This window comes from Helicoverpa zea, chromosome 25 (assembly GCF_022581195.2).
Source record: "Helicoverpa zea isolate HzStark_Cry1AcR chromosome 25, ilHelZeax1.1, whole genome shotgun sequence".
In the NCBI taxonomy this organism is placed as follows: Eukaryota; Metazoa; Arthropoda; class Insecta; order Lepidoptera; family Noctuidae; genus Helicoverpa; species Helicoverpa zea.
In genome coordinates, this window is record NC_061476.1 from 9,144,766 (window position 1) to 9,280,487 (window position 135,722).

Consider the following 135,722-nt stretch of genomic DNA (forward strand, 5'->3'; position numbering starts at 1 on the left):
CAATGTCAACACATTGAAGAGACAAGTAGGTAACCCTCCCAATAGAGTAGCAATTTGTTAAATGTAGGAAATGAAGAACTGACTTGAGCTTGTAGTTAATACCTACACAGAGAACAACACATAGCTTTTGTAGGAAATAGGTCAATAAAAGGGAGACAAATCTAAAGGCTTAAGTGAATAAAAAAAAACTCATATATTTAGTAGAAATACATTATACTTAGAAAACCACGACCTGAAGTTAACAGCACGATACTAAAGTTCTCAATGTTGTGAATATTAGCAATTTAACTGAAGTAAGTTAACTTTACAAACATTGTGTTCATTAATCAAAAGTTTGGCGCAGCGCCTCACATCCTCCAACTCCGCCTCCGCCCACCCCTGCTCTCGTATTTAACATATCTATAGAGAATATATTTCCTGGTTTCGGTCTCGCATAATACTCCTTACAATATAAATTAATTGGCAACCCAGACTCTGGAAAGGTCAATATTTGACAAATGGCCGCTATCTGTCAGTTTTGTGCGGAATAAACACCACGGACGTTTATTTATTTTTAAAATAATAATGGATGAAATTTGCCGATTATGTTGTTCTACAAAGTTTGTTAATAATGATATATTTGACGAAGAAAATGCGTTGTACCTAAAAATGTCTTTATATTTGCCAATAAAGGTAATTTTCACTAACATGTCTTGACGCTTTTCATGTGATATTTTAACCTATTTAATTAGATGTTTTTAATGTTTATTGATAGGTTTTTAAAAACGACCGGCTCCCCAGAAAAGTCTGCGACAAGTGCAGTTGCAAAGTGAACGACTTCTATCAGTTTTGTAATGAGACTATCGAGGTTCAAAATAGGTGAGTGTGGTTTCAAAATTCAAACGATAATATAATACTTGTTACTAGGAACCTGTGTAGCTATCTTAATTTATTTAATTTATTCAGCAGCACTTGAAACACTGGCAATTTTGCAATATAAAAGTAAATGGTAATTATGATTGGGGAAGAAGAGTTTTTAAAATTGATAAAATTACATTGCAACTCAGTGACTGTACATAGCTTAGTAAAAAAACAGTTGTTGTGATATTCTTGATCATCATTTAATATTGATTGTTTATTGAAGTTTTTAACATAATTTTACAAATGCTTTTCAGGTTGCGTAGTTTATTCCTCTCTTCGGAAGCCTGCATTAATGCATCAATTGATCTCACACTCGTCAAGCACAGCGCGTCGCCCCCTCCCAGCCAACCCGTGCAATGCGAGCGCAGCACGCAGACAGATGAGCCGGGGGCACCTCCTGCCTGTGAAGTCACCGTGCAAGTCAAACATGAACCAGATTCGGTTTCATTATCACCCGTCAAGAAAGAAGAAGATAATTATTACCACATAGATTCTGATCACTTTGATGATGGCTCCTCAGGTAGTGATGATATATCTTTAATTAGTCTAAAAAAGAAAAAGAGTAAAGGATCAACTTTGAATGGGGTCCATGCAACTGATAAAAAGGCAAGAAAGAAAGCAGCCAATATGAAAGAATGGGGAGAGCTGATGGAGTCTCTGCCTGATGCAACCCTCACAGTGGTGGAGAGCGGTGAGCCCGGGATGCCACTAGACAGCATCAAGGAGGAGATGCTGGCTGAGAAGCCACAGGACGTGTTCCACTGCTGCACGTGTTTCACACAGTGCTACAGCAGGGCTGAGATGGTGCAGCACTACAGGTATCATCATGTTACCTATTCAGCTTGACACTACAGTAGTTGCAGTGGGTAGAGAGTAGACGTGTGGTGTGTGTTGCAGGCAGCACGCGGCGGAGGCGTCGGCCGAGGCGCCGCCCGCCGCGCCGCCGCCGCCCGACACCGACCCGCTGCGCTGTCCGCGCTGTCGGAAGGTACGCACTACTTCCTTACTGTTGCTATGCTATGGATGCTAGAGTGCATCAGTTAGATTTCAGCTTAGGCAAGCATATTTCAGTTTTGACACTATTTTAGATTGTAAGTTCTTTTAAGCAGAAAACGTAACAGTAAAAGAAAACATGTATGAGTAAATCTTTTGTGATGCTCATTGTAAGTCTGGCAAGAGTTAGGCATCTGATGATATTGCTGTGTGGTACAGAAGGTGTCTCGCGGCGAGTGGGCGGCGCACTGGGCGCGGCACTGGGAGCGCGACCGCCGCCCCTACTCCTGCGCGCTCTGCGAGAAGACCTTCCGCGACCCGCACCAGATATTCAAGCACGGTCTCTATACCCTCCTGCTACTTAAAATATTACACATACTACTTCCCACTCCTTGTCGTTGTACAATATGACAACAACTATGGATATCATTTTATAAAATAGACTTATACTTAAGTTGTTGCAATTAAAGAGCAATATAATTTTCATATGTCTTGTAGTAAATCTGAATGTACAGGAGAATACAAAAAAATTATAATAAACCGACAACAGTTTTGATCATGACTCTGACGGTCCGCAATTTCAATCCTGGTTTCCTTTCCTGGCAAAACGTATTGAGATGGATGGAAATTAGGAGATATTGAAATTGCCTCTAACCGTATAGGCAATTTTCCACCGGGTCAGCAAAATAATTGCTTAATGCGAGTCGTGTGTGAACTCGGTAAACAGCCGCTGAACTCTCTAGTTGAGTATGTTGAAATCAGAAATTTTATTTGCTAGAAACGTGATATGGTATTACAAGATCTTACAATAGGTATGTGTTTCACATGTCTGTGTTGGAGTAATGTGAGCGACGCACATTGCAGGCACGACGCACAAGCTGGAGGCGGGCGGCGCGGCGGAGCCCGTCAACAAGCGCTTCGTGTGCGACCTGTGTCCCGAGGCCTTCGTCTACATGCGGTGAGCACACATCAGTTTCCTACTACTACCCAACACCTTCGAAGAGATAGAGTCCTACATAAAAACTTCAAAGATATGTCTAACAAAGTACGTCACACATTAAAAAATATAAATATGTATATGGGAAATAGTATTTTTTTTGTCCACTGAAGCTATAGTTTTCGCATTCAAGTAATTTATGGTATTTCGAAGGGCAACACGATGGACATACCGACTACCGTGATGGCTCATGTAATAGCATAGTTTAATTTTTTATTTTATTTGATAGTTTATGTACACAGAACACAGACAAGAAGTATAGAATAGAATATAATATTTTTATTTTGCAAATATGGGTTTACAAAAGTTCTTATAATTATAAAGTTCAGCCATATTTTACCATTCGGCATGCAAACATTATTACCTACTATTATAAACATTATTGCCTACTATTAATCTATTATTTATAATCACAATATTATATGAGATCAATTAACTTACTACTAATACATTTATACATATAAATTATATTGTTTCTGCTAAGAAATCTGATATGGTATAATAAATTTTATCATTTAAAAATTGGCGTAACTTTCTCTTAAACAGTGGTGTGCTTAAGTCTTTCCAGGCATTTGGTAACTTATTGTATATTATTGGGGCCATGCAATAGATACTGTTGCGCTTCAGACTCGTTTGACACGACACAATGCATAATTTGCTATTGTCTCGTCTATTCCTCGGACATAGATAGGTTGCATTCAGATAGGAACAGTAGGTTCAGTTAGTCAGAGAGGGATTAGTTCTTGTAGTTCCATTGTCATTAAGTCAGAATTTGATGATGGGACTCTAGGATCGATGTCAGATATCCGATAGCGACAGGCGACTGCACATCTGCTGCCGCTTCGAGTCAAAATCTTTATGTGAATGAATACATATAAACCAGTAGTGTAGTTGCGGCCAACTTCATGCAGGTGCGGCATATGCGGTCTGTAGTTGCAGTCGGCATAAGGTATTCAATGGTATATTTTACGATGTATCGTTTTTAATGGGACCCCTGTGATATATCACTAAATATGTTATCTATACTAATATTATAAAGCTGAAGAGTTTGTTTGTTTGAATACGCTAATCTCAGGAACTACTGGTCCGATTTGAAAATTTCTTTCAGTGTTAGATAGCCTATTTATCGAGGAAGGCTATATTCTACTTATATATACGGTTATATATACATATATATACGGTACGGGAAGTAGTTCCCACGGGATGCGGGTGAAACCGTCGCTGGCAGAAGCTAGTGTCTACAATAAAGCTAAGAGCCTTTAAGAACAAGAACTTCTAACTGCTGGAGCAGACAGGATGTTTCATGTTTAAAGCAAAGTAAGAACTATCTAGAATTATTCCTACTATTGAGTAAATTAGTAGGCTCAACTCTCCCTGTTCCCGGCAGCTACCTGCAGGCGCACCGCACGCGCGCGCACCCGGAGGCGGCGGGGCGGGCACTGGCGCTGCGCTGCGGGCTGTGCGCGCGCGGCTTCGCGCACATCAACTCGCTGCGGCGCCACCTGCGCGCGCACTCGGGCGAGCGCAACTTCCTGTGCAGCGTGTGCGGCAAGGCGCTGTCGTCGCGCGAGCACCTCAAGTTCCACGTGCGCATCCACACGGGCTACAAGCCCAACGTGTGCGCCGTGTGCGGCAAGGGCTTCGTCAAGAAGTGCAACCTCACGCTGCACGAGCGCGTGCACTCGGGCGAGAAGCCGCACGTGTGCGCGCACTGCGGCAAGGCCTTCAGCCAGCGCTCCACGCTCGTCATCCACGAGCGCTACCACAGCGGCGCGCGGCCCTACGTGTGCGGGCTCTGCGGCCGCGGCTTCGTCGCCAAGGGGCTGCTCTCCATGCATCTCAAGACCACCTGCATCTAGCGGAGCACAACGGTAACGACGCATTCTTGTTCTTTACTGAAGCCATATCAATCGTATTCACGTAATTATATTGTAAAGGCTACATGTTATTCAGCAACGAAAAGAATTTTAATTCAAGCCGTGCTTGACACTGCGATTAGTATAAGAAACAGCATGTAATGTACAGAATAACTTTTGAAAAAAATCTGATTTATTTCTTTTTTAATATTTGAAACTGCAGTTAAGTTTGAAAATTGTAATATGTACCGGTTTGTTCCAGGCAAACGCCACGCTCCCCGGGCTGAGCACATACAGACTGATGTACTAGATAATATATACTGCCGCGTGACGTCACGCGCACAGGTAAACCTACCACTACATACGGGAACACTACACTACTACACTTCTGTTATACATGTATTCAAAAGTTGGGACTTGCAGTTGCCATACCAATATTTACCGGTATTTGTAACAAGATCCTATAGGTTTTAATTTTTAATACTGTGGGCCCCTAACGGACCATCAAAGAAACTTTCAGTTAAATAATATTGCATAATTTAGTAATTGTGTACAATAACATGTACATTTGTACATAGTTCCCCAATATTCCGCAAGTACCGCGTGGCGCTGTCTCGTGGACACTAGTGATTCTTCACTCACTGTTACAGTAACGTACCTCGCATTTATCACTAATGTAGACCATTAAGTTCTGGCGTTATTCATTAACATTGCGATAAAAACATCACAAATAATAACATGAGTAGCGGTTTCCTCCGCAAATGTATTGAAAAAACACCCACATTATTATGTAAGTTTAGTTCCATTGTAATATACCTGATTGTATTTATTTCACTTGTAAAGTTAATAAATTGTTTTTAAAGCATAATTTAATCACAAAAAGTTACTAACCAACCAACTTCAAAAAACCGGCCAAGTGCGAGTCGGACTCGTGCACGAAGGGTTCCGTAAATTACAGTTAAATCAACCTATCTCAAAAACTATAAGAGATACTTTGATCAAACCAAAAATCGTTGAAAGAGTTAATTAGCATGCATCACCTCTATTTTTTTTAGAATTTTATACCCCGTAGTTATAAAAATAGAGGGGGGGGGGACATACTTTTTACGACTTTGAGAGCTGATATCTCAAAAACCGTTCACTTTAAGAAAAATGTTTTTTAGAAAACTTTATATCATTTTAAAAGACCTTTCCATTGATACCCCACACGGGTATGTACATCGAAAAAAAAAATTTCATCCCTCAGTTACATGTATGGGGGGCCCCACCCCCAATTCTTTTTTTTACTATTTAGTGTCATATTTTTGTAGCGGTTCATACAACACATATTCCCATCAAATTTCATCACTGTAGTACTTATAGTTTCCGAGTAAATCGGCTGTGACAGACGGACAGACGGACAGACGGACATGACGAAACTATAAGGGTTCCGTTTTTGCCATTTTGGCTACGGAACCCTAAAAAAGGAGGAGGTTCTCAAGTCTCTACTCTCTCTACACGCGAACACTGCTTACGTGCGGCACCACGTAGTCTCATCTCTCATGAAGCGCTTTTACACACTGAAATAAACTATTCACCAGTTTCTTGGATGGTCAATGATAACTCATAAATCATGATATCAACAATTGTTGCGCCCTTTTTATTTTTAATGGGAACTCATCAAATGACGGCTGCCGCTGTGGGTGCAGCGTGAGTGAGTGACTTTAACTCACTAAAGCCCACCATGTTCCTTCTTAAGCCCTTTATGTACCAGCGCCGCGGTAACTCTGTCAAACAATCCCGCAGCATTGCTTTATGTCCTCATTTTTAGGGTTCCGTAGCCAAAATGGCAAAAACGGAACCCTTATAGTTTCGTCATGTCCGTCTGTCCGTCTGTCCGTCTGTCCGTCTGTCACAGCCGATTTACTCGGAAACTATAAGTACTACAGTGATGAAATTTGATGGGAATATGTGTTGTATGAACCGCTACAAAAATATGACACTAAATCAGCGATTCCCAAATGGGGTTCCGCGGAACCCTGAGGTTCCGTGACAGGCCCTCAGGGGTTCCGTGGAAAATTCAAGATTTCCATATGGTAAATCGTTTCACTTTTGACAATATTAAATTATTATACATTCTCAATTAAATTGTTTTAAATATTGCATTCTAAAATTCCATTCAGGCACCATGTAGGTGGGTACCACTCGGGATAAGTCTCGTACTTTCGCGACAAGTGGCGGGGGAAGGCCACGGCAGCAGATAATTTAATTCCCTTTTTTACAAATTGTAGATTAACTTAATACCTCCAGGTCTTCGGCAATCTGCAAATAGGTAGCGAGTCGGACAAAAATCACCGCATTTTTTAGGCTTATTTCATCGCCAGGATTATACGTTTTGATACATTTGACAGGACGTGAAATGACACAGCATACGAGTATTTCCAGTGGCTATTTTTACCATTAATCAAAGTGTGACATTATTTCCAATTTTTGCACCTCCGCGAATCCGAAAATTTCGCGCTCGCTTCGCTTGCGACTCCATGTTACGTATGATGGTTTTATGTTCGTTTAATTGCTCAAGTATCCAACACCAAAAAAATTTCGCGCTCTACCGTCGAGATTTCTTTGACGTTTATTTTTTATTCCTCTGGTTCAGAAAAAGCAATAGCGCTTTCTTCGCTAGCTGCTTATTCATTTGCATTTGCTTTTTTGTGTGGATATTGTACTTTTTGAGACCTTATTAATTTACAGTGGTTTTATTTATTTTGTGTAGGTACTTAAACTAAAAAAAAAATCGCGCTCGCTTCGCTCGCAATACCGGCTACCATTGAATGTCTTTCAATGCTAGCGGGTGCTTGGAACTTCTTCTTTTAGTTAAAAAAAATCGCGCTCGCTCGCCTCGCACCTGTACAAACCCAATCTAATTCTTTTTGCGTTTACTTTGTCAGTCTTCAAACTGAAAACTATTCACATAATACACAAATTCAAGGGCGGTTAAATTGTTTTCTGGCCCGTGTGGCAGATAGCCATGCTACGCTTGAGTATAATGAATATGTCTCTAACCATATAACCATTTGGTGCACTACCACGCGCCACGAGCCGTACCTAAGTGTTTTTATGTCTTTAGTTTACTTCTTACTTAAGCTAAGGTTCCGCCGAAAAATGGTGAAACGAAAAGGGTTCCGAAGCTAAAAGAATTCGGGAACCGCTGCACTAAATAGTAAAAAAAAGAATTGGGGGTGGGGCCCCCCATACATGTAACTGAGGGATGAAATTTTTTTTTCGATGTACATACCCGTGTGGGGTATCAATGGAAAGGTCTTTTAAAATGATATAAAGTTTTCTAAAAAACATTTTTCTTAAAGTGAACGGTTTTTGAGATATCAGCTCTCAAAGTCGTAAAAAGTATGTCCCCCCCCCCCTCTATTTTTATAACTACGGGGTATAAAATTCTAAAAAAAATAGAGGTGATGCATGCTAATTAACTCTTTCAACGATTTTTGGTTTGATCAAAGTATCTCTTATAGTTTTTGAGATAGGTTGATTTAACTGTAATTTACGGAACCCTTCGTGCACGAGTCCGACTCGCACTTGGCCGGTTTTTTATACACTCCGCACGGTTACCTACTAATGTTGGAAAAATATATAATTTTATAGTTGGAGTAATGTAGTATTGTATTTATTTTATGTTCGACTTCTGAAGGATGTGCAACAATAACGAGGAAATGTTAGGTCTAGGTCAGACGATACCGGCAATAAAACTGTCGTTCTACAGGTTTATTCAGATCGAACTTGTGCAAATATTAGTTAGCGGTGTGTTCCAGACAACGTCTGGGCTAGTCTTTACATTACTCCTTAATTGTTATGAATCAAATATACGTAAAAATACCAATTATATGTCGACTATTAAACTAATATTGTAAACAAATTCGTGACTGTTGATAACAGATAACGCACAAAATTATAATAATTGCTAATGTTAAGGATTGTCCTCAGTAATGTTAAGTTGTATGATGATGATGATGAGGACCGGTACATCCGACATGCATACAGAAGTTTATTATATCAATAATTTATTTTTATAAAACTTTTATAGAACACTTCAAAAGCTGAACTGACATCACATAACTAACGGCTGTTCCCAATATTCAATCTATCTAGTATCTGTTAAAGAAAATTTATGTGGAATTTTATTTATTTACCTCAAAATCTGTACATTATGTTTTAAAATAATCTATATTTACATTTAAAAAAAGAAAACTTAACTCTAGTATATCTGTTGATTTCATAACTGGAGATAGAATTTTGCCAAGCCCATTTCACAAGTATTGTGAAATTCCTATCTGTAATAAGTAAAACAATACTTGGATAGAATATTGGGATGCTGTCAAGGTATCGTGTTGGATGTACCGGGTCGCAGTCACTCGATATACGTAGCTGGTAAAGAGAAACTGTCGGCTAGTTAGAATAATGAATGTAGTGTAAGTAAGAAGTGAATACAAAGCTAGTTCGTAGCGACAAGTGCCTCACCATGTGATAATATAATAATTTGTAACGCTAAGTGTACCGACTGCGCCGGGACGTGTCTCTTGTACCACAGAACTGTAGCGAGACCAGATAGTGTAGTTGTTGTATACCATAGCTATGTCAATTCGGAGGTTGAAAATGGATTCAAATTAAGAGCACGGTGAGAATTTTTCAAATCGGACCAGAAGTTCCTGAGATAGCGCGTAAACAATGAAACAAACAGTGTGTCCGAGAAAAAAAAGATTCAAAGTAGTTTTATCGAAATGTGGAGTATACCGCGGGAGATAGCTTGTATATGTCACCGTAAGATTACAAACATCGTTAGATTACAATCTATCTCGAGAGATTGTAAACTGTCGAATTATTGTAAACCGTAACACCTGATTGCAATTTAACGCATTATTTTTCGCTATATTATAATCTATCGATGAGAAATTGTCAAATTGTCAACTGTCCGAAAGCTCTCCCTGATTGGTCAGTCTTTTTGTAAGATCGAGAGCGATGTACAGCGGTCAAATTGTCAACTGGCGTAGAACGGAATGCATCTTGCGCGCTGATTGGTAGAACGTCAAAAAAGACAATGTTCTTTGCAACTCCCGGTGTCACAGCTCTTTGACGTGCAAAAATAAGTGACGGTTTAATTTTTTATAAAATCAAAAATTGTACTTAATTTTTAAGACTCAAATTACACACAATTAAAAATTGTATTAAAAATTGAAGTTAGTGACGAAAACGAATCGCTGCAAAACCGACTCCACGTAGTCTTGTCTGCCCTACCCCTAGAGTGCAATTCAAAACCGCGTAGGCGCGGAGGGGCGAGGCGGCCTGCGAGCTGAGGCGCAGGTAGTTTCAGCGCTCGCCGCCGCGGCTGAGGCTGGCCGGCTCGGCCGGCCAGCAAGCCGAAGTTGCGGTGGTGAGCGTGAAAACCATCTGCGACGATAAGCTCGCATGGGACCGCCGGAGCCCCGCAGCGCCGGAGCCGTGACAGAAGTTATGCTTGCTGCATGTTGCATGCTTACTTCCATGCTGGGTCAATTAATATGGGATGTGTTATATTTTAAACAAAAAACTCAGTAGGTACGAGTTAAAAAATTAGAAGGTAAATAAATATTTTTATGATGTCATTTAATAGTATTTAAGAAGTTTACTGTTAGAATGCATGCTACAAATTTAGATGCAAAAAAATAACCATCATGCTGAGTTGTATTTAGAGTGGAAGATAACTCGTGGCTAAGATAGTATTATTTAGATGCTCGACGCTTTATTAATTGTGGCTGACTTAGTAATTTAGAAGGCAACATACATTTTTGGGGGCGAATAATGATATTAAAAAGAAGCCTGTTTAATTAGCACCCCTTTTATTTTATTTTTAAATATTAGTTTGTATTTGAAGACAAAATACCTAACTGTATTTTTATAAGAGTTATTTTTATATAAATTTAATACTTGAAGAATTTTTGAAGAGCATTTATTTTATTTAACTGACACCTCTATTTCATTCCTAACTCTACGGGAACTCCATGGGAACAGAACGGCTGGTCGTGATTGGTCGATCTTACAAAAAGACTGACCAATCAGAGAGAGCTTTCGGACAGTTGACAATTTGACAATTTCTCATCGATAGATTATAATATAGCGAAAAATAATGCGTTAAATTGCAATCAGATGTTACGGTTCACAATAATTCGACAGTTTACAATCTCTCGAGATAGATTGTAATCTAACGATGTTTGTAATCTTACGGTAACATATACAACAATAAGTATGAGTTAACGTCATTGACGCAGTCTGTGGCGCAAGTAGATCTGTCCCGAAGGAGTCCATTGTAAGTTACTATAGTGAATTAATTAAGTTATATGCGAAGACGTGTCTCCACACAAAACTATTACTATTAATACAATAAACTTCATAATAACATGCGACCTTTTATTTTTATATGTTCCCTACATGTGTCATGTGCAGTTATTGCCTGCAGACGAACAAGGCGCGTTTAACCAATACAATACAATATCAGTAAGCAAATATAGTTCGTAGATGGCGCTACTAGTCTTATAAGATAACATTTAGTTTTCCTCGTGAAGCTATTATAATTAATACTAATTATAAATTAAGATACGACGTTAATGTTATCTCGCTATCTTTTAATATGTAATTAAGTTCGTCAATGAACGGAAACATTAGAGGCAGACAATACTGCAATAAATAACAATTCCACTGCGAGTGCGATAGCTGTGTTTGTGCAGCTGACAGCACGCGGCACGAGACCAGATCTCTATTGATTTCCAGGATTTCATCACGATAATAATGAGCTATATCTTTGTGTGCTCTGCACCCCACAGCAGAGTTGATAATGTGACAGACGCACCTGTCTACCATGTTACGCCTTCAGCTAATCTCAGCAGATTTCCTTTGACAATAACATAGTATTCAGAAAACGCAGGCGAGTGCAAGAAATTCGCACGTAACCACATAAGTGGCGAGTAGTGGTCCTAATCAGCTGATTAATTATCTGCCGGCCGCTGATACCGCCCGATACAAATACTACAGGATAAGACAGCAGCCGGCTTATCTATTGATTATCTTCAGCAAGTATTCTGCTCAAATATGTATCGATCCACGAATAAGTTGTCTACTTAGATATATTTTGTCTCGGGAAGAGTTCGTAGCAGGCGTGCGCTCGCGTAGCCGACGCGTAGCGCCGCGTAGTAGCTTGTAGACACATGTAGCAGTTAACAGAGAAAGTGCTATGCACAGTGAAAGTTCAATAAAAAGCTAATTGATGTATAAAACTTGCTAGAATGCATTCTATTATAAACGTGTTGCACCAAACGAGCGGACAACGTGCGCTAATGAGGCGGGAGCGCCTGAACCGTAGCATCGCCACATCATTATAATTTATTATAGCTGCGAGAGCAATTAATTGGAGCGATACCGAAGCTAATCGATCTCAATAACAACATTACTCTTATCGGCCGGTTCGGTTCCACTCTTTAACTTATTACGCCAACAATATAATGAAGCGGAAAAAAAATACAATCCTTCTATATGTATATTAGTATGTGTCAAGTAATCACAGGGGATGATAACACTGGCACATAACGAGATGTGCACTTTCGGCAGATACCTACTGCGTGACCGCGACTCCTGCGCAAGTGCGTGATGTTAGATACTTCCCAATCATGTATTGTAGAGCAGGTAAGATTTAAATGCAGTTTATTTTAAAATCTTTGAAATAATCAACTTGTAGAGTAAATAATAAGTTATGGTCAGTGCAACTGCTTATATGCTGGAGAAATGACGTTTCCACGATTTGGAAAAAGCAAATGGTCCACTTGAGTCCACAGACCGTGAATAAATTGCAGACAGCAAGGTAATTTCTATAGAACTAACAGAGATTGTCTGATGTGCAGTGGGTCTGTAAGTGAACTAATAGGCAGTGCAGACTCCGCACCATCCGGACGACACTCTCATTTGAATTGCAAGAGGTGTGTCGCAGGCTCTGTGCTATCGCTGCAGGTGAATACCCATAGGTAAGCACTGAGCAGATCTTTGTAAGACTGAAGTGAGTCAAGAAGTTGAGATGGTGTGGCACCCTGGCTGCAGCAGTGGCTCTCGGTGGTGTGGTGATGCTGCGGCGTGTGACGCGGCGGCAGTGTGGTGGCGGCCACGCGCCGCAGCTCCGTCAGTCGCTCCGTGTCCGCCGTCGCCGCCGCACGTCGCGACATTACATTTTTCCACAATAATATCAGTCGACCTTGGCGCTATTTCGACGCCGGTGTTCGCGCGGACACTCTCGGACCCACATGTGAGTATCTCTCGTTTACTACGATACTCCTACAGCGTTTACACTATTCATTTATCATGAAAATTCACTGAAAAACTATTAAAAATATTTTCAAAAAAAATGCGGTTAATCTGCCATGTTCGTGAGTTTTAGGCGAATCGTGCTTATCGATAAACATGATATTAAATTAAAATATGAACAGAAAATATAATATTTCTAATGTTAGTCATGAATATTGTATTCAGTATGTATTGTCAGTAGGCGCGCGGCACCTGTTGATACCTGTACTTTGTAAGTAAACAACATGGAATGTTGGACCACTGTTAAAAAATATTTTGTCAAATTCCTAGATTGGTTGTTATTGTCGAGTATTAGCATTATATTAATATTCATCAGCGAGCGAATCAGTGCGGAGTGTCGCCGCTATTAGTTGACTACTTAATTAATATTGATGAGAGCACTTCGCGCATTGCTGTGTATTTGCAAAAATTTTCACCCTTTTCTCAATATTCCTTATTTCTCATATTCTACTGAGAGTTGTTATCTAGTTATAACGTAACGTCTCAATCAGAGGCACAATGTGCGGGCCCCCTTTACCCTGCGACCCTCAGTGACCCTCCGTGACCCCCGGCGACCTCGCGGAGAAAGAAGCTCGTCTCGTAAACACGATAGCGTTATCTAAACCATAACACTGAAGTCCGCTGAAAACATCTCACGCACACATACGCACTAACACACACACGCGTATGCTGATTGCTTATGGTGGTGACGCGAGCATGTTTATTAACCCAATTATTGCCGAACAAGAGACATCGGGTTCGAATCCAGAGTAAACAATTTAGGATGCTTATTGTCCCATACTGTCGCGCTGAACAAGTGTTCCGACCATTTAGTAGATCTGCCTTCTTATTATGACAAAAAGCGTTTGCAGTAATCGAAGAATAAATGAGCCTCTGATGATGATTGAACCTTAAATTCAGTGTTAGTTTTTGCACAAACTTGATGTATAATGAGCAGTAAAGTGCGTTGTACAATAAAGTTTATCTGAAGGAATCCGCGCCGGTATCGCGCGGACTAGCTGATTGCGTAAATAGATACAAAATAATTTAATGTGAGCAACCCGAGCGCCGCTTTGTTTACCCAAATCATTCATACGCGCTGTCGGCGCCCGCGTCTGCGCCACTCTCACCGCTCGACGTGCTGCATCAAGCACAGAACATCACGTACTATATACTTCAGATACTTCTATTCTCTCCTATGATATATTCTCTGTGGAGATCTATTTTCGGCTATCGACATTTCTTTTATTCGTGGCTATTTTCGACGGACGCGTTCTGTTTACGTTTTGCCACAGAGTATATTCGTAAAACATTTTGGTTACCATGCTGAAATTCTGAGTTTTAGTTTCCCAATCATTTCTGACCCTGATTTATAAAAGTTCTGTATGTAGAATGTAACTATATGTAGCGATAAGACCGCCCATTATGTTACCTACCTTAACTAGATTAAGATCAAAAATGTAAAATTGGTGTACCTAATAAAGTATATCTATCTATCTAAAGTATATCTATCTCCGCGAGCGATCTCTCGATCCTGCTGCCTCCTGCAAGTGTCAGATACATTGCTCTACTTATGTTGATAGCTTAGTATCTACTTAAGTAATCTTCACATCCACACGTCGTGTATGTCTAAATATATATTTTGCGGCAAGTTTGTAATGGCGGTTACACGTTTAACACGACTATTATGACGTGAGGAGCAGCGCGATGCTAAATAAAATAGTTTTTTATTGCATCGTAGATAATTCGCGTCCGCGTGTGGCGACTCGCGCAGGGTCGTATAAATAACCGGAGACGCGTAACTGCAGCGTGAATACGATCGCTCCGGCGCGTCCTGCACTAAATCTTCATTGAGGACCAGACGAGCCGCCACGTGGCCAAGCCAGGGGGGGGGGAGAGCTTCCCTTCCAACGTCTAATGGCAGATGGAATTGACTACCATATTAATGGGTCTTCCAATCGTTTATGCCGCATCGTAGTAGTCAAATAGTAACTTTTCGAAATATGCCTCTGAAGAAACGCTATAAGTTTTTTTCAGTACTTATCATGCTTACGATGAGATTCAATCGTTTGTTTGGGATTCCCAGATAAATACTCTTTTAATGATTGAAGTTCAACACATCACAGTCAGGCTTGGCGTTCACGACTGCTCTGAGCGTCGACAACGGCATGCTATGTTTTTTTATAGCATTGTGAAATAAATACATGTTTTGTTTATTTTGATAAAATGAACATCCAGCATAGTCGTTCACGCCGTCTATAGTAAACAATAGCGAGTGCACAAGCGAAGAGTAGTGAGGGGTGACAACAATATCCGCCACCAGGCGGAACTAAACGCCTTCAGGTGACGACAATCAACTACTAAGTGATCACATGAGTACAAATATTACGAGTAGAACCATAAGCAAAGCCGTAGTCAAGTAGTAGTGGAGTAGCCTTCCAAATGTTACTCTAAAACCTACAATTCTACATGAATTCCTCCTCTTTCAAGCTTTCAGCAAGCTCTAAGGCCTTAGGGAAGTGGGAGTATGTCGATAAGGTTCCAGAAAGTTTCAGTAGGTACTCGAGGATCAATGACCTGTATCCTAGAAAGTACGCGTAAGTTGCCGACTTTTCTGGAAAATTCGAAACTGTGGCCTAAGTTTTGCTAGTCTCAAGAACATTTTACCAACTGGCAATTGTTTCAAGTAATTACTGCATCAAAGAATCTTATCGACCCACGTTTGTAAAGTAAACACCCTGGTCCTAAGTCTGGCTCTATCTACCAACTGTCAAGTGATGCCTGTCTATACTGATATCTATAAGAATCATAAGAATCCAAAGTATTCGTTTTATTTGTCAAATTGATCAAGTATTCATTGAGCACATAGTCATCATCCTCCGAGCCTTTTTCCCAATCATGTTGGGGTCGGCTTCCAGTCTAACCGGATTCAGCTGAGTACCAGTGCTTTACAAGAAGCGACTGCCTATCTGACCTCCTCAACCCAGTTACCCGGGCAACCCGATACCCCTTGGTTAGACTGGTGTCAGACTTACTGGCTTCTGACTACCCGTAACGACTGCCAAGGATGTTCAATGACAGCCGGGACCTACAGTTTAACGTGCCATCCGAAACACAGCCAATGGTGTCTAAGATATACTTAGAAAGTACATACAGACTTAGAAAAGTTGCATTGGTACTTGCCTGACCTGGGATCGAACCCGCGGCCTCATACTTGAGAGATTGGTCCTTTACCCACTAGGCCACCACGACTTTGACATTGAGCACATAGTCACTAGCTAAAAATAAAATCAAAGGTTAAGTAATGACTATTGACTATACATATGTATGTGACAGTGTACACACACACACACACATCGGCGCTATGTTAATGAAGGCAGTGCGCGACACAGTACACAGCGCGGTGGTCATCCACCGACACACGCGAGTTTGTGATACTTGCATTCAAATTACTTATTGGTTTATGTACTTATTTCCTCTTCTGTAAGCTTACATTATATTCATGAAAATAAATAAAAGAAAATCTACATATAATCGCTGCCAAGGGCAAAAATATGCCTAAATATTTGGTTTCTAACGTAACATTATCAAATTCCGCGTTATCATTGATAATTACTACCGCCGGAGATTAGTTAGTCTTATTAGTTTGCTATTCGTACCGCGTACGTCATAATAGAATGTAACCTGTGTCGAGTACAATATGTTATGGTGTTCCCACATTGCCGTTGGGAATGTGGGAATGTGAGAGCACTTTTAGAGTGGCGGCTTCAGGTACCGCGGGCGACGGCAGACACGCTCGGCTGCGGATCTTGATCGTTCATTAGAGTATTATTGATCTGGGCTGTTAATGAGCAAGTGTAGTGGCAGCGAGGCCGCGCCGTCAAGTTCAGTAGCGAGGTGCGCGCGCGCCTGCTACAGCTCGCAGCTTGTGTCGCATCACCGTGACGCACTAGATCGCTCGCTCTCCACTACTGCGCGATATGTTTCCATATAAAACATAAAATTATGTCACGATAGACCCTTTGCCATAACAAAAATCTATAACTCGTATGAAGCACTATGTTCTGTAGAGTTAATTTGCGTAGAATTTAAGAAGAGAAATTGACACCGTTTTTCCCATGAAGTATGTTTCTACCTTCTGTTCGTATGTATGTCCTCTGCCTCGTCAATGGTGATATATGGAAGTGGGGTCGCTGGTTGAGGAAAATGGATGTTTTTCCGCTTTAATAAAAATCTTCACAAACAATATTTGTGATTCTTACATCTTTCATGCCTTCAGGTTGCTTCATTTTCTTCTTTAAAAAAATAATGAAAAATGTAGACACATAAATAAAAAATCAAACTTAAACGGATCCTATTTCACATTTATGTATCAATATGTATTGTGAATCAGTGCACATATGATTGAGCGCTGAGCCGGGGGGGCCTGCAGGCTCCCAGCGCGTCCGCCTCGCAAATTAGCCATTTAAGCCAATAAATCTGTATGGCGCTGTTGGTACTCCTCATAGACGTTATTGAGGGCCAGCGACCGCCCGCGACTTACTGACGACTACTTCCCACTGTTTACATTCCATGTCAAGTTACAACTACCACCCATCCGCCACTCGTATGCTTAATATTTAGTATTCTATGTAAGATGATAATCTGGTTGTCATTAGTAAAATTCCGACAGGAATCGATAGCATCCGCTCGGCGGGCGCCGGCGCCGTCCCGCGCGACATCATTACTGATCATAAATAATTTGGACGCTATCGGGAGGTAATCGCGTACGAGTGGGCTGTGGGGGGAGGGAGGGAGGCGCAGGGATTGACGAGCTTCAGTCAAGTGCGTCTTGCTTATCATACAATATTCTATATTTCGTGTCTGTAATGAGTACGCGACCTACGGCAAGTGCGGGTCCCGTGTGTATGTCACAGTACATTCGTGATTACGTCTGCCATTCCTTAGACACGACATTCTTGTGCCCGTTAATCAGACTGAGTGGCCGCCGGCCGCCATTTGCCTCATGAGGAAAATCTGTTGTGAAAACATATACATGTATAGTAAAAGAGCTCTGTTTGTGTTTTGACCCAGCAACTGCAAATCATGTTCAGTCTTCACTGAGTGGTATGCCGTCACTGGTCGGTAACTGAACTGACCTCTGTGACGGAGTGAGAGCATATATTCATCGGATAGAAAGATTCAATTAATGTCGTCACACAGCAACCGTTCGGTCTCGTCTCGTGATGATCTATATTGGGAGCAATTTGTCTCTTTATGGCTGCTCTGCATCACAATCATTGAAATTTGGTTCAGTTAGCGTCCAACGTCCAGCGCCCAATTGTTGCGGAGACACGCGGCCCGCCTCGCCGTCTGCGTGATCCGCAGGTCTCGATATATCAGGAGTCTCTACAAGTTCATTATAACTACATATGCACAACAAATATATTACTATTTGATACAACATAATTCTTATGTAATCAATAGCTTTCGTGAATCAGTATGCACCGTGTTAGGTTTTGTCGGTAACAGGTTCACGCCACATCTAATTATTGATTAGAATTGATTAGAATACGGTACTCGCTCATCGTTCTTATGACTTGTAAACAGTTGACAGTTAGGTACTCTGCTTCCAGTGACCACAGTTTAAACACTAGCCGGGTAAATGTATTGTTGAAGAAGTTTCCGCAAGTGCATAGAATTGTTGGGAAGTGTTTTCAGTGTGACAGTGGTGTCACACCACTATGTTTGCTCCCGGCGCTGCCCACCGGCGCGCGACACACTAGCGCTGTTACTATATAATGTTACACACGTTATGTTAACTTGGATTCATTGATCAGCGGGCACGCAGCCGCGACCGCCGCGCATCACCGAGCTCCGACAGAATCATTGCGTGTCATAATACAAGAATTAATTAGTTTACACTTCATTAAAGACCGTAACAAATTGTAGTGAACGTTGTAAATATGCGTAAGCAGTAGAGTAGCCATAGTGCTGCCGGTATGTCGAGTCTATAAGTATTTAAAATGCGCTCTAATAAATATGTATGTACGGTATAGATGAATGAATGTTTTATTGAATCAACTGGTGGATGTCTGAGTGGCTGCACTCGGGCGCTGCGTCGCCTGCGCGCGCGCACGTCTCGGCGGAAGCCATTAAACACCGTGACAGCTGCATTGTGATGTTATCTCGCGAGATGTTCAACTAGCAGCCTCCTCGTCTCGCACGCGGAGCAGCTCGACGAGATTGATTGAACAATTCTCGGAACTGCCGAGATCTACTCGATGTTAATTAACGGCGACCGTCGCAGCCTCGACATAATGAGATATTCTTGATAGACGTTGCTGATCGTAAATTATGGCAAAAACAAATTGATTAACTCTGTTCGTCGATATCTATGTTTGTATAAGTCTTTTCCATTAGCTTAACATATCTTGAAGCTGAGAGAACTTAATTGACGATATATTTGTTTGTGTATACTATATAATAATTGAGATAGTGTGTAGGCTAAGCCTCAGGGCAGTAAAATATTTATGATTGATATCCCGAGCATGTCGGTGTTAGCGCGTCATGTCGGTAAACACGTCGCGTGGTGTCTGTTTACCTGACATTATTTATTTATTTATTTTTTACTAGAGCAGGCGCTACGCTAACGCTAGTAGCGTTACGCTACGTTTCTGTGCGAAGGGGTCCGGATGTCTGTCCCTCTGTCTGTGTGACACATCATAGCTGATTAGTGTCGACGATAATGTTCTGTGCGTTTTTGTTGTTCTCGCAGTTTCCAATCACATCTCGTTAATGTTCCGCGGTGATTAGTCTCGTGCAGTGCGCACGCGCAGACCCGCGTCACTCCTGCGAGTTAACTACATCCTCGTGACTCGCACTACTTTGTGCACTGGACAGCATGTTGGTTCGAAGAATTCCTGGGCTACCAGTTGCTCTTTATCTGTGACATTTCGTAAGACCCCTTCATGTCTCAGCAGCAAAAGAGTTGCAGAGATTAGACAAACAGAGCTAATGTTGTATTTTTAATAGATCTTATAAAATGTCAAAAGCTAAGTACACACACAGTGACAAGTAGTGGGTCATGGAGAAGAAGTGGCAAAAAACGCTCTTTTGAAAACGACCACAATGCTAAATGCTAAATCAATTAACACTGAGAAAATTAATACAATGCAAGTTAATCAAATAATAAGAAGATAATTGGAGATTAGAAACACTCCCATGTTCCTGGTTAGGTAATTAGCACGAGGATGTTTCAAGATCACAAACTTACTTTAACTGATAAATACTGCTAACGAGAGATCGCAGTCGCAGTGTCTTAGAAGATTCATGCATCGAGAAGGTCACAACCGACTTTTTGTTGTTTACAAAAAATGAGGAAATTACACCGGTGTGATGACTGCGCGAGCTCGCGACTACCACAGCCTGTCTGCACAGACATCGTCTCTAGTGGCGCCCCGCGGCGTCGCCCGCGACGCTTGTCATCCCAGTGCTTCGCGGTGTTATCGAGCGTTGCTCTGCCGATACAGCCGGACGCCGTTATCGCCACACGTGCGCCACACTGCTGCAATATTACCTGCTCAGCTAAATTAACTAATTCACTCGATTAATATCCACTACACACACACACACACACACATACACAGTCAACTGAGGCGCCTGTCGCGATAGCATGAAGCTGCCCAGAAGCGGTTATTATCTACGTATAAACGCAAATAGTTTATCATTCATGTTAAGTTAGATAACTTTTAAAGTTAAACACCTAACTGACTTACGTTTGGTTACATACATTTACAAGATCTACGCGCAGTAATCAAAGAACAACACAATAAGCGCGTAGTTTAGTCTATCTACTTGCGTGTTATCTTGTAAAAACACAAAATATAGTGATAACGCATCATTTGGCAGTCGTGTGCCTACAGTTGTCAGTAAATCTAATTCTCGTATGGATCGGGGCTAGCTGGTATAGCCTCGGCTGCAAAGTGCGCCACTATTAGTTTTCATTTTTTTTTTAATAGTTTTAATCCGCATTCACCATTGCAACAACCGCATCCACGTCTGGCGAATCTGCGCTCGCGCCGTTTCAGCGTCGCACGCACAAACCTTTATCGAATAGGTACTACTTAATATGAAATGGCATTCTTCGGAATGTTATTTGTATATGTTACCGTAAGATTACAAATATCGTTAGATTACAATCTATCTCGAGAGATTGCAAACTGTCGAATTATTGTGAACCGTAACATCTGATTGCAATTTAACGCATTATTTTTCGCTATATTATAATCTATCGATGAGAAATTGTCAAATTGTCAACTGTCCGAAAGCTCTCTCTGATTGGTCAGTCTTTTTGTAAGATCGACCAATCACGACCAGCCGTTCTGTTCCCATGGAGTTCCCGTAGAGTTAGGAATGAAATAGAGGTGTCAGTTAAATAAAATAAATGCTCTTCAAAAATTCTTCAAGTATTAAATTTATATAAAAATAACTCTTATAAAAATACAGTTAGGTATTTTGTCTTCAAATACAAAGTAATATTTAAAAATAAAATAAAAGGGGTGCTAATTAAACAGGCTTCTTTTTAATATCATTATTCGCCCCCAAAAATGTATGTTGCCTTCTAAATTACTAAGTCAGCCACAATTAATAAAGCGTCGAGCATCTAAATAATACTATCTTAGCCACGAGTTATCTTCCACTCTAAATACAACTCAGCATGATGGTTATTTTTTTGCATCTAAATTTGTAGCATGCATTCTAACAGTAAACTTCTTAAATACTATTAAATGACATCATAAAAATATTTATTTACCTTCTAATTTTTTAACTCGTACCTACTGAGTTTTTTGTTTAAAATATAACACATCCCATATTAATTGACCCAGCATGGAAGTAAGCATGCAACATGCAGCAAGCATAACTTCTGTCACGGCTCCGGCACTGCGGGGCTCCGGCGGTCCTATGCGAGCTTATCGTCGCAGATGGTTTTCACGCTCACCACCGCAGCTTCGGCTTGCTAGCCGGCGGAGCCGGCCAGCCTCAGCCGCGGCGGCGAGCGCTGAAACTACCTGCGCCTCAGCTCGCAGGCCGCCTCGCCCCTCCGCGCCTACGCGGTTTGAATTGCACTCTAGGGGTAGGGCAGACAAGACTACGTGGAGTCGGTTTTGCAGCGATTCGTTTTCGTCACTAACTTCAATTTTTAATACAATTTTTAATTGTGTGTAATTTGAGTCTTAAAAATTAAGTACAATTTTTGATTTTATAAAAAATTAAACCGTCACTTATTTTTGCACGTCAAAGAGCTGTGACACCGGGAGTTGCAAAGAACATTGTCTTTTTTTGACGTTTCCCAATCAGCGCGCAAGATGCATTCCGTTCTACGCCAGTTGACAATTTGACCGCTCTACATCGCTCTCGATCTTACAAAAAGACTGACCAATCAGGGAGAGCTTTCGGACAGTTGATAATTTGACAATTTCTCATCGATAGATTATAATATAGCGAAAAATAATGCGTTAAATTGCAATCAGGTGTTACGGTTTACAATAATTCGACAGTTTACAATCTCTCGAGATATATTGTAATCTAACGATGTTTGTAATCTTACGGTGACATATACATGTAGAGTATTGTTACGGGTTGACGGGTAACTTATTATGTGTTTTGAGTTTGTGTTGTTAATACGGAACAGCTTAAAGATCAATTCAGTACTTGTGCTAGTGACGAGGACCAACAAATCTTTACTGTTACAGTGTTGTAGTGAGACTTAACATTGTCGCATTTTCCTCCAGCTTGCGTCGTGACACAAGCCACTGAAAGCAAGCTAATAATATGTTCAAGCTATTTATCGCAAGCTCTCGTCAACTATCAGCTTCTCTTCCGCTCCACGAGATAGATAAAGTATTTTAAAAAAATCTACTCACGATTAGACAAATGTGTGGCTTTTAGAAGTATTGCTCTCGCTGTGTCGATGAGTGATCGATTGACAGTCGCGTCACGCAATGTTCGTAATGTTTGGTAAAGGTAGAATTCCGTCCATCGCGACATCGTAGGACGCGCGCGGCCTACGACAGTCGTCGGCAATAGTAATAGTCAACCTATGAAAATGTATGGCGCCGCTGCCGAAGTCCGCGACAGACGCGCGCGGCCTACGAATTTCGTAAGCCGCGCGCGGCATTGTCTTGAAATTAGTAGATTTTGTTCGTCCGTTCCCTCTAGTCGATGTGCTAATTGATATCCTTGAAGAAGAGGAGGATGACGTGCTGCTGTGGCTGTATTATGGAAATAGATTACCAATCGACCCTATCTTTAAAAGTAGAAATGAAGAAGGATATTACCAAATACTGATTCAAAAGCATTTGTATTGTAATGAAAACCGAAAGGAAGTTTTACCGACTAAATAAAAAACAATTTATTTCTGGTTTTACTAAGATTCTATAGCGCTAGACCATGTTGAGATGCGTACGGCCGCGAGCGGCTCACGAAAGTCGTCGGCCGCGCGCGACTGTCGCGGACCTCGGCAGCGGCGCCATACATTTTCATAGGTTGACTATTGTCGCGCGCGGCCGACGACTGTCGTAGGCCGCGCGCGCCTGCGTCAGCCGCGACCCACGGAATTCTACCTTAACTCTCCGCAAACAGCTGACATCGGCGGGAGCTGATTTTCATCAGCGCATGCGCAATTACATTATCATAAACTAGGTATTGCTTATTCACGTTACATAAACACCTCGCGAGGTGTGTGTAAACAGCGGCCGACCGTCTGGCGCTACCACCGCGGGACCACTCGCCCTTAAACATAATCATGTATATTATCACATACATGAATTACTGAAGCCATGCTGTATGTTGCTAGCTGATAATAAATAAATCTCGTCGTTTGCTATGACTCCAGACTCCAAGAGCAAGTGCGTTGGCCAAACATTCAGTTTGTATGTTTACCTTTAGTACGTGAGTAAACGATGTGGCGGCCAAGGTGGGGCGTGTGGCCAACATGTGCGTGTGTACAGTGACGAGGAGAGCGAGCGTGTTGGCGTGTGTGGCCAACGTTGGCGCCGCGTGGCGGTGGGCGCGCCGCCGCGTCACGGCCGCGCCGCCGAGCGCCTCTATACTATACTTTCTTTTATGATGCTCAAGCAAACTGCTTTACTCTCATTTACTCATGTTTAGAGTTACAGCATGCATAATACTGTCTTGTGAGATCATCTTTTGATAGTTCGTAAGGAATAAATGTCCAAAAACAGTTCTGCCACCGTTCTGGATCCGCCAGTATTAGCTTAGCTGTTAACATGTTCTAAGATCGTAATTTGGGCTACGGGTTATTCGAAAGAGATACCGCAGCCCTGGTACATAAAAGGCCTATAACGGAACACGACGGTTTTTAGTCAGTAAGAGTCTGAAACTCCCTCACCGCTGCTAACGGGAGGGGTCATTTGATGATTTTTGACGTCGAAGGCAAATAACTAGGTAATATAAGAGCATTCTGACGAACAGTAAATAAAAATGACTTGGAAACAGTCTGTGTCATGTAATCCTGTATGGATAGTATCGACAATCTGTACCGCACGGATATCGCACGCCCCGGCGTTGCATTCAGCCAGACTGATCGGCTATCTGCCTCATTGACTTACACTACCACCCACTAATACTGCCACTCCTTATGCACACTGCTTAAGATCTATTATCGTACAGATCAATTATTGTTCGAGGAAAAGTGCAAAAAGAATGTGTAATTGTGGCCGGTATCGCGATATTATGTGTAATCCCAACCGGTCGCTACCAGATACGAGCAGTGATAGCGCGACACAAATATATCATTAACACATTCAAATCATGGAATTTTAATGATATATTCTAATATATAAATCATGTGACAATAGTCATGTCCAGAAGAACGCATATAGGACTAAACTAAATAATGAGAAAGCTTATCCAATCGATATAGCCGGCTCAAGTAATGAAGAGTGCGTTAGTCTGTTCGGCTGTGATTGTCAATTAGCTGCATAATTAGTCGTGACGCGGCGGGCGTGAGTCACGCGCGAGGGTGTCTCCACCACACGACACACAGACCACACACATGGTCGCTGCTGTACTACATGTACCCACTACTGCTTCCACGGCCTAGACTTAGCTACAGACAGTATCCTTCTCTGCTGTTTATCAATAAAAAATAAAATGTAACGAAGTGGTGTGCTGAGTCAGTCAGTTCTCTCACGCTAGCTGCTTCACGCTAGAACCAATAAACCCCGCCCCGGTTTATTGGTTCGCAGTAGCTAGGAAATAACTAATTCTAGTAATTGTGCGGACAGACGTGCACTTGCAGGATGATTTTCAGCACTCGGTAAGTCGGTATAATGAAAAATAATCTTCGAATTAACTGTCGAGATAGTCAAATGATATACTTATCTAACAATAACTTTAGGTGTAAGAAATCAAAATAAAACAATTAATTAAGCAGCTGTAATCACAGATTGTTGGGTGGAAAACTTCGAGAATGTAGGGTCAGCACACCAATTCATTTTATTGTTTTTATCTAAAGTCAAGAGCGAGTGACAGGTTATCTGAGCTGCTAAATAAAAATACTTTAAAATTGTATCGTACCTAGCAATTTACTCGTATTGATAAACTATTATATCGTGAGGCACTTCAAGATCGCTGGGATATGTTGATATGATGCTAATTCAATGCAGAACTTTATCTAACACGCTTTAACATCAATTACTGAAAAAAATACGGTTAGCGGCATCTCCGTCTATATTTTAAATACTATATTTTCTTATTTACTGACTTTAACCTATTTAAATTAAATTAACGTTTGTTCTTCTAACCATTATAATTTAAACGTAACGATATTTGTACGCAGTTAAATATGTGCATAAAACACGAAAGTGTTTGTATGCACATATTTCTTTGAACACTATATTTCAACAGACAAGTATGTATTTTGTTCTGTACTGTTACAAATAAGTAACGTTTGTTTGAAGAGTATGGATAGAGAAAACATGCTGCGCCGACTCCAAATAAAATTGGGATAAGGGCAGAGGATGATGATGATGATGTTTAATCCTGTTGTATGGTTGTCGGCAGTAGTGCAGCATGTCAGCGGCGGTGGAGCGGCGCGCGCCGGCGGCCGCAGCGCCCGCGTGCGCCAACGGGCACCACGACGCGCGCCCCTGGGACCAGCAGTTCCTGCCCGCGCAGCTGCGCCTCGACGACCCGCTGCGCACGCAGAAGGTAACACCCGCTCCTCTACCGGGACCTCTCCTCTCTCCAGCCGTAACACTACCAAGTGGTGAAAGGGTCTTGTACGTGCTGTCCTTTGTAATTTTGAACGTGAAAAAGTGCTAAAACTAGACCAGTTTCAATAAACGTTTTTGACTTTGAATTCGAAATACATGGAGAACCAAATTACTAGCGAACATGGCATAACGTTAATCTCCTAAGAAGCGCTATCAAAATGCGAGTGTTCGAGGGACGTGGAACGTTACTCCACCCTCAAACGCCTACTTTGGAACCTGACTTTTTTTGTAATACCAAAAATCGAAGACATAGGTCGTGCAATTCACACTAATTGGAATGTAATAAATAAAACGTCGTATAGTTTATCTCCCATACATCATTGTCGGCTGCACAATACTGCACTCGGGTGCACAATTAAAGCAATCAGAGGCAATTTAGCGTTACTCGCGGTGACGTCACACGCTGCGCTGCGTCTTGCTACGCGCGCGCACCTCGCTCGTATCCACTGATTACTTACACGTTGACTTACGCATGTCATCTAGCAACATATATAACATTGTTGTGAGAGCATCAGTCAGTCATCAGATTAATTTAATAAAAACAATCAACGGGCAGGTATAAGACCAAGTTGTACAGTGACAAGATTGTTCAGCATATCATCCTCTAGTTACGCGCGAGACGCGATCGTGAGCGCACGCGCAGTTATCGAGTCCCGTATTTGTAACTACAGATTTTTTTTTTTTTTACATCTACCTACAATTATAATTTATTAAATGTTTTTGTGCGATGAATAACGAAGGGGAGAATTTGGAGTTTTGCAACTCCAGTGGGAGTGAGAGTATGGAAGAGGAGGTTGGGAGGAGCGAGCAACAAGTAAATGTAGAAATACATAAACGAATTGAAGATGATACAATTATAAGTGAAAAGACCCCTGAAAAAAGGGGAAGAGAGGATAGTGAAGAGATAGTAGAAGAGGATGAGGGCTTTATAACAGTCCGAAAAGGCAAAAAACGTTTGACAAAGAGTATTCTGGACAACAACGATAGAAGAAAGGAGAATGAACAGATTTTGAATAATGTGGAAAGGCAAAAAGAAATTGCTATGGTTATGGTCATATCCAAAGAAACATTACCCAAACAATTTGGAATGGCAAAGCTACTGAGAGCGGAAAATATGTCGAATATTTTAAGAATACAATATAAAAGCCCATACAAGGTACTTATCCAGTTTGAAGATAAAGAAAGTGCAAGAAAACTAGTAAGTTGTGAAAAAATGATAACTTTAGGATATAGGTGTCAACTGATTGATGAAATAAATTTAACATACGGCGTTTTGAGAGACATAGATTTAGAAATTGAAGAAAAGGAGATTGGTGACAATTTGAAGTGTGATTATGAAATAGTATCGATAAAAAGATTAAAAAGATTAGATGATTCAAATAAATGGACAGACAGCAATACTATACGGGTATGTTTTAAAGGTTCCACTTTACCCCCATACGTATATGGGTATGGGTGTCGGTTTAAAGTCGAACCATATACATTTCCTGTGACGCAATGCTCGGGATGCTGGAGGTTCGGTCATGTAATAAGATATTGCCCTACCAAAAAAATTATATGTCCAAAATGTAATGGCCACCACGAAAACTGTGAAACAACAGACTTTAAATGCGCTAACTGTAAAGGTGCTCATATGGCCCTCGATAAAACTTGCCCAATATTTGCCAAAGAAAAGGCAATCAGGAAAATTATGTCTGAGGAAAACTGTACCTATCGAAAAGCTCTATCAGTATGGTTGGAGAATAGAAAACAACAAGTGGAAGAACCCGAAAGGGCGGAGACAGCGAACTTTATGACAGCTACAACAACAAGAGAGGACAAAACGTCAGGCCACTTTAAATCATATAGGGACGCGGTTGCAAACAATTCATTTGAAGCATTAGCAGTAGACGATGAGGCACATGAAACTGATACTTCAGAAGACGAAGAAAAGCGCATAGACAATCAACAACCACAATCAAGAAGGAAAGGAAAAAAAAAGACAAAGTATCACAGCTACCAGTACAACATTAGAGAAAAAGAAAGTGCTTCTAAAGCAACACCTGATTTTGAAGCGAACACCAACAAACCGTTTACGAGAAGAAAGGAAGATACCAATTTTAGAAGTTTTGTGAGTAAAATAAAAGATATTTATTCGTTGAATATCGATTTCGAAGATAAAATAAAAATGTTTTGTAGTTACGTAGTTAAAGAGTGCATAACATATATTTTTGAACTAATACAAAAACAAGAGGTATTTACGAAATTAATTTCATTATTCACCAATGGCTAATAATGTACAAAAAATGTTTGGACTAAATATAATGCAGTGGAATGCGCAAAGCTTGAGACCAAAACTTACAGAGTTAAAACTTTTGTTATCTTGCAATAAAATTCACATAGCTTTAATAAGTGAAACTTGGTTGGAACCTGACTCCAGCTTACACGTAAGCGGTTACCATCTACATCGTAAAGACCGAGATGATGGGTATGGAGGTGTTGCTATCATGGTACATAGGTCGATTAAAGTTCAAGAATGTAGTTTAAATTATATTAACCGTGGCATAGAAGTAGTGTGTATTAAAGTATTGAACTGTAATCAAATTAAGCATATCATGCTACTATATTGTCCACCGTCAGTACACACAATACAATCTGATTGGGATAACCTTTTTTCAACTTTTAACCACAACTGTCTAATAGCAGGTGACTTCAATGCTCATCATACCAATTGGTCGAATAGAAATGACTCTAGAGGTGCACAGATATATGACGCAACTTTGGAACATTTTGTTTCCTTAAATAATGGCCATTCAACTAGAGTAAAATTGGTTAACAATACTATTCAAGAAACTTCTCCAGATATTTCATTTATGTCAAGCGACATAGCAATTTTTTGTGATTGGCAGGTTACGAATGATAATCTAGGAAGTGATCACCTGATCATTAAAATGAAATTTAATTTTAAAGATAACCTGCGAGTTAAAAAAAAACGAAATTTTAAATTAGCAGACTGGAGTAAGTATAATAAATATTTAGAGAATTATTATTTAACAATTAGTAACGAAGTCGGTAATGTTAAAATTGAATATACCAATTTTATTAATAGTCTTAATGGCGCGGCGGATCTTTATATTCCAATGACGAAAGAATTTAATAATCCTAGCAGAAAATTTAGGCCCCAGCCATATTGGAATCAGTCACTTTCTAAACTTATTGCTCAGCGTAGGTTAGCTCTTGGCCAATTTAGGAGTAATCCTACACCATCAAATCTAAATATATTGGAAAACATTAGTTCTAACACTAAATTAGCTATTAATCGAGCTAGGAGTGAAAATTGGCAGAAATACTGTGACGATATTCACATAGTAATTCAAGAAATGTGCAATTGTTTAAAAAAAAAGGATACCGCTACAGGTGACGATGGGATTACATACTCAATGATTTACCACTTACCGCATTGTGCCAAACTATATTTACTAAAGTTATATAACACAATCTTTGTAACTGGAGAAATCCCTGTCCAATGGCGTGACATTCGAGTTGTACCAATACCAAAGAGAGAAAACCCTTCCAACAATGATGTAAAGCTACGTCCAATTTCTTTGATGTCATGTGTTTGCAAAATTTTTCATAGTATGATAACGAAACGTTTGGAGTGGTACGTAGAAAAAAATAAACTATTAACACCTTTTACGACCGGATTCAGGAAGGGACAATCATGTTATGAAAATTTAGTCCGCCTTGTAACACAGATACAAATAGGGTTTTCAAATAATTCACCAACACTGGCATGTTTTTTAGATATTGAGAATGCTTATAATAATATATTAATTAATGAATTAATAGTAAATCTTAATGAAATAGGGGTGGGTAAAAGGATATGTTTATATATATGGAACTTTTTGACAGAGAGACATTTAAAAATTAAGGATGATCTGGATGAGAATAAATCTATTATGCGATACGCTAGCAGGGGCCTTGCACAAGGTGACCCTATGTCTCCTGTCCTTTTTAATATAGCTACAATAAAAGTCTGTAAAGATATAAACAATATATTTATATGCCAGTACGCTGACGATTTCGTTCTATATACTTGTAATAAAAACATATCAGAAAGTGTAAATAATATCCAAAATGCACTCAACGCTGTAGTTATCATACTGGATAAATTGGGATTAACATTGTCGACTAATAAAACCAAGATATGTCTATTTAGCAGGGGACGTAAAAATCTCGAGTTACCAGTCTCAATTAATAATAACCGTATAGAATTAGTCAACTCATATAAGTATTTAGGCCTTTGGCTAGATCGTTGTTTAAGATGGGGTAAACAAATTAATGAATGTTACCAAAAGACACAAAGACATCTTAATTTACTTAAAGTCCTGGCGGGGTCGACATGGGGGGTGCATCCTAAGCATCTACGTAAACTTTACATATCTCTAATTAGAAGCAGACTAGATTACAGTTCATTTTTATTTGACAATAGTTGTAAGACTAACACTTATAAGCTGGATAAAGTTCAGAATCAGGCATTACGGATTATAGGTGGCTTCATAAAAAGCACACCCATTCATGTAATGGAGTCGGAGCTTTGCGTTCCTCCTCTGCATTTTCGTAGGAAATATTTGGCATGCAAGTTCTGTTTGAAGGTTTTTTCTAAGTCTGATAATGTTACTATTGATTTACTATCCAAATTAAGTTCCCTTTGTAGTAATAGCTATTGGAGCAGGAAAAAAACACCTCAACTGATAGACGTCTATAATTTGTTGAAAAACGAAATTATGTCATCGTCATGTCCGTTAAGAATGTTCTCTCTTAAAACATGGGTAACCAATATCGATGTGCATAATGTAATCAAATTCCATTTAGATAACATTTGTCACGCCAAAAAATACCACGATTATAATATTTTAAAATATAATGTTTTATCTGAGCTAAGAGAGAAATATGACGGTTGGTACGTTATATTTACTGATGGCTCGAAAAGCGCAACTGGTCGTGGTGCTGCCTTTTATGATCCTCATATAGCTAATAAATTACCTTACATTAACTGTTTTAAATCAAACTACGAGTTTTCAGTTATGTCGATGGAACTCATAGCAATTTTAGAAGCACTTTTATACTCGCGATTAATTCAAAAGAATAAAGTCCTAATCTGTTCCGATAGTAGAAGCGCTCTTTATCATATAGCTCGATGCGCCTCTGGTGGCAGAGGTACATCGATAGCATATGATATACTCTCTGAAATTTACGAAAACGAATTACAGGGCCGTCAGCTGAAATTGCAATGGATTCCATCACATATTGGTATCAGAGGTAACGAGGAGGCTGACATGTTGGCGAGACAAGCTACAGTAGAAGGAAAGGAGATTCTAATATTGCCAGATTACACTGAATTGCTACCTAAATACAAAAAATATTGCCACACTATCTGGACTGAATATTTTAATGAGAGATCTCTGGAAAAAGGAATTTGGTATAAAACAATACAATGTGAGCCTCCTCGAATACCATGGCTCACTGATATGAATTTGAGTAGATCTTTGATTGTAACAGCATTTAGATTAAGATCAGGGCACGTCCCACTGAACAAATTTGCACACATGATGAAGAGATCAGAGTCTCCAAATTGTGATGTGTGCGGGGTAATTGAAGACGTGTATCACCTATTGGTGGAATGTGTCCGTTACGAAAGGGATCGAGAAGTATTTATTAGAGCATTCAATTTGTGCAAAACCAGTGTGGGTATGTTCCACGAGATATTATCCGCTCCTTTATCGGAAGCTGCTAAAGCGCTATTCATAGTATTTAGCCGTAAGCCATAAATAATAAACATATGTATTTTAGTTTAAGTTAGGCTATGATGGAATTGACATGTACTTTATGTATAAAAATTCCTTAAATAAACGAGAAAAAAAAAAAAAAAAAAAAAAATATCATCCTCTAAAGTTTTATGCACACAGAAGCCGGTAGAAATCTTGAAATGTATATTTGTTTACAAAAATGTTTCATTGCGACTCTTCATAGATCATAAACACAATAACAGCGCGTCGGTACTTATCTGACAATAAATGTAAAGCCGTCGTCAAACAGCGCGGTTTATAGACGCAATCTAACAATATTGTGGCTCCTGCAGTGGCCTCGGTAACTACTGCTACAAGATAAAGCGTTCCTGTAGTCATCGCGTAGTGCTACACTCGTAGTCCCTGAGAAGGTAATGCGTAGCCGACACCGCGCGTAGTCGCCGCGTAGCGCCTCCGTAGCTTTGTATCGTAGCGTGGCGTAGGGAATCCGTAGTCTTTGTGCTGCGTAGGCATTTCGTAGAAAGCTCGTAGCCATGGCGTAGGGCGTAGGGAATCCGTAGCCACCACGTAGCCCATGTGGCGTAGGAAATACGCAATCATTCGTAGCAGGTAATTTATTTACGGAACGAAACAATGCTATCGTAATGTTAACAATTAATTTGAATATCTAATGCGAATAATAAATCTTATGTCTATTATTTTATTCTAATGTCAATTTTGCATTAATTGCTCCAATTCAAACATGCTTAGATAATAAAATGATAAGACTAACTATTCATGAACTCATATTTCGATCATAGATTTATATTTTTCATACCTGTTTGGCTTGGAGCAGACATAAAGTAAATAAGAAAGTGAATTGCAATATTGTAACTGAATGCGATGACTAGGTACTACCTATACATAAACCTTATATTTAATTAGAAAATAAATAATTTCCCGTTGACAATAACAGGGATTAGACAATCGCGGCAGTTTATTAGAGGCTATTCACACGGTCGTAAAGCAATCGCGCGGTTGTAAATGTGCGGAGGCCCTTATCAGATAATACAGAATTGTCGCTCAATAAACAGTAGCTAGTGTTATCGAGGAATTACAGAATCTTCCACGGAGGCGGCTATCAACTGTCACGTCTACGAATGTGCCTCTTGCCGCACTCGGTCTATGGATGGGTGACCGTTTCAGTGTGCTATGACGATGCTCCTCTATATAGACACTAGACAGCCTTTTATTTTATTGTGACTATCGTTATATATGGATAACTTTATATTCAATAGGGTCTGAATAAAAGTTTTTTTTTATCGTTATGTCCAGAGTCCCGAGCTAGAAAGAAATCGCCAGTAACACCCTATTATGTGATTCGTTCTTGTTTGAAAATAATTCTTTAGACAATTCTGTGTAAAAGCAACGAAATCCGTATTGTAAACAGGACCGTCTTTAAACTATTTGAGGCCCTGGGCACATTAGGATCATGGGGCCCCTATGGCCTTGAGAAAACACTATTTAGTTATAATATATAAAGAAAATAGACAAACAAGGTTCTAAATTTATTTTTATTTAGTTACTAACTATAAAAAATAGGATATATAAAAAATAATCTACAAAAGTAACTCGCTTAGCATAAAATCCTTATATTAACTCTATGTTGATTGCAAAGGTACCCTTCTAGATTTAAGATGAGCAAAATTATTAATCACTTCTTCAAAATCTATGGTAGGTATTGAGAATATCACATTCTATGGACATCAGCGACAAACTAGTTAATCTCTCTTGAAGCATTGTACTTCTTAATTCATTTTTTATTCGTTTCAATTTGGAGAAGGAGCGTTCTCCGCCAGTGGCGGCGTAGCATCGGGTAGCACCCGGGGCGGGCTTGTTATTGAGCAACCCCCTTCCAAAAATAACGACAAAATATAACCACGTAGTAAAATCATACAGAATTAACACAAAAGTACCCAAACAAGTTTGAAAAAAGCACTGCAAAGCGAAGATATTTTTTTTTTAATTTTGATTTTTGGGACGCAATGGAGATATAAAAAATGCAGAGAAAACCATCGCTAAAGTGTAAAGCGCGAGCGCAGCGAGCGCGAAATTTTTGAGATTATTAACACAAAAGTACCCAAACAAGTTTGAAAAAAACTTTGTAAAGTGAAGAAGGCGCGAGCGCAGCGAGCGCGAAATTTTTGAGTTTTGGAACACAAAAGTACTCAAACAAGTTTAAAAAAAAGCGACCAGAAAGGGAAGCAGCTGCGAGCGTAGCGAGCTCAACATTTCTTGACATTTGGGACGCAAAAGTCCTCCACCTCCACTCACAAATAGCTTAGAAATATCCGCTGTAAAGTGAATTTTTTTTATTGTTATTTTGAGGACTCTCTAATTTACCTCAGAATTAAGCACAAATTAAAAAAACCGCGAAAATTTTAAGCGAGCGTCAATTGTTTTTGCTACTTCGGTGCTTTAACTTTTTGCTAGATTGGGGACTCAAAAAATAAGCGCAGAACAAATTAGAAATGAAGAAGAGACATTTTTTTTCTAACTTTGAGGAATTAATTTAAGTAATCAGATAAAAGCAAAAATACAAAGAGAAGGGTGACAGTCGGACTGAGAGGGGTGACCGCCTCGATGTCTCGCACATGCACTGTTGTAGTTTTGTTTAAAATTTGAATATCGCGCAGTGACTGGTAGTGAACCTAGGCTTCGCAGATTAGAATGGCACCCTTAGTGACTTGTCCCTTCTGCCCGCGCCATCCTGGTCGTGCAGATATGTGCCGACCAAGTTATCATCATGCTTAAAAATATTCTCAATGCAATTTCTACGTTAGGAAATGTGTGTTCTTTAATTTTGTTTTGCTTTAATAAATTATATACTTCCTGTACACAGTTAGGTGCTTCATTTTCATTCTGAACATTTTTAAGCATTCTTTTAATTGGTCATTATCATCAGATTTTTTAATTCCTAAATATCGGTTATCATTTGGTAATCTGGCAGGAACTAGGGAGCCCCATTCGATCGCGGGGCCCTGGGCACGTGCCCATAGTGCCCAGTGGAGAAGAGGGGCCTGATTGTAAAATACGGATTTCGTTGCTTCATAAATTAATATATGAAAAAGCATGAAATTGAAAATTGTAAACCGTCGTACACACTTTTTTTAGAGAAGTGTTCAACAGATGTTTCAGTTTTTTTTGTAAAAATGTTTAATTTGATGCTTTTTGCTTTCTGAAGCAAAGGAGCATATGTGTCAGTTTGTTGCAAGTTGTTGAACTGTTTGTGCGAGTGTCGCATTGATGGATGAGCGTGTTCGGCAGTATACTCGCAGTTACTTGAGACTTCTCTCCGCACAACTTGCGGACTGTGATGGATGATGTCGCACTCTGGCATTTACATTATTTCTTCTGAGAAAGCGCTTTTTTCAAGAACAGTATATTATCTATGGAGTTTCTGCGGTTACTCTTCGAGCATTTTATATTGGTGTATTAGTTAACAATGCAGTAATGACACATTGAAAGTGGTGAAGGGCGGGCGTTTTGGGGGCTGTCTTTTGTAAAGACCTTTAAAAAGAGCTGATTTTTAGCATATTTTGGATAAATGACTTCTTATCTTTTATCTTTATGTAATGTTGTGTTGTCCCAGGTGGAGGCTCGGCTGGCGCGGCTGGTGCTGGGCGGGGAGGTGCTGCGGCGCGCGGGGGAGGTGTTCGAGCGCGAGCTGGAGCGCGGCCTCAAGGAGCAGCCCTCCAGTCTGCAGATGGAGAACACCTACGTGCCCGAGCTGCCCGACGGCACCGGTATGTCAGCATCACTGCCACTCCTCACCGATCCCCTCGAAATACATGTAGAGAGTTGTTATCTAAATGCTACCAGCATTCCGACGGTCACTCTTGTTGCGCTAGCTTTAAGAAATCAGTAACATTAGAATGTCAATAAAATACAATGCAGAGCCTCAAAACGATGATTGCATTGCCTCGTTGGATGAGAAGGCTGATTTTTTCACCAAAGTAGAAGCTGACCTTCTGTTCCATGTTTTGTCTCCATGGAAGTAGGTAATGGCACAAGTGTTGTGCAGTTGTGTATTGTGTGTGTGTCGGCAGAGGAGGGCGTGTTCCTGGCGCTGGACCTGGGCGGCACCAACTTCCGCGTGCTGCTGCTCGAGCTGCGCGCCGGCGACCTGGTGGACCAGCGCGTCAAGCAGTACCACATCAGGTGACTCACACACACCATACGTTACCTGCTCAAAACAATATACTTGCTGATCCCTTTAGCTTGCATTCTGTAAGATGTGCTGATGTGTCTGTGTGCTCGAACAAACTATCGGCCAACTGTTCAGTCAATAAGTTCAGAATGCAAGGGCTCTAAGTCAACTACTTTTTTTTTATTGATTTATTTATTTAAATCAGGCATCGAAGGCTCATAGAAAATACAATACATAGGTGTATTATAACATTAAATCAAACACTAATAAATACCTATTTTATATAAATAACTTAAAACTAATACTATGTATGTAAGAGTTGCGTGTACTGACACCCTGTGACGTGTGTTGTAGTAACGCGCTGCGCCTGGGCACCGGCGAGGAGCTGTTCAACTTCCTCGCCGACTGCGTGCTGGACTTCCTCACAGAACTTGGCATGCAGGACCAGGAGTTCTCACTAGGTAACATACACATTCCTACATTGTGACGAGAAGAGTAGGTACTGCGGTGTGACGAGAGAGTAAGACGAGTGGTGTTCCTGTCCGCAGGCTTCACATTCTCGTTCCCGATGAAGCTGCACTCGATCTCGTCGGGCGAGCTGATCACGTGGACGAAGAGCTTCAAGTGCTCGGGGCTGGAGGGCGTGGACGTGGCGGCGCTGCTGCAGCGCTGCCTGCGCGCGCGCCGCCTGCGCGTCACCGTGCGCGTGCTGCTCAACGACACCACCGGCACGCTGGTCGCCGGCGCGCACATGCACAAGCACGTCGGGGTCAGTCATGCCTTATTGATTCTGTATTCACTTATGTGTTCACCGTAATGACTTTCTTTAAAGGTAATGTTTTTATGTTTGTAAGTAATTTTGAATTTGTATGGTTGCAGATTGGCGTGATCCTGGGCACGGGCTCGAACGGGTGCTACATGGAGCGCGCGTCGCGCGTGCAGCACTGGGAGGCGGCGCACGAGCGCGTGCGCGACGTGTGCGTGGACGTGGAGTGGGGCGCCTTCGGGGACAACGGCTGCCTCGACTTCCTCAAGACCGAGTTCGACCGCGAGGTGGACGCCGGCTCGCTGCTCGCCACCTCCTTCACGTACGTGCTCACCCCTCGTCTCCCGTGTGGCTGCGTGCTAGTCTACTCCTACTATACCGCCACATGCTGGTGCTTGCAGGTTCGAGAAGTACATCGGCGGCAAGTACCTGGGCTCGCTGCTGACGTCGGCGCTGAGTGCGCTGGCGCGCGCCGGCCTGTTCCCCGCCGCCCCCGCGCCCGACTCGCTGCAGACCGCACACCTCAGTCTCTTCGAAGAGTAAGCACATCTCTCCTGAGCACCTTAGAGCTCGTTGTTACTGTGTGTACAACATACCGCGTTATCCCCGCAGAGAGAACTGCTCGGGCGAGGTGTCGCGCACGGTGGCGGCGCTGCGCGAGGCGTGCGCGGCCGAGGTGAGCGCGCAGGACGCGCTCGTGGCGCAGCACGTCGCGCACGTCATCTCCAACCGCGCCGCGCAGCTCGTCTCCGTCTGTGAGTCACATAGCTTACTATTGCACTTTCTTCTTCCTAAACTACACATAGTTATCTTCTTTAAAAGAGTACAGAATGTTCTGTCTTTAAATTGGTACCAAAGCTTTTTCACAAAATAATAATTGCTTTCTTCTTACATCCCTATTTGATATAGGTATCGCGTGCCTGCTGCGACGCATGGACAGGCCGCACGTGGCGGTGGCGGTGGACGGCTCGGTGTTCAAGCACCACCCGCGCATCGCCGACCTCATGCACAAGTACATCACGCTGCTGGCGCCGCACCACCCGGTACGTGTCGCCACTCTACCCAGTGTCGCCAGTGTCGCCAGTGTCACGTGTGTCACGCTGTGTGTCGGTTGCAGTTCTCGATCCTGGGCGCGGAGGACGGCAGCGGCAAGGGCTCGGCACTGACGGCCGCCATCGCCGCCCGGCTGGCCGCGCGCGACGCGTAGTCCCGCGCACCACCTGCTGGGTCTCATCTACCGGCTTCCATTACATATGTCGGCGTCAGGTGTTACAAGTAATGTAAGAACCCACTCTATTCCACACTGACGGCAGAGTGTCACCGTACAAGTACTCAAGGCGTCGGGAGCGACGTCATGCCCAATGATATTGATAACCGTTGTGATGTTGTTACGCTCATCTTAGGAATTAGAGTTGTGTGTGTGCGTGCGTGTGTGTGTCGGCGATGTGTGCGTGTGGCGGGGGCTGTGCGCAGGCGCACACTCGCCCGGACTGAATGCTACATACGTGGTATACTTGTGGGGGCGCGAGGCTCCGATGTGAACTTGCCAGTAGTCTGCTCGATGTTTCCTCGATTCAAGTTGTCGCGAACACGTTGAATTTATATGATATAGTCTGATTGAGTTCCGTTTTACTTCAATATATGTGAGATGGTCTGCAAAGTGGTTGATTATATGAATAGATACAGAATGATAAACATAATGTTTGGATAGAATAGTGATGTGGAAGAACGTATCCACAATGTATGATATATCGTCACAGCCATCAGTACAGAAGAGTATATTATAGCGGCACTTGCGCGGGCGTGACATATCGTGCCATACTCATAGTGTCAGCAGAATTAACATATCCTACAGAGTACATCGTAACTTTACTATTTGATATAGATAGATAGGTAGGTACTGTTATTTATTAAGTAGCTCCTGTCAATCGATAGGATATTTTGATACATTTAGCGTGCATTCCGGTTCGTTTGTCCAGTGGTGGAGCGGCTGGCTCATGTAATGTCTACGTGTTGTATCGTACGTACGGTACGGTAGCTCATTCCTACCGTGTACACTGAATATTCTGTTTCGGAAACTTGTTTTGTTATATATTTATACCATAGTTATAGGCAGATAGTTACAACTATGTTATTGTTTGTAGATTTTTATTTTTAGAATAAAATGTGATTAATTTTGTAACCTTGTGTTTTCTTTGTATCAATCCCGATCATTGGTAGCGCCGTCTTGTTGGATATTGGCGGTACTACAAGCAGTAAGTACAGCGACATCTAGTGTTCATACATACAACTCACATTCGCGTACTAAATCGTCGTGTAGTCGTATAGCAGCTCTTTCACAGCAGATATTTAACACCAGCAACAGACATAAATCTGCACTAATGAACATAGCAGCACTTGTCATCGGCAGCTTGTTTCTGGCATCATTGCTGCCCACGTATCTGTAGTGTTTGAGAAGAACCTCTGTGGGTCTACATCAACAACAATATAGCAACTGACTACACTGGATGAGTGCTTATTTATAACTTTTGCTGGTGGAGTTTCGATTCCCTCTAGCTGCCGGAGCTCAGGATAGAACCCTGGGTGCTGCAGTTGATTGATGACAGGCCCGCCGTAAGCGGGCGTGCAGCGCGTGCACAGCACGCGGGCGGCACGTCCTAGGGGGCGGCAAATCTAGCGAGTTATCATGTAATATTAAAAAAATACAATATCTTTTTACTAATGATTTGATTTCAATATTTCCGAACACAGCAATAGCGCTAAGAATATTACTTACACTGCCGGTTTCAGTTAGGTACATCTGTTGAAAGGACATTTTCAAAATTAAAGATTCTTAAAAACGATTTAAAATCAACCAGTGGCAAAGCGTGGGGCAAATGCTATTTAGGGGGCGGCAAAATTTAACCAATAAAATTTCAGAAAAAGGCCGCCTTAGCTTTGGTCGTCTCCTATCAATTTTGACTGTTTCACCCTTTGCATCAACAAAAAAAATCGCGCTCGCTTCGCTCGCGGCTTTTGCACTTCACTTCTGTGCATATCTTCCTTTTTGACTTTGCTTTGTTAATTTACAGTGGTTTTTATTTGTTTTGGTTCCTTAGACTAAAAAATTTTCGTGCTCGCTCCGCTCGCGCTTCCTTACATATGAAATGTGCCTTATGCGTTTTTAACGGGAAACCCACCAAATAACATATTTAACTGACTTTAAACATTGTTATGTATTGCAATAGTTATTTACCAAAAGTAGGTGGGTTTTCTGCAATCAGAGCGGTGCATGTACATATTTTTTTCTGTTGGACAAGTAAGATGGATATGAATGGGCGGGGGGGTCCGGACCCCCGGGATCCGCGCCCCCCCCCCCCTTATATATTTTTTGTCAAAACGTATGTAGTCGTAGGGCGGCATAATCAGTTTTGCACGCAGGCAAACAAACAGCTAGCGGCGGGCCTGATTGATGATACCTTTACTCGCTGCACTTAATTGTTTGTTGTTTGTTGTTAGTATTCCGCAGTTCGCGGTTACATACATGAGCAGCATGAAAAGTTGGTACATACGGGTAACACATACAAATTAGAGTATATAAGGAAAGAATCCGGTACACCCAGTAGTAAGTAATTTCTCATTTTAAGATTTCTTTTGAATAATGTGTAAATACACCTTCACTGCAAAACAAAGCGCACCTTGTATAATATTAAGATCCTTATAGGTACTCGATAGGTACCTATGTTTCTGATATTTCTGATCCTGATTCTGACCCACCTGAAAATGAGTGTGACCAGTAAATTGTTGTTGTGAGCATGCCCACGGTGGCCACTGCGGTAGATTGGCCATGACCGTCAGGATGACATCTTTGGATTTGTACTACTGGTTTACCAGACGGCGTGAACCTGTCCTCTTTCCATCTTTTACCCTTTCAGGAGTAGTTTCTGGTCAATGTACGGCGAATAAAATAAACTTTTTGGAATTTGGTCGGTTTGATTTATATCGTGTGTGTGTAACATAGATTTAAAATAGGTTCGCGCCCTGTACCTAATCACATTAAATCCTATCCCATATACTCTATGATATTCTGTGGCGAATTGTAAAAAGTAACCTAATCCATTCAGTGGTTTAACCACAGGAGTCATTATTAGTTTTCATAATTTACATCATGTGTGTAGAGGTCAGGCAAGTACCAATGCAACTTTTCTAAGTCTGTATGTACTTTCTAAGTATATCTTAGACACCATTGGCTGTGTTTCGGATGGCACGTTAAACTGTAGGTCCCGGCTGTCATTGAACATCCTTGGCAGTCGTTACGGGTAGTCAGAAGCCAGTAAGTCTGACACCAGTCTAACCAAGGGGTATCGGGTTGCCCGGGTAACTGGGTTGAGGAGGTCAGATAGGCAGTCGCTTCTTGTAAAGCACTGGTACTCAGCTGAATCCGGTTAGACTGGAAGCCGACCCCAACATGATTGGGAAAAAGGCTCGGAGGATGACATCATGTGTGTAGAGCAGAGATAAATGAAATGAAATCGTTTATTTTGCAAGTTGGACATTACATCACTTTTACACGTCAGATCTAAAGTTCTATTCTATTCTATTTTTGTATATGGCAATCCGTGTCGATGTCAATTTCGACGATTCTGCCAATGATAAGTGGGATGAGAAGCAAGAAGTGCTTTTAATAGGAGTATCGAATGTTTTGACCAGTTGACAGTTTTCAAGGGAGAATTCCCATTGTTTGTAATGACTGCCTCTTATATGGTGTTCTAATTTTCGCGCATTTTTGTTCTATTTACTTCGTTTGTAAAAATATTTATTTTTTATTTTTACGTATTTTACTTTTTTCTTTGTGCTAATCGACATATGTATATTAACCAGTATATTAACGTGATTAGGCACGACACACTTTGTATACATATTGGTACGAGTTTCCGCTCGCTAGTGCTAACGTCACTGAGATTGAGCGCGGACGGACGGACGCACATTCGACGGGCTAACTATAATTATGTAGTTTTGTGTCTTTTTCCTCAAAATACAAAATATTCTGCGGTTTTATTTGACAAGTTGCATTAGTTGAATTTATTTATGGAAAGTAGAACAAATGCAGCATAAATAATTCGTGCTGGACTAAGTTATGCTTTCACGGTAAGTCTAGATATAAGTCCGAGTAATTTTTAATTGGGTAGTATTTAAACGCAAATCAAAAAATATCCTTTTTCTATGCAATAAGATTCCGAATTCCCATCAAAATTACTGATTGCACAGCAAAATATTCAACTCAAAATATCACTAAACACACTACAATTTATTTTCGCAGCGTACAGCGATTTTTCCTAAAGCAAAAGCTTTTTCATCAATGCACAGCTAATAATCTTAATGCACATTATACATGTTAACTCTTTTTCTTTTAAATATAGCTTCTATTTTTATATTATTTACAGCAGTTTTTCAGAATGAAACAGCATTTTATTTGTCTCAGTCATCTTATTATTTATTAATTACGGCATAATGAGACCAGCAAAAAAATATAAAATTAAATACAAAATTGTAATTTATTGAATTATTAAAGCGCGTCTTGCTTTCGCGGGGCGTACACGTTTCCTTTTTTGCCCTAATAATAATAGGCAACATTTTTAGCTTCTGCAGCTGGCGCCACGTACTTGAGTCGGATCGCAAGTCCGATGATATGCTTGCATATACATACTATAGTTCTTTAAAAAAATAGGGCTGGTGCATTGTCAGTCATTGTCAGTATTTCCTTTTGGCATACATTTCATATAAGTAGTCATTAAAAGGCTACTACTATAATATCATATTTCAGAATGTTTATAGTCAGAATCATCTTTTGGCATAGTTTTGGAATTTTTATTTTCCTGTAAGAAGCATGCAAACAAGCCTGAAGCATGAAAGCAGGCATGCAGCATGTAACCAGGCATGCAACATGGAAGTAAGCATGCAACATGCAGCAAGCATCACTTCTGTCACGGCTCCGGCGCTTCGTGGCTCCGGCGGTCAAATGCGAGCTTATCGTCGCAGATGATTTTCACGCTCACCACCGCAGCTTCGGCTTACTGGCCGGCCGAGCCGGCCAGCCTCAACCGCGTTGGCGAGCGTTAAAATTACCTGCTCCTCAGCTCGCAGGCCGCCTCGCCCCTCCGCGCCTACGCGGTTTTGAATTGCACTCTAGGGGTAGGGCAGACAAGACTACGTGGAGTCGGTTTTGCAGCGATTTGTTTTCGTTACTAGCTTCAATTTTTAATACAATATTTTTTAATTGAACTCTATCTTACTCACTCGCGCCACTCTGCACTCCAGTGACGAAAAAGCGCGCGAAGCCGCGAACCTTTTTCAGTTAATTTGTTCTGTTTTTAGAAATAATGCAATGTGACAGGATTTTTTTGTTATAATAATCATTTAATTTGTCGAGCATGGCTTCTTGAAAATTAAGACAAATATGATGAACAGGTTTTGTTGTACTTACTGGTTAATATGCGACTGGGATAGTTATTTTGCTATGAAATATGGAAAATTTGCTGTGCAGTCAGTATTAATGCTATGTATGTAGTATTTTTGTACAAGAATAAATTTAAGTGTATTGCATTATAATAAAAAAAGCAATGTCATATTGATGTATAATTTCGAATTATCTGCAGTTTGAGTGTTGTTAAACATTTAGTTTATTTGTAGTGAACTAAGTTATTTGATGTAAAAAAGAATATAAATGATGAGTATTAATTGATAGGCGATTATTTATTTGATATGCAATTTATAATATCCCTTTTTAATTGAATTTCATCAGTGACCGATTTTCGATGAAGGACGGGATGAAAACCGAGCATGGAATGACACAAAATCTACGATATGGTGACCAGCCCGTAATTCTCTCGATTGTGCGCACCTATTTAGATATCGTAGGTATGCATAGTACAAATAAACAAATAAAATAAACAGTGATTAACAAAAAAAATATTATTTAATTAAATAAATATTTTAATATAATTTAATTTAGAAATATTATAAAACTTATACATCTATAAATAATTTACCGTAGTTTCACTTAACTGTAATAGTATGAAAACATTCACCCCTTATAATAAATAGTCTATCGAAATGTACAACCTCGTGGTGGTTATATTGCACATTCCCTGCACTATGTCAGCAGGTGGAGACGTCGTCGCTGTCGGTGTGTGCGTGCGGCGCGTGCGCACACTGCAGCGCGCGAGTGTGCGTGCTCACGACACCTCCACCTTCTCGCGCGCCTTGCGCAGGATGCTCTGCAGCTCCGACGCCGACGTCGTCTTGTACTGCAACACACGTCATCGTTACCAACACCAGAGATTCTCACAGGATATTAACTAAAGTGTACTTATTTTACACCTTCACACCGCTGCCTGTAGTGTAAGTTATTGTAATCACGTGAAGCTTGAAGACAGAAGGCATTATTTACCACCTGTATGCTTGTGCCGTGTGCCCACAGCCACTGCAAGAGAGTGTGTTGTGTGGTATGAGAAATGGCAAAGAATGTATCTCACCCCCGAGACGTTCCGCTGCACGAGGATCTGGCTGTAGAGGCGCTTGCCCTCGTCGGCGCCGAGCGCCTGCTCCAGCTGCGGCCGCGTCAGCGCGAACAGCTGGTGGCCGGGCATGCGCAGCGCGCGCCGCGTGCTCGCGCTGAACCCCTTCGCCTCCAGCCACTCCGCCACCTCGTCCGGGTTCGACTTCTGCAAGCGCACACAACAGACAAAACTTATATACCCGACTTCTACACTAAAAAGCAAAAAAATAATATTTTTTAGGTACATCGCCCTAGAAATTACTGTCTCGTAGATGCAGCTATGTTTATTTCGCCCTCAACTTCTGGGCCGATGCACCTTAAAATCATTTTAGAGTTTTTAAAGGTCCACCTGGAAAGTATAGCCTATCAAACCAAAAATAATTTTAGGCGTCTTTGAGTAATCGGTGAACATAAATACATTTGAAAAAAGGATCCCGACGAATTAAGAACCTCCATTTTGGGAAGTAGGTTGAAAATTACTCTATATAGTCAAGAACCAAAAAAACACGCAACGCTAGCATTGTAAAGCCACGCGTTTCATATTCATTATTAGCTTTGATACCCTATATCTGCGACTCAGACATTAGTTTCCCTGCGATGGAGGGAGTGAGTGCGGGTGACTACCTGGTCGATGAAGATGTCGGGCGTCTTCTTGATGTCGAGCTTGTTCTTGCGCTGCTGGATGGCGGGCAGCACCATCTTCAGCTCCTCCTGCAGGTCTCCGCCGCCCGAGCTCACCATCGACCGAGTAGCTGCAAGTATTACACGTCATCTCACTTATATTGCAGCTCTAAGATGAGAGATCATAGTCAAGTATACGCCGTACGGGGGCAGGCTCGGGGATGGGAGACAACCTTTGTCAGAAGAGTCTCACCACATTTGATAAAGGAGATATTGAATGTACATAGGATATATTGTTGACGGTACGTAGCTACGCGTAGGAGTTAGCCACACAGAAGCCAGCTAGTCAAACAGACTTAGTGGGTTCTATTCTTATGACATGTGAGTGATTGTAAGGGTCAGATTGGGAGCTGGTCTGAATGAGCCGCTGACTGTTGGCTGACCCTGGTAAGACTTGAGTACGAGCTAGTCGCTGCAGTGTACTCACACTTGATGGTGTCGGTGGAGGTGCGCGGCGGGTCGGCGGGGGGCGCGGGGGGCGGCGGCGGCGGCGGCGGGGGCGGGGGCGCCGACCGCTCTGTAACATCACACCTTTGTACCACAACCTGTACTCTCTGCTGAATGCAGGCAATATAGGTAGGTACTATATAAATCCATCGTTACCACATCATTTTATTACAAATACATCTTATCTAAGTTAATTTGCATACACAAAGAATGTTCAAGAAAGAGAAACCGACTTTTTGTGGAATTTCTAGATCTGATAATGAGATTAAAGTAATTACTAATAATGACAAAACATATAAGCACACTTACCGTGACACGGTTACACACACACGAACATAACATTTATGTAAGCGAAGCACACACAGACGCACACAGGCGCGCGCGCATCGCATCGTGAGTGATCGATCAGCGACGCTGCACTCGACGATTGCTATCTCACAATCGATTGATGTACTGAATTCTTTGGAAGGATAGGGTTACTAACAAACCAACACCAATGTTGATAAAAATGAATTTTAATAGTAAAGTAGGTACAAATACGGAGCATTATCTAGGCGGCGAGGGAGACGCCCCGTTGCGTACGCGACGCGGCGTCCGCCTCGCTCACAATATATTAATTGTATGAAAATATACCCATATAATTTGTTACATTTACATCATATCTAACTACGTTTAGATATATTATAACATTTGTGTAAATATTTATCGATCACTCACAATCTAAATAATTTAAAAGATATACATAAAAGGGACGCGAGCGCGTCGCGGACTCGTCCACGAGAGGCGCGCCCTGTTGCACCTATACATTTACAAAGTAAATAATTTAAATCAGACTTGTATGAGCTGCGGCTGCTAGCGGACTGTCACACACACACGACAAGCGCACACACACACAGAGCGCGGGGCGCGGGTCAGCGCGGGGGTGCGCGGGGAGCGCTAGAAGTAGCGGAACTCGCCCTTCTTGCCGAGGCGCTCGCGCCGCACCCAGTCGGCGGCGCCCGCGCCCCCCGCGCCGCCCGCGCCCGCGCCGCCTGCCGCCCTACCCGCGGGGCCCGTGGGGCTGCTGCCGCCGGAGCCTCTTCCACCGGCGCCTTCCTGCAACACGACGGTCGAACATTACTCACAGTGCCACCGAGTCTCCTTGGTGTTCTGTCATCTCCATCATCAGGTAAGGTCAAAAACCTGAGTTTTCATTCAATTTGTGCTTTCAATTTTCGAGAGTTACCCTCGATTTCTCATACGGGTATACCAATTCATATAGAAAGTTTTCCTAAATCGGTACAGGCCTCTTCGAAAAATTGAGTAACAAAGACAATAAATAATCGTCATCATCATCATCTCAGCCATAGGACGTCCACTGCTGAACATAGGACATAGGCCTCCCCCTTAGATCTCCACAGATACCTGTTGGAGGCGACCTGCATCCAGCGTCTTTCGGCGACCTTTACATATAAGGTCGTCTGTCCATAAATAAATAATTTTTGTGGGAAATCGGTTTGTAAACTCCTGAAACTCTTCCGCTGACTCTGAGAGCCTAGATAACATGGTACTCGCGTGGTTTAGTGTATTGTGAGTGCAGCGCACAGGGCGGGCACAGGGCGGGTACCTGGTAGTGCGTGTAGATGGGGTTGGGGTAGAGGTGCGGCGAGGCGGGCGGCGACGCGGCGGGCGCCACGATGGTGTGCGGCACGTGCGCCGTCACGCCGCGCCGGTTGCGCGCCTTCCACCACTTGCGCGAGTCGTCCAGCACCTGCAACGAGCACCAACCATTGTGTAACTACGACATACGGAGACGACAGTTCATATGAAGTATATAGTGTGTGTTGTGGCCGCACCTCGAGGTACTCTCCGCGCACGACGGTGAGCTCCTTGTCGTTGTTGGCGGTGCGCGGGTAGGTGACGCGCACCACGCGCCCGCCGCGCGCCATCACACCGCGCGCCCACGCCTCGCCCAGGTCGTCTGCAACACGTCAGCGTCACGTCACGTCACGTCACGTCACCGGCGACTGACGTGACGTGACGCGCTACCTACCCTCGTCCCGGTCGGCGCGGTACGGCTCGCGGTCCGGCGACGACGCCGCGCTGCCCGAGTCCTCGCGACCCTGCGCGCGCATGTTCCTGCTAACACCACTCAATATTATTGTATGTCGTGTGGGGTACACGTTTGAGCTCAACTCACATGATCACCGAATGACTTGTTTTCAATGCTAAATAGAAGAACTGTTGGACGTACAGTTTTTGAGCAAAATCATGGCTAATTCAAAGTTTTAAATAGCCTCTTTGAAAAGAAAGAATGGAAGACAGATTTAAGTAGCAATAGTTTGTGCAGCAGACACATGTTTAGCCACGCTGGTGCGGCGTGGGGTACCTGGCGTAGGGCGCGTACTGGTCGGCGTAGAGGTCGGGCTCGTCGCGCTCGTAGCGCTCGTAGGCGTCCGCCCCCCGCGCGCCCGCCTCCCCGCCGCGCTCGCCCGAGCTGCGCCGCGGCGACGACCTGCGCACACACACACACCGCTTGCACCACACACGGACACACACAGACAAGCACAAGGTCCCTCTACACAGTGTACGAACACACACTGAACAGCTACGTCACACAAGCACGACAGCAGAGAGTCGACAGAGATAGTGACACACGCACCTGCGCAGCGGCTGGTCGTCCACCTGGTAGTCAGGGCTCCAGCCGTCCATGAACACGGGCTGGTAGGGCGGGATGGCCGTCTTCCACTGCTCCCTGCGACACACACGTTACAGGTTAACACTTTTGTACTTAGGTACTCTTCTCCTTCCAGGTGTAGCACCACCAGCGTCCACTCCGGGCTGCTTTGTGAAAGTTTCTACAACCCTCAAAGCGATTTGGGCTCGAACCGGGAATCGAACCCGAAACCTCATGCTCAGCAGTCTCTACCAGGCAGTCTGTTAGATATACGGCAAACACCAAATATACATGAAGGGGTCAGTCGATTTCATTGAAGCCCTTCGAGGATCATAATTAAACCAGTATTCGTTGTTGCCTGCCGCAGTCACTCGATGATGTAAGTGCTGCGAGTCTGTAAACATTCCGGAGCTCGGTCGATGAGGCCCAGCATTTGCATATTGTATAGATATCACGATAATTTTTAAGATAAGGTTATCTGCTGCCTAATAATAAATATCGGCGGTCCACCGCGGTACGCTACGCCGGGCGGATTATCTGGCAGGCTAATAATAAGCCACAACCAAGGATTATAGCGAGCACTTCTCGGAAAGCAGATAACGTTATCATCAGTAGAGCTCGGTACCTGGGGATGAGCCAGGCGTCGCCCAGCGAGTGCCACAGCTCGGTCTCCTTGCTGGTGACGCAGTTGGCGAGCAGGTTGAGCGCGTCGCGCGTCAGCAGCGGCTGCACCACGCGCGCCGGCAGCCGCCCGTCCGCCGCGTCCTGCGCCGCGTCCACGATCAGCGCCAGCGGCGTGAACAGGAAGTGCACCAGCTCCGGCGCGTTGGGGTCGTGGATGTGCGCGCGCAGCCGCGCCAGCAGGTTGAACGACAGCTTGAACTTCTGCAGCACGTCGACGAAGTCGCGCTCGGGCGGCGGGCGCGTGCGCAGCGCCAGCATGCCCTCGCCCGCGCCCGCGCCGCCCGCGCGCCGCCCGCGCGAGCGCCGCCGCCGCTCCAGCTCGCGCTGCGCCGCCGCCGCGTGCTGCAGCCGCGCGATGAACTTCTCGATGTCGTCGAAGCAGCGGTTGAGGATGGCGATGTCCTGCTCGTACAGCCGCTCCGAGCCCGTGGACGACGCGTCGTCGCGCTCGCCGCCCGACCCGCCGCGCTCGCTGCGCCCCAGCTGCGCCGACATTTGCTGCGAACACAGAGCGCGTGAGAGTGGGACCGGCACCAGCAGCGTCACAGTGACTCGCGACACTCACGGTGAGCACGGCCTGCCACTGCTGCTGCGTGTACGTGTGGTAGAGGCGCGCCATGCTGCTGCCGCGACTCGGCGCCGACTGTTCGCGCGCTGCTCACTATCGCGCAGATAACACGCACTTATCTGCACCTTGCTCCACTCATTCATGAAGCTTTGAGTATCGCACAGGGGTAGGTACTACTGTACGTCAGGGGTCACAGATAGCGCTCAATGTTCTCCGGCTCCTCGCCCGGGTGTGCCGACAGTGCGGAATTGCAAGCGCGTTGCTGTCTACGGATGATGCCGACTACAATGCGCATGCACTGTGCTGCACGTCGCGAGATGTTACGAGAGATTGATAGATGTTAGTATTGTCTATCAAATGTACTACTTTATTAACACAGGAGTAATAATCTAATTTGTTTTTAACATTGAAGCTGATAAAACACTTCGATAAGATATTTTTTAATATTTCCTGTGATTCAACTACAAAATATGTACCTAAGTAAATATTTTAATCTGAGTGACGATTAGACGTTCTGCTGTCTTCCGGGATGTTTAACCTCTTACTGCTGAACACACTGCGACACACTATGTTGTGTTAATACATCGGATGCATCATAGTGCGTTATATGCGTGAAAGGAAAGTATTGCAGACTTATGTAAGGTTCTAGAAAAATAATAAAGTAATTATATGTATAGCGGCACGTCTCGGTGCAGGTTACTCATAAGTTCTCCCTCATGACGCAAACGCATTGTGGTATGGTACCTAATCCTAACACTTAATACTAATATTTATCTTCGACAAAAAATGGGGTTAGGGAGAATCTCGTCCCTGGATCGCGGCCCAGATTACACGGCTCTATACCAGTTGGGAAATTGGGCCCAATGCGCGGGCCAGCCAGATTACCACGAGAAATAACTAACGTATAGGTAAATCGACACATTGGTATTTAATTTCATGAAATCGAATATTTGTGAAATTTTTCACATCTCAAAATCGTCAGGAAGCAAAAAAAACTTAGATATTTATTTATTTTTTTGGGAATTTAATGAAAAACTTACGACATTTTTCATAACTTTCATAGACAATATTCACGTCAACATAATATGTTGCCAATGTCAATTCAAGTTGTGCAAGCATATCATTGTGTTGTAAAAATCTGATTCACATTGTTATCTACGGCAAAGAGCAATAGGAAAACAGGCAAGAACGTAGGATAAAAAAAAACTGAAGTACTACAATATTGCATAAAACATTTAAAGTTATTTACAATAGATATTTTATCTTTTAGACATGGAACATTTGCCTGCCACTAGTAAGGACAAGGGTTTTTAAAATGATGCCTTCACAGAGAGGCGAATCGATACTAATAAAGAATGGATACAGATACTAGGTATAACACGTATTAACTTAAACGGTCATGAGGTTTGACGTTGTGCTAATAGGAAGACAAGATAACCTGATAATGATGGAATAATTATTAAGGAAAAAGACCATAAATGCCATCAAAATGAAAAAACCATTGTCTGTAAAGTCGTTTTACTGACGATTGTTGAACGTGACAACGTGAGTAGCTGCCGATTGTGCCTCTTTGTCGCTCGCTGCGTGCTCTCGCTTGCACTTCAAGCCTTAAACGGAACGCCTCAGAGCGAGGTAACGCCTCAGAGCGAGGTAACGCCGCATGAGTCATGTTTTTTCGTGCGTGCAGCCGGCTCCATCGATTTATAAGACGTTGTCACGTCAAAAGGATATTAAATTAAAATACGAATTCGTGAAGCAATGGAAAAAGCAATGAGAACCTCCTCCTTTTTGGGAAGTCGGTGAAAAAGTCAAATTCCACCTGAATCATTTACTACAGATTATGACATAAGCGCTATGATTGCTAACAAAACTGTATTTCCCAATGTTACTTTACTCGGATCATTCGGATATTTGTTTCATTTTGTAAGCGCTTCCAACTGTTATAACGCCGTGTTATCTGGTCCGCGAGTCGCGACCCGGGGGCGAGTTCCCCCCTAACCCAACAGATGTACATAAACTGAATAATAAATAAATGGTGGCCTTAATTATCGAAATCCGTATCCGTTTATTATGTTGTTTGATAGGTATTGTTTGTTATTCCCCGGAGCAGTGAATGCAGCGGTATCGTGTGAGCGGCCGCCGCTCGCGGTGACGCGCTATCAGCGATCGATGCGATAGCGCGGCTTATCGCGCGCTTGTTCTAGAAGTGACATTGTTCCGCGGTGACGCACCCGACTGCGCCGAGTTGCCTCACTCCACACTACTCACGCATGTGTAGCCACCAGTCATATGCTCCTACCTAATTATAATATTCTCACTTGTTGAATCTCGTAACAGATAGTTTTTTTGTTATGTATAATAATGTAGGTGGTAGGCACAACATTTTATTATTTTAGTGCATGTATATATGTTTAATGTCTTTGTTTTACATGTTTGTTTACAAACACGAAACTCGACACTTTTAGCCCAGCGCCGATATGTCTCTCACTGGAACCGTTACAAACGTATTAGCAGGGTCAATATGCGTTGCTGTGCACAAATAGCAAGTATAAAATATTGGTAACGTTCTTAAAAAGTCGTGGTGGCCTACTTAGTGGGTAAAGCACCATTAGAGCACCAAAATACAGCAATAATAATAAATATTGCGACACCTGCACTCGCGGTAGGCTAGCCTCGTAAGCTATTTATTAGCTTGTGTTACGGGTGCTGACACGACTGATAAACTAGGTACATTTAGGTATTTTACTTAAAAATTAAATAAATTACATATACACATTTACACAATTACATATGTACACCCAGACCACAGCCAACAAGTAAGCTCATCACACAAATGTTCCGGGAATCGAGAATAGATCAATTCAATAAACCGTTTTACTTGAAGGAAAGTGTATGTCCTATTATATATTTCTAGACGAATATATTATTCTGAATGTCCTGGTCTCAGACCAGTAGAGTACATGTAAGGCTCGTACCTGTCTGCGCGGGCGCTCGGCGTCATTCTCCCGCTCGCGCTCCCGCTCGCGCTCGATGACGAAGTCGCGCGCCCCCTCCCCCGCGCCGCCGCCGCTCACCCCCCTGCGCACACAACACCACGTCAACACATGTCGCACAATGTCACTACATCATGTTAATACAAACAAACAGATTTCGTAGATCATCACTACTGCTACAATAAGCGAGACATCAAGGCAATTATTGTCTTGTGTTTGTGTGGTCAGGATAATCAGATCGCCCCTGGCCGCTGCAGCCTCCCGGCCGTGTTGAACTTAGCACTGAACACCTAAGCTGCCCACTGAACTTTGCACCACTATCTCATCTGCACTATCTAAAGCCTCGGCGGTGAAGCCCGTGCACGGCGAGGGTCAGAGCTCGCGTGCAGCACTCTACACAGTCAACAAGGCTGCGGGAACAGCTGCCAGTACCAGGAGTAGGCGGCCACGGGCAGCGCGATCTTGTGTTTGATGTAGATCATCCGCGGAGCGAGCTCGACTGAGCGCCCACAGATCTCGCGCGAGATAATCTCCCGATAAGGTGTCGCGCTCTCGACGAGCCACTCGACAGATAAACGCGCGCTATCGCGTCAGGCGGAGGCTGCGCGCGAGCAGTTCACGGCCGCGGGACTCACTTGAGTGCGTTGAGCTCCTCCACCAGCGCCTGCGCGCTCACGTCGTGGCACTGGAAGATGTGCAGCTCCCGGCGAGGCGCCGCGCCCCCCGCCCCGCCGCCACCCGCACCCCCGGCGCCACCCTCCGCCGCCGCGCCCACCACGAACGCGAGCACGTTGTTGTACAGCTCAGCGGGCTCCGGCGACGTGAAGGCGGTCGGCGAGTGCACCCACGACGCCGGGAACCGCTCCATGATCGACTGCAACCAGATACACAAGTGAGCACCAAGCATGCCCCCCCGCAACCCTCCCACCGCGCAGACATACTTACCCCTGTCTCGTAGTCCATTACCAGCACCCACTGGCCCTCCAAGCATAGTTGCATCTTTTGGCTCCATATTCCTGTTAACAAACAGTTTGGGTCAGTTCGACTGGAAGGAACCGAGAAGACTTCAGTGAGAAGCAATACGAACCGTTGGTTTTCTCTAGCTGTAGCAGCCTGCGCATGCCGTCTGCGGGGTAGACGATGCCGGTCTCCCTGGTGACGGTGAAGGTGGCGAGGTGCTCCAGCACGTAGACCGTGCGCGCGTCGCCCGCCTCCCCGCCGCCGCCCCGCAGCCCCGCCAGCTCGTCGAACTCGTCGAGCGCGCGCTGCGCGTCCTGCCGCGAGCGCGCCGTGCCGCCGCCGCGCGACCCCATGCCTCACGCGCGTCGCATCGCACTCGCACTCGCACTCGCACGCGTCCTGTCGCTGCTCCTGCAACTGCACCACACTACTGTTAGCAGCGCTACTGGTGATAGTGTCCTAGTCGGCAGATGTCACCGGCACGGTGTACAAACATGTCTTAAGAGGGATATTACTGTTCTTTGCTATTTAAATTCTGTATGATCTGTAACCACTACACAGGGCCAGATCCAGCCTTCAAAAAGGACACATCTATCCAAAGTATACGGGAGTGTCTACGAGAGGAGACTTAAGAGAGATTATTGAGGTAGTACATAAATATAGGAAAAGTACATAGTAAGAAGTAGTAAAATGTACACAGGACAGTACATGGGGCGTATGTAAGGGAATAATACCTATAAAGAAAAAATAAGTGTGACGTCAGCAATAAATTGAGCATCCTACAGTGGCCACTGCGGTGTATCCGTCACAGGCTGTATGGTCATTCTATGTGGTTTGGTACAACGCTAGAGATTTGTTTGAACGCAATCAATATATTATTCCTGACGACCTGGTCTCAACAGGAACAGGTCTGGAAAAGACTTCCCAATGAGGTTACATAATACAACTGACGCGGTTTCCAAGATCCGGGTCCATTCCCAGACGGGTTCAACATTGCTTCGTGGGTTATTATGACAATTTCAAAGAAGCCCTGAGCCCTGGTAGCTGATGGTGAGCCTCGAGAGGTCTGCTACTGCTCGTGAGTGCTCCTCGTCTCGCTGGACTATGAGCGAAAGGGAACAGAGAGTGCTCCTGTGTGTCTGTGCTCCGTTATTTTTTTATACATTTACGGAAATGATAATTGGTGCACTTTCCGAAATATGGCAGCAACGTCATCATGTTTGAAGTTGGTGTGTTTTAGTTTAAGTAAACAGTGTGTAATAGCAAAGAGGATGTGTTTGTAGCTGCGCGCGCAGGGAGGGCGATTTCTCCGAGTGAGAGCTGCGCCCGCGCCGGCGGGGCCGCGCGCGCCGCGCATCCCTAACGAGCTCACACCGACACATGAGGATGTGTCTCACGAGGGTCCAGTCAACAGTACACCTCTCTCCTCCTCCTTATGTATCGCGAGGTGGATGATACACACGTAAATATGCGTAGCTTAAGTGTACCGCGTCATCAGATGCTAGGCGAGGGCGCGGCTACCCTCGCTGTTACGAACGAGGGCTCGATTCTGCTAATTTTACTTAAGCAACATACGATTCACATCCGACTGAGATCCAATTACGATTGAAGCGTTTGCATTCCGCATTTTTTTATTTATTTAGGAAAACCAACAAATCTTACACTAGTTACAATGAATGTTATTACGAAATCTTAAATCTTATGCTAAGTGTAGACTTAATTATAGGTTGCCACAGCATGCATAATATGTTTTACCTTTTTTACAATGCAAGAATGATAATGTTAACTAAAATTAAGATTAAGAGAAAAAAAATGCTGACAAAGAAATAAAACTAAGGACGAGGCTCAACAATCAATGATCAGTGAATAAGGACAAGATGTGGCGGCGAACAGTGGGGTATCTGTCTCAAAAGATATCAATATTGTTGTTTTTCTTGACTAAGGGCTGATTTTTCAATCATCAGTTAACTTCTATCTGAGGAATAAATATGGCGGTTTGACATTTTTTTCAATACAAAAGCTGTCAAAACGTTAAAAATACTCCTCAGATAGGAGTTATCTGGCGATTGAAAAATCAGCCCTAAAACATTATATTGATCACATGACATTATATTAATCCTAAGTTGCTTTTTGACGATGTTTGACAGAACGGAACATAAGTGCGAGATCTGGGTAATCTATCTGAGGCATTGATTTTCATTTTATGCAAAAGATCGGAAGAATCAATATAACTGTTTATCAATTTGTATAGGAACATATGATTCAGATATAATGTACGGTCTTGCAGGCTGTTCATGTCGATATGTTTCAAACGCGCAGAATATGATTTCAAACGTTTGGCCTCATTGCATTGGCATCTTACTTGTAAGATGCCACATAAACCTTTTTTGTACAGATTCTAAAAAAAGGTTTATGTGGCATCTTACTTAAATAAACGTTTTTATCCTTTTCTGTGATTCAATAATAAAAGTTATTGACTGCAAATGATTTACGATTGTAGAGCAAACTACCGTACTACCAATCGCAAACCAATGAAATGTCGTTGGAATACGATTGGTCTTATGTTCGTAGCAGAATGCCTGCTAAGGCTAAAACTGCTATTGCGATTCAATTTTTATTCAGACATTATTAGCATAGCAGAATCGGGCCCCGGAACTAGCGACTAAGTTATTTATCTTCTAATCTTCTAAGTTTTAATATTCATGTGTTCGAGCAAATATTTTGTAAGAATAAATTAATAATAGAACAATATCGCTGAAAACCAGCTTCAACCAGCATTTTGCTGAGCGAGCCGTATTGCGCGTTTTAAGACGCACATTTTTCCGTGAATTTTTTTCTTGTTATGTTTATATTGTCCAAGTGCAAAAAAGCTCATTTTGTTTTTTTGTTGACGTTTACGTTCAATGAATAAATAGTTTCAGTAGATGAAATACACCGAAGACAGCGGAGTTTGTGCCGGGCGGGACCGGGAGCGCGCGCGTTGATGTCTTCAGTGGGCGCGCCGGGACCGGGAGCGATACCCGACACCCCTCACTCACGCGCCAAGCATCATACTTTTTTTCTATTTAAAACACCTATCATACGATTACTTAGACACCGGTACTCATTATTATTTGCTAAGTACGCATTTTGCAAGCTAGCAATTGACTCACTGATATCAGCATTTTTAACGCAACCTTATTTTAGGTAGTTCTAGTTAGAATGGCTTATGATTAACGTCATCATTATGTATTAGTACAAATAGAGTTTATGATCGTGGCACGGTATGGCGCGGGAGGCACATGCTGAGCCTCGCCACACCGACACTGAATACTGATGAGCTCGCCGGAGTACAGGGGGCAGGGGGGGGCAACTCGTTTGGAACTAATAGAAGCGTGAGAGTCGCCCCCAGCCCCTCTGACTCACGCGCATTCGCGTACTAATAGCGGCGTCGCATTCATAACATTAACTCAGTGGCTCCCGGAGCCGACTCAGTGGATCAGAAGCTGTCCACAGCATTACACACAGCTCATTGCTCGAGCATTGTTCCGTGTGTGTAGTAGCGCGCGCCGCCGCCAGAGGGCGCGAGCGTGCCCGTCGCGCAACTCGCATACTTCAAGCTTTACGTAATCGAATGTTTTTTGTTCGTAATCAAATATTTGAGTCGTAGCGGGCGAGATATCGCCGCTCACGCTCACGCTACTACTAGTAGTAGTGCTCACTGGCACTCCTGTGGGTACCAGCGCTGTTTCACTGCACTGCGGGAGTCCCGGTGTTCAAGTGTATGTGCTGACAGCAGGCAGGGGCGGGATAAACAGTGGTGACGTCACAGCCCCCCCCCCCCTCCCGCGGCCGCGTTGGAATGTCGCCTAATCACTCATTACACCGGCTCACAAACACAGACGCGCGCACGCACACTCGCGCACAGCAGCGCGTCGCTACGCACGACACGTCCGCGTGTAGCCGCCACTGCTGGCGCTGCTCGTGCCGGTGATCCGAGCGACTCGCACAGCTGAGCACGTGTTCACACATCATACTCAATACTTTATATTTATAGTTGTTGTATACAGTTAATGTATTTCACAATCATGGACCCTGTCGGGCACAGCATATATTGATGTCTGAAAGGGTTGCGCATGTGATAAGATAACCGTTGTACCGGGATGGACATGGCGTTGGTTCTTCTTCTGTCACTGTAATTCAGTTCCTACTGCTGTTGTGATACAGCACGTCATTCACACTTCAGCACATAGCTATTTGGGCTGCGGGATTGTTCGAGGCCTGCGGGATTGTTTGAAAGTAACTCTTTCGCGGCCCTGGTACATAAAAGGCCTACGAAGGAACACGACGGTTTTTTAGTCAGTAAAAGTCTAACACTCCCTCACCGTTGCTAACCCACAGTGAAAAAAGGGTAGAAAAAAGCACATAGCTATTTCAGGGCCCGATTCTCCTAATTTTCCTTAAGCGACGTACGATTCACGTTCGACTCGATTCGACTGAGATCCAATCCCGACTCGATTACGATTGAAGCGTATGTGGCATTCCGCTATTTTTTCTTTGAAATAAACGATTTTATCCTTTTCTGTCATTCAATAATGAATCATTTTGTCTGCAAATGATTTACGATTGCAAAATGATTGTACAGCAAACTACCGTATAGACCAAAATCACCAAAAAAGCAGACCAATCGCAAACCAATCGAATGTCATTGGAATACGATTGGTCTTATATTAGTAGCAGAATGCCTGATAAGGTTAAAACTGTTATTCCGATCATATTACGATTCAATTTCTATTCGATTTTGACAATATTCATCATCATCATCTCAGGCATAGGACGTCCACTGCTGAACATAGGTCTCCCTCTTTGATCTCCACAGATACCTGTTGGAAGCGACCTGTATCCAGCGTCTTCCGGCGACCTTTATAAGGTCGTCTGTCCACCTCGTTGGTGGACGTCCTACGCTGCGCTTGCTAGTCCGTGGTCTCCACTCCAGCACTTTTGACAATATTAACTTAGGAGAATCGGGCCCCTGTTCTTGTTACTGTGACTGACAATTGTAATGGAAATGTATGAAGACCGTCATGTCGCTGCACTCGTCATGAGTTACCTATTGGAGTCTGCAAAACTGTCAACAAATATACTGTCATCAATATATGTATTAAAGGTCAAGAGCTTGTTTGTTTTTGTTGCTTGAGCACTTTAATCGCAGAAATGACTGGTCCGATTTAAAAAATTGTTTCAGTGTCAGATAGGTGCATTTGTTAAGGAAGGTTACGGGAGACACACCTTTAAGTATTTATCAAGCCTGGTCCACGTCCGGAGCCTGCGTCCGTGAAGTACCCCGGGGTGTGTCCCTCGCCCACTGCACCCCTGTTCCGATGAATTCCCTTCAGAAGCCTGGCTCGCCACACTTCCGAGGGAAACTCATCATTACTGATGAACGAGGATAATGCATCCTATATTCTGTCCGAGTACAGTTGAGTTACACGGCTAAGCTGGACTCAGAGGATTTCCTCTAGATTCCTCACTATATTGTGTCTAGTCTGAGAGCCACTGTCTACTCAGTGTTATTATATTTATTGTGACCTTTCTTAACCATGGAAATAAAGTTCGTTATGATTTTTGCTTTTATCATGTTGTCCTTCATGTTTCAAAGCTCTAATGATAAGTAATCAATGTTGTTCGAGCATTCGACACTTTCGCCACCGGCGGCGGTGATGTGTTAGCTTTCACTTTGTTTGGGAGGTGCGCCCGCACATGTCGCCGCTTCATAACTACCAGTCATTAGCAACAGAAAGTAGTCTGATCACATTCATTAATACAATTAATATTATTGTTTCAGTAGTGTTTGTATTATTGCAAGTATCTGCAGGTCGCTCTGTGCGCGTGCGCGGGACACAATGCTCCGTCGCTCGGTCAGTGTTTATTGTTGCTCATGACAAGTTGTACGCCGCGATAAACTGTTGGCATGATATCAACCGGATTCAGCAGAACATTCGATTAATGCGCCATTTGCGCCTCGCACAGTGATAACGCACCGATGTCATCCGTGACACATCCATACGTGCCGATGCTCCAGCGCTCTACCAGGACATGCGAGGACTCGCAGCAGTGCCCACGGGCGCGGCTACCTGCACGCACTCGCACCTGCTTCCTCCAGGGTGTCAGCTCAAGTGGCCCGGCACTGGCGCGCGCACATTGCGAAGGTCAGATTGATCTTCGCGAAATTATTGGGCGATCACGTAGGTGCTCGTGTCGGTATTGGTTCATGTAAGAATTCGGAAGTACACGTACACACAGCTATGGGAAAGTTGCAGTGTACTTGTTATTAACTGTTCTAAAAACTGCTTGACTTGAGAACAGCAAGCGTCAAGCCCTTATTTATGCAAGATGCAAGGAACCAGAACTAGGTCAAGTACTCACAACTCTGCGATAACATACGTACTTATTAGATTTCCCAATTCTGTAAAGGTATCTTTCATGGGTTGTATGATCGAGCTATCTCTGTTCACAAGCATGCAGTGTCTCGCACGTCACATGCCGGCGATGTGAGCGACGTCACGGTGACGGGAGCGCTCAGTTCAGTCGGGAATGCAGAGATGGTGAGGGCAGCGAGTGACATGGCGGTGGTCGCGTACACTCGCGCCGGAACTCCATTCGCGAAGCTAACTGTACGGCGCCTTGTGCAGCCAGCGCACGTCCCGCCCTTCCGGACAGGCTGCGGCGCGGAGCCCGGTCGGCCGGGGCCCGGGCCGGCCGGGGCCCGAGCCGGGCCGGCGGGGACCCGCTGCGGCTGACCACGTTATCAGCGTGAGCAGCCGCCGGAGCAACGACCGCGGCAGATGCTCCCGCGCACCGCCATCTGTCGGACACGCTGCCTACTGTCGCACAACAACCGTTCACATTGTTTTCCTTGTGGCTATTTCTTCGCGTTGCAACCCGTCGGTATTAAAGGGGATCACCTGTTCACTGCCACCACATTCTTGTAATGCACAACTTTGACATACCTCAATGCCCGCAGTAAGGAAAGCTTGACTTTTGTAACAATGGTAATACCGTGGTATTGCCTTACAGGCACTCCCTTCCGTACACATAAGATGTTCTGCAAAACCCTTAGAATCATTGAATCTCAGCAATGTCGGGTATACTAGTAGCGGCATATGACACACACACACACACAGAGACGTCTGCGGGAAAGCGGCTCGGCCTCGATCCCGAGCGGTGTGCGCGGGCGCCGGCTGTGACGTGTCAGCCGCGCGGCGCAGTGTAACGCGCCTGCGCCTGCGCACCACGACTCACTGTACTCACCCCAGTGTCAGCCGCCCCGGAACACTCACTGCTGGGAATCAGTCCGTACGTGTCACTCGCGGCGATACTTGGCGCCTCAGCGGCGATTCGGTGTGTACTGGAGAGCGAGGCAGCGCGCGTACCCCGCCGCCCCCACTCTCGGCGGCGGGGCGGCGGGGCAGCGGGGTGCGGGGGCGCGGGGCGTGGGAGAGGCTTCGCGCAGGCAGCGCGGGGCGGCGGCAGTCTCCGGCTGAGCGCGACGCGGAGCGCGCGTCACTGCTACTGAAACATGTCCGCGAACGGGTCGGCGGCCACGGAGCCGCGGCTCTGCCACGTGCGGAAGACGCCCGACTTCGACGGCTACGGGTTCAACCTGCACGCCGAGAAGGGCAAGCCCGGCCAGTACATCGGTAAGGTGGACGAGGGCTCGCCGGCGGAGCGCGCGGGGCTGCGGCGCGGCGACCGCATCCTCGAGGTGAACGGGCACAGCATCGCGGGCGAGAGCCACAAGCAGGTGGTGGCGCGCATCAAGGAGCGGCCCGAGGATGCCGAGCTGCTGGTGGCGGCGCCGGCACCCGGCGAGCCCGTGCCCGCGCTGGACGCGCCCGCCGACGCGCCCGGCGCGCGCGACAGCCCGCCGCCCGCCGAGCCGCCGCGGCTCAACCTGCACATGACCGCGGCCGAGATGCGCGCGCACCTCGCCGCCAAGAAGAAGTTTGACCCCAAGAAAGTGCCGATGGACCTCAAGTCCAAGTTTGACATCGTCAAGAAACTGTGATGTGTGTGTGGAAGGTCGCGTGCCGGTGTTGTGGCGAGCGGCGCGCCGATGCCGCTCCGCGCGCTGTTGCCAGCTCGCGCTGAGCACATCAATTGGAACAATGACATCGATGGTGGCGCAGGCGCAGGTTGCTGTGCACGATCGCCCGTGTGTTGTACAATTAATGTAAAGTTATCACGTACATTATGTAATATAATTTAAAGCGTTTTATAGAAATTGCCATTGAATTGAATAAAGTGTTGTTGTATATATATTTACCTAGCCTAGGTACCTAGCCGCTATACGTTTTATAGTACATAGGAATGATACATTGTGTGTAATTTATTTTACGAATTCAAATATTTTTGATTTTAATAATTGATTATCTAAATGTGTATCTAGAGTTACTTAGGTACTCGAGTGTGAATATTATTTAATTGTATTATCAATAAAATGTATTGCAAAGCAAAGCCGAGTGTGTGCTAATGTCCCAGTAGGGCGCGTCACCTGCGCGCTATCTCGCGCGACACCTGCCTCGCACAGCGCCGCGCGGGGCCGCTATGCGCGCCAGATATACTACTCACTATGTTATAACTAATATTTATCTAAAAAGTCGTGACTTCCTGATATAAATGGCCTCCACTCAAATAATTTGCCAGGAATGAATCGTCGTCACAGCCTAAAATGTTCACGTCTGCTCAAAGGTTCAAGCTTTACGAATTTACCTTTAAAGGACTTTCGGGTCTGCAAACATACATTTTGAGTTAAACACTTGCTTTTTAATTAACAGCATTATCTTTAAATGAAAATCCTTGAAATATGTGAAAATATCTTTGTATAAAACGTAGTTTGGTTGATTTCTTCAAATGCTAATAGTAGGTAAATACAATTCGGATATCCTACTTGCCATGGCAGAACTACCTCGACTGACATGGATCAGCTGACTACAAACACATGACGAGGAGGCAGGTGTTCACGTCCACACACAACAGTTTATATTCAGCTTCTGGTTAAGTTGTGAGACCACTCTGTGGTAAGCCAATGATATTAGGATCAATAAGGTAATTGCCGCAGACGGTTGAGGAGTTCCGTCGTCCACCACCAAGTCAACTCGACGCCACGGACTTCCCTGCCTTGTAGTAAGTAATTTCACACATCCACGACATCAGGATGTCGAACCGTTTTGGAGCAAAGCGGGCCTACAAACTACAGTGGTCTTCGATTTCTGTGGGCTTCCATCATCACGTCCTGACTTGGTGGCAATAGGACTAAGGAGAATATTATTATTTTTTAAAAATAATACATAATATGCATTTTATGTCGTGTGGTTATTTTATGTGTGACCAGAGTGCATGCAGAGGCTTCAACTTTTTCATGTAATTATTTGATGATGATGTCCTCCTAGCCGATTATCGGCTACGGCGGCTGTTCTCATGTAAGGAGATTAGCCAACTGCGCAGGACATATTATAGTGCACAAGCATTTGCGAAGACACAGGTGCACTCCCTATTCCTTCACTCTCATAGCCCGATGGGACGGCAATCCGACACGACCGGAAAGAGATCAGGCGCAGGACCGACATTTACGTGCTCTCCGATGCACGGGTGAATCAATCACCAACTTCCAGGCTTCGGGCTGCTTTGTGAAAGTCTTCTAAAACCCACAAAGCGATTTCGGCCCGACTCGGGAATCGAACCCGAGACCTCGTGCTCAGCAGCCACACTTGCGACAACTAGACCAACAAGGCAGTTAATGTTAAACGAGATGTAATTATTTAATTGTGTTATTAGCATCACTTCCATTAATGACTACATAGTTTTAGCATTGTTCATGAATATTAGCAAAGTATTAATTAATTGCTCATTAGTGCATTGTGTCATTGTATGGCATTCACCAAACTGGGGCCCGATTCTCCTAATTTTACTTAAGCGTCATACGATTCACGTTCGACTCGATTCGACTGATATCCAATCCCGACTCGATTACGATTGAAGCGTATGTGGCATTCCGCTATTTTTTCTTTGAAATAAACGTTTTTATCCTTTTCTGTCATTCAATAATGAATAATTTTGTCTGCAAATGATTAACGATTGCAAAATGATTGTACAGCAAACTACCGTATAGACCAAAATCACCAAAATAGCAGACCAATCGCACACCAATCAAATGTCAATCGAATACGATTGGTCTTTTATTAGTAGCAGAATGCCCGATATGGTTAAAACTGCTATTATGATCATATTGCGATTCGATTTCTATTCGATTTTGACATTATTAACTTAGGAGAATCGGGCCCCTGGTCACTCGATGACAACTGACTCCCCCGGCGTCAAACTATAGCATCTCCTATCTCTTATTGTTATTTACTCTTAATGTATTTGCCATTGGGCTTATTTCTTCCAAACTTGACTTCCCAAAAAAGAGGAGGTTCTCAATTCGTCGGGATCTTTTTAAATATATTCACCGATTACTCGAAGACGCCTGGACCGATTTGCATTTTTTTTTTTGTTTGATGGGGTTTACCTCCCAGGTCCCATAATCATCAGGACATTATCTGATGATGGAAACCCTGAGAAATCGAGGACAACTTTTGAAAATTGTAGGCATACGTAGGGTAAAAACTTGACACTAAGGCGTATGTCTGATAGACAACACTACGCATGGTGTGTTTTATGTACCAGGGCCGCGGTAACTCTTTCGAACAACCCGCAGCCCCAGCAGGCCTTGGCCCTACTGGGCCCCGCTGGGGTTGCTGACATCTCTTTGAGGAGCGTTGTCTATCTAGACATGAGCGATGAGCCACCCGAACTCACCGCCCACAGACCCACGCCGACGGTGGCCGGGAGTCGTCTCGCGACACCCGGCGCCCGTGGTATCTACCTGCTTCAGCGCGGCGGCCGGGATGAGAGAGGTGCGAACTCTCTGACGGTCCGCCGCCTCCTTCCCGAGCATGACTGCAACGCAGAAGGACACCTAAGAGTAGTTTTGTTTTGCTTTTCGGTGTTTTTATACTACGAATCGGAACGTGGATCATGTACCAAAGTAACTTTTCTAAGCTGTAATATCTTGGACGCGAATGACTATACAAGTGAAGGAATTCACACACACACATTTCCGCACCACGCGCACCTTGACGTAACTTGAACTTTAAAGAAATCTTAAGTCGCCATCGCCTTGATGCTACTGCTCCACCTGCGTCTTAACGCGTAAAACTTTGGCGTTACGCAGATGTGGCCAACGTTTTAATGGCATTTTATACAAATGGCATTATTAATAGCATTACACGTTAAGCGATAACTCGGGTGTCGGTTTTTTGGACACATCAAAGGGTTTTAGTGCGTAGCTTAGCGCGCTTAGTGATGTTGGCTACATTAATGCCATCTCATTGCACGCATGCAAGGACGAGTGTAGATACTTTGTTTAAGTTGTAACTGCATTTTACGAGCACGATAATGGAATGGTCAAATGAGAAAGCTTTAGTTTTTAGAATTATTTTGTGTGTCTGAGTTTAACCTCTTTAATGTGTGTTAACGCGTTACTTCATGAGGGATTAACTCTTTGCGGAATCGTACCTAAGTGTAGCCAACACGCATTTTTAATGCAATAAGTAACGTGTAGTTGGCCATTAATTGACATTAACGTTAACGCTAACGCAGGTGGAGCAGGAGCATGAGCAAGCTTGGTGATTGACGCTAATTACTTTCTGTGTGAGAAGCCTGTACACTGCAAAGGAACTGTAAACATATCTAACAGAGTCAGAGATCTCTGCTGTTACTATGAGCTCGAACTATTTGATGAGAGCCCGAACGAACTATCGGCTGATAAACGTTCGCAGTGTGCGGGGCTGTGAAAACCTCATCCAAAACGGTTCAACTGATTTTTAAGACCTTACAGACAGACAATCTTAGTGGTCAAACTTATAGTAAATACCCCTCTTTTTGCATCGTGGGAAAACATTGTGTACCTATTGTGATTTATTTCCATTTGCCTGTAGCACATACATATGTATGTACACAGGCAGCTAATTTAACATGATGACGACAGCTCAGCTCGCAGCTCGCGTTGGACAGCCAGCAGAGCTGCTCAGCAGCACTCGGCCCCGGCGCCTCCCCGCACGCACACATGCGCACTCATTACGTGTCCATTTCGACCGCGCGGCCACCTCATAATTTTTGATGAAACTTTGCCAGGAATTAGTAGTAATTTGTTACTTTTCACTCCTCTTTTCGTGAATTTGTTACAAAAAAAACCAAGACGCTATGACAAAGAACAGTTGGCCGCTAGAACCGCCACTTGCCGTAGTCATCGCCCGTGATTACTCAGAAACTATACAATGCAGATAGACAAATGATACATCAAAAGAAAGGTCTTAATTTGTTAAATTTGTTACAAAAATAAAAAAAGGTCAAAACGTAGATAAACAAAAAGTTATGCAATGTTAAGTTTTCAGGTTATGAGTAGGTAAGTATATCACCGTAGGTACCAAATTAATAGAGGCTAATGTGTATAGAAAATTAGTCTTTAATTTGTTACAGCGAAAAAAGACAAAAAAATACTAGAAAGTAGGTTCAATAATATGTTAGAGTCGATTTTAGTTGGCCGCGCGGACGGCAATATGCCAAAAATACAAATTAGTTTTTCTCGTTATAAAAAGTAGGTTTAAGCTTAATTAGAGTACTAATCGATGGGTAACGTAACCTAGTTTGAATAAATATAGCGAATTTAACTGCAGCATTCATATTTTAGGAGATATTTACAAAAACACAGTGGTATGAAACTGTATGAGAGTAGGGTGTCCATGCATTTTCACATATTCGAAATTTTCGTTATTCACGTCTTATTTTTTTAGGGAGAGTGCATACTAGTAGAGTACCATGATTACATTCGTACAAAGGCATGTTGTTAATTTTGTATTCTGAACAAATATGCGGTTCGTTTTGCGGTCATATTGATGTCCATTGTTCATAATTCTTTAAAGTACCCATTTACTGATAAAAAAATAGTTTCATTGACTTTCCGCAGGTGTTTTATGATGGGAACGATTCCAGAAAAGTAATCTCTTTTGTTTTCAATCTATTGTTAAAAATATTTGTCGCAAGCGGTTTAAAAAACGATATTTTTTTGTTGCAAATAATATCATTCCTGTGCTGAATTTTGAAGTGTATAGGTACTCGTACGTATTTAATTCCCGTGATTTTCATACTACTAAGTTACTGAGACAATTATCATTATAAATCCAGAAGTGTCTAAAAGTGCTTAGTTATCAGTTGTGCCCACTGTATGTTGGAATTCACCACCAAAAAGTGTATTGCAGAGGGATCCAAATCGACTGCGGTAAGTTTATTTGTTTTCAATTTTATGATGACTTGTATAAAGTAATAAACTGTGTCCTTATAATTATTAAGTATATATAAAATGACATGAAATTCATGAAGTCTCTGCCACATTTTAATGTGATTTCATTTCACTTCAAAAGTGGTCATCTCTTAAAAATATTCTTAGCTTAATACCTTACATTAGCTTTCAATTTAGCTGCAAAATATAATTGCACACTTCTTTCATAGAAGTGCTGACCGTTAGTGACCGAAATCTGTTTGAAATAAGTCGCTGCATCTTTGTCTGTCAAATAACGACGACTTTTCTTCGTTATAAAATTATTAATTAAGAAAAGTTCTTGCCCTTAATATGTACTTACATACATAGCAATAATTTGTAGTACCTCAGTATGTATATTTTGTTTGTGATGCAGGCAACGGATGTTTAACCTTTGTATTATATTATCAATTGCTTTTATTGCAGCAAAAATGGGTAAAGCTGGACGAAAATCTATTGTTGAGAAATCAAAACAGAGATAAGTTTTTATGAAATATGCCGACAAAGTACTGGATGTTAAACTGAATGACTCTTTATTTGATAAAATTGCAAGTGATTTGGATAATCTTATGACACCAGCAGCTCTTTACATGTCACTGAAAAGAAATTTCAGGGAGTTTCTAAACACTGAATGCAAGCAGCGAACTGTATGTCCGTCCTCGTCATCCTCATCATCATCCTCAAGCAATAACCCGAGAACTGCATCCAAAATATCACATTCTCATGTCGAGTCTAATCAGCATCATAGTGAAAACGATACAAAAAAACTTCAAGTTCGAATTAGAAATCTATGACTGGAAAAAAATGCAACCATTAAATGTCTTGTATAAAAGAAATGACTTGAGAACATGCACTCCATTTAAAAAATATAAAATACTGCCTAAGTACAAATGGGTGGATATTTTAAGAGAAAAGATTTGGCTCATTACTAGATTACCTTGTACATGGAATTTCAAAAGTTACAAAGTGGAGTCTGAGCATCATATTTTCTATCTATTTGTGACTTTGATTTTTATAAAGTATGCACTCTCCCTAAAAAAATAAGACGTGAATAACGAAAATTTCGAATATGTGAAAATGCATGGACACCCTACTCTCATACAGTTTCATACCACTGTGTTTTTGTAAATATCTCCTAAAATATGAATGCTGCAGTTAAATTCGCTATATTTATTCAAACTAGGTTACGTTACCCATCGATTAGTACTCTAATTAAGCTTAAACCTACTTTTTATAACGAGAAAAACGAAATTGTATTTTAGGCATATTGCCATCCGCGCGGCCAACTAAAAACGACTCTAACATTTTATTGAACCTACTTTCTAGTATTTTTTTGTCTTTTTTCGCTGTAACAAATTAAAGACTAATTTTCTATACACATTAGCCTCTATTAATTTGGTACCTACGGTGATATACTTACCTACTCATAACCTGAAAACTTAACATTGCATAACTTTTTGTTTGTCTACGTTTTGACCTTTTTTTATTTTTGTAACAAATTTAACAAATTAAGACCTTTCTTTTGATGTATCATTCGTCTATCTGCATTGTATAGTTTCTGAGTAATCACGGGCGATGACTACGGCAAGTGGCGGTTCTAGCGGCCAACTGTTCTTTGTCATAGCGTCTTGGTTTTTTTTGTAACAAATTCAGGAAAAGAGGAGTGAAAAGTAACAAATTACTACTAATTCCTGGCAAAGTTTCATCAAAAATTATGAGGTGGCCGCGCGGTCGAAATGGACACCTCATTACAACACGTGTGAGCAAACAAAATCCTCGGAACGTTGAGTCGTGTTGCGGATAGAAACCCGGATATCCGAACCGGGGAAATTGATTATCGGTTCCAATCGCGGTTACGACATCACCGCCGCCTTGCTGTTCTGTGTTACTGCGGGTCCTGACCTAAGTAATCCGTGTCCGTAGGAACCACGACGACGCGGGCTCGAGTTCGCTCTGTGTCTCCAGTGCACATTGCCAACTGAGCAGAGATCATAACAACTCAGATGAAGATGAGTAATCGACACAAACTTACATAAGTATGAACATTACCCGGAGTAATGAAGTATTGTCCAAGTAATAAATAGTAGAGATGAGTGCTGCAGTGACCTCGTGCGCCGCCGCGACATTGTGCAGCACAAAGCGCCCCCCCCCCCCCCCTCTCCACACAACACAGCTGGACGCGGCTGTGCAGAACAGGCCGGTGCCAGTCCAACTGATCGTAGCAGCCAGGGCCGACCCAGCCCTTTTGTTAAAATGTTTGGCTTTCCAATAGGTACCATAACAACAGATGAATCGAACCGTTTTTAGTTCTATCAACAGACTTTAGTTCGGAGTACATCGGGGAGTGCATATAGGGAATATCAGTTAAAATACGGGACTCTATACATGATTTGTTTTGTTTAAATTAGTGTTATGGCAATGCTGCCTGTGCCTCTACTTACTGAAGTACGCAGAAACCTAGTCATGCATCCCAACATTATGATTTGAGAAGTGTCAACACGAGTATTAAGTAGGATCTCACCTGTAGAGGAACATGAATCATTCGAGTGTCGAGGCAGAGGCGCAGTGATGCGAGGCGGCCGGCGGCGCTCTTCATTGTTACACAGGTAGCTCCGGCGCATGAATGGCGGCGCGTCGTGCGCTCGCGCCTGTTCCCGCGCCGACTGCGTGTCACACGACCAAGCAGTTTGCATTTCATTAGCACATGCCAGGCGAGTTCGTCTTCTAATACCATGCACAACGCATGTATTACCTAATACTACCAATATCGACATATGCCAGATGCAAAACCGATTCTTAGCCCCTCGTAACTAAGTGGACCTAGCTCGAAAAATCCACTTGTGCGCTTAGTAACACAAGAGCGCAATGAAAATAGTGTCCTTCGCCCATTGAGTCACACAACAACTAACATACACAGGTCTCGTTGATAAGTTAGTCACCACTCGGCACATCTCCTCGGGTGCCTGCCACCTAACTGATGCTCATAGGGAGGACGTCGCGTCGCCGCGCAGGCGGTAAAATTATAAACACGCTGGCTGAGCTATATAGGTAGGTATATATATAGGTATTCACTCAGTATGCTAGGTTCCTAATGTAAAGCTCACCCACTCATAGACCGACCATATCAAAAACTATTGGCTAGGTACATACTTTATGGGCTATATATAGGTAGCTACATGTTCATAAGTACTTGCACTGTATCGAACCCGTACTTTCCTAACTAGGCAATATACAAACGCCTCACATCTAGGCCTTGGTTTTATTTGGCCAAATGTCACGCTCGCCTATTGCTCAAAAAAGTAGTTAAATAGGTACCTATACTCGAAGCCGTGCTCGTTTTTTACTAAACGCAAGGCATTAACGGCTCGTTATCAACGATATTGCCGGCAGATAGAGACTTTATCAGCAATTATGAAACTAATCAAGTTAGCGCAAAGTCTTTCCAACTGATTACAATAATGGTGGCGTATGGCGCGGTGTCGCTAGCCGCCGCTCACTGCGTCGCCAATAACAACCCGACGTCAGATAGCACTCGCCTGCTAATTCCGCGGAAACAACGCAGTTGCCACATGCGGCATACCGTCTACCTACTAGCAGTCAGGTGTCTAAATCACTCTATACGGATACGCAGTGCATTCAGTGATTTTAACTCAAAATTATGTATTACAGGTTGCAGTGAATTGATTTGCTTCCGAAACATCTAAAGGGGTCGAATTTCCCATGCAACTTGCATACTGTAAGTATCTCTAGGTACCTACGTCTACTTAGTCAATTAAAGAATATAAGGTAATTGTCGTCCATCGGTGCGAAAACTAATAACAGCGCATCAGATTTTTCTGGAACACTGAATTGCTTACCTTGTATAGGTACCTACAAGGCTTGTACTAGTGGAGGCGTAGTCGTAAAGCACAGATAAATACCTACAGTGTTATTGTGGTGTGTCATGTTCGCACGGTCGCGGCCGCCGACATCACCGCGCTTAATCATCATCACCTTGACACAGTGGAGCGTGGCGAGCGCCGCGGAGGCGAGCGCTGGGAGCACGTGCTGTGCTGCTGCGCTCACTACTCACTCACCTGTATGAGCTCCTGATCTCATGGAAGGAGATGACAAAAGGGAACACTAGCGATCAAGCTGCGCATTACTGCAATTTATCGATCTATTTGGTAGTACGAGGTAAGACTAGTTAGGGATTTACCTATTAGGTTTAAGAAGCCTCGAGCTAGGCGACAAAATAAAACGGTAGGTCTAGAGAACCCTTAACACAAACATTCGAATTGAGAACCTCCTCCTTTTTAGGGTTCCGTACCGAAAGGGTAAAACGGGACCCTATTGTTTTCGCTCCTCTGTCCGTCCGTCCGTCACCAGGCTGTATCTCATGAACCGTGATAGTTAGAGAGCTGAAATTTTCACAGATGATGTATTTCTATTGCCGCTATAACAACAAATGCTGAAAACTAGAATTAAATACATATTTTGGGGGACTCCCATACCGTTCCGTTTTACCCTTTGGGTACGGAACCCTTAAAACAGTTTCCATTAAAACGTATGTTGGAGTTGTAACTACTATATCATCTCATCATCTTTCGAGCCTTTTTCTCAACTATGTTGGTGGACGCTACGATAGCTCAATGTGATGATTGTATGATGATTCGGATGATAAATTAAACTTGGTGGACTGTATAAAATGGTATAATAAGACAAAGGACTGTTACAATGTTCAACGCGACGGAAAATAAGAAAGGCGTAAGCGCAGCCGTGCTCGGAGCGGTGCAACAGCTGACTGCTGTGAAGGGCGCGCGGGGCAGCCGGCGCTCGTCGCTCGTGCAGTCGCCGGTGGCTCCACCCGGCGCGATGGTATTGAGTATGTGACTCAACATCCTCCCCCCGTTGAAGAGTCTTCAACAGCGACAGGTAGAGGGCAGATGGTGTTAAAGGCGCGCCGAATGACACCCTTTCGTGTATGGATGTCGGCGACCCTTGCTATGCCGTCTCTGCCAAGAAGCACCCGAGTGATGCGCCCTAGAAGCCAGAGTAAAGGCGGTAAGCTTTTGTCTTTGATGACGACGAGTGTTCCTTCCTTCAGCTCTCCCGATGACCGATGCCATTTCGTTCTCTGTTGCAGCCACACTATGTATTCCTGAGAGAAACGATTCCAAAAATGCTGCTTCAGACATTCGACGCGTCGAAACCGTTGCAGATTGGAGATGTTGGTGTTCTCGATCTGTGGATGAGGCAACATAACGAGTGAGCGTCCAATCAAGAAATGTGCTGGAGTTAATGGAGTAAGGTCTGAAGAGTCGTTGGAGAGTGGAGTTAAGGACCTGGAGTTCAGGATGGCCTCCACTTGAATAAGACATGTTGCCATCTCTTCAAAGGTTAAATTAGTTAAACCTAGAACTCTCCTAAGGTGGTGTTTTGTAGATTTAACTGCGGACTCCCATAATCCGCCAAAGTGAGGAGTGTACGCAGGTATAAATGAAAAGTTAATGCCTGGATCAATTTTATAAGTTTAGGTTCATGTCCTGTGAAAGTAAGTTAGCCAGCTCATTGAAAGCCCCAACAAACGTTGTACCGTTGTCGGAGAAGATGTTACGTGGTTTCCCCCTGCGAGCAATAAACCGGTTTAAGGCAGCTAGGAAAGCCTCTTTTGTAAGGTCCGACACTAGTTCGAGGTGTACGGCTCTGGTAGCTAGACACACAAAAACACTGATGAAACATTTAATGAGCCTACACCCTCGTCCCTTACGGTCAGCTATCATGACAGGTCCAGCATAGTCGACGCCTGAATCCAAGAACGGAAACTCTAGGTGCAAGCGTTGCTCTGGAAGGTTTCCCATCATGGGCTGGATAGTGCTTGCCTTGATTCTACAGCATCTCACGCATTGATGTGTGACCTTTTTAGCAAAGTTCTTGCCCCCAATAGGGTAGAAGTGTTGACGTATCGTGGCAAGTAAGAGCTGGTTGTTCAAGTTCAATGAGCTGAGTCTCACTTAACTTTTCGCAAGACTTGACTACATTTAAATAATTTGTGAATTGCGTAAGCTTAGCCTTAAGCGCAGCTCGCTTTTTAATAAGGGTTTTAATGTCAGACATATTTAGTTACTATTAAATAAAGCTACAAAATAAACTTACAAGGCTACAGAAACCAGTGGACTATAGTCCAAATATATGCGCCAACAGAAGCAGCAGACGAAACAGTAAAAGATGAATTCTACTACCAACTTTCAACCACACTAGAGACTGCCCATAAGAATATTATTGTCATGGGAGACTTCAATGGTAAAATAGGCAAACGGCAACATGGTGAAGACTCAGTAGTGGGAAACTACGGCATAGGTAAAAGAAGCAAGAACGGGAAAAGACTCGTGAATATGGCCCTGGAAAATAATTTAACCATACTAAATAGCGTTTACAAGAAAAGACATGCCAGGAAGTGGACCTGGATGTCGCCCGATGGGACCTACCGTAACGAAATAGACTTCATAACCAGTAATCGACCCGATTCCTTTAAAGACACTAGCGTAATAAATAACTTTAACTTCAATAGTAACCATCGCATGGTCAGAGCTATATTATCTGACAAACAACAAAAGAAACAAAGGAAACACTTCCATCATAGGAAAAATGAGTGGACAGCCGATATAACGCCTCAAAACATCACGACACCCAAAGGAAAAGATAAAACACAAGAAATTTACAACAGAGAAATAAACAATATGTACTACAGAAAAACAACCAAGACAAAGATAAACGAATGTACACTAAGCTCTAAAACCAAGGATCTCATTCAAAAAAGAAAAGAACTACTTATAAACAGGAAAAGTAAAGCAACATTAACGGAAATTACTGAACTGAGCAAAGAAATAGGTCGCAATTTAAAACAAGACAAGTTGAATAAAAGAATCAAATGCATCCAAAATCACATAACCAAAACTGGGGGTATTAATAAAGCACTCAAAGAATTAAGAGAAGTGACGTCATGGGTCCCAAAACTAAAAAACAAAAACAACAAGGAAGAAACAAGAAGACAGCCAATTTTAAAGATAGCGACAGACTATTACCGAGAACTATACTCCACCAGAAACACCTTAAAATTCAACGTAAACCTCGTTGACGAAACGGAAGACATCCCTCCGATTCTCGAAAGAGAAGTCCAACATGCGATTGAAACTCAGAAAAATGATAAAGCACCCGGACCTGATCATATAACTAATGAGATGATGAAAGCAACATTGTCAGAAACAACACCAAAACTAACCAACTTGTTTAATCTTATCCTAAATACGGAATATATACCTTCGCAATGGACATTAAGCTCTATAATACTCATCTACAAGAAAGGAGACAGATTGGACATGGGAAATTATCGGCCAATAAGTCTCATGTCAAACTTATACAAGGTGTTCTCGAAAATAATACTAAAACGCATCACTACGAAACTAGATGAACAACAGCCAAGAGAACAAGCTGGATTTCGATCGGGGTTTGCAACTATAGACCATATACATGTTGTAAATCAGCTTATTGAAAAATGTCAGGAATATAATTATCCGGTATACATGGCGTTTGTGGACTATATGAAAGCATTCGACTGCCTAGAACATCATTTCATTTGGGAAGCCCTGAAAAACCAAGGAATAGAAAGCAAATATATAAGGTTAATAAAAAATGTATATGCAAACAGCAAAGCACGAATAAAATTGGAAACAGAAGGAGAAATATTCTCCATACACAGAGGAGTGAGGCAGGGAGATCCACTCTCTCCAAAACTTTTCTCCGCCGTGTTGGAAGAAGTCATCAGGAAGATGGAATGGGATAACTTAGGGATTAACATAAATGGAACACGTTTGAATCATTTGAGATTCGCGGACGATATTATACTTATATCAGATAATGCAGAGTGCCTTAACAACATGCTCCAAGATTTGGCAAATGAGAGCAAAAAGGTGGGCCTAATAATGAACAAAACAAAAACTAAAATAATAACAAATAGATCACAAAGAAGTATCTTTATAGATCAGGAAGAAATAGAATATGTAAATTCCTATATATATCTCGGCCAACTTATTGCTTTCAACAACCATATGGATGCAGAAATAGAAAGGCGGGTAGCCAATGCCTGGAAACGGTTCTGGTCTCTCAAGGAAGTGCTAAAAAGTAAACAATATACTACTGCAATGAAAAGGAAAGTATACAACACATGCATATTACCCATCCTCACTTATGGTTGCCAGACCTGGGCCAACACACAGAAACAAAACCAAAAACTGACCACGTGCCAGAGAGCTATGGAGAGGAGTATGCTGGGCTACACCATAAAGGACAGAAAGAGAGCTATAGATCTAAGACAAATCACGAGACTAGAAGATGTTGTAGTCAAAACTAAAAAACTTAAGTGGAGATGGGCAGGCCACATGATGAGAGAGAGTAGGAATAAATGGACAAAAGATATTACCGAATGGAATCCTAGATTTCAAACAAAAAGGAAACGAGGAAGGCAAAGAAAACGTTGGTCTGATGACATAAGAAAGAATGCAGGTACACTATGGCATAGATTAACTTACACAAGAGTAAAATGGAAAGAGCTGGAGGAGGCCTATGTGTCACAAGGACACGCTGACACCAAACCAGAAAGGAGAAATTAAGAATAGTAATAGGATTAGGAAATAAATACTTACAATGTAAATACATCTAGTTGCATGCTAAAACTTAATAGTGAATTGTACACATTTATGTTGGCAATAAAGGCTTAATAAAATAAAGCTACAACAGTAATCTAACTTTTATTTAAATGCCTGATGAAAATTTTAAACAAAGATTCAAAGCGAGATTTGCTATTAAAATATGTCCAGGCGCTTAACTGTAGCAAAGAGTCTAATAAAAAAGTAAAGGCAATATGTTGCTTAACGCAAAAAGCCTAGCAAAAAAAGTATAGCAATATGTTGCGGAAATAATTATTTGACCAAATTGCAGAGGCGTGTTTTGCTATGAAAATTTTTCAAGGAGCTTAAATGTGCATTAAATTGCTTTGTCACTCTAAACACAAATTGACATGTTATAAAACACAGTAAAAATAATTTAAATTGCATAAATGATAAATGTAAATGAATACAATGAGCACTAAAGGTGATAAAACTAAGCACTAATGATATGGAATGATGACGCAAGATGTAACAGTCTAAATTCAATGAGGGTGGAAGAAAAATAAATTTGCACTAATTCTAATGCGATGAAATTAAAGCAATATGGGATTGAAATTAAGGAAATATGATTACTATGATGATAATTAATATGAAAATGTGAATAAGGAATAATTGGAACGATCTCACGGTTTTGTTGACGCAAACCACTTATGTTGATTGTGACGAGGAGATTCTTCACGTTTCTCGATGCACGACGACAATCTTGTGAAGTAATTTGCAAACGCTGAGTTGATGCAGTCCCAATTATTGTTCGTCCGTTGACTTGACGTCGGCTAAGACGGTTTAAATGAAACCGTGCCGGTAATCTTAATGTACCAAATGCGAACGAATATGTAGCACCACACACGATCAATTATGCGATGCTGGCACGATGTATGAAGACCCTCGCTCGACGACCTCCTTTTGCGCCGCCGGTTGGTGGAACTTGATAAAGACGGCTGCCGTAGCCGTATCGACGTTCACGAGGACCCAAATGCAGACGATGACACGCAAAAATGATGATCTTCTGCGAAGCTTTAAGGCGAAGACGAAGTTCTTTGTTCTCCAACCGATGAACCGTTGGCTTTTTGAATTTGGAAATTCCGTTTTGGTTTCAACTTCACGGGAGAAGGACCAATGGACGCGACGATAGCTCAATGTGATGATTGTATGATGATTCGGATGATAAATTAAACTTGGTGGACTGTATAAAATGGTATCATAAGACAAAGGACTGTAACAATGTTCAACGCGACGGAAAATAAGAAAGGCGTAAGCGCAGCCGTGCTCGGAGCGGTGCAACAGCTGACTGCTGTGAAGGGCGCGCGAGGCAGCCGGCGGCGCTCGTCGCTCGTGCAGTCGCCGGTGGCTCCACCCGGCGCGATGGTATTGAGTATGTGACTCAACAGTTGGGGTCGGCTTCCAGTCTAACAGGGGCCCGATTCTCCTAATTTTACTTAAGCGCCATACGATTCTCCTGAGATTCGACTGAGATCCAATCCCGAATCAATTACGATTGAAGTGTATTTTTTCTATTGCTATTTTTTCTTTGAAATAAACGTTTTTATCCTTTTCCGTCATTCAATAATGAATCATTTTGTCTGCAAATGATTTACGATTGCAAAATGATTGTACAGCAAACTACCGTATGGACCATAATCACCAAAATAGCAGACCAATCGCACACCAATCAAATATCAATCGAATACGATTGGTCTTTTATTAGTATCAGAATGCCCGATATGCTTAAAACTGCTATTGTGATCATATTGCGATTCGATTTCTATTCGATTTTGACATTATTAACTTAGGAGAATCGGGCCCCTGGTGTGTAGTACAAAATGTCGTCGTATTATGATGTAATGTAAACTGTGGATAATATTGTCGTCACTGTGGCCAGTCCATTTTGCAAAAGTCAAAGATTTTTATTTCAAGTACCTAGGTCTATAACAGCTCTTTCGAAACATCAAGCTAGTTGCACGCTTAAAAAAAACCGCCGCAAGAAACTGCATAGAAACTTTTTTTTTTAAATGTAGGCGTAGGTACCTAGTGTACTGAGATGATAGACATACTAACCACGACGACGCCGACGTAATACCCAAATAGTTATCAAAGCAGTTTGGGTACTACGCATAGACGTAGTATACACTTGTAGTACATATATATCGATGTATACACTACATTTATTTTACGCGTTTGGGTCATAGAAGTAGTATATGGTTTGGGTACTACTATTCTATTCTATTTTTATTTATGGCAATCCATGTCGATGCATACGTCGACGATTCTGCCAATGACAAGTGGGATGAGAAGCAAGTAGTGCTTGTGATTGCTACGTACATAGATATAATATTACTAAACAAGATTGCGCACGCTCAAAATATATATTTACGAAAATGAACTCTATTCTAACGCAATAAGGTACTAAATTGGTTGCATAATACACAGAGTTCGAACGGAGGCTGTTTGTCTCTTTCTAACACCTTGCCAGCATAAAAAAATGTTGTGATCAAAAGTTTTGTCTTCCCAAAAAACAATTGAATCACTTATATTTTTATCTTATTTTAACAATTGTAAGTCAACAAATTAATAACAATCGCATTAATTTATTCGTATTTATTATTAAAACATAAACAACATAAATTTTTATTTTGCTTTTTTTTATTTTCTAGCGGTAACCCTGAACATTTTTGGCACGTAATCAGCATTTAAAATTTTGTTTATATTTTTTTGTATTAAATCAATTTAAACTATTAAAATGGTGAAAAAGTGTTGCGTTTCTACTTGCAAAAGTGAATCCTATGGTGGTTGCAATATATCGTTCCACAGGTTAGCTAATAATAACATTTTCGTAAATCAAACAACTAGGGTGCCCATGAATTCTTGTAATGAGTCAAAATAAGGGTGATGGATTTTAAAACTGTTGTACTATTGTTATAGCTTCCCAAAAAATGAAGAAAGGCGACATAAACGGCTCAGCAGTCTATGTGTGAAGCAAAAATACAAAATAAAACAGTCTTCACTTCGAATCTTCCTGCTTTTATACTGCTAATTCCCGCTAATTATTAAAAGCCTATATTAGTATTTTAAGGTCAAAAACTGCATAAGTTTAAATATCAATACCAATCTGTGTTTAATAATCTTAGCAAATTCGGATTTGTCTCACATAGCTTAATCTCATAGTCACCCTATTAGAAAGGGACAGACGGCCTCCGTACTAACTGTTTCACTCGGCTCGTTTTTTGGGTAAAGGTGCGCAGTCCTGTTTACTATATTATGTCTATGGCTACGTATGACTGAGATATATTTCGGAACACCGCCGTCAAACTGACAGACAACAGACACTGTCAATGTCAAATTTGACACTAGCTAGCACTTGTTGTGTTTATGTCTGTACGATACATTCAATTCGCATTCATGGTGATTTTATAGTCGCACATGTGACTTTATTCTATAATATATCTAGAAAACACAGAATATCTTCGGCGAAGAAATGAATCAGAAATCGATAATTGAGTGCTGTAAGGAGCTGGGCTGTTGCGACGCGTGCTGCCTTAGGTTTCTAGGACTGAAAAGCCCGGCAGCTTACGAAAATCCAAAACAATACGTCATTAACGCCGTAAGTTTACTTTCAACTATAACTATTGTAATTACTTTTAAATGCTCGTCGCAATACCTCAAACACATGCAGACGACGATCAGTTGCGCGCCGGCAGCCGGCCAGCATCGTAAATATAACCTCTCAACCGTACTCGCTTATCTGCCTAGCCGCTTTGCCCAATTAGCGGATTACAATAGCTTTACATGGGGCCCACTGACTGTCTCTACCTTAAGGTCTGAGCAACACTGCAACCCCTTTAATAAATAGATTATCTGAAACAACGTACAACTTAGGCCATGTTTCAATGCAAATAAGTATTTTTCTCTGCCTTCTGATGACGTGTGAATAACGGAACAACGGTCAATGGATGTCCTTACAATAATCTGGTTTCAGAACCACAGGAACGTAATATGACAACAGTAGAACACCCATCAACAAACACAACATCTCTGATCTAAGTTATCCAAATAATCAATACTCATGGACTGTGAATACTTAACTTCCAGCTAGGCAAGCAGGGGGCGTCTGTCAGCCCAGCCCTCGATAAGCAAGTGGAAACAGTGCCAGCCAGCGATCAGACAGAGCCAGCAGCCACCCCGCCTGGCGCTGTTAGTGACCCACCCCATGCTGCCAGTGAGCCATCTCCAGCTCCCAATGAGCCATCCCCAGCTCCCACTGAGCTATCCCCAGCTACCAGTGAACCAACCCCAGATGTCAGTGAGCCATCCCCAGCTGCCAGTGAACCAACCCCAGGTGCCAGTGAGCCACCGGATGATGCCAATGAGCCACCTAACAAGAAAATGAAGGTGGACTGTGTCTGCACAACCTGTCTGGGACTGCTGCAGCAAGAGAACTGGCCTCAGTGCAATGCCATGGTCAAAACAATGCTGGATAAGAAAAGGTTGGTCACAGTTGCTGAACAAACATACTGTAATACACTATTTATATAAAGAGGAAAGTTCTGCATGTGTGTTATACAACTAATAGAACAATTTCAAATATTCTTTTATCATTATTTTTAGTTGATAGTTGAGATGGAATTAGTATTAAACAATAATACCAATTCTTCTTACTACCAGACATACAAAACTAAAGTAGAATCCATTTATTATAACTTTGCCTATATTGATCAACCGTTTATTGTGACATAATTACACTACAAAGTTTGGTTTTCATATAAAATTCTCTAAAAAAGTCAGATACAATGTGTCCAAATAAGTATGTATATGTAGGTATGCAACCTTTAACAAATATAAAAAAGAATAATGACAGTTGTCACAAGAAAATGTTTTGTTAGAATTATTGATTTTTTCCATGTTTTTAATACAACTTTTATGTTTTAAATTTCTATTGCAATGTAAATACAAGTTAAAAAAGGCAAAGGAGTTTTTAATTCACAATCTTGAAGAACCTAAAGATACAATTTTCCACAATGACTTCCCTTACAGTGACATGTCACTTATTGTGTACAATAACATAATAACCGACTGACCTGCATCCTACATTCAACAATAATGATATCCAACGACTTGTTTTATTCAGAGCACTTACTTATTGCAATTATTATAAAATATACTTAACCTGCAGTGTTACTTGACAGTCGAGCGGACAAGCAGACAGGCTGACTTCTAGCTGTAGTACCCGCCTGCCGTGGCTAGTGGGATGTAACACGTGGGGAGCCAGGGTTGATGCTGTGCCGTGTGTCGCAGGTACGAGTGCGAGACGTTCGCGTGCGCGCTGTCCGCGCCCGTCGCCGCCCTGCTGCGCGAGCGCGTCGTGGCGCTGCGTCTGCGCGACGCCTGCGCCAACTACGACGACGGTGAGTCGCCCCTCCGCGCCCCCCACTCCCCGCCCGCTGCCACCCGCCGCCCTCAACCCGAGCGTGTTGTGCAGGTGCGCTGACGCCGCTGAAGGAGGCGTGGAAGTGGTCGTTCGGCGCGCAGCTGGCGCGGCACGTGGGGCTGGCGCTGGACTCGGGCGCCGTGTCGCCGCTGCTGGTGACGCTGCACATGGAGTACCTGGAGGAGGCGGGCGAGCTGGAGGCGCTGCGGCGCGTGGCGCCGGAGCTGTTCGCGCGGCGCTCGGCGTCGCAGCGCTTCGCGGTGGAGTTCACGCGGCGCGCGGTGGAGCAGGCGCTGGCGGGCGCGTCGCTGGCGGCGCTGCGCGCGGCGGGCTACGCGGCGCCGGCGGCCGCCTCGCGGGCCGTGTGCGCGGCCGTGTCGGCGCAGCACGCGCCGCTGTACCTGGGCGGGCGCTACGTCAAGCTGAGCCGCACGCTGCCGCAGACGCCGTGGCTGGTGAACGGGCGGCGCATGCTGCACTCGTCGGTGCAGGAGCTCATCTGCGCGCCCATCGCGGCGCTGTACCGGCTGGACGCGGAGGACGCCGAGCACCGCCTCAAGTTCATGTCGGCGGGCCGCGAGGACGTCGACGTGCGCTGCCTCGGCGACGGACGACCCTTCGCGATAGAGGTCTGCACCCCGACCCTCATTTCTACTTACACATCCCGCGAATCGCTCGGAATATAGTGATATTCCGGAAGCTACAATAATTCAGTGTAATTGAATATCATTTCGCGGCTGAGGGTACAGCAGGCGGCGTAGTGCTCGTGCTGCACGATGCGTCGTGTGTCGCGGTCGACACAGCTCGCGTTAACAATACTAACATCGCTGATGCCTAGTCATGTGTAATGTATCTTCAGTCTGAGAATTCCGTACATTGGTATATTATACTCGTAGCTCCTATGGATCTCCTCGTGGCAGACGGATACCCGGCCAGTTGTAGTGCGGAGGTTGCGAATATCACACCAAACCACTGCTAGGATAAATAGTTTTCTTAACATTAGGTACTTAGAAACCATGTATGACGGAAATGTTCTCCACTTATGTAAAAAATATCTCACGACAGCATACATATGTCTATCATTTATGGTTGACTCACAATAACACATGTAAGTCTCGATAGCTTAGCAGTTCGGAGTTTTCTGATTATTGACAATAATTGATTTGATGACTTATTTTTTAAATATTATTTTATATTTCTTTTGTCGTTATTTTATAAAATGTGTAAGTATTAGTTATTTTGGTATTGTTTAAATATTCGTTCAAATTACAAATTATTAATAGTTTACATTTTATTTCTTTCTATGTGAAGTAGTAGTAGGTATGTATACATTTAGATAATTTGATGGGCTGGTGTTTATTATTTCTTCCTCTCTTTGCACAAAGTCCGAATCTAACGCGGACGAAGTCGCTGGCAGAAGCTAGTAATATATAAAACGGTAAAATAGTGTTCCTCGTATCAGATCACGGACCCGACGCGGCAGCCGAGCGAGGCGGAGCTGCAGCAGCTGTGCGCGCAGATCTCCTCGGGCGGGCAGGTGCTGGTCCGCCGCCTCGTGCCCGTCTCCCGCGAGCACCTCGCGCTGCTCAAGAAGGGCGAGGAGACCAAGTGCAAGACGTACGAGGCGCTGTGCATCAAGCTGTCGCACGCGGCCGACGAGCAGCTGCCGGCCGCCGCGCCCGTGCGCGTCACCGAGCGCGACCTGCAGCGCGTCAACGCGTACAGCAACTGCGCCGGCGCCCGCGTGCTGCTGCAGCAGCGCACGCCCATCCGCGTGCTGCACCGCCGCCCGCTGCACGTGCGCCCGCGCCGCATCCTCGCGCTCAGCGCGCACGCCGTGCCCGCGCAGCCGCAGCTGCTGCTGCTGCGCCTGCGCACCGACGCCGGCCTCTACGTCAAGGAGTGGGCGCACGGCGAGCTGGGCCGCACGCGCCCCGCGCTGGCCGACGCGCTGCAAGCTCGCGTCGACATCCTGGCGCTCGACGTCGCCGAGGTGGACCTGGCCTGGCCCTAGCGCACAATAAACGCCTGCCTGACATCACGGCGTTTTATTTCTCCATCTGAAGCCCATGCCTATACTTCTTCCTTCGGATAATACAGGGGTAGGCGAACACCTCCCTACCCCGTGCAAGAGACGAGGGGAAGAACCTGGATTCCCGCGGCCCCGCGCATGCGTGCAAGGAGGACACAAGGGGGTTTTAGCCGGTAAGAGTCCGGCAACCGGTACTCCTCCGCCTCTCCCCATTAGGTTTGCTCAGGGTTAGGTTAGGTTTGCTCAGGGTTAGGTTAGGTTTGCTCAGGGTTAGGTTAGGTTTGCTCAGGGTTCGGTTTGCTCAGGGTTAGGTTTGCTCGGGGTGCCTGTCAGAAAACCTCCCCGTGTGCTCGGCAACTGCTGGTCCCTGTGGACACGTCCTAAGGGAAGAGCAGTCACCGGGCCGGTGCACCCTGGGCACGGACAATAATCTCTTCGCGGGGGGTGGGATAGAGGAGATTGTTGTCCGTGGCTAATTTCGACAGGAGCGGAGGAGTCGCTCCCGAGGGCTCCCTATCTTGCTATTCGTGCACTCTGCAGCAGCAGAGTGCACGACTAGGGAGCGAGGTGGGGTAGATCGCGGGCCGTTGTACAGTCCGCGGTCTACGGGTCTCCGCGGCGTGCTCGTCGTGGTGACCGAGGTGGGGAAGGCCGCAGGTTGCTCCTCAACCTGCGGTATTGGGGCATCCGTGGCGAGGTGCTGAGCCACGGTGCCAAGTAGGTTAAGTTAGTTTTAAGTTAGCCGCAAGTTAAAAAAAAAAAAAAAAAAAAAAAAAAAAAAAAAAAAAAAAAAAAAAAAAAAAAAAAAAAAAACCAAAGAGAAAATTACAAAATAACAAAAAATACAAAAATATATTAGGTTTAGTCTTAGGTTAGTGTCCTAGTTGTAGATACCGAGCAGCGGGCGGTGTATCCTGCACCGGAGGCATCCGCTGGCCTCGGGGGGACTAAATACCCTCCCAAAAAGAGTGGCCGCATCGCCTTGGGGAAGCGATGTGTGTACCACCCATATCGTAAATGGAAATGTCAGATATAGAGTGTGTCTTGTCTTGCGATCCGGCTGACGCCCGGCGCTCGCAGGTATCCGGGCCTGCGAGTGTTAAATTGGTTACCGAAGGACGCGCAGGGGTAGGCGACCAGGCCCCTGTAGCGGATGTGGCTACTGGAAGCACCGATTCTATGTCATGTGACCCGGCTGACAACCGGCGCTCACAGGTATCCGGGCCTGTGAGTGTGAAATTGGCGACCGACGGACGCGCAGGGGTAGGCGACCAGGCCCCTGCTGCTGATAGTGCTACTGGAAGCACCAATCTTGGCACGGTCTTGAGCCAGGGGGGCTGCAGACCGTGCAGTGTGGTCCTGTCCGACGGGGAGTCGCGCGGAACTGCCTCCAGATTTTGGAGGAAGCGTCCGCGCGATGAAGTCTCGGACCGAGATGGGTCGATGGGCCTATCCTCAAGCGAGGAGGACCTATCGGCCCCAAAAGTGCCGACAGCTCGGCGGGGCCGAAAACCGGCACCAACAGGAGGGGGGGCCTCTTTGCGGCCGCCGAGGGATTCGCGGGGGCGGTTTCTGCGCTCCGCTACTCCGGCGGCCAGCGAAGAGAGTGATGTTGGGGTCAGGAGCGAGGACCCTGGCGGCGTGAGCTGTGTTTCCCTAGGAAGCACGAAAGCAGAGCTCAACGCCGCCAAAAGAGAGCAGCGGAGGGCGGTCGCGGTCGATGAGGTGACAGAGATGGCCCGACGCGCCCGCGAGCGACGTGCCGCTTTGGCGGCTTCAGGGGAGATGTCGGCGGTGGCGTTAAGCCAACAAGTGTTGGGCGGCGTGGATGTCGTCCTGAAGGTTGCCACGCAGTCCGGCAACCTGAAGGGCACATTCACCGGGCCCTCAAGGAGGCAGCCGCCGACATCAAGGAGGCGGTTGGAGACCTCCTCAACCGAACGGCCTCAGACGAGGTCACTAAGTTGCAGGAGGAGAACAGCCGCCTCCGAAGAGATCTGGAGGATCTCCGGCGGCAAGTGGCTGCGCTGAGCGAGCAGCAGCAGCCACAATCTGCCGCCGTCGCCACTCCGCCCATGGCGACTCCCACTCCCGCACCGGGACCGACAAGCGCGCACACCGACGATGAGGTCGAGCGCATTGTTCGGCTCTGCATGCTCCAGTGCGGGAGCATGATGAACGCTCGCATCGAGGCCATCTCTCGGCGCCTTCCGCAGGAGCCAATCCTCCGGCCGACATTAGCGGCGGACAAACGGAGGACGGAGGAGCCGCCGAGACCTGCGCCTCAAAAGGGGAAGCCCGCGGAGGGTGTTGAAAAGCCCGTGGAGGGAACCCCGTCGAGTGTTCAGCCCACGACTGCCGGGTCCAAGGGTGAGACCTGGGCGAAAGTCGTGGGCCGCAAGAAGGCCCGCAAAGCCGCCAAAAAGGCCGCGGCACCAGCAGCAGCGCGCGCCGCAGTTGCGCAGCCTGCGCGACGGACTGCCAAAAAGACCGGCGGTCGCAATGCGCCGGCGATACGTGCGCCTCGTTCTGAGGCTGTTACGCTAACGCTCCAGCCCGGAGCTGCGGAGCGCGGCGTTACGTACCAGTCGGTGATTGCCGAGGCCAAGGCCAAGATAAAATTGGCAGATCTTGGCCTCCAGTCCGTCACCCTCAGGCAGGCTGCCACGGGTGCGCGGCTGTTTGAGGTGGCTGGTGCTGCGAGCGACAGCGTCGAGAAGGCGGACGCTCTGGCCGCCAAAATGAAGGAGGTCCTCAACCCAGAGGACGTCCGGGTCTCCAGGCCAATGAAAACCGCAGAAGTGCGGATTGCTGGCCTGGACGACTCCGTGACCTCTGAGGAGGTGGCGGCGGCCGTTGCTCGTGGCGGAGAGTGTCCGCCGGACAAGGTGCGGGCCGGCGACATACGCGTTGACGCTACCGGACTCGGCGTAGTCTGGGTTCGGTGCCCTGTAGCGTCGGCGAAAAAGATCGCCGATAGTGGCAGATTGCTGGTTGGCTGGGTTGCAGCGAGGGTGAAACTCCTGCAGCCCCGGGCTTTGCGGTGCTTCCGGTGCCTGGAGAAGGGGCACGTCCGGGCAAAATGCACCGCCGAGATTGACCGCAGCGACCTCTGTTATCGTTGCGGTCAGCCCGGCCACAAGGCGGCCCAGTGTTCCGCGGCGCCAAACTGCTGCTTGTGTTCGGCTGTGGGGAAGCCAGCGGGACACAAAGTGGGCGGAGGGGCCTGTGGCGCGCCTGCCGGCAAGGCCAAGAAAAAGAAGAGGAGCTCTAAGCCTGCCGGGGAAACCTCGCCACCCCCGCAGGCCAGTAGCTCCGCGGCCGACTCCCGGCCCAGGACCGTTGCCGAGGGAATGGAGTGTCAATAATAGGGCACCTCCATTTCCTCCAGGGCAACATCAACCACTGTGCCAGAGCTCAGGATCTTCTCCTCCAGAGCATGGCAGAGTGGTCGATTGACGTGGCTGTGGTCGCCGAGCCGTACTTCATCCCCGCCCGTGACAACTGGCTGGGGTGCGCTGACGGTTTGGTGGCCATTATTGGCGGGACTCTGACCGACCCGTCTCGGGGCCGTGGCTGGGTTGCTGCGGTCTCGGGCGGCATCGTCATTGTGGGGGCGTATTTCTCCCCCAACAAGAGTCTCGCCGACTTCGAGGGTTTCCTTGTCGAGTTGGGCGCCGTCGTAGGCCGCCATCACCCTCGCCCCGTTCTGGTGCTCGGGGATCTCAACGCCAAGTCATCGGCGTGGGGATCTCCGGTCACTGACCCTCGGGGCGAGGTGCTGGAAGAGTGGGCGGTGACGACCGGTCTGGTCGTCCTGAATCGGGGCTCGGAATACACGTGCGTGCGGCAGCGGGGCGGGTCGATAGTGGACGTCTCGTTCGCTAGCCCCTCTGTCGCCAGCCGAGTCCGCGACTGGCGTGTCGCCGTGGAGGTGGAGACGCTGTCGGACCACAGGTATATCCGGTTCGACGTCTCTGCCCAGACCGCGAGCGGCCGCCATCCAACAGCCCCGATCAACGACGGCCCGCGCTGGGCGCTTAAGTGCATCGACAAGGAACTGCTCGAGGAAGCTGCCTTAGTCCAGTCCTGGATTTGGGAGTCGGCGACGGACGGCCCCGTCGACGTCGAAGCGGTGGCGCTGCGGTTTCGCGGGGCGATGACGCAGATCTGCGACGCGTCCATGCCCCGCGTCCGCCAACAGTCCGCAAGGCGCCAGGTGTACTGGTGGACCGCCGAGATTGCGCAGTTGCGCATCGCGTGCGTTGCGGCTCGCCGCCAGTACACACGATACCGGAGACGACGTCGACGGGTTTCCGCCGAGGAGGACGCGCTGTATGAGGTGTACAGCGCGTCCAAGGAGACTCTGTGGCTGGCCATCGGCGATTCTAAGTCGCGTGCCAGGGAGGAGCTGCTGGGGTCCCTGGATCGGGATCCGTGGGGCCGCCCCTACCGTTGGGTACGGGGCAAGCTGCGTGCATGGGCGCCTCCACTGGTGCAGAGCATGCAGCCCCAGCTGCTAGGGGCGGTCGTATTGGCGCTCTTCCCTGAGCGAGCGGGACACGTTCCCCCGACGATGGCTTCACCCTCGGCCACAGACTCTCCCGAAGAGGAGAGCACCGATGTCCCCGAGGTGACGCAAGCAGAGACGAGAGCGGCCGTGTCGCGGCTCCGGGCTAAGAACACGGCGCCCGGACCCGACGGAGTTCCTGGCCGAGCTCTCGTCCTGGCTCTGAAGGAGCTAGAGCCCCAGCTGAGAGGGCTCTTCACGGCATGTCTCGAGCAGGGTCAGTTTCCCAGTGTGTGGAAGGAGGGGAGGCTGGTCCTGCTCAGGAAGGAGGGGCGCCCCGCGGACTCGCCGTCCGCGTACCGGCCCATAGTGCTGCTCGACGAGGCGGGCAAACTCTTTGAGCGTGTCATCGCAGATCGCCTCGTCAGCCACTTGTGCAGAGAGGGGCCGGACCTGGACGACAACCAGTTTGGTTTTCGTCGCGGGCGCTCCACCGTAGACGCCATAATGCGCGTGAGAGCCCTGGCGGAGGAGACGGTGTCCCAGGGTGGGGTGGTGTTGGCGGTGTCTTTAGACATCTCCAACGCGTTCAACACCCTGCCCTGGAGCTGTATTCGGGAGGCACTGAGATATCACCGCGTGCCTCCCTACCTCCGTCGCACAGTAGGGGCCTACCTAGAAGGTAGATGCGTCACATATCGGGGACATGACGGTGCCGGTCGGCACCTCATGACGTGCGGTGTTCCACAGGGATCGGTGCTGGGGCCGCTCCTGTGGAACATCGGTTACGATTGGGTGCTGAGAGGCGAACTCCCGTCGGGCGCCGACTTGACGTGTTATGCGGACGACACGCTTGTCACTGCCCGGGGGAGCTCGCACAGGGAAGCAGCGTTGATAGCCACGGCTGCGGTGTCACAGGTGGTGAACCGCATCCGGCGCCTGGGCCTGGAGGTGGCCCTCAACAAGTCGGAGGCCATGGTGTTTCATGGCCCCCGACGCGCGCCGCCGTCGGGATCACACATCGTGGTCGGTGGAGCCCGGATAGCTGTCGAGTCCACCATGAAGTATCTGGGATTGGTGCTCGACAGCCGATGGGAATTCGGCCCCCACTTCCGGCGGCTGGTGCCCAAGCTGATGGGTGCAGCGGGCGCGCTGTCAACGTTGCTTCCTAACATGGGGGGCCCGAGCGCCGCCTGTAGGCGGTTGTACGTGGGAATCGTGCGGTCCATGGCCCTATATGGGGCCCCTGTGTGGGCGATGGACCTGGCGGCCAGCACTCTAGCCATTCTGCGCAGACCGCAGAGGGCGATGGCCGTCAGAGTCGTCCGCGGGTATCGCACGATTTCCTACGAGGCGGCTTGCGTCCTGGCCGGATCCCCGCCCTGGGACCTAGAGGCTAAAGTACTCGCGTCGCTGTATCGGTGGCGCGAGGAAGAGCGGGCACGGGACTCGAGGCCGGTGCAGCGGCAGATAGCGCAGCGCCGAGCAGAGCTCCGTCAGGTCTTGGTGGCGGAATGGCGGCAGAGGCTTCTGCGCCCTACCGCCGGCCTCGCCACCGTCGAGGCGATCCGGCCAGTGCTCGACGACTGGCTCGGGAGAAGGCACGGCTCCCTGTCGTTCAGGGTGACGCAGGTGCTGTCGGGGCACGGCTGCTTCGGCAAGTACCTGTGTCGCATAGGCAGGGAGCCGGACGCTCGGTGCCACCACTGCGTCCATGGCGGGGAGGACACGGCGCAACACACGTTCGTTCAGTGTGTTGCTTGGGAGGAGCAGCGCCGTGTCCTCACAAATGAAGTAGGAGGCGATCTGTCGCTGCCGGCCGTGGTACGGAAGATGGTCGGCAGCGCAGAGTCGTGGGACGCAGTGGTGTCCTTCTGCGAGGACGTGATGTCGCAGAAGGAAGCTGCGGAACGGGAGAGGGAGATTTCAACTGCCGATCCCGCCCGCAGCAGGCGCTCCGGGCGCCGGAGGAGGGCAGACAACGCCCTCTTCCGCCCCCCATGAACGGGTCCAGGGGCGAAGGACTTGGGGAAGTCCCCGCCCCCTATTCAACGGACCCGAGGCGGAGGCGCGCGCGGGTGTCGACGCGCGCCTCTGAGGCGTTGCACGGGGGAGTTTAACACCTCACTCCCCCGTGCCCGAGGCGAGGCCCGCAAGGCGGGCCAGCACCAGTGCGGGGCTGCGGAAGAATTTGGATTCCCGCGGCCCCGCGCCCACGTGTAAGGAGGACACAGGGGGGTTTTAGCCGGTAAGAGTCCGGCACACCCCTCCGCCTCTCCCCAGGCGGAGGAAGTCCATGAGGATTTCCCCCCGAGAAAAAAAAAAAAAAAAAAAGGTTAGGTTAGGTTAGGTTTTTTTTTTTTTTTTTTTTTTTTTTGTGGCAGGAGTGGGAAATCCTCATGGACACCCCGAGGGGTAGTGCCGGACTCTTACCGGCTAAAACCCACTCCTGCCGTCAAGTGTACCCCTGACATAGTCAGAGACCTTATTTGCTCTGTTTTTAATTTTTAAAATTTTTAGCAATTAATTTTCTGGTGGAATAATATGTAGTTGAGTATAATATACAGCCTTGGCCAAAAGTATTGAGCACCCATGACATCTTTCAGTTTTATGCGGAGTATCAAACAGAAATAAAACAAAACTTTTTTTTTATTTGTAATTTACTATTTATTCATTGAAAATTAATATTTTGTGGGTCCACCCTTTGCCTTAATTACAGCAGAATTTTTTTTGGTAAACAGCTAACAAGATTTTTACAGTCTTCAGCAGTAATCGCGTTCCATTCTAGGCGCAGGTAGCGTTTCAATTCTTCTCTGTTGTTAATTGTGTGGCGCCTAACTCGACGCTTTAATAAACCCCATAAATGTTCTATGGGGTTCAGATCTGGCGACTGGGCAGGCCAGTCAAGAAGCTCTATGCTATTTTCCTGAAACCAAGTCATAGTGCGGGCAGATTTGTGGCAAGGCGCGTTATCCTGCTGGCATTTATCACTATCCATGTTCGTGTCACCGAAAAGTTTCGTGAATGAAGGCAGCAACGCAGTTTCTAGCACATTTATGTACTTAGAAGAGTCCATGCGGCCCTCACACACGAACAATTCGCCAACTCCAGAATCTGTCATGCAACCCCAGGCCATTATACTGCCGCCGCCGTGTTTTACGGTTGGGACCACACACTCTGGCTTAAATTCTTCGCCCACCCGGCGACGCACAAAGGTCACACCAGGTGTACCAAAAATCTGCAATAAAGAGAAAAATATTGAGTTCCGGAAATAAAAAGAACTTCCTCTGTGCGTTTAGAATTTAAACCATTTCATATTATTTTGTGAGGGCATTAAATTGACTTACTCACCTCAAAGTTTCATTCGTCTGACCACACAACATTTGACCAATCTTCAGCGGTGAAAGTTCGGTGTTGTAGGGCCCATTTGTACCGAGGTTTTTTGTTGCTCTCGGAGAGCCATGGCTTCTTCCTAGCTTTACAGCCTTTCAGACCAGCTTTCTGAAGCCTTCTACGAGTAGTTCGAGCAGAAATTGTTTTCTTCATTTGTTCTGAAAACTCAGCAGCGAGCTCTGAAGATGTTTTTTTCCTATTTCTTAATGACTCTCTCAGTAACTGACGATCCTGACGGCCTATGGTGATGCGTTTGCGCCCGGTTCTCGGTGTATTTTGATGTGATCCGGTATCAGAGAATCGCTGAATAGCATAATGCACGGATCGGCGCGAACATTTCACAGTTTTGGAAATCTCTACTTGTGCTTTCCCTTGCCCGTACAGAAGCTGTATCTGCACTCGTTATTCTAAATAAAGTTCGTTTCATTTTGGCTTATCGCAACTATAACACTTAAAACTTTGAAATAAAATACCAAAGGCGCACTAGATCACTGGATGTTGTCTCAACGAGCGATGGTAGCGAACTAGAAAATAAATTCAAAAATTGTAAAAGACACATTTTCTTGCACCCAGGTATTTTATTGTCAACTGCGGCATAAGTCATTGTTTTAAAATCTTTATAGATAACCGATAAAAGAATACTTCAACGATAGATTCGGGTTTCTCCCATAATTACCGTGATCTAGCGAAATTTGTAAGGTGCTCAATACTTTTGGCCAAGGCTGTATATATATATATTTAAATAAATAATATAATTTGTATAATACCTTATAAGGGTTTTCTATTTAGCTTATAAATAATTATATCTAATACGTTATAAACATTTATGTATAATAATTTTTGATAGATATTAAGATATAATAAATATGTTTATATAATAAATTCAATACTTTTAATAATTAACAATTTTTAATAAATAATTACTCTCAACTCGTTTATAATTCCCCATGCTTGCCAGGCCATATTATTGCTAATAAGGTGGAAGCATGGGTCGGGCTTCTTTATTCCTACCTATTATCTCTTGTTTTATTTTTATTTATTACTATTAAAGCCAATTTTATTGCGTATTCTAGAAATTTTGATCTTGTCTTTTTGCTTCTTATTAGGCCAGCTAAAGTGTTTTTACTAAGTTCGACCCCCAGCTGTTGTTCCAGGTCATAGCGCTCGCGAGCAAAGATGGGACACTCCAGCAGTATATGTGGCACAGATTCTTCTGCGAGTGGATCGCATGTGCACGACGAGCTCTCCTTACACTTGAAACGTTTCAAGTATGCAGAGAACCCGCCGTGTCCCGTTAGTATTTGGGTGGTAATGCTGGAGTGTTCCATCCCCCTTACTATCCTATAAGCGTCTGGTGCATTCGGGAAGAATAATTTTGTCCCAGAGGCAGTCTCCCCCGACCCGTATCTCCGGTCCCATTCGCCAAGCGTTTCCATACGGATTTGTCGCCTGACGAATGATATCGGACACAGGTCGTAGTCCGGTTTCCTCTTTGACCGTAGAGCAGCTTCTTTTGCTAGTTGGTCGGCTCTTTCGTTCCCCTCCAGCCCTGCGTGGGCCTTGATCCAGAACAAGGAGACGCTCTTGTTCTGGAGCGTGCAGAGTCGGATGGCGTCTCTCGTTTCCACAGCTAAGGGGTGAGGGGAGGTGACGTTTGTTACGGTCTGAAGAGCCGACTTTGAGTCACTGAAGATGCCAAACGTGGTACCAGTGTGTTTCAGCGCTTCTCCTACGGCTCGTTGTATAGCCAGGAGCTCCGCCTGATAGACGGTACAAAAGGACGGCAGTGCGAGCTTAAGGGCTTTGGTTTCGGACGTGTTATTCCACAATGATAGCGCCGCCCCAACCTTACCCTCGATCTTGCTGCCATCCGTAAAGATCCGCACGTCGAAATTACTGTGGGTTTGATATTGTTCCTCGTCTATCAGGCTGTCGAACTCCAGGCTAGTTTGCTCTGCAGGGTGTGGCGCCTCTATTGCTGGAGCCATACGTTCCACTTCCCTGTCTCCCAGTACCGGCTGCGGTATACCTCGCTTGGCACCATACAGTGAGGCCGCTTCCTGTATACGGAGGTCGAGCGGAAGCAACCCAGCCAGCACTAGGGCAGAGTTTAGGGATACGGTCCGGTAGGCCCTGCACAACTTTTGAGCGAAACCTCTCTGGACCACGTTTAGCTGCTTCCGGACTCCTAGCTTGGTCGTGGCTGGTGCCCACGCGCTCGCCGCGTACATTATGATGGGTTCGACGGCTGCGGTGTAAATCGATCTGATCACCTCTGGGTGGAGACCCCAACTCACACGTGCTGTCCTGGCCAGTTGTTTATAAATTCCTATCGCCTTTTTGCAGACGTCAGTCACGTGTGTGTTGAAGGTGAGTTTGGCGTCGACCGTAAGCCCCAGTATTTTAATTTCTTGGGACAGACCAATCTCGATCCCCCCCATGCTGAGGCGTGGGTTGTCATACTTGAGCCTCCGCGTGAGGACCATTGCGTTGGTTTTGTGCGGCGCGAATTTGAGCTTATTTTTGACACCCCACGCCTGAACACGTTCGAGTGCGGCATTGGCCCGTCCTTCGATTTCTAGGGCTGTTTCGCCGTCGAAGACCATCACAACATCGTCGGCAAACGCCTGGACGTATTCGCCACGACTTTCCTGCTCTTTGAGGAGCGGGTCCAGCAGCAAATTCCAGAGAATTGGGCCACCTATAGAGCCCTGGACGCAACCTTTATTTGTGTCTTTTCTGCACTCTTCCCCGCCATATCTAACCCTGACTACTCTATTGCTCAGGTAGCTGTCCATTACCCGCCTCAAATCAGCCGGACACCTTTCCTCAGCCAATCGCACTCTAATAGCTGGCCACCATGCACTGTCAAAGGCGCCCTCAATGTCCAGCGACACCAGGACAACGATCTTCTTCCTTGTGAGCCTTTCCCGAATGTGCTGTGTCAGACTGTAGAGGGCGTCCTCGGTGCTTTTTTGGGGCATAAAGCCGTATTGGCGAGTACTTATCGTCGGTAGTATGAAGTATTTGAGGCGAGCAACCAACATCTTTTCGTACACCTTCCCCAGGACAGGCAAAAGCCCAATCGGCCTGTAAGACTTTGGGACGGTGTACGAGGTTTTCCCAGGCTTCCTGAGCACCACCACGGTCGCCTCCTTCCAGATGTTTGGGAAGTAGTGGAGCGTGAGGCATTTGTTGATGAGGGCCAGAAAGAAGGCGGGGTCGCAGCAAACTGCGTGAGTGCAGATGTCAGCCGTGAGGCCATCAGCTCCCGGGGCCTTTTTCGGGTTAAAGGACTTTACGGACCGATCCAGCTCGCTTTGAGTAAACGGTGGTTCATGCTGCTCATCATGACTGCACTCGTTTACTTTGTTTGCCAGTTCTCTCGTGTGGCGATGGTCCGTATTGTCTTGCTCCTCGAGGTCCACCGGATAAAAAGTTTCAGCCAGCAGCCTCACGGAGCCTACGGCGTCCAAGGTGCGGCCATCCTTTTGTAAAGGTAGGTCCTCTTCCCTTTTGGCAGTTCTCCCCAAGACCCGATATATCCCTTCCCAGACTCCTTCCCTATCCTGTTTGCTGCAGAACTCTTTCCAGCCTGCTGTTTGTGCCTGTATCGCTGCTGCTTCATATTTTTCTTTTTCTTCCAGGTAAAGGCCAACAACCATCGCTCTTCGAGTCGGCGCTGCGCTCCTGATTCTACGTCTTTTGGTGGCGACTAGCTTCTTCATCTCCTCGAGCTCCTCAGACCACCACGGCAAGGTAAGTGTTACGGTATTCTTTTTTGTAGGTATAGTGTCTGTACTTGTATCTATTATTGCTTGTATGTATGATTTGACTGTTGTTTCTAGTTGGTCTGTGTTTTGTATGTATGTTATTTCCAATGTTGTAAGATTTCTCTCAAGCATAATTTGAGACAGTTTCTCATGAAACTGCCTCCAATTTGCCTTCCTTGTATTGTATAATCTGGTAGTTCTTTGTATGTGCGTTCCTTTCGATTTTGTTAAATTTATTCCAAAAATTATGCCGTTGTGGTCTGAGCTCGTGAGACCTTCCTCTACACGCCAGCCGTCCACCAAGTCAAGCACGTCTGCTGAACACGCCGTCACGTCGACATGGCTGCTGTACCTTTTGCCTCCTCGGATCGTGTCGTAGGTAGGGATATCTCCGGTGTTGAGGATCTCTAGGCCCAGTTCTCCGAGGGTGTCGCATATTTGCTCTCCTCTTTGGTCCGTATTTGGGCTGCCCCACCATGCGCTTTTGGCATTGCAGTCGCCCCCGATGATTAGTTTGCCTTGGCCGGTCTCCCTGTGGACTCGCCTTAAATGCTCCAGGTATGGCCCCATGTCTTGGTCCGGTTCGAAATAGTACGATACCAGTGTGACCGTCCAGGCTCTGGTTCGGACTCCTAGCACGACGATGTTATTTGTGGTAAGTTGCGGGTACTGTATGATGTCGAGTTCAGGCTGGTATATTGCGATTGCAGCTTTAACAGTCCCGTCTCCTACTTCAGAGCTCTGGAAGATTCTGGCCCCCCGGTAGTTCCTTAACTTTCTTACCGCCCCCACATAGGGCTCCTGGAGCAGAGTTCCCACGAGTTTCCGGTTTCCAGCTTCCAGCATAATTTCATCGGTGGCGAGTTTTGAGCGCTGCAGGTTAGCCTGGGCGAATTTGTACGTAATTGTCGCAGACAGGCCTTTAGCAGTATGCTACGGAAGCTCGTGCCAATGCATCCCATTTTCTGCGCTCTGGACAGTCGTTGCTAAACGCATTGTGCCCCGTGCTGCTATTTTTAGCCAGGCGACAGTTTCGGCATTGCGGTGTTTCTCCCGTCAGTGACAAGGGACAGTCGGCCCGAAGATGTGGATCGCCGCAGTGACTGCACAATGGGACAGTGTCCTTGCAATACTTTTTGCCGTGTCCGTACCCCAAGCATACCGAGCATTGGACCAGCGGCGATTGATCGGATACACGTATCCGTTGCAGGTCAACGTGTACCCGACCCGCCGCCGTCAGTCTCTGCCACACCCCAGGGGACACTTGCAGAATGACGTGTCCCATGTGCGGGTTTCGGGTCCTGCGGCGATATTTGACGGACATCCTGGTTTGTTCCGCAGCTAAATCTCCCAGTAGATGGGAATTTTGGTTCACCAGCGCTTTGACGACCTCTTCGTCCGTGTGAAAGGACAGGACGTCTTTTAAGATGATCAGGGGGTCTTTGTTTATCATGTCTTGGACCATTAGTGCCTCCCCTGATTTTCGGATCCTGTCCTTTACTCTGGTCAGCTCTTCTTTACTGGTGAACCCCACAATCACCTTCTGGTCCCTCGCTTTCCGCAGTCTTTCCACCTTAATGCCTTCATTTTTAGCGTCGACAGCCACCCGCAGCTTTTGTATGACCTCTTCACTGGTGTGCTTCTCGTCAGCTGACGACACTACTATAGAGTGAAGAGGCCTTTGGACTGTGGCATGTTGTCTCGGGGTGGCCGCGATCTCGGCAAAGGATGGTCCGTTTCCTGCTACATAACGAGGGGCTCGTTCCAACTGCTCCGACAGAGCCTGCGTGTGCTGCTTGCATTCCTCCAGTGACGCATGGTGTTGCTTTAGGTCTGCCATCAGCTGTTTGACCAGCTCCGTCGGCGCTTCCGGGTTTGGTGGTAGTCTTTCCGGAGCATCGGCTTGGGTGGCCATGCTGCGGGTTTCTGTCCGGGTCGGAGCTGCCTGTATTTTACCGCTCTCGGCCTCCTTCACCAACTGGTATAGTCTGTCGATTGCTCTAAAGACCTCCTCCTTTATTTCCCGTTTCAGGTTTTTTGAGATTTCGAGCTGTGCCTTACTTTTCATAAGGCAGGCTTTTGCCTCGGCGGTTTTACTCGAGAATCTCGGCGGATTTGGACGAGGAGGGCTGTCTCTGTCAGCTACGGTTTGTTTCCGCAATTCGACTTTTGTCTCCTGAGCAACCGAGGTTTTAGATTTAGGCCTAGGAGGAAGTGTATGTGAGACTGATTTTGATGGTGATGGTGTTGTTTTAGGCCTTTGTTGCTCCTTTTCAGTTGTAGGAGGCCAGTCGCCAATACTGCGTCTCACAGACGGGCCTGGCATCGCTGCTTGGGTACTTTCTGCTCCGGTTTTCTCTTCACTGGAGCTCGGCTTTTTTATTGGTGTCCTAATGCCGAACATAGTGACTGTGGAGATGTGAGAGACAAAAGAGGAGGGGGGGGGGGGTTAAATACGAGGACAAACTGGTACCTAAATCCCTGTAAAGAGGGGATTGTGAAATCGAATCAAAATATCAATTAAAGTCAGGGGTACAAGTATGTGTATAGTGTATATTGCTATACACAGTCTAATAAGGGAAAGCTGCGTTGCCTCAAGGGCTTGTCAATATATAGCCTAAGCTGCCGAATTTTTTACCTAGGCTGTCCTTGTAATAAAAATCAAATCAGGTCAAATCTGTGCGATAACTTTTTCTTTTCAAGAATTTGCACTTAAACCCACGCTAAAAGCCTCTTAATTCGGGTAAAAGCGTCCGGGTTACAGCGAAATTGGTATTTTTCTAGCCAGGAGACCACTGGGATGCCAAATCCGTCAAAAAATATTTTTCAACAATTTGGTCCCAGAGTCACACCCTTTCCTATAGTAAATGTTAAATTTCTACTAATGCGTCTAAAGGGCGGGTGGGTGGGGCATTTTTTGACGTTTGGTGCGGCGTAGAGGGACGTGCGATACGTCAAAAGACGCGTCTCGGCGAGCCCTAGCCAGCTGTCCAGAAACTAGAATAGGCTTTCCTAGAAATTTTGAAAATTTTGGTCGAAAAACTGTAAAATTTAGTGTTTTTTAATAGAAAATATTTAATTTCGACGTCCAAACCTACCCAAAATCGTGCAAAATGCAGTCAGGAAGACAGGTCGGAGTGGTAAGTATTTAATAAAATTTTTACAATGAAAAAATCTAGTCAGAATTTTGATAAATAATTAATTTTGTGTTTTTTACAGGTCGAGAAGGGTGGGGGTGTCAAAAAATCGGGTCACACCGCTTCGATGTCGCGTTTGAAGGGTTATCGCGTGCTTACAAGCCTGTTGTAGCTATTATACGCAAAAAACCGCATCAAAATCGGTCTCCTTTTGAAAAAGTTATCAGGAGTACTAGTGTTTTTATAGGGCCTTAGGTGGATTTCGGGCGTCTACTATTTGTATGGAAGCGGATGTTTCGCGAATTTTTTGACGTTTGGTGCGGCGTAGAGGGACGTGCGATACGTCAAAAGACGCGTCTCGGCGAGCCCTAGCCAGCTGTCCAGAAACTAGAATAGGCTTTCCTAGAAATTTTGAAAATTTTGGTCGAAAAACTGTAAAATTTAGTGTTTTTTAATAGAAAATATTTAATTTCGACGTCCAAACCTACCCAAAATCGTGCAAAATGCAGTCAGGAAGACAGGTCGGAGTGGTAAGTATTTAATAAAATTTTTACAATGAAAAAATCTAGTCAGAATTTTGATAAATAATTAATTTTGTGTTTTTTACAGGTCGAGAAGGGTGGGGGTGTCAAAAAATCGGGTCACACCGCTTCGATGTCGCGTTTGAAGGGTTATCGCGTGCTTACAAGCCTGTTGTAGCTATTATACGCAAAAAACCGCATCAAAATCGGTCTCCTTTTGAAAAAGTTATCAGGAGTACTAGTGTTTTTATAGGGCCTTAGGTGGATTTCGGCCGTCTACTATTTGTATGGAAGCGGATGTTTCGCGAATTTTTTGACGTTTGGTGCGGCGTAGAGGGACGTGCGATACGTCAAAAGACGCGTCTCGGCGAGCCCTAGCCAGCTGTCCAGAAACTAGAATAGGCTTTCCTAGAAATTTTGAAAATTTTGGTCGAAAAACTGTAAAATTTAGTGTTTTTTAATAGAAAATATTTAATTTCGACGTCCAAACCTACCCAAAATCGTGCAAAATGCAGTCAGGAAGACAGGTCGGAGTGGTAAGTATTTAATAAAATTTTTACAATGAAAAAATCTAGTCAGAATTTTGATAAATAATTAATTTTGTGTTTTTTACAGGTCGAGAAGGGTGGGGGTGTCAAAAAATCGGGTCACACCGCTTCGATGTCGCGTTTGAAGGGTTATCGCGTGCTTACAAGCCTGTTGTAGCTATTATACGCAAAAAACCGCATCAAAATCGGTCTCCTTTTGAAAAAGTTATCAGGAGTACTAGTGTTTTTATAGGGCCTTAGGTGGATTTCGGCCGTCTACTATTTGTATGGAAACGGATGTTTCGCGAATTTTTTGACGTTTGGTGCGGCGTAGAGGGACGTGCGATACGTCAAAAGACGCGTCTCGGCGAGCCCTAGCCAGCTGTCCAGAAACTAGAATAGGCTTTCCTAGAAATTTTGAAAATTTTGGTCGAAAAACTGTAAAATTTAGTGTTTTTTAATAGAAAATATTTAATTTCGACGTCCAAACCTACCCAAAATCGTGCAAAATGCAGTCAGGAAGACAGGTCGGAGTGGTAAGTATTTAATAAAATTTTTACAATGAAAAAATCTAGTCAGAATTTTGATAAATAATTAATTTTGTGTTTTTTACAGGTCGAGAAGGGTGGGGGTGTCAAAAAATCGGGTCACACCGCTTCGATGTCGCGTTTGAAGGGTTATCGCGTGCTTACAAGCCTGTTGTAGCTATTATACGCAAAAAACCGCATCAAAATCGGTCTCCTTTTGAAAAAGTTATCAGGAGTACTAGTGTTTTTATAGGGCCTTAGGTGGATTTCGGGCGTCTACTATTTGTATGGAAGCGGATGTTTCGCGAATTTTTTGACGTTTGGTGCGGCGTAGAGGGACGTGCGATACGTCAAAAGACGCGTCTCGGCGAGCCCTAGCCAGCTGTCCAGAAACTAGAATAGGCTTTCCTAGAAATTTTGAAAATTTTGGTCGAAAAACTGTAAAATTTAGTGTTTTTTAATAGAAAATATTTAATTTCGACGTCCAAACCTACCCAAAATCGTGCAAAATGCAGTCAGGAAGACAGGTCGGAGTGGTAAGTATTTAATAAAATTTTTACAATGAAAAAATCTAGTCAGAATTTTGATAAATAATTAATTTTGTGTTTTTTACAGGTCGAGAAGGGTGGGGGTGTCAAAAAATCGGGTCACACCGCTTCGATGTCGCGTTTGAAGGGTTATCGCGTGCTTACAAGCCTGTTGTAGCTATTATACGCAAAAAACCGCATCAAAATCGGTCTCCTTTTGAAAAAGTTATCAGGAGTACTAGTGTTTTTATAGGGCCTTAGGTGGATTTCGGGCGTCTACTATTTGTATGGAAACGGATGTTTCGCGAATTTTTTGACGTTTGGTGCGGCGTAGAGGGACGTGCGATACGTCAAAAGACGCGTCTCGGCGAGCCCTAGCCAGCTGTCCAGAAACTAGAATAGGCTTTCCTAGAAATTTTGAAAATTTTGGTCGAAAAACTGTAAAATTTAGTGTTTTTTAATAGAAAATATTTAATTTCGACGTCCAAACCTACCCAAAATCGTGCAAAATGCAGTCAGGAAGACAGGTCGGAGTGGTAAGTATTTAATAAAATTTTTACAATGAAAAAATCTAGTCAGAATTTTGATAAATAATTAATTTTGTGTTTTTTACAGGTCGAGAAGGGTGGGGGTGTCAAAAAATCGGGTCACACCGCTTCGATGTCGCGTTTGAAGGGTTATCGCGTGCTTACAAGCCTGTTGTAGCTATTATACGCAAAAAACCGCATCAAAATCGGTCTCCTTTTGAAAAAGTTATCAGGAGTACTAGTGTTTTTATAGGGCCTTAGGTGGATTTCGGGCGTCTACTATTTGTATGGAAACGGATGTTTCGCGAATTTTTTGACGTTTGGTGCGGCGTAGAGGGACGTGCGATACGTCAAAAGACGCGTCTCGGCGAGCCCTAGCCAGCTGTCCAGAAACTAGAATAGGCTTTCCTAGAAATTTTGAAAATTTTGGTCGAAAAACTGTAAAATTTAGTGTTTTTTAATAGAAAATATTTAATTTCGACGTCCAAACCTACCCAAAATCGTGCAAAATGCAGTCAGGAAGACAGGTCGGAGTGGTAAGTATTTAATAAAATTTTTACAATGAAAAAATCTAGTCAGAATTTTGATAAATAATTAATTTTGTGTTTTTTACAGGTCGAGAAGGGTGGGGGTGTCAAAAAATCGGGTCACACCGCTTCGATGTCGCGTTTGAAGGGTTATCGCGTGCTTACAAGCCTGTTGTAGCTATTATACGCAAAAAACCGCATCAAAATCGGTCTCCTTTTGAAAAAGTTATCAGGAGTACTAGTGTTTTTATAGGGCCTTAGGTGGATTTCGGGCGTCTACTATTTGTATGGAAACGGATGTTTCGCGAATTTTTTGACGTTTGGTGCGGCGTAGAGGGACGTGCGATACGTCAAAAGACGCGTCTCGGCGAGCCCTAGCCAGCTGTCCAGAAACTAGAATAGGCTTTCCTAGAAATTTTGAAAATTTTGGTCGAAAAACTGTAAAATTTAGTGTTTTTTAATAGAAAATATTTAATTTCGACGTCCAAACCTACCCAAAATCGTGCAAAATGCAGTCAGGAAGACAGGTCGGAGTGGTAAGTATTTAATAAAATTTTTACAATGAAAAAATCTAGTCAGAATTTTGATAAATAATTAATTTTGTGTTTTTTACAGGTCGAGAAGGGTGGGGGTGTCAAAAAATCGGGTCACACCGCTTCGATGTCGCGTTTGAAGGGTTATCGCGTGCTTACAAGCCTGTTGTAGCTATTATACGCAAAAAACCGCATCAAAATCGGTCTCCTTTTGAAAAAGTTATCAGGAGTACTAGTGTTTTTATAGGGCCTTAGGTGGATTTTGGGCGTCTACTATTTGTATGGAAACGGATAAAGTCGCGAATTTTTTGACGTTTGGTGCGGCGTAGAGGGACGTGCGATACGTCAAAAGACGCGTCTCGGCGAGCCCTAGCCAGCTGTCCAGAAACTAGAATAGGCTTTCCTAGAAATTTTGAAAATTTTGGTCGAAAAACTGTAAAATTTAGTGTTTTTTAATAGAAAATATTTAATTTCGACGTCCAAACCTACCCAAAATCGTGCAAAATGCAGTCAGGAAGACAGGTCGGAGTGGTAAGTATTTAATAAAATTTTTACAATGAAAAAATCTAGTCAGAATTTTGATAAATAATTAATTTTGTGTTTTTTACAGGTCGAGAAGGGTGGGGGTGTCAAAAAATCGGGTCACACCGCTTCGATGTCGCGTTTGAAGGGTTATCGCGTGCTTACAAGCCTGTTGTAGCTATTATACGCAAAAAACCGCATCAAAATCGGTCTCCTTTTGAAAAAGTTATCAGGAGTACTAGTGTTTTTATAGGGCCTTAGGTGGATTTCGGGCGTCTACTATTTGTATGGAAACGGATGTTTCGCGAATTTTTTGACGTTTGGTGCGGCGTAGAGGGACGTGCGATACGTCAAAAGACGCGTCTCGGCGAGCCCTAGCCAGCTGTCCAGAAACTAGAATAGGCTTTCCTAGAAATTTTGAAAATTTTGGTCGAAAAACTGTAAAATTTAGTGTTTTTTAATAGAAAATATTTAATTTCGACGTCCAAACCTACCCAAAATCGTGCAAAATGCAGTCAGGAAGACAGGTCGGAGTGGTAAGTATTTAATAAAATTTTTACAATGAAAAAATCTAGTCAGAATTTTGATAAATAATTAATTTTGTGTTTTTTACAGGTCGAGAAGGGTGGGGGTGTCAAAAAATCGGGTCACACCGCTTCGATGTCGCGTTTGAAGGGTTATCGCGTGCTTACAAGCCTGTTGTAGCTATTATACGCAAAAAACCGCATCAAAATCGGTCTCCTTTTGAAAAAGTTATCAGGAGTACTAGTGTTTTTATAGGGCCTTAGGTGGATTTCGGGCGTCTACTATTTGTATGGAAACGGATGTTTCGCGAATTTTTTGACGTTTGGTGCGGCGTAGAGGGACGTGCGATACGTCAAAAGACGCGTCTCGGCGAGCCCTAGCCAGCTGTCCAGAAACTAGAATAGGCTTTCCTAGAAATTTTGAAAATTTTGGTCGAAAAACTGTAAAATTTAGTGTTTTTTAATAGAAAATATTTAATTTCGACGTCCAAACCTACCCAAAATCGTGCAAAATGCAGTCAGGAAGACAGGTCGGAGTGGTAAGTATTTAATAAAATTTTTACAATGAAAAAATCTAGTCAGAATTTTGATAAATAATTAATTTTGTGTTTTTTACAGGTCGAGAAGGGTGGGGGTGTCAAAAAATCGGGTCACACCGCTTCGATGTCGCGTTTGAAGGGTTATCGCGTGCTTACAAGCCTGTTGTAGCTATTATACGCAAAAAACCGCATCAAAATCGGTCTCCTTTTGAAAAAGTTATCAGGAGTACTAGTGTTTTTATAGGGCCTTTTTTTTTTTTTTTTTTTTTTTATCGACGTAAAATCATCAAATGACCCCTCCCGCTGTGGGTTAGCAGCGGTGAGGGAGTGTCAGACTCTTACTGACTAAAATCGTCGTGTTCCGTCATAGGCCTTTTATGTACCAGGGCCGCGGTATCTCTTTCGAACAACCCGCAGCCCCGGCAGGCCTTGGCCCTGCTGGGCCCCGCTGGGGTTGCTGACGTCTCTTTGAGGAGCGCGTGGAACAACGCGCGCCGTCGACACGGGTCTGTCGTCTAGGAAGACAGAGGGACGATGAGCCACCCGAACTCACCGCCCACAGACCCACGCCTACGGTGGCCGGGAGTCATCTCGCGACACCCGGCGCCCATGGTGTCTACCTGGTCCAGCGCGGCGGCCGGGATGAGAGGTGCGGACTCTCTGGCGTTCCGCCTCCTCCTTCTCGAGCATGACCGCTTCGCAGAAGGAGGCGACGGCATCCCATTCCCTCTCGCCCCGGACCATGGCCTGAACCAGGGCCGGACGCGAGAGGTCGCCGCCGCCCAAAGCCTCGACGAGGACCCGGCGGTGCCCTTCCCATGCGGGGCACACCTGGACTGTGTGGTCCACCGTGTCCTCGGGGCTGTCCGCACAATGGTGACACCCGGGCGCCTCCTCACGACCGATGCGGTGCAGGTACCTCCCGAAACAACCGTGTCCGGTGAGGACCTGCGTCATGCGGTACGTGAGGGCGCCGTGACTCCTCCCGAGCCACTCCTCAAAGAGGGGACTTACCGCCACGATGGTGGCGTGCCCTGCACTGGGTTGCGATAGTCGCTCCCTCCAGGCCACCATGAGATCGCGCCGGAGCTCCGCCCGCTGCGCGACAACTTGCCGCGGCAACGGGGTTTCTCCCCGGCGCTGAGCCTCCTCGCGCCAGTCGTACAGGCGCAAGAAGACCCTCGCCTCCAGATCCCACGGTGGCAGTCCAGCGAGTAGGCCAGCTGCTTCGCGGGAGATCGTGCGGTACCCCCGGATTAGCCTAATGGCTATCACCCTTTGGGGCACGTTCAGGTAGTGCACAGCCCGCGGCCGTGCCGAACGTGCCCATACCGGGGCCCCGTAAAGGGCCATGGACCGCATGACCCCCGCGTAGAGTTTACGGCAGGGGGCGTTTGGGCCTCCCAGGTTGGGCAGGAGCCGCTTGAATGCAGCACCTGCCTTCTCCAGTTTGGGGCCCAAACGTCGGAAGTGCTCGACGAAGCTCCACCGGCCGTCGAGGACGAGTCCCAGGTACTTCATCGCCCTCTCGACGCCGATGGTAGCCCCCCCCACCGTGACTTGGGAGCCTGAAGGTGGCGCGTTCCGAAGCCCATGAAAGCACATGGCCTCGGATTTGTGCAAGGCCACCTCCAGTCCCAGCAGCTGGATCCTCTCGATGACTATCGCAACCCCGCGCGTCATTATGTCGGCCGCCTCCTGGTGCGACCTCCCTTGTGCCAGAACCAGCGTGTCGTCAGCGTAGCAGACCACGCTGACGCCGCTAGGGAGGTCGGCGCGCAGCACCCAGTCGTAGCCGATGTTCCACAAGAGCGGCCCCAGTACCGACCCCTGCGGAACACCGCACGACATCTCTCGCCGGTTCCATTCCCCGTTGTGACCAGGGTAAATGATGGACCTATCCGACAGATAGGCCTCGACCACGCGACGAAGGTAGGTCGGCACCCGGTGATACCGGAGTGCCTCCCTGATGCAACTCCAGGGAAGGGTGTTGAAGGCGTTGGCGATGTCAAGAGACACCGCCAAGACGACCCCCCCCCGGGACACAGCATCCCCCGTCGTGAGAGCTCTCACGCGCATGATGGCGTCCACCGTTGAGCGCCCCTTGCGGAAACCGAACTGGTGGTCCGCAAGGTCCGGCCCTATCCCCCCAAGGTGCGCGACGAGGCGGTGTGCGACAACTCGCTCAAAGAGCTTGCCCACCTCGTCGAGCAACACGATAGGCCGGTATGCGGACGGAGAGTCCGCAGGGCGCCCCGGCTTCCGTATGAGGACCAGTTTCCCTGTCTTCCAACGAAGTGGGAACTGGCCCCTCTCCAAACATGCGCTGAGAAGCCCCCTAAGTCGAGGCCCGAGAGCCTCAAGGGCCAGGACCCAGGCCTTGCCAGGCAGGCCATCAGGCCCTGGGGCGGTGTTTTTGGCTTTCAGCCTAGCCACCGCCACTCTCAGGTCCACCCCAGTCACCTCGGGGACATCGTCGTCGTCGGAAGTGTGGTCCGTACTTGACACCGCGGGTTGCAGAGACATGGGCGGGGGAGAGTGTTCCCCGCGCGAAGGGAACAGAGCGCTCACCACCTCCTCCACCAGCTGAGGCCGAAGACTCTGGGTCAGCGGGGGGGCCCATGGGCGGAGCTTGCCCCGCACCATTTTGTACGGGCGCCCCCACGGGTCCCTGTCCAGAGACCCCAGCAGCTCCGCATTGGCCACCTCCTTGGCCTGGACGATGGCCAATTGGAGGGCGGTCTTCGCAGCTCTGTAACCCTCGTACAGCTCTGCTTCCCTGGCTTCTGCATCCGGAGGGCGGATGCGCAGCCTGCGGTGTCTGGTGTACAGGTGCCTCGCAGCGACGCACGCCTCTCGAAGGGCGGCGATCTCGCGAGACCACCAGTACACCTGGCGTCGGGCGCGTCCTGGCGGGACTCGGGGCATGGCCACGTCACAAATCTCGGACATGGTCTCCCGGAACCACTCCGCCTCGTCGTTGATGTCGGCGGGCCTGTCCGGTGATGACACCCAGGCCTGCACGACTGAGGCTTCCAGGAGAAGCTCCCGGTCAAGGTGCCTCAGCGCCCAACGTGGACCACTCGGGGTCTGCAGGACCGGCGCGCTAGGGTTCTGGGCGGAGACGTCAAACCGGATGTACCGGTGATCGGAGTAGGTCTCCACCCCCTCCTCCACGCGCCAGTCAAAGACACGCGGTAGCAGAGCGGGGCTGGCGAACGAGATATCCACCACTGACTCGCCCCGCATCCGTACACACGTGGGGACAGAACCCCGATTGAGGACGACCAGGCCTGCTTCCAGCGCCCAGTCCTCCACCATCCTACCCCGTGCATCTGTGCGTCGGGAACCCCAGGCCAAGTTCTTGGCGTTGAAGTCCCCTAACACTATCACGGGGAGGGAATAACTTCCGACGACGACGGACAACTCCAGGAGGGAGTTGTGGAACTCGGCGAGAGTTCGGCTCGGGGAGAAGTACACCCCCACGACGACTATCTCCCCGAACCGTGCTGCGACGCAACCCCTTCCACTCTTCACCCCTTCGAGGGAAGGAGTACCAGCGGCGGCCGACGATATGATGGTCACTGAGCCGCTAAGGTCCTTAACCCAGTCATCCCTGGGAAGGACAAAGTACGGCTCAGCGACCACGGCGATGTTGATCGACCACTGCGCCATGCTTTGGAGCAGCAGATCCTGGGCACGGGCGCAGTGGTTGATGTTCGCCTGGAGGAAGCGCAATGGAGCCAGACTAGCACTCCATCACGTCTTCCTCCTCTTGAGACGCAGACACGGGCGCCGCGACAGCAGCAGTGGCGACGGCGTTGACAGCGGCGGCAGCGTTGGGGGCGGCGGCGGCCGCAGGAGCTGCGGTTGTGGCCACTGCGGAGGTGGTGGTGGTGGCGGCGACGGACGGCCGGCCCTTGCCCTTACTCTTGGTCTTGGCGGGTGGGGCACAGGACTTGCTCCCCGCCCGGTGTTCGGCCGGCTTGCCAGCCGCCGCGCACGCAGTGCAGTGCGGCGCGGCGCTACAAGCCACGGCCTTGTGTCCGGGCTGACCGCAGCGGAAGCAGAGGGCGCTGCGGTCGACCTCCGAGGTGCAACGAACACCCACATGATGCCCGACGTGGCATCGGAAGCACCTCAGCGGTCGGGGGTCAAGCAGCTTGACCTGCGCCGACACCCAGCCAACCAGCAATCTTCGGCCGTCTACGATGCGCTTGGCCGCCGTCACGGGGCAGCTCACCGTGATGGTGCACGTGCCCCTGAAGTCGGGACGTATGGTGCCCGCCTTCACTTCGTCGGCAGAGCACCCACCCGTCCTAGCGACGGCGGCCACCACCTCCTCCGCAGTAACTGAGTCGTCCAGGCCCATGATGCGCAGATCCGCACACTTGTGGGGCCTGGAGACTCGGGCATCGTCCGCACTTATGGACGCCCTAAGCCTCTCGGCTAGAGCGTCTGCGGCGGGCCCACTGGCCGCTCCTGGGACCTCCAGCATACGGGCGCCCGTTGCGGTCACCCTGAGCCGGAGGCCGGAGGCGATACCCAGCTCCTGCAGGTTCACCGCCTCCTTTGCTTGGGCGAGCACGTCGCGGTACGACACGCCCCTTTTGACCGCGTCCGGCTGTAGTGTGACTACTACAGCCGCGGTTTTGGGGGCGCGGAGTTTCGCCGCGGCGGCTCGCTCCCTGCGCCGCTGTTTCTGGGCCTTCTTTTTGGCCGCTTTGGCCGCCCTCCGCCTCTTTTTCTTTTCCCCCACCACCTGCCACTCAGACTCAGTGGCAGAAGAGGTAGGGGCCGCAGACGGTGTCGGCTTTGGAGGGCGTTTCGCCACTGGTGCCGACGACGGAGCCGGTGCTGACGGTGGCACCGGGGGCCTCTGCGCCTGGACCGCCCTTGCGGTCTTGGGCTTTGGCTGAGCGGGCGCCCTCCTGGTCGGTCCGTTCGGCGCCGCGACAGGGGGCTTGCTCGGCGGTCCCCTTCTGGGTGGGGGTGCCGCTGCAATCGCGGCCGCATAGGAGGCCCTTTGGGCCGCTGGGGGCTTCGACGCCGCGAGGGGGGGGCGCAGGACCCTGCCCTCCAGGACTGAGAAGCGAGCCTGGAAGGCCGCCATCTCCTGACGGACTAGGGCCAGGATCTGGCTCTCAGCCGGCGCAGTCTGCGCCTGTTGCCTGGCCCCACCGCGCTCCGCCCCCTGCTCGCGCATCTTAGCGAGCTCCGCCCGGAGACTCCTGTTCTCCTCCACAAGAGACTCCAGGGCGGCCGTCAGACGACCCACCTCCTGCTGCAGTTTGGCCAGCTCGCTCACGGGAGCCCGGCCAAAGTTGCTCACCGCTGCGGCGGTGATGGAGGCGGTGGCGGCCTCAATGGCGCCGTCTTTGCTGGCCTTTTTTCTCTTTAAGGCCACCTGCCTGATGGCGGACTCCACCGTCTTCTCGAAGTCCGCCCTGCGCTCCCGGTCGGAGCCGATGGCCGACTCCTCCTCGGAGGAGGAGCTCCGATGAGCCGCTCCTCCGCCACCCCCAGAAGCCCTAGCGGACCCTTCGCTGACGGGCCTCCTGGCGACCTTTTTGGCCGAGGCCCCGCGACCACCAGAGGAGGACCCGGGGTCTTCCCTCCTCCTCTTGAGGAAGGCGTCGGCCCGGTGGTCCTTCTTGTTGCGGGGGAGCTTAAAACCCCCCGCATCCCCCTCGCTGGACACGGACTCGGAGTCCGAGTCCTCATCCCACTCCCTTAGTTCTTCGTTGTTGTTTTTTTGTTGTTTTTATTTGTGTCAGAATCCATACAGTTCCCACGATCATGAGAGCAATTGTTCGTCCACCCCGGCAGTGGCCTCATACCGGGGCAAGCCTACATACTGTTGGGGGCGGCTGGCCCCAACAGGGGGGAGCGCTAACGACCGTGTCCCCCACGGCCATTCATCCCCTCGCCGCGCTCCCGAAACTTGGGATTGGGTGGTTTTTTATCAAGAGGTGTCCTTCCTCTGGGCCGGGCGATTAAGCCAAGCCCTCGGCGGCGGCATTATGCATGCCTCCGTCTGCTGTCCGGCCAACCCGGCTCAGCAAACCCGCCGAAAGGTTTGCTCTTCGTTGTACGAAGAGCAAACGACCACCGCTTTGGTGCGCCTGCACCTCCGCGGGTATGGCCGCATCCTTGCCATGTCCACTAGCGTGGACTGGTCAGGAGCGGCCCCTCCCTGGGTCCCTCTTTGTCTGGCCTCTCCCCTGAACCTTTCCGGCATGAGTATCTCTACCGGCAGAGCTTCAGGATCATTGAGGCACGCAAGCCCCACCACGACGACAACGTGGGGACCCCCTCGGTGGGGTTTTTATAGGGCCTTAGGTGGATTTTGGGCGTCTACTATTTGTATGGAAACGGATAAAGTGCGAATTTTTTGACGTTTGGTGCGGCGTAGAGGGACGTGCGATACGTCAAAAGACGCGTCTCGGCGAGCCCTAGCCAGCTGTCCAGAAACTAGAATAGGCTTTCCTAGAAATTTTGAAAATTTTGGTCGAAAAACTGTAAAATTTAGTGTTTTTTAATAGAAAATATTTAATTTCGACGTCCAAACCTACCCAAAATCGTGCAAAATGCAGTCAGGAAGACAGGTCGGAGTGGTAAGTATTTAATAAAATTTTTACAATGAAAAAATCTAGTCAGAATTTTGATAAATAATTAATTTTGTGTTTTTTACAGGTCGAGAAGGGTGGGGGTGTCAAAAAATCGGGTCACACCGCTTCGATGTCGCGTTTGAAGGGTTATCGCGTGCTTACAAGCCTGTTGTAGCTATTATACGCAAAAAACCGCATCAAAATCGGTCTCCTTTTGAAAAAGTTATCAGGAGTACTAGTGTTTTTATAGGGCCTTAGGTGGATTTTGGGCGTCTACTATTTGTATGGAAACGGATGTTTGCGAATTTTTTGACGTTTGGTGCGGCGTAGAGGGACGTGCGATACGTCAAAAGACGCGTCTCGGCGAGCCCTAGCCAGCTGTCCAGAAACTAGAATAGGCTTTCCTAGAAATTTTGAAAATTTTGGTCGAAAAACTGTAAAATTTAGTGTTTTTTAATAGAAAATATTTAATTTCGACGTCCAAACCTACCCAAAATCGTGCAAAATGCAGTCAGGAAGACAGGTCGGAGTGGTAAGTATTTAATAAAATTTTTACAATGAAAAAATCTAGTCAGAATTTTGATAAATAATTAATTTTGTGTTTTTTACAGGTCGAGAAGGGTGGGGGTGTCAAAAAATCGGGTCACACCGCTTCGATGTCGCGTTTGAAGGGTTATCGCGTGCTTACAAGCCTGTTGTAGCTATTATACGCAAAAAACCGCATCAAAATCGGTCTCCTTTTGAAAAAGTTATCAGGAGTACTAGTGTTTTTATAGGGCCTTAGGTGGATTTTGGCCGTCTACTGTTTGTATGGAAACGGGTAAAGTGCGAATTTTTTGACGTTTGGTGCGGCGTAGAGGGACGTGCGATACGTCAAAAGACGCGTCTCGGCGAGCCCTAGCCAGCTGTCCAGAAACTAGAATAGGCTTTCCTAGAAATTTTGAAAATTTTGGTCGAAAAACTGTAAAATTTAGTGTTTTTTAATAGAAAATATTTAATTTCGACGTCCAAACCTACCCAAAATCGTGCAAAATGCAGTCAGGAAGACAGGTCGGAGTGGTAAGTATTTAATAAAATTTTTACAATGAAAAAATCTAGTCAGAATTTTGATAAATAATTAATTTTGTGTTTTTTACAGGTCGAGAAGGGTGGGGGTGTCAAAAAATCGGGTCACACCGCTTCGATGTCGCGTTTGAAGGGTTATCGCGTGCTTACAAGCCTGTTGTAGCTATTATACGCAAAAAACCGCATCAAAATCGGTCTCCTTTTGAAAAAGTTATCAGGAGTACTAGTGTTTTTATAGGGGCTTAGGTGGATTTTGGCCGTCTACTGTTTGTATGGAAACGGGTAAAGTGCGAATTTTTTGACGTTTGGTGCGGCGTAGAGGGACGTGCGATACGTCAAAAGACGCGTCTCGGCGAGCCCTAGCCAGCTGTCCAGAAACTAGAATAGGCTTTCCTAGAAATTTTGAAAATTTTGGTCGAAAAACTGTAAAATTTAGTGTTTTTTAATAGAAAATATTTAATTTCGACGTCCAAACCTACCCAAAATCGTGCAAAATGCAGTCAGGAAGACAGGTCGGAGTGGTAAGTATTTAATAAAATTTTTACAATGAAAAAATCTAGTCAGAATTTTGAGAATTAATTAATTTTGTGTTTTTTACAGGTCGAGAAGGGTGGGGGTGTCAAAAAATCGAGTCACACCGCTTCGATGTCGCGTTTGAAGGGTTATTGCGTGCTTACAAGCCTGTTGTAGCTATTATACGCAAAAAACCGCATCAAAATCGGTCTCCTTTTGAAAAAGTTATCCGGTTAGGTTAGGTTAGGTTTTTTTTTTTTTTTTTTTTTTTTTTTTTTTGTGGCAGGAGTGGGAAATCCTCATGGACACCCCGAGGGGTAGTGCCGGACTCTTACCGGCTAAAACCCACTCCTGCCGTCAAGTGTACCCCTGACATAGTCAGAGACCTTATTTGCTCTGTTTTTAATTTTTAAACTTTTAGCAATTAATTTTCTGGTGGAATAATATGTAGTTGAGTATAATATATATATATATATTTAAATAAATAATATAATTTGTATAATACCTTATAAGGGTTTTCTGTTTAGCTTATAAATAATTATATCTAATACGTTATAAACATTTATGTATTATAATTTTTGATAGATATTAAAATATAATAAATATGTTAATATAATAAATTCAATACTTTTAATAATTAACAATTTTTTTTTTTAATAAATAATAACTCTCAACTCGTTTATAATTCCCCATGCTTGCCAGGCCATATTATTGCTAATAAGGTGGAAGCATGGGTCGGGCATCTTTATTCCTACCTCTTTTCTCTTGTTTTATTTTTATTTATTACTATTAAAGCCAATTTTATGGCGTATTCTAGAAATTTTGATCTTTTCTTTTTGCTTCTTATTAGGCTAGCTAAAGTGTGTTTACTAAGTTCGACCCCCAGCTGTTGTTCCAGGTCATAGCGCTCACGAGCAAAGATGGGACACTCCAGCAGTATATGTGTGACAGATTCTTCTGCGAGTGGATCGCATGTGCACGACGAGCTTTCCTTACACTTGAAGCGTTTCAAGTATGCGGAGAACCCGCCGTGACCCGTTAATATTTGGGTGGTAATGCTGGAGTGTTCCATCCCCCTTACTATCCTATAAGCGTCTGGTGCATTCGGGAAGAATAATTTTGTCCCAGAGGCAGTCTCCCCCGACCCGTATCTCCGGTCCCATTCGCCAAGCGTTTCCATACGGATTTGTCGCCTGACGAATGATATCGGACACAGGTCGTAGTCCGGTTTCCTCTTTGACCGTAGAGCAGCTTCTTTTGCTAGTTGGTCGGCTCTTTCGTTCCCCTCCAGCCCTGCGTGGGCCTTGATCCAGAACAAGGAGACGCTCTTGTTCTGGAGCGTGCAGAGTCGGATGGCGTCTCTCGTTTCCACAGCTAAGGGGTGAGGGGAGGTGACGTTTGTTACGGTCTGAAGAGCCGACTTTGAGTCACTGAAGATGCCAAACGTGGTACCAGTGTGTTTCAGCGCTTCTCCTACGGCTCGTTGTATAGCCAGGAGCTCCGCCTGATAGACGGTACAAAAGGACGGCAGTGCGAGCTTAAGGGCTTTGGTTTCGGACGTGTTATTCCACAATGATAGCGCCGCCCCAACCTTACCCTCGATCTTGCTGCCATCCGTAAAGATCCGCACGTCAAAATTACTGTGGGTTTGATATTGTTCCTCGTCTATCAGGCTGTCGAACTCCAGGCTAGTTTGCTCTGCAGGGTGTGGCGCCTCTATTGCTGGAGCCATACGTTCCACTTCCCTGTCTCCCAGTACCGGCTGCGGTATACCTCGCTTGGCACCATACAGTGAGGCCGCTTCCTGTATACGGAGGTCGAGCGGAAGCAACCCAGCCAGCACTAGGGCAGAGTTTAGGGATACGGTCCGGTAGGCCCTGCACAACTTTTGAGCGAAACCTCTCTGGACCACGTTTAGCTGCTTCCGGACTCCTAGCTTGGTCGTGGCTGGTGCCCACGCGCTCGCCGCGTACATTATGATGGGTTCGACGGCTGCGGTGTAAATCGATCTGATCACCTCTGGGTGGAGACCCCAACTCACACGTGCTGTCCTGGCCAGTTGTTTATAAATTCCTATCGCCTTTTTGCAGACGTCAGTCACGTGTGTGTTGAAGGTGAGTTTGGCGTCGACCGTAAGCCCCAGTATTTTAATTTCTTGGGACAGACCAATCTCGATCCCCCCCATGCTGAGGCGTGGGTTGTCATACTTGAGCCTCCGCGTGAGGACCATTGCGTTGGTTTTGTGCGGCGCGAATTTGAGCTTATTTTTGACACCCCACGCCTGAACACGTTCGAGTGCGGCATTGGCCCGTCCTTCGATTTCTAGGGCTGTTTCGCCGTCGAAGACCATCACAACATCGTCGGCAAACGCCTGGACGTATTCGCCACGACTTTCCTGCTCTTTGAGGAGCGGGTCCAGCAGCAAATTCCAGAGAATTGGGCCACCTATAGAGCCCTGGACGCAACCTTTATTTGTGTCTTTTCTGCACTCTTCCCCGCCATATCTAACCCTGACTACTCTATTGCTCAGGTAGCTGTCCATTACCCGCCTCAAATCAGCCGGACACCTTTCCTCAGCCAATCGCACTCTAATAGCTGGCCACCATGCACTGTCAAAGGCGCCCTCAATGTCCAGCGACACCAGGACAACGATCTTCTTCCTTGTGAGCCTTTCCCGAATGTGCTGTGTCAGACTGTAGAGGGCGTCCTCGGTGCTTTTTTGGGGCATAAAGCCGTATTGGCGAGTACTTATCGTCGGTAGTATGTAGTATTTGAGGCGAGCAACCAACATCTTTTCGTACACCTTCCCCAGGACAGGCAAAAGCCCAATCGGCCTGTAAGACTTTGGGACGGTGTACGAGGTTTTCCCAGGCTTCCTGAGCACCACCACGGTCGCCTCCTTCCAGATGTTTGGGAAGTAGTGGAGCGTGAGGCATTTGTTGATGAGGGCCAGAAAGAAGGCGGGGTCGCAGCAAACTGCGTGAGTGCAGATGTCAGCCGTGAGGCCATCAGCTCCCGGGGCCTTTTTCGGGTTAAAGGACTTTACGGACCGATCCAGCTCGCTTTGAGTAAACGGTGGTTCATGCTGCTCATCATGACTGCACTCGTTTACTTTGTTTGCCAGTTCTCTCGTGTGGCGATGGTCCGTATTGTCTTGCTCCTCGAGGTCCACCGGATAAAAAGTTTCAGCCAGCAGCCTCACGGAGCCTACGGCGTCCAAGGTGCGGCCATCCTTTTGTAAAGGTAGGTCCTCTTCCCTTTTGGCAGTTCTCCCCAAGACCCGATATATCCCTTCCCAGACTCCTTCCCTATCCTGTTTGCTGCAGAACTCTTTCCAGCCTGCTGTTTGTGCCTGTATCGCTGCTGCTTCATATTTTTCTTTTTCTTCCAGGTAAAGGCCAACAACCATCGCTCTTCGAGTCGGCGCTGCGCTCCTGATTCTACGTCTTTTGGTGGCGACTAGCTTCTTCATCTCCTCGAGCTCCTCAGACCACCACGGCAAGGTAAGTGTTACGGTATTCTTTTTTGTAGGTATAGTGTCTGTACTTGTATCTATTATTGCTTGTGTGTATGATTTGACTGTTGTTTCTAGTTGGTCTGTGTTTTGTATGTATGTTATTTCCAATGTTGTAAGATTTCTCTCAAGCATAATTTGAGACAGTTTCTCATGAAACTGCCTCCAATTTGCCTTCCTTGTATTGTATAATCTGGTAGTTCTTTGTATGTGCGTTCCTTTCGATTTTGTTAAATTTATTCCAAAAATTATGCCGTTGTGGTCTGAGCTCGTGAGACCTTCCTCTACACGCCAGCCGTCCACCAAGTCAAGCACGTCTGCTGAACACGCCGTCACGTCGACATGGCTGCTGTACCTTTTGCCTCCTCGGATCGTGTCGTAGGTAGGGATATCTCCGGTGTTGAGGATCTCTAGGCCCAGTTCTCCGAGGGTGTCGCATATTTGCTCTCCTCTTTGGTCCGTATTTGGGCTGCCCCACCATGCGCTTTTGGCATTGCAGTCGCCCCCGATGATTAGTTTGCCTTGGCCGGTCTCCCTGTGGACTCGCCTTAAATGCTCCAGGTATGGCCCCATGTCTTGGTCCGGTTCGAAATAGTACGATACCAGTGTGACCGTCCAGGCTCTGGTTCGGACTCCTAGCACGACGATGTTATTTGTGGTAAGTTGCGGGTACTGTATGATGTCGAGTTCAGGCTGGTATATTGCGATTGCAGCTTTAACAGTCCCGTCTCCTACTTCAGAGCTCTGGAAGATTCTGGCCCCCCGGTAGTTCCTTAACTTTCTTACCGCCCCCACATAGGGCTCCTGGAGCAGAGTTCCCACGAGTTTCCGGTTTCCAGCTTCCAGCATAATTTCATCGGTGGCGAGTTTTGAGCGCTGCAGGTTAGCCTGGGCGAATTTGTACGTAATTGTCGCAGACAGGCCTTTAGCAGTATGCTACGGAAGCTCGTGCCAATGCATCCCATTTTCTGCGCTCTGGACAGTCGTTGCTAAACGCATTGTGCCCCGTGCTGCTATTTTTAGCCAGGCGACAGTTTCGGCATTGCGGTGTTTCTCCCGTCAGTGACAAGGGACAGTCGGCCCGAAGATGTGGATCGCCGCAGTGACTGCACAATGGGACAGTGTCCTTGCAATACTTTTTGCCGTGTCCGTACCCCAAGCATACCGAGCATTGGACCAGCGGCGATTGATCGGATACACGTATCCGTTGCAGGTCAACGTGTACCCGACCCGCCGCCGTCAGTCTCTGCCACACCCCAGGGGACACTTGCAGAATGACGTGTCCCATGTGCGGGTTTCGGGTCCTGCGGCGATATTTGACGGACATCCTGGTTTGTTCCGCAGCTAAATCTCCCAGTAGATGGGAATTTTGGTTCACCAGCGCTTTGACGACCTCTTCGTCCGTGTGAAAGGACAGGACGTCTTTTAAGATGATCAGGGGGTCTTTGTTTATCATGTCTTGGACCATTAGTGCCTCCCCTGATTTTCGGATCCTGTCCTTTACTCTGGTCAGCTCTTCTTTACTGGTGAACCCCACAATCACCTTCTGGTCCCTCGCTTTCCGCAGTCTTTCCACCTTAATGCCTTCATTTTTAGCGTCGACAGCCACCCGCAGCTTTTGTATGACCTCTTCACTGGTGTGCTTCTCGTCAGCTGACGACACTACTATAGAGTGAAGAGGCCTTTGGACTGTGGCATGTTGTCTCGGGGTGGCCGCGATCTCGGCAAAGGATGGTCCGTTTCCTGCTACATAACGAGGGGCTCGTTCCAATTTCTCCGACAGAGCCTGCGTGTGCTGCTTGCATTCCTCCAGTGACGCATGGTGTTGCTTTAGGTCTGCCATCAGCTGTTTGACCAGCTCCGTCGGCGCTTCCGGGTTTGGTGGTAGTCTTTCCGGAGCATCGGCTTGGGTGGCCATGCTGCGGGTTTCTGTCCGGGTCGGAGCTGCCTGTATTTTACCGCTCTCGGCCTCCTTCACCAACTGGTATAGTCTGTCGATTGCTCTAAAGACCTCCTCCTTTATTTCCCGTTTCAGGTTTTTTGAGATTTCGAGCTGTGCCTTACTTTTCATAAGGCAGGCTTTTGCCTCGGCGGTTTTACTCGAGAATCTCGGCGGATTTGGACGAGGAGGGCTGTCTCTGTCAGCTACGGTTTGTTTCCGCAATTCGACTTTTGTCTCCTGAGCAACCGAGGTTTTAGATTTAGGCCTAGGAGGAAGTGTATGTGAGACTGATTTTGATGGTGATGGTGTTGTTTTAGGCCTTTGTTGCTCCTTTTCAGTTGTAGGAGGCCAGTCGCCAATACTGCGTCTCACAGACGGGCCTGGCATCGCTGCTTGGGTACTTTCTGCTCCGGTTTTCTCTTCACTGGAGCTCGGCTTTTTTATTGGTGTCCTAATGCCGAACATAGTGACTGTGGAGATGTGAGAGACAAAAGAGGAGGGGGGGGGGGTTAAATACGAGGACAAACTGGTACCTAAATCCCTGTAAAGAGGGGATTGTGAAATCGAATCAAAATATCAATTAAAGTCAGGGGTACAAGTATGTGTATAGTGTATATTGCTATACACAGTCTAATAAGGGAAAGCTGCGTTGCCTCAAGGGCTTGTCAATATATAGCCTAAGCTGCCGAATTTTTTACCTAGGCTGTCCTTGTAATAAAAATCAAATCAGGTCAAATCTGTGCGATAACTTTTTCTTTTCAAGAATTTGCACTTAAACCCACGCTAAAAGCCTCTTAATTCGGGTAAAAGCGTCCGGGTTACAGCGAAATTGGTATTTTTCTAGCCAGGAGACCACTGGGATGCCAAATCCGTCAAAAAATATTTTTCAACAATTTGGTCCCAGAGTCACACCCTTTCCTATAGTAAATTTTAAATTTCTACTAATGCGTCTAAAGGGCGGGTGGGTGGGGCATTTTTTGACGTTTGGTGCGGCGTAGAGGGACGTGCGATACGTCAAAAGACGCGTCTCGGCGAGCCCTAGCCAGCTGTCCAGAAACTAGAATAGGCTTTCCTAGAAATTTTGAAAATTTTGGTCGAAAAACTGTAAAATTTAGTGTTTTTTAATAGAAAATATTTAATTTCGACGTCCAAACCTACCCAAAATCGTGCAAAATGCAGTCAGGAAGACAGGCCGGAGTGGTAAGTATTTAATAAAATTTTTACAATGAAAAAATCTAGTCAGAATTTTGATAAATAATTAATTTTGTGTTTTTTACAGGTCGAGAAGGGTGGGGGTGTCAAAAAATCGGGTCACACCGCTTCGATGTCGCGTTTGAAGGGTTATCGCGTGCTTACAAGCCTGTTGTAGCTATTATACGCAAAAAACCGCATCAAAATCGGTCTCCTTTTGAAAAAGTTATCAGGAGTACTAGTGTTTTTATAGGGGCTTAGGTGGATTTTGGCCGTCTACTGTTTGTATGGAAACGGGTAAAGTGCGAATTTTTTGACGTTTGGTGCGGCGTAGAGGGACGTGCGATACGTCAAAAGACGCGTCTCGGCGAGCCCTAGCCAGCTGTCCAGAAACTAGAATAGGCTTTCCTAGAAATTTTGAAAATTTTGGTCGAAAAACTGTAAAATTTAGTGTTTTTTAATAGAAAATATTTAATTTCGACGTCCAAACCTACCCAAAATCGTGCAAAATGCAGTCAGGAAGACAGGTCGGAGTGGTAAGTATTTAATAAAATTTTTACAATGAAAAAATCTAGTCAGAATTTTGATAAATAATTAATTTTGTGTTTTTTACAGGTCGAGAAGGGTGGGGGTGTCAAAAAATCGGGTCACACCGCTTCGATGTCGCGTTTGAAGGGTTATCGCGTGCTTACAAGCCTGTTGTAGCTATTATACGCAAAAAACCGCATCAAAATCGGTCTCCTTTTGAAAAAGTTATCAGGAGTACTAGTGTTTTTATAGGGGCTTAGGTGGATTTTGGCCGTCTACTGTTTGTATGGAAACGGGTAAAGTGCGAATTTTTTGACGTTTGGTGCGGCGTAGAGGGACGTGCGATACGTCAAAAGACGCGTCTCGGCGAGCCCTAGCCAGCTGTCCAGAAACTAGAATAGGCTTTCCTAGAAATTTTGAAAATTTTGGTCGAAAAACTGTAAAATTTAGTGTTTTTTAATAGAAAATATTTAATTTCGACGTCCAAACCTACCCAAAATCGTGCAAAATGCAGTCAGGAAGACAGGTCGGAGTGGTAAGTATTTAATAAAATTTTTACAATGAAAAAATCTAGTCAGAATTTTGATAAATAATTAATTTTGTGTTTTTTACAGGTCGAGAAGGGTGGGGGTGTCAAAAAATCGGGTCACACCGCTTCGATGTCGCGTTTGAAGGGTTATCGCGTGCTTACAAGCCTGTTGTAGCTATTATACGCAAAAAACCGCATCAAAATCGGTCTCCTTTTGAAAAAGTTATCAGGAGTACTAGTGTTTTTATAGGGGCTTAGGTGGATTTTGGCCGTCTACTGTTTGTATGGAAACGGGTAAAGTGCGAATTTTTTGACGTTTGGTGCGGCGTAGAGGGACGTGCGATACGTCAAAAGACGCGTCTCGGCGAGCCCTAGCCAGCTGTCCAGAAACTAGAATAGGCTTTCCTAGAAATTTTGAAAATTTTGGTCGAAAAACTGTAAAATTTAGTGTTTTTTAATAGAAAATATTTAATTTCGACGTCCAAACCTACCCAAAATCGTGCAAAATGCAGTCAGGAAGACAGGTCGGAGTGGTAAGTATTTAATAAAATTTTTACAATGAAAAAATCTAGTCAGAATTTTGATAAATAATTAATTTTGTGTTTTTTACAGGTCGAGAAGGGTGGGGGTGTCAAAAAATCGGGTCACACCGCTTCGATGTCGCGTTTGAAGGGTTATCGCGTGCTTACAAGCCTGTTGTAGCTATTATACGCAAAAAACCGCATCAAAATCGGTCTCCTTTTGAAAAAGTTATCAGGAGTACTAGTGTTTTTATAGGGGCTTAGGTGGATTTTGGCCGTCTACTGTTTGTATGGAAACGGGTAAAGTGCGAATTTTTTGACGTTTGGTGCGGCGTAGAGGGACGTGCGATACGTCAAAAGACGCGTCTCGGCGAGCCCTAGCCAGCTGTCCAGAAACTAGAATAGGCTTTCCTAGAAATTTTGAAAATTTTGGTCGAAAAACTGTAAAATTTAGTGTTTTTTAATAGAAAATATTTAATTTCGACGTCCAAACCTACCCAAAATCGTGCAAAATGCAGTCAGGAAGACAGGTCGGAGTGGTAAGTATTTAATAAAATTTTTACAATGAAAAAATCTAGTCAGAATTTTGATAAATAATTAATTTTGTGTTTTTTACAGGTCGAGAAGGGTGGGGGTGTCAAAAAATCGGGTCACACCGCTTCGATGTCGCGTTTGAAGGGTTATCGCGTGCTTACAAGCCTGTTGTAGCTATTATACGCAAAAAACCGCATCAAAATCGGTCTCCTTTTGAAAAAGTTATCAGGAGTACTAGTGTTTTTATAGGGGCTTAGGTGGATTTTGGCCGTCTACTGTTTGTATGGAAACGGGTAAAGTGCGAATTTTTTGACGTTTGGTGCGGCGTAGAGGGACGTGCGATACGTCAAAAGACGCGTCTCGGCGAGCCCTAGCCAGCTGTCCAGAAACTAGAATAGGCTTTCCTAGAAATTTTGAAAATTTTGGTCGAAAAACTGTAAAATTTAGTGTTTTTTAATAGAAAATATTTAATTTCGACGTCCAAACCTACCCAAAATCGTGCAAAATGCAGTCAGGAAGACAGGTCGGAGTGGTAAGTATTTAATAAAATTTTTACAATGAAAAAATCTAGTCAGAATTTTGATAAATAATTAATTTTGTGTTTTTTACAGGTCGAGAAGGGTGGGGGTGTCAAAAAATCGGGTCACACCGCTTCGATGTCGCGTTTGAAGGGTTATCGCGTGCTTACAAGCCTGTTGTAGCTATTATACGCAAAAAACCGCATCAAAATCGGTCTCCTTTTGAAAAAGTTATCAGGAGTACTAGTGTTTTTATAGGGGCTTAGGTGGATTTTGGCCGTCTACTGTTTGTATGGAAACGGGTAAAGTGCGAATTTTTTGACGTTTGGTGCGGCGTAGAGGGACGTGCGATACGTCAAAAGACGCGTCTCGGCGAGCCCTAGCCAGCTGTCCAGAAACTAGAATAGGCTTTCCTAGAAATTTTGAAAATTTTGGTCGAAAAACTGTAAAATTTAGTGTTTTTTAATAGAAAATATTTAATTTCGACGTCCAAACCTACCCAAAATCGTGCAAAATGCAGTCAGGAAGACAGGTCGGAGTGGTAAGTATTTAATAAAATTTTTACAATGAAAAAATCTAGTCAGAATTTTGATAAATAATTAATTTTGTGTTTTTTACAGGTCGAGAAGGGTGGGGGTGTCAAAAAATCGGGTCACACCGCTTCGATGTCGCGTTTGAAGGGTTATCGCGTGCTTACAAGCCTGTTGTAGCTATTATACGCAAAAAACCGCATCAAAATCGGTCTCCTTTTGAAAAAGTTATCAGGAGTACTAGTGTTTTTATAGGGGCTTAGGTGGATTTTGGCCGTCTACTGTTTGTATGGAAACGGGTAAAGTGCGAATTTTTTGACGTTTGGTGCGGCGTAGAGGGACGTGCGATACGTCAAAAGACGCGTCTCGGCGAGCCCTAGCCAGCTGTCCAGAAACTAGAATAGGCTTTCCTAGAAATTTTGAAAATTTTGGTCGAAAAACTGTAAAATTTAGTGTTTTTTAATAGAAAATATTTAATTTCGACGTCCAAACCTACCCAAAATCGTGCAAAATGCAGTCAGGAAGACAGGTCGGAGTGGTAAGTATTTAATAAAATTTTTACAATGAAAAAATCTAGTCAGAATTTTGATAAATAATTAATTTTGTGTTTTTTACAGGTCGAGAAGGGTGGGGGTGTCAAAAAATCGGGTCACACCGCTTCGATGTCGCGTTTGAAGGGTTATCGCGTGCTTACAAGCCTGTTGTAGCTATTATACGCAAAAAACCGCATCAAAATCGGTCTCCTTTTGAAAAAGTTATCAGGAGTACTAGTGTTTTTATAGGGGCTTAGGTGGATTTTGGCCGTCTACTGTTTGTATGGAAACGGATGTTTCGCGAATTTTTTGACGTTTGGTGCGGCGTAGAGGGACGTGCGATACGTCAAAAGACGCGTCTCGGCGAGCCCTAGCCAGCTGTCCAGAAACTAGAATAGGCTTTCCTAGAAATTTTGAAAATTTTGGTCGAAAAACTGTAAAATTTAGTGTTTTTTAATAGAAAATATTTAATTTCGACGTCCAAACCTACCCAAAATCGTGCAAAATGCAGTCAGGAAGACAGGTCGGAGTGGTAAGTATTTAATAAAATTTTTACAATGAAAAAATCTAGTCAGAATTTTGATAAATAATTAATTTTGTGTTTTTTACAGGTCGAGAAGGGTGGGGGTGTCAAAAAATCGGGTCACACCGCTTCGATGTCGCGTTTGAAGGGTTATCGCGTGCTTACAAGCCTGTTGTAGCTATTATACGCAAAAAACCGCATCAAAATCGGTCTCCTTTTGAAAAAGTTATCAGGAGTACTAGTGTTTTTATAGGGGCTTAGGTGGATTTTGGCCGTCTACTATTTGTATGGAAACGGATGTTTCGCGAATTTTTTGACGTTTGGTGCGGCGTAGAGGGACGTGCGATACGTCAAAAGACGCGTCTCGGCGAGCCCTAGCCAGCTGTCCAGAAACTAGAATAGGCTTTCCTAGAAATTTTGAAAATTTTGGTCGAAAAACTGTAAAATTTAGTGTTTTTTAATAGAAAATATTTAATTTCGACGTCCAAACCTACCCAAAATCGTGCAAAATGCAGTCAGGAAGACAGGTCGGAGTGGTAAGTATTTAATAAAATTTTTACAATGAAAAAATCTAGTCAGAATTTTGATAAATAATTAATTTGTGTTTTTTACAGGTCGAGAAGGGTGGGGGTGTCAAAAATCGGGTCACACCGCTTCGATGTCGCGTTTGAAGGGTTATCGCGTGCTTACAAGCCTGTTGTAGCTATTATACGCAAAAAACCGCATCAAAATCGGTCTCCTTTTGAAAAAAAAGTTATCAGGAGTACTAGTGTTTTTATAGGGCCTTAGGTGGATTTTGGGCGTCTACTATTTGTATGGAAACGGATGTTTCGCGAAGTTTTTGACGTTTGGTGCGGCGTAGAGGGACGTGCGATACGTCAAAAGACGCGTCTCGGCGAGCCCTAGCCAGCTGTCCAGAAACTAGAATAGGCTTTCCTAGAAATTTTGAAAATTTTGGTCGAAAAACTGTAAAATTTAGTGTTTTTTAATAGAAAATAATTAATTTCGACGTCCAAACCTACCCAAAATCGTGCAAAATGCAGTCAGGAAGACAGGTCGGAGTGGTAAGTATTTAATAAAATTTTTACAATGAAAAAATCTAGTCAGAATTTTGATAAATAATTAATTTTGTGTTTTTTACAGGTCGAGAAGGGTGGGGTGTCAAAAAATCGGGTCACACCGCTTCGATGTCGCGTTTGAAGGGTTATCGCGTGCTTACAAGCCTGTTGTAGCTATTATACGCAAAAAACCGCATCAAAATCGGTCTCCTTTTGAAAAAAAGTTATCAGGAGTACTAGTGTTTTTATAGGGCCTTAGGTGGATTTTGGGCGTCTACAATTTGTATGGAAACGGATGTTTCGCGAATTTTTTGACGTTTGGTGCGGCGTAGAGGGACGTGCGATACGTCAAAAGACGCGTCTCGGCGAGCCCTAGCCAGCTGTCCAGAAACTAGAATAGGCTTTCCTAGAAATTTTGAAAATTTTGGTCGAAAAACTGTAAAATTTAGTGTTTTTTAATAGAAAAAATTTAATTTCGACGTCCAAACCTACCCAAAATCGTGCAAAATGCAGTCAGGAAGACAGGTCGGAGTGGTAAGTATTTAATAAAATTTTTACAATGAAAAAATCTAGTCAGAATTTTGATAAATAATTAATTTTGTGATTTTTTACAGGTCGAGAAGGGTGGGGGTGTCAAAAAATCGGGTCACACCGCTTCGATGTCGCGTTTGAAGGGTTATCGCGTGCTTACAAGCCTGTTGTAGCTATTATACGCAAAAAACCGCATCAAAATCGGTCTCCTTTTGAAAAAAAAGTTATCAGGAGTACTAGTGTTTTTATAGGGCCTTAGGTGGATTTTGGGCGTCTACTATTTGTATGTAAACGGATGTTTCGCGAATTTTTTGACGTTTGGTGCGGCGTAGAGGGACGTGCGATACGTCAAAAGACGCGTCTCGGCGAGCCCTAGCCAGCTGTCCAGAAACTAGAATAGGCTTTCCTAGAAATTTTGAAAATTTTGGTCGAAAAACTGTAAAATTTAGTGTTTTTTAATAGAAAATATTTAATTTCGACGTCCAAACCTACCCAAAATCGTGCAAAATGCAGTCAGGAAGACAGGTCGGAGTGGTAAGTATTTAATAAAATTTTTACAATGAAAAAATCTAGTCAGAATTTTGATAAATAATTAATTTTGTGTTTTTTACAGGTCGAGAAGGGTGGGGGTGTCAAAAAATCGGGTCACACCGCTTCGATGTCGCGTTTGAAGGGTTATCGCGTGCTTACAAGCCTGTTGTAGCTATTATACGCAAAAAACCGCATCAAAATCGGTCTCCTTTTGAAAAAGTTATCAGGAGTACTAGTGTTTTTATAGGGGCTTAGGTGGATTTTGGCCGTCTACTGTTTGTATGGAAACGGGTAAAGTGCGAATTTTTTGACGTTTGGTGCGGCGTAGAGGGACGTGCGATACGTCAAAAGACGCGTCTCGGCGAGCCCTAGCCAGCTGTCCAGAAACTAGAATAGGCTTTCCTAGAAATTTTGAAAATTTTGGTCGAAAAACTGTAAAATTTAGTGTTTTTTAATAGAAAATATTTAATTTCGACGTCCAAACCTACCCAAAATCGTGCAAAATGCAGTCAGGAAGACAGGTCGGAGTGGTAAGTATTTAATAAAATTTTTACAATGAAAAAATCTAGTCAGAATTTTGATAAATAATTAATTTTGTGTTTTTTACAGGTCGAGAAGGGTGGGGGTGTCAAAAAATCGGGTCACACCGCTTCGATGTCGCGTTTGAAGGGTTATCGCGTGCTTACAAGCCTGTTGTAGCTATTATACGCAAAAAACCGCATCAAAATCGGTCTCCTTTTGAAAAAGTTATCAGGAGTACTAGTGTTTTTATAGGGGCTTAGGTGGATTTTGGCCGTCTACTATTTGTATGGAAACGGGATGTTTCGCGAATTTTTTGACGTTTGGTGCGGCGTAGAGGGACGTGCGATACGTCAAAAGACGCGTCTCGGCGAGCCCTAGCCAGCTGTCCAGAAACTAGAATAGGCTTTCCTAGAAATTTTGAAAATTTTGGTCGAAAAACTGTAAAATTTAGTGTTTTTTAATAGAAAATATTTAATTTCGACGTCCAAACCTACCCAAAATCGTGCAAAATGCAGTCAGGAAGACAGGTCGGAGTGGTAAGTATTTAATAAAATTTTTACAATGAAAAAATCTAGTCAGAATTTTGATAAATAATTAATTTTGTGTTTTTTACAGGTCGAGAAGGGTGGGGGTGTCAAAAAATCGGGTCACACCGCTTCGATGTCGCGTTTGAAGGGTTATCGCGTGCTTACAAGCCTGTTGTAGCTATTATACGCAAAAAACCGCATCAAAATCGGTCTCCTTTTGAAAAAGTTATCAGGAGTACTAGTGTTTTTATAGGGGCTTAGGTGGATTTTGGCCGTCTACTATTTGTATGGAAACGGGTAAAGTGCGAATTTTTTGACGTTTGGTGCGGCGTAGAGGGACGTGCGATACGTCAAAAGACGCGTCTCGGCGAGCCCTAGCCAGCTGTCCAGAAACTAGAATAGGCTTTCCTAGAAATTTTGAAAATTTTGGTCGAAAAACTGTAAAATTTAGTGTTTTTTAATAGAAAATATTTAATTTCGACGTCCAAACCTACCCAAAATCGTGCAAAATGCAGTCAGGAAGACAGGTCGGAGTGGTAAGTATTTAATAAAATTTTTACAATGAAAAAATCTAGTCAGAATTTTGATAAATAATTAATTTTGTGTTTTTTACAGGTCGAGAAGGGTGGGGGTGTCAAAAAATCGGGTCACACCGCTTCGATGTCGCGTTTGAAGGGTTATCGCGTGCTTACAAGCCTGTTGTAGCTATTATACGCAAAAAACCGCATCAAAATCGGTCTCCTTTTGAAAAAGTTATCAGGAGTACTAGTGTTTTTATAGGGGCTTAGGTGGATTTTGGCCGTCTACTATTTGTATGGAAACGGGTAAAGTTCGCGAATTTTTTGACGTTTGGTGCGGCGTAGAGGGACGTGCGATACGTCAAAAGACGCGTCTCGGCGAGCCCTAGCCAGCTGTCCAGAAACTAGAATAGGCTTTCCTAGAAATTTTGAAAATTTTGGTCGAAAAACTGTAAAATTTAGTGTTTTTTAATAGAAAATATTTAATTTCGACGTCCAAACCTACCCAAAATCGTGCAAAATGCAGTCAGGAAGACAGGTCGGAGTGGTAAGTATTTAATAAAATTTTTACAATGAAAAAATCTAGTCAGAATTTTGATAAATAATTAATTTTGTGTTTTTTACAGGTCGAGAAGGGTGGGGGTGTCAAAAAATCGGGTCACACCGCTTCGATGTCGCGTTTGAAGGGTTATCGCGTGCTTACAAGCCTGTTGTAGCTATTATACGCAAAAAACCGCATCAAAATCGGTCTCCTTTTGAAAAAGTTATCAGGAGTACTAGTGTTTTTATAGGGGCTTAGGTGGATTTTGGCCGTCTACTGTTTGTATGGAAACGGGTAAAGTGCGAATTTTTTGACGTTTGGTGCGGCGTAGAGGGACGTGCGATACGTCAAAAGACGCGTCTCGGCGAGCCCTAGCCAGCTGTCCAGAAACTAGAATAGGCTTTCCTAGAAATTTTGAAAATTTTGGTCGAAAAACTGTAAAATTTAGTGTTTTTTAATAGAAAATATTTAATTTCGACGTCCAAACCTACCCAAAATCGTGCAAAATGCAGTCAGGAAGACAGGTCGGAGTGGTAAGTATTTAATAAAATTTTTACAATGAAAAAATCTAGTCAGAATTTTGATAAATAATTAATTTTGTGTTTTTTACAGGTCGAGAAGGGTGGGGGTGTCAAAAAATCGGGTCACACCGCTTCGATGTCGCGTTTGAAGGGTTATCGCGTGCTTACAAGCCTGTTGTAGCTATTATACGCAAAAAACCGCATCAAAATCGGTCTCCTTTTGAAAAAGTTATCAGGAGTACTAGTGTTTTTATAGGGGCTTAGGTGGATTTTGGCCGTCTACTGTTTGTATGGAAACGGGTAAAGTGCGAATTTTTTGACGTTTGGTGCGGCGTAGAGGGACGTGCGATACGTCAAAAGACGCGTCTCGGCGAGCCCTAGCCAGCTGTCCAGAAACTAGAATAGGCTTTCCTAGAAATTTTGAAAATTTTGGTCGAAAAACTGTAAAATTTAGTGTTTTTTAATAGAAAATATTTAATTTCGACGTCCAAACCTACCCAAAATCGTGCAAAATGCAGTCAGGAAGACAGGTCGGAGTGGTAAGTATTTAATAAAATTTTTACAATGAAAAAATCTAGTCAGAATTTTGATAAATAATTAATTTTGTGTTTTTTACAGGTCGAGAAGGGTGGGGGTGTCAAAAAATCGGGTCACACCGCTTCGATGTCGCGTTTGAAGGGTTATCGCGTGCTTACAAGCCTGTTGTAGCTATTATACGCAAAAAACCGCATCAAAATCGGTCTCCTTTTGAAAAAGTTATCAGGAGTACTAGTGTTTTTATAGGGGCTTAGGTGGATTTTGGCCGTCTACTGTTTGTATGGAAACGGGTAAAGTGCGAATTTTTTGACGTTTGGTGCGGCGTAGAGGGACGTGCGATACGTCAAAAGACGCGTCTCGGCGAGCCCTAGCCAGCTGTCCAGAAACTAGAATAGGCTTTCCTAGAAATTTTGAAAATTTTGGTCGAAAAACTGTAAAATTTAGTGTTTTTTAATAGAAAATATTTAATTTCGACGTCCAAACCTACCCAAAATCGTGCAAAATGCAGTCAGGAAGACAGGTCGGAGTGGTAAGTATTTAATAAAATTTTTACAATGAAAAAATCTAGTCAGAATTTTGATAAATAATTAATTTTGTGTTTTTTACAGGTCGAGAAGGGTGGGGGTGTCAAAAAATCGGGTCACACCGCTTCGATGTCGCGTTTGAAGGGTTATCGCGTGCTTACAAGCCTGTTGTAGCTATTATACGCAAAAAACCGCATCAAAATCGGTCTCCTTTTGAAAAAGTTATCAGGAGTACTAGTGTTTTTATAGGGCTTAGGTGGATTTTGGCCGTCTACTGTTTGTATGGAAACGGGTAAAGTGCGAATTTTTTGACGTTTGGTGCGGCGTAGAGGGACGTGCGATACGTCAAAAGACGCGTCTCGGCGAGCCCTAGCCAGCTGTCCAGAAACTAGAATAGGCTTTCCTAGAAATTTTGAAAATTTTGGTCGAAAAACTGTAAAATTTAGTGTTTTTTAATAGAAAATATTTAATTTCGACGTCCAAACCTACCCAAAATCGTGCAAAATGCAGTCAGGAAGACAGGTCGGAGTGGTAAGTATTTAATAAAATTTTTACAATGAAAAAATCTAGTCAGAATTTTGATAAATAATTAATTTTGTGTTTTTTACAGGTCGAGAAGGGTGGGGGTGTCAAAAAATCGGGTCACACCGCTTCGATGTCGCGTTTGAAGGGTTATCGCGTGCTTACAAGCCTGTTGTAGCTATTATACGCAAAAAACCGCATCAAAATCGGTCTCCTTTTGAAAAAGTTATCAGGAGTACTAGTGTTTTTATAGGGGCTTAGGTGGATTTTGGCCGTCTACTGTTTGTATGGAAACGGGTAAAGTGCGAATTTTTTGACGTTTGGTGCGGCGTAGAGGGACGTGCGATACGTCAAAAGACGCGTCTCGGCGAGCCCTAGCCAGCTGTCCAGAAACTAGAATAGGCTTTCCTAGAAATTTTGAAAATTTTGGTCGAAAAACTGTAAAATTTAGTGTTTTTTAATAGAAAATATTTAATTTCGACGTCCAAACCTACCCAAAATCGTGCAAAATGCAGTCAGGAAGACAGGTCGGAGTGGTAAGTATTTAATAAAATTTTTACAATGAAAAAATCTAGTCAGAATTTTGATAAATAATTAATTTTGTGTTTTTTACAGGTCGAGAAGGGTGGGGGTGTCAAAAAATCGGGTCACACCGCTTCGATGTCGCGTTTGAAGGGTTATCGCGTGCTTACAAGCCTGTTGTAGCTATTATACGCAAAAAACCGCATCAAAATCGGTCTCCTTTTGAAAAAGTTATCAGGAGTACTAGTGTTTTTATAGGGCCTTAGGTGGATTTTGGCCGTCTACTGTTTGTATGGAAACGGGTAAAGTGCGAATTTTTTGACGTTTGGTGCGGCGTAGAGGGACGTGCGATACGTCAAAAGACGCGTCTCGGCGAGCCCTAGCCAGCTGTCCAGAAACTAGAATAGGCTTTCCTAGAAATTTTGAAAATTTTGGTCGAAAAACTGTAAAATTTAGTGTTTTTTAATAGAAAATATTTAATTTCGACGTCCAAACCTACCCAAAATCGTGCAAAATGCAGTCAGGAAGACAGGTCGGAGTGGTAAGTATTTAATAAAATTTTTACAATGAAAAAATCTAGTCAGAATTTTGATAAATAATTAATTTTGTGTTTTTTACAGGTCGAGAAGGGTGGGGGTGTCAAAAAATCGGGTCACACCGCTTCGATGTCGCGTTTGAAGGGTTATCGCGTGCTTACAAGCCTGTTGTAGCTATTATACGCAAAAAACCGCATCAAAATCGGTCTCCTTTTGAAAAAGTTATCAGGAGTACTAGTGTTTTTATAGGGCTTAGGTGGATTTTGGCCGTCTACTGTTTGTATGGAAACGGGTAAAGTGCGAATTTTTTGACGTTTGGTGCGGCGTAGAGGGACGTGCGATACGTCAAAAGACGCGTCTCGGCGAGCCCTAGCCAGCTGTCCAGAAACTAGAATAGGCTTTCCTAGAAATTTTGAAAATTTTGGTCGAAAAACTGTAAAATTTAGTGTTTTTTAATAGAAAATATTTAATTTCGACGTCCAAACCTACCCAAAATCGTGCAAAATGCAGTCAGGAAGACAGGTCGGAGTGGTAAGTATTTAATAAAATTTTTACAATGAAAAAATCTAGTCAGAATTTTGATAAATAATTAATTTTGTGTTTTTTACAGGTCGAGAAGGGTGGGGGTGTCAAAAAATCGGGTCACACCGCTTCGATGTCGCGTTTGAAGGGTTATCGCGTGCTTACAAGCCTGTTGTAGCTATTATACGCAAAAAACCGCATCAAAATCGGTCTCCTTTTGAAAAAGTTATCAGGAGTACTAGTGTTTTTATAGGGGCTTAGGTGGATTTTGGCCGTCTACTGTTTGTATGGAAACGGGTAAAGTGCGAATTTTTTGACGTTTGGTGCGGCGTAGAGGGACGTGCGATACGTCAAAAGACGCGTCTCGGCGAGCCCTAGCCAGCTGTCCAGAAACTAGAATAGGCTTTCCTAGAAATTTTGAAAATTTTGGTCGAAAAACTGTAAAATTTAGTGTTTTTTAATAGAAAATATTTAATTTCGACGTCCAAACCTACCCAAAATCGTGCAAAATGCAGTCAGGAAGACAGGTCGGAGTGGTAAGTATTTAATAAAATTTTTACAATGAAAAAATCTAGTCAGAATTTTGATAAATAATTAATTTTGTGTTTTTTACAGGTCGAGAAGGGTGGGGGTGTCAAAAAATCGGGTCACACCGCTTCGATGTCGCGTTTGAAGGGTTATCGCGTGCTTACAAGCCTGTTGTAGCTATTATACGCAAAAAACCGCATCAAAATCGGTCTCCTTTTGAAAAAGTTATCAGGAGTACTAGTGTTTTTATAGGGGCTTAGGTGGATTTTGGCCGTCTACTGTTTGTATGGAAACGGGTAAAGTGCGAATTTTTTGACGTTTGGTGCGGCGTAGAGGGACGTGCGATACGTCAAAAGACGCGTCTCGGCGAGCCCTAGCCAGCTGTCCAGAAACTAGAATAGGCTTTCCTAGAAATTTTGAAAATTTTGGTCGAAAAACTGTAAAATTTAGTGTTTTTTAATAGAAAATATTTAATTTCGACGTCCAAACCTACCCAAAATCGTGCAAAATGCAGTCAGGAAGACAGGTCGGAGTGGTAAGTATTTAATAAAATTTTTACAATGAAAAAATCTAGTCAGAATTTTGATAAATAATTAATTTTGTGTTTTTTACAGGTCGAGAAGGGTGGGGGTGTCAAAAAATCGGGTCACACCGCTTCGATGTCGCGTTTGAAGGGTTATCGCGTGCTTACAAGCCTGTTGTAGCTATTATACGCAAAAAACCGCATCAAAATCGGTCTCCTTTTGAAAAAGTTATCAGGAGTACTAGTGTTTTTATAGGGGCTTAGGTGGATTTTGGCCGTCTACTGTTTGTATGGAAACGGGTAAAGTGCGAATTTTTTGACGTTTGGTGCGGCGTAGAGGGACGTGCGATACGTCAAAAGACGCGTCTCGGCGAGCCCTAGCCAGCTGTCCAGAAACTAGAATAGGCTTTCCTAGAAATTTTGAAAATTTTGGTCGAAAAACTGTAAAATTTAGTGTTTTTTAATAGAAAATATTTAATTTCGACGTCCAAACCTACCCAAAATCGTGCAAAATGCAGTCAGGAAGACAGGTCGGAGTGGTAAGTATTTAATAAAATTTTTACAATGAAAAAATCTAGTCAGAATTTTGATAAATAATTAATTTTGTGTTTTTTACAGGTCGAGAAGGGTGGGGGTGTCAAAAAATCGGGTCACACCGCTTCGATGTCGCGTTTGAAGGGTTATCGCGTGCTTACAAGCCTGTTGTAGCTATTATACGCAAAAAACCGCATCAAAATCGGTCTCCTTTTGAAAAAGTTATCAGGAGTACTAGTGTTTTTATAGGGGCTTAGGTGGATTTTGGCCGTCTACTGTTTGTATGGAAACGGGTAAAGTGCGAATTTTTTGACGTTTGGTGCGGCGTAGAGGGACGTGCGATACGTCAAAAGACGCGTCTCGGCGAGCCCTAGCCAGCTGTCCAGAAACTAGAATAGGCTTTCCTAGAAATTTTGAAAATTTTGGTCGAAAAACTGTAAAATTTAGTGTTTTTTAATAGAAAATATTTAATTTCGACGTCCAAACCTACCCAAAATCGTGCAAAATGCAGTCAGGAAGACAGGTCGGAGTGGTAAGTATTTAATAAAATTTTTACAATGAAAAAATCTAGTCAGAATTTTGATAAATAATTAATTTTGTGTTTTTTACAGGTCGAGAAGGGTGGGGGTGTCAAAAAATCGGGTCACACCGCTTCGATGTCGCGTTTGAAGGGTTATCGCGTGCTTACAAGCCTGTTGTAGCTATTATACGCAAAAAACCGCATCAAAATCGGTCTCCTTTTGAAAAAGTTATCAGGAGTACTAGTGTTTTTATAGGGGCTTAGGTGGATTTTGGCCGTCTACTGTTTGTATGGAAACGGGTAAAGTGCGAATTTTTTGACGTTTGGTGCGGCGTAGAGGGACGTGCGATACGTCAAAAGACGCGTCTCGGCGAGCCCTAGCCAGCTGTCCAGAAACTAGAATAGGCTTTCCTAGAAATTTTGAAAATTTTGGTCGAAAAACTGTAAAATTTAGTGTTTTTTAATAGAAAATATTTAATTTCGACGTCCAAACCTACCCAAAATCGTGCAAAATGCAGTCAGGAAGACAGGTCGGAGTGGTAAGTATTTAATAAAATTTTTACAATGAAAAAATCTAGTCAGAATTTTGATAAATAATTAATTTTGTGTTTTTTACAGGTCGAGAAGGGTGGGGGTGTCAAAAAATCGGGTCACACCGCTTCGATGTCGCGTTTGAAGGGTTATCGCGTGCTTACAAGCCTGTTGTAGCTATTATACGCAAAAAACCGCATCAAAATCGGTCTCCTTTTGAAAAAGTTATCAGGAGTACTAGTGTTTTTATAGGGGCTTAGGTGGATTTTGGCCGTCTACTGTTTGTATGGAAACGGGTAAAGTGCGAATTTTTTGACGTTTGGTGCGGCGTAGAGGGACGTGCGATACGTCAAAAGACGCGTCTCGGCGAGCCCTAGCCAGCTGTCCAGAAACTAGAATAGGCTTTCCTAGAAATTTTGAAAATTTTGGTCGAAAAACTGTAAAATTTAGTGTTTTTTAATAGAAAATATTTAATTTCGACGTCCAAACCTACCCAAAATCGTGCAAAATGCAGTCAGGAAGACAGGTCGGAGTGGTAAGTATTTAATAAAATTTTTACAATGAAAAAATCTAGTCAGAATTTTGATAAATAATTAATTTTGTGTTTTTTACAGGTCGAGAAGGGTGGGGGTGTCAAAAAATCGGGTCACACCGCTTCGATGTCGCGTTTGAAGGGTTATCGCGTGCTTACAAGCCTGTTGTAGCTATTATACGCAAAAAACCGCATCAAAATCGGTCTCCTTTTGAAAAAGTTATCGGTTAGGTTAGGTTAGGTTAGGTTAGGTTAGGTTAGGTTAGGTTAGGTTAGGTTCCACCGTCGAGGCGATCCGGCCAGTGCTCGACGACTGGCTCGGGAGAAGGCACGGCTCCCTGTCGTTCAGGGTGACGCAGGTGCTGTCGGGGCACGGCTGCTTCGGCAAGTACCTGTGTCGCATAGGCAGGGAGCCGGACGCTCGGTGCCACCACTGCGTCCATGGCGGGGAGGACACGGCGCAACACACGTTCGTTCAGTGTGTTGCTTGGGAGGAGCAGCGCCGTGTCCTCACAAATGAAGTAGGAGGCGATCTGTCGCTGCCGGCCGTGGTACGGAAGATGGTCGGCAGCGCAGAGTCGTGGGACGCAGTGGTGTCCTTCTGCGAGGACGTGATGTCGCAGAAGGAAGCTGCGGAACGGGAGAGGGAGATTTCAACTGCCGATCCCGCCCGCAGCAGGCGCTCCGGGCGCCGGAGGAGGGCAGACAACGCCCTCTTCCGCCCCCCATGAACGGGTCCAGGGGCGAAGGACTTGGGGAAGTCCCCGCCCCCTATTCAACGGACCCGAGGCGGAGGCGCGCGCGGGGTGTCGACGCGCGCCTCTGTGGCGTTGCACGGGGGAGTTTAACACCTCACTCCCCCGTGCCCGAGGCGAGGCCCGCAAGGCGGGCCAGCACCAGTGCGGGGCTGCGGAAGAATTTGGATTCCCGCGGCCCCGCGCCCACGTGTAAGGAGGACACAGGGGGGTTTTAGCCGGTAAGAGTCCGGCACACCCCTCCGCCTCTCCCCAGGCGGAGGAAGTCCATGAGGATTTCCCCCGAGAAAAAAAAAAAAAAAAAAAAAAAAAAAAGGTTAGGTTAGGTTAGGTTAGGTTGGGGTGCCTGTCAGAAAACCTCCCCGTGTGCTCGGCAACTGCTGGTCCCTGTGGACACGTCCTAAGGGAAGAGCAGTCACCGGGCCGGTGCACCCTGGGCACGGACAATATCTCTTCGCGGGGGGTGGGATAGAGGGAGATTGTTGTCCGTGCTAATTTCGACAGGAGCGGAGGAGTCGCTCCCGAGGGCTCCCATATCTGCACTCTGCAGCAGCAGAGTGCACGACTAGGGAGCGAGGTGGGGTAGATCGCGGCCGTTGTACAGTCCGCGGTCTACGGGTCTCCGCGGCGTGCTCGTCGTGGTGACCGAGGTGGGGAAGGCCGCAGGTTGCTTCTCAACCTGCGGTATTGGGGCATCCGTGGCGAGGTGCTGAGCCACGGTGCCAAGGTAGGTTAAGTTAGTTCTAAGTTAGCCGTAAGTTAAAAAAAAAAAAAAAAAAAAAAAAAAAAAAAAAAAAAAAAAAAAAAAAAAAAAAAAAAAAAAAAAAAAAAAAAAAAAAAAAAAAAAAAAACCAAAGAGAAAATTACAAAATAACAAAAAATACAAAAATATATTAGGTTTAGTCCTTAGGTTAGTGTCCTAGTTGTAGATACCGAGCAGCGGGCGGTGTATTCCTGCACCGGAGGCATCCGCTGGCCTCGGGGGGGACTAAATACCCTCCCAAAAAGAGTGGCCGCATCGCCTTGGGGAAGCGATGTGTGTACCACCCATATCGTAAATGGAAAATGTCAGATATAGAGTGTGTCTTGTCTTGCGATCCGGCTGACGCCCGGCGCTCGCAGGTATCGGGCCTGCGAGTGTTAAATTGGTTACCGAAGGACGCGCAGGGGTAGGCGACCAGGCCCCTGTTAGCGGATGTGGCTACTGGAAGCACCGATTCTATGTCATGTGACCCGGCTGACAACCGGCGCTCACAGGTATCCGGGCCTGTGAGTGTGAAATTGGCGACCGACGGACGCGCAGGGGTAGGCGACCAGGCCCCTGCTGCTGATAGTGCTACTGGAAGCACCAATCTTGGCACGGTCTTGAGCCAGGGGGGCTGCAGACCGTGCAGTGTGGTCCTGTCCGACGGGGAGTCGCGCGGAACTGCCTCCAGATTTTGGAGGAAGCGTCCGCGCGATGAAGTCTCGGACCGAGATGGGTCGATAGGCCTATCCTCAAGCGAGGAGGACCTATCGGCCCCAAAAGTGCCGACAGCTCGGCGG

At 45.2% G+C, this 135,722-nt stretch overlaps 6 protein-coding genes across 14 annotated transcripts; 4 read left to right on the plus strand and 2 right to left on the minus strand.

Annotated features, from left to right (window-relative positions):
- Nucleotides 1–476: 476 nt before the first annotated feature.
- LOC124642761 (zinc finger protein 382-like) lies at nucleotides 477–5,709 on the plus strand. 5 transcript variants are annotated; one of them, XR_006985813.1, is made up of 8 exons: nucleotides 477–672; nucleotides 755–858; nucleotides 1,155–1,718; nucleotides 1,798–1,888; nucleotides 2,113–2,233; nucleotides 2,758–2,851; nucleotides 4,278–4,810; nucleotides 5,009–5,709. XR_006985813.1 is itself a non-coding variant. In XM_047181396.1 (8 exons), the coding sequence occupies exons 1-7, from the start codon at nucleotides 565–567 to the stop codon at nucleotides 4,747–4,749; spliced, it is 1,554 nt and encodes a 517-aa protein (XP_047037352.1). In that variant the 5' UTR covers nucleotides 478–564; the 3' UTR covers nucleotides 4,750–4,761; nucleotides 5,009–5,709. The 5 variants fall into 5 exon arrangements, 4 of the variants coding, with proteins under 4 accessions (XP_047037350.1, XP_047037354.1, XP_047037352.1 ...); XM_047181396.1 differs by having other exon boundaries at nucleotides 478–672; nucleotides 4,278–4,761; XM_047181394.1 differs by having other exon boundaries at nucleotides 4,278–5,709.
- Nucleotides 5,710–12,934: 7,225 nt separating this feature from the next.
- On the plus strand, nucleotides 12,935–39,301 carry LOC124642725 (hexokinase-2-like). Its single transcript, XM_047181331.1, has 11 exons — nucleotides 12,935–13,057; nucleotides 26,164–26,310; nucleotides 35,796–35,949; nucleotides 36,253–36,364; nucleotides 36,708–36,814; nucleotides 36,902–37,122; nucleotides 37,233–37,441; nucleotides 37,521–37,658; nucleotides 37,732–37,874; nucleotides 38,029–38,162; nucleotides 38,237–39,301. The coding sequence occupies exons 2-11, from the start codon at nucleotides 26,173–26,175 to the stop codon at nucleotides 38,324–38,326; spliced, it is 1,446 nt and encodes a 481-aa protein (XP_047037287.1). The 5' UTR covers nucleotides 12,935–13,057; nucleotides 26,164–26,172; the 3' UTR covers nucleotides 38,327–39,301.
- Nucleotides 39,302–44,055: 4,754 nt separating this feature from the next.
- On the minus strand, nucleotides 44,056–61,085 carry LOC124642589 (epidermal growth factor receptor kinase substrate 8-like). Of its 5 annotated transcripts, none has more exons than XM_047181044.1 (16): nucleotides 60,936–61,085; nucleotides 53,773–54,062; nucleotides 53,631–53,701; nucleotides 53,321–53,559; nucleotides 52,668–52,770; nucleotides 49,066–49,622; nucleotides 48,426–48,518; nucleotides 48,153–48,278; nucleotides 47,817–47,902; nucleotides 47,620–47,744; nucleotides 47,391–47,534; nucleotides 46,828–46,879; nucleotides 45,765–45,854; nucleotides 45,281–45,408; nucleotides 44,634–44,822; nucleotides 44,056–44,405 (listed from the first exon to the last, which is right to left on the minus strand). In XM_047181044.1, the coding sequence occupies exons 2-16, from the start codon at nucleotides 53,996–53,998 to the stop codon at nucleotides 44,334–44,336; spliced, it is 2,301 nt and encodes a 766-aa protein (XP_047037000.1). In that variant the 5' UTR covers nucleotides 53,999–54,062; nucleotides 60,936–61,085; the 3' UTR covers nucleotides 44,056–44,333. The 5 variants fall into 5 exon arrangements, with proteins under 5 accessions (XP_047037000.1, XP_047036999.1, XP_047037003.1 ...); XM_047181043.1 differs by having other exon boundaries at nucleotides 47,817–47,905; XM_047181047.1 differs by lacking the exon at nucleotides 48,153–48,278.
- A 33-nt stretch (nucleotides 61,086–61,118) lies between these two features.
- LOC124642590 (Na(+)/H(+) exchange regulatory cofactor NHE-RF1) lies at nucleotides 61,119–62,141 on the plus strand. The gene has a single exon (XM_047181049.1). It carries the CDS (start codon nucleotides 61,204–61,206, stop codon nucleotides 61,690–61,692), a length of 489 nt encoding a protein of 162 aa, XP_047037005.1. The 5' UTR covers nucleotides 61,119–61,203; the 3' UTR covers nucleotides 61,693–62,141.
- A 9,579-nt stretch (nucleotides 62,142–71,720) lies between these two features.
- Nucleotides 71,721–72,941, minus strand: LOC124642654. The gene has a single exon (XM_047181225.1). It carries the CDS (start codon nucleotides 72,410–72,412, stop codon nucleotides 71,918–71,920), a length of 495 nt encoding a protein of 164 aa, XP_047037181.1. The 5' UTR covers nucleotides 72,413–72,941; the 3' UTR covers nucleotides 71,721–71,917.
- A 6,146-nt stretch (nucleotides 72,942–79,087) lies between these two features.
- Nucleotides 79,088–83,209, plus strand: LOC124642745 (tRNA pseudouridine synthase Pus10). The gene is made up of 5 exons (XM_047181370.1): nucleotides 79,088–79,347; nucleotides 79,836–80,230; nucleotides 81,039–81,148; nucleotides 81,223–81,800; nucleotides 82,634–83,209. Exons 1-5 carry the CDS (start codon nucleotides 79,222–79,224, stop codon nucleotides 83,183–83,185), a joined length of 1,761 nt encoding a protein of 586 aa, XP_047037326.1. The 5' UTR covers nucleotides 79,088–79,221; the 3' UTR covers nucleotides 83,186–83,209.
- The last annotated feature ends 52,513 nt before the right edge of the window (nucleotides 83,210–135,722 follow it).

Bases quoted from the DNA above. Each gene is read 5' to 3' on its own strand.
- LOC124642761 (XM_047181394.1), top strand. From the start codon at position 565: ATGGATGAAATTTGCCGATTATGTTGTTCTACAAAGTTTGTTAATAAT. The intron at 673-754 runs GTAATTTTCACT...GTTTATTGATAG, and splicing joins CTTTATATTTGCCAATAAAG to GTTTTTAAAAACGACCGGCT. The intron at 2,234-2,757 runs GTCTCTATACCC...CGCACATTGCAG, and splicing joins GCACCAGATATTCAAGCACG to GCACGACGCACAAGCTGGAG.
- LOC124642725 (XM_047181331.1), top strand. From the start codon at position 26,173: ATGTCAGCGGCGGTGGAGCGGCGCGCGCCGGCGGCCGCAGCGCCCGCG. The intron at 37,442-37,520 runs GTACGTGCTCAC...TGGTGCTTGCAG, and splicing joins CTGCTCGCCACCTCCTTCAC to GTTCGAGAAGTACATCGGCG. The intron at 37,659-37,731 runs GTAAGCACATCT...TTATCCCCGCAG, and splicing joins CACCTCAGTCTCTTCGAAGA to AGAGAACTGCTCGGGCGAGG.
- LOC124642589 (XM_047181043.1), bottom strand. From the start codon at position 53,998: ATGGGGTCGCGCGGCGGCGGCACGGCGCGCTCGCGGCAGGACGCGCAG. The intron at 52,771-53,320 runs GTGAGTCCCGCG...TTGTGTGCGCAG, and splicing joins GAGGAGCTCAACGCACTCAA to GGGGGTGAGCGGCGGCGGCG. The intron at 47,745-47,816 runs GTAGGTAGCGCG...GACGTGTTGCAG, and splicing joins CCGCGCCGACCGGGACGAGG to ACGACCTGGGCGAGGCGTGG.
- LOC124642590 (XM_047181049.1), top strand. From the start codon at position 61,204: ATGTCCGCGAACGGGTCGGCGGCCACGGAGCCGCGGCTCTGCCACGTG.
- LOC124642654 (XM_047181225.1), bottom strand. From the start codon at position 72,412: ATGGCAACATGTCTTATTCAAGTGGAGGCCATCCTGAACTCCAGGTCC.
- LOC124642745 (XM_047181370.1), top strand. From the start codon at position 79,222: ATGAATCAGAAATCGATAATTGAGTGCTGTAAGGAGCTGGGCTGTTGC. The intron at 79,348-79,835 runs GTAAGTTTACTT...CTTAACTTCCAG, and splicing joins AACAATACGTCATTAACGCC to CTAGGCAAGCAGGGGGCGTC. The intron at 81,801-82,633 runs GTCTGCACCCCG...TCCTCGTATCAG, and splicing joins GACGACCCTTCGCGATAGAG to ATCACGGACCCGACGCGGCA.